At 43.0% G+C, this 121,494-nt stretch overlaps 3 protein-coding genes across 5 annotated transcripts; all 3 read left to right on the top strand.

The window, feature by feature from the left end:
* The first annotated feature begins 23,411 nt into the window (after window positions 1-23,411).
* col7a1 (collagen, type VII, alpha 1) lies at window positions 23,412-80,477 on the top strand. 2 transcript variants are annotated; one of them, XM_084543731.1, is made up of 114 exons: window positions 23,412-23,809; window positions 30,201-30,273; window positions 30,401-30,581; window positions 30,667-30,823; window positions 30,920-31,013; window positions 31,112-31,270; window positions 31,429-31,586; window positions 31,936-32,065; window positions 32,154-32,273; window positions 33,412-33,567; window positions 33,780-33,899; window positions 33,987-34,136; window positions 37,201-37,317; window positions 37,490-37,636; window positions 37,783-37,908; window positions 38,294-38,440; window positions 39,031-39,153; window positions 39,256-39,522; window positions 39,613-39,756; window positions 39,882-40,013; window positions 40,241-40,387; window positions 40,555-40,683; window positions 40,773-40,922; window positions 41,019-41,155; window positions 41,236-41,362; window positions 41,463-41,606; window positions 42,552-42,721; window positions 42,986-43,027; window positions 43,230-43,256; window positions 43,351-43,395; window positions 43,493-43,612; window positions 43,693-43,764; window positions 43,854-43,889; window positions 43,967-44,020; window positions 44,116-44,190; window positions 44,397-44,510; window positions 45,381-45,407; window positions 45,506-45,568; window positions 45,691-45,762; window positions 45,849-45,908; window positions 46,565-46,600; window positions 46,685-46,729; window positions 47,570-47,605; window positions 47,708-47,752; window positions 47,857-47,892; window positions 48,035-48,070; window positions 48,188-48,220; window positions 48,302-48,373; window positions 48,455-48,505; window positions 48,691-48,726; window positions 48,811-48,891; window positions 50,520-50,555; window positions 50,719-50,763; window positions 50,849-50,920; window positions 51,045-51,089; window positions 51,169-51,195; window positions 51,960-52,001; window positions 52,136-52,216; window positions 52,384-52,419; window positions 52,533-52,568; window positions 52,881-52,961; window positions 53,055-53,090; window positions 53,964-54,035; window positions 54,161-54,205; window positions 54,592-54,627; window positions 54,905-54,940; window positions 55,437-55,541; window positions 55,632-55,697; window positions 56,404-56,439; window positions 56,525-56,560; window positions 56,657-56,704; window positions 56,807-56,842; window positions 57,145-57,270; window positions 57,394-57,603; window positions 57,704-57,739; window positions 57,830-57,874; window positions 57,980-58,096; window positions 58,190-58,261; window positions 58,371-58,415; window positions 58,925-58,960; window positions 60,849-60,884; window positions 60,975-61,019; window positions 61,121-61,153; window positions 61,281-61,343; window positions 61,480-61,515; window positions 61,952-62,032; window positions 62,105-62,173; window positions 69,476-69,511; window positions 69,627-69,686; window positions 69,788-69,832; window positions 69,912-69,947; window positions 70,683-70,718; window positions 70,803-70,862; window positions 70,974-71,099; window positions 71,196-71,267; window positions 72,074-72,109; window positions 72,216-72,275; window positions 72,361-72,405; window positions 72,664-72,699; window positions 72,856-72,891; window positions 73,233-73,289; window positions 73,410-73,481; window positions 75,268-75,339; window positions 75,469-75,504; window positions 75,616-75,696; window positions 77,683-77,736; window positions 78,037-78,090; window positions 78,184-78,246; window positions 78,342-78,404; window positions 78,563-78,679; window positions 79,680-79,757; window positions 79,912-79,965; window positions 80,106-80,154; window positions 80,380-80,477. In XM_084543731.1, the coding sequence occupies exons 2-114, from the start codon at window positions 30,210-30,212 to the stop codon at window positions 80,394-80,396; spliced, it is 8,664 nt and encodes a 2,887-aa protein (XP_084399857.1). In that variant the 5' UTR covers window positions 23,412-23,809; window positions 30,201-30,209; the 3' UTR covers window positions 80,397-80,477. The 2 variants fall into 2 exon arrangements, with proteins under 2 accessions (XP_084399857.1, XP_084399856.1); XM_084543730.1 differs by lacking the exon at window positions 80,380-80,477 and having other exon boundaries at window positions 80,106-80,331.
* A 1,507-nt stretch (window positions 80,478-81,984) lies between these two features.
* LOC311487455 (kunitz-type serine protease inhibitor 2-like) lies at window positions 81,985-88,201 on the top strand. Of its 2 annotated transcripts, XM_084543734.1 has the most exons (5): window positions 81,985-82,119; window positions 82,460-82,588; window positions 84,003-84,173; window positions 84,595-84,777; window positions 84,860-88,200. In XM_084543734.1, the coding sequence occupies exons 2-5, from the start codon at window positions 82,480-82,482 to the stop codon at window positions 84,886-84,888; spliced, it is 492 nt and encodes a 163-aa protein (XP_084399860.1). In that variant the 5' UTR covers window positions 81,985-82,119; window positions 82,460-82,479; the 3' UTR covers window positions 84,889-88,200. The 2 variants fall into 2 exon arrangements, with proteins under 2 accessions (XP_084399860.1, XP_084399861.1); XM_084543735.1 differs by lacking the exon at window positions 84,003-84,173 and having other exon boundaries at window positions 84,860-88,201.
* Window positions 88,202-113,177: 24,976 nt separating this feature from the next.
* Window positions 113,178-114,866, top strand: LOC311486335 (G-protein coupled receptor 22; the record flags this gene model as incomplete). Its single annotated transcript, XM_084542147.1, has 1 exon — window positions 113,178-114,866. One exon carries the CDS (start codon window positions 113,178-113,180, stop codon window positions 114,864-114,866), a length of 1,689 nt encoding a protein of 562 aa, XP_084398273.1.
* Window positions 114,867-121,494: the final 6,628 nt, after the last annotated feature.

Here is a 121,494-nt window from a genome sequence, read left to right as displayed (position 1 = left end):
TCGCCAACAGTAACAAGCCGCCCTCTTAGATTCATCTTAGATTTAGTTTATATAATGAATTTGATATCTATGATCTAACACTAGGCACAAAAAAAAAGATTTGAACGATCATAGATGTGATTCCTTTCGGGTCCATGTGTTGATCCGACTCCCGGCGAGCAGTTCATTAAAGCTGTTAATGGGAGTGGTGTGCCGGGCCGTGCAGAGGCCGACCCTCTTCTGACACCCAGGTGTGAAAAGCTTTTGAGCGCAGGTTGGAACCGCACCACTCTCTCAGCTAGGGCTATAAAATCACTACAAGGTTCACATGGTCGATGGGCCTCCACCAGATAGGGGTTGCTAGCAAGATGGAAAAACGAGATAGAGAATATGCAGAATGAAAATAGGAAATGCAGAACAAGCATGGTGGTAGGAACTTGCGCCTCTGGCCCTTTTGCTTTTGCCTAAAGACACTTTGCAGAGTGTAAAAGATTTGCTTGTATTTGCATTGCTATTTCAAACCTATGCATGATATTTACCGAGCCTTCTTATCTTATACAAATTCATCTGTGTTTGCCATATCGTAGCAGATAAAGGGGAAATCAAATGTTTTTTTTATTATGGTTTATTGTGACAAAGCAACTTCAGGGGGAAGCATAGAACAAATAATACTTTGCATAGGGCAGTCTGCTGAGATAATCTCAGAGCAATCATGGAGCAGTGCTTTGCAGTGTGGGGATCCTGGCTCTGCTCAGCTGCTCTCCTCTGCCCCGGAATTTAATCACCAGGCCACGCCAAGGAAAAACTCCCCGTCTGAACCCAAAGCAAAGAGCCTGGTTTACCGCAGTGGAGATTCTCATGTTCAAATATAGACAAGAGCTGGGGCACAAAATGACACAGAGAGCACATTCTTTCCCAGCAGAAGGTTACAGCACACACCCTAAAGCCTTGTCCAAAAAATCAGCATTGGTTGGCAGTGTGGCACGCCTGTAAATAAGATGCGATAGAAGGGGAAACCTTTCTCTCATTACCCCCTGTTTAGAGCTCCCTGACAGCATGTTTGGGGCTTCGTGAACACCCTCTCCCACAAAGAAAATATATCTTGTTTAAAGCCTGCAGCACATGTGTTCTCTCTCCTGTGGTTTACTTTCGACCTCACTGGGTTATAATGTGTGTGGGTACTGATGCATTTGGCTGATATCAGGCCTGTGCTATAATTAAGGCATGAACAGAGCCATTGCACTGTGAGAATAAAACAGGAACCAGCAGGACTGTTGTTTTAAATGATATCAGTGTTGGTGCTGGCGGGTGCACTGTGGACCCACATCTGCCTGAGCTCTTCACGACGCAGCTCACTGCCTGGTTGCTAGGATACCTACGGCTCATTTAGAACACCTGGAAGGTGAGACGAGGTCTGGCCCAGCTACGGGACAGGACAAAAGATACGCAGTCGGCCAAACCGGCACACAGCGGGTGAGGAGAGGATGGATCTGGACCAGAAGGATCTCACCTGAGATGAGGCTTAGTGATAGAGGAATACAATACCAAGAGGAAAAAAGGTGGGAAATCCTCAGGGACTGACTGCAGCTGAAACCTCACAAACCTTATTAAAAATATTCTGTGGACTAGTTTGAAAATGCATCTGTAAGTCTGATCTTAAAGTAGTGGCAGATATGCAGAAGCATGCCTTACGTATCAGAGTAAAAGTATGTGGTTCAGAAAGGGGCCTCTGGGAGTGGCATGAGAATATTATTACTGCTGTATTGACATATACAACGATCATGCATAACATTACGACCACCTTCCTAATATTGTCTCCTTGTGCCTCCACAACAGTTGCGACTCATCAGAGAATGGACTTGGGCCTTCTGAGGGTGTCCTGTGGTGTCTGGTAACAGGATGTTGTTAGTGGAGTCCTATGGGTTGAGGGGAGGGGCCTCTGTGGATCTTCCCGCAGATACCTGATCAGTTTGGGATCTAGTGAATTTGGAGGCCAGGTCAACACCTTGTGCTGTTTTTCATGCTTTTTTTTTTAGTTGTTCCTAAACCGTTTGTGTGTGTGTGTGCCTGTGTCAGGCTGCATCCTGCTGGGGATGGCTGCTGCCATCAAGGAGTGTCATTGCTATGGGGTGGGGGTGCCTGGTCTGGTCTAGGTGGGTGCTACATGTCTAAGTAACATCCACATGAATGAATGCCAGGTCCAAAAGTTTCCCAGCAGAAAATTGAATTGTCACAAGATGGTCAATGTTATTCACTTCTCCTGTCAGTGGTCATAATGTTGGGTGATTTAATCTATAACAGTGTTTCAAATTATACAAGATTAGATACCTCATATATGTAGAGAAGCACAGTGCTTGAGTACATTTATTAAACTACACAACAGCGCATCAGTCAGTGAGTTTAAACTCCTGCAATGTTAAACAATGAGTTAAAGGAACCTAAAGTTTCTTCTGGCATACCTGCACTGTGAGCATGCTCCAATTTCCTTTTCCCATAAATTTTGTGACAGGAGAAATCACTGCAGATATATCCTTGTTTAAGTTTGTCTTCTGCGTGGCCGCATCAGAATGGCACGAGGTAAACAAAACCGTCTCAAGAGACGTAACAGCGTGGCCCCTGGGTTCCCTGCCTGCAGCGTGGGGGGTCCGACTCCTGGCACACTTCCCTTGACCTCAGGGTTATCACCATGGTAATCCTGGCTACAGCACCCATGAGGAATGGCAGCGGCTACTGGGGAATACCTGGACAGACTGAAGCGACTGATCCGGTGGCCACCAAGGAGTCGTTTGCTGCCTCAGGACGGACACAGCCACATCTGTCATTTCTCACATTAAGGCCCTGTAATCGTGTCAAGTAAAGAAACAAAACCAACAATGCGGAAAACAAATACCAGCAAATGTAAGATACTTTTAAGAGCACTTGCTGTGGTTTACTGGTATTAATATTCCACAGATATACTATAATAAAGGTGTGTGAAATGTGCAAGAAACAAGTAAACCAAAGTGAACAATAAGATCTCCTTTTGCCATGCAGCATGCAGCGGAGAGACTGTGTTTAGGTTGAGTCCAGGGTCAGTTAGATTGTTCCTGACAGTTTTATATACCCAATAGATGACTGTCTGCTCGCACTGTGAAGCTCAGATGTTAACTTCCTCTGTTTGAGAGTTTAAAAGCGTGCTGTGATGGTGTCGCATGCCGTATTTATGTTTGGACCCCGCCAGCTCCATCTGACCGGGGGGAGGGGGGTGGGCTCTGCATGGACCCTCTCGGAGCTGTCGAGGCTGCTGGGGTAACTCCTCCGCCCAGGCCGGCTCCCGTGTGTTGACATTTGAAAAACCAAACACCACTCAGCAGTGAAACATGAGCCCCGCACGAGGAGCAAAGACGTCGCGGCCGGGCCGAGGAGAGCGAGGGAAAGAGTGAAAGAGAGAGAAAAAAAAATATGCGGTCATAAAAAAGAAAAAATAACGCAGGAAATACCCCACACCCTGCAAGATGAGGGAGATGAGTTTCAAAGCTGCTCCGTCCCTCAATTCCTTTTCCTTTTCTGTGTGCAGCCCGTAGCAGCTGAGAGTGGTTTCAGCTGGGGTTTGGCTCAAATCGACTGTCAGAGGAAAATCTGTTTCCAATACGAGTGTTTCCTGTGAGTGCAGGAAGGCGAGCTTGTGTGGAGCTACCGCACTCCTCTCCCTCCGTTTCTGCCCCAGAACCTGCAGCACCACTCAAATCAACACTGGGCAGAACTGAACTATTTTTATACTGACAACACACCCCAAAATGCACGTTTAATGTTATGCTTTGGAGAAAATGGGTGTTTAAAGTAAGCTGCTGTGCAATAGTCCAGGCATTGTGATTCAGGTCTCACGGACTAAAAAAACAAGGATTACTAACGTTGCTTAATGGAAGCAAAGGTGTGGGTGAACCTAATATTACTCTTTTCTTTGTCACTACACGATAACAAGGATTATCATCCCAACGTGACGTTAATACTCCTAAATCCACTGCTTGAGCCACTGATTTAAAAAAAACAAAAAAAACAAAACATCATCCCGAAGCTATTTCTGATGTGAATTCCAGCAGTGTAACACAATATTTCCCAGGGGACGCACTGTCATCGCACCTTCCACATTCAACAACAGTCTTCAAGGCTCCGGGCTCAGCGCACAGGATGTGAACGGAATCAAATAGGCTTTTTTCCTGCTATTTAAATCAGCAGGACCGAGGCGCGCTTGTGAAGACCGGCAATTCTGCGCCGATTGCTAAGTCTTGCCTTCAAGATTTCAAGGTCGGATGACTTGACTGTTTTAACAGATGAAATAAGACTCCCTTGTGAGCTACTGCACACAATGTAGAGACTGCTGTTCAGATTTGCAGAACCTTTTGAGTGTTTTAAGACAAACGGTCGTGCCAGAATCCGTCACATTAGGCCTCAGACTATCAGCGGTTGCAGCCGTTCGCAACTAGCTCTGCTGAGGCCCTGTCTTGGTCCAATTATGACTCAATGACCCCAGGGTTTTTGGTTGAGACACACGCACCATCACTGCTTTATCCCTTTCTTAACAGCAAATGAGGCACATTTATGATCCTTTTCTCTCACATTTGGTTTTATGACTTACAGCACTTTGCAGAGTAGTTAACCGGGAGGTCAGGACCCAGAGGGTCGAGGCGACCTGGCTCCATCTGCATATATTCATGTAGGTTCAGTGTGTTTTGTCACAGTTTGCACACATCAGTTGCACTGATTTCTCCTCTTGGCCAGAGAGAATGTGTGCCTAATCTCATAAAACATCAGAGATTTTCCTATAAGAGCTCCAAGGATCTGAAAAGAGAACATGGACACATTTGCTTTGCGCATATACAGCACGTGATTTATTCATCACTGGAATTCAGTGGAAAAAGAAAAGTTACCATATTTGACATCAGCCGTGCAGTAAGACTTGAACCTTCATCTGTAATCCTCTGTCCTTGCAATGCCTCGGTGTAAATTGAGAGTGCTGTTAGGGTGTAATGGTCCCGCGCTTTTCTCCTTGGATCATTAAACTCGTAGACATCAGCTTGGCGAGCCCTTGACCGAGGGAGCAATCACTTTTTGCCGAGACGCCGCGCGGAATAACTTTACATGTGGGAGTGTGGCTCCGAATACGCTCCCCGAGTCAGTATAAGTTCTCATTTACATGAGGTTGATAACACCTGTGACCCTATTAATGTAAAACATGACGCACGTGGAGGGAATTCAGAAACTTACCTACTTGGGATAATAACGGAACAACAGAGACCTCTCTCTCTGTAGATGCTTTTTCCGACGGAGCTGAGATGCTCGGCGCAGATATGCATGGACGTGCACACACACGTGCGTATGAGTGTGCAGTGTTTGTACGCAACCGGGATCCTTCTGACCATTCCTATTCATGGGCCTCCATCTGGATCCTGCTCTCTGAACACATGTCAGGTAAGTCAACCCCAGGTAACAGAATACAGGCACAGATGATGAGCTTTTACGAAGAGCTAACCTGTCATTTATCTGATTCTCCACGCAAGGTCGGGAGACTGTGGGGTCGGACAGGCTTCCCGAAGGTGCTCACAAGAGGAAAAATCAGACTGTCACACATATCAAGTTACATATACCCAAGAGTTTCTTGACATTTCAGATTTGTGTCAGGAATGGGAGGAATACCCAGTGCTGGACCCTTCTTGTAACTGATAAGTAATGAAAAGCAGGTGAGTATCAGTCACTAGTCCCGACACAGGGTCACCAGAGGTTGAAGAGGAAGAGGTCACTCTACCCCAGGGGGCTGACGGGGGGGCAGAAAAGGCCTGAAACACAGGGAGTCGGTTTTCAATTAAGCCGCAGCTCAAAGTGTCACAAGGATATATGGACAGCCCACTGCTTCGCCTTAAGATGAAACTCCTAATCCATCTTATCATTAAAAGCTCAAAGGAATCAGAGAAAGCTTGCGTCCGTCTCTATAAAACATGACCGTGACTCTCCCAGCCCTGCTCCTTCCTCCACCTATTACGCTTTATCGCTCTGAGATAGGGGCGCCCTCCTCCTGGCTCTTCGCCTCCGATAATGCACCGGATGCAGATCTGATCTTTGCATTGCCTCCAAATTACATTAGCAAGGCAATTTCTCCCTCTCTGAGTGACCCTCTGAGAATAATGCAGAGATAATACGGAGCAGGCTAGACGACTGTTAAGCTGCGTCACCCAAAGCAGTTAAATGGGATCTCTGCTGAGCAAGATATCACACGTTACATCTATTTTCTGTATTGATCTGATCCTACTTATCTTTAAACCACTCCACGGTCTTGCACTAAATTGATAGACATGATTAGGAACCACGATGGCTCCGCAGCTCCTCCGGTACGAGTCATTTAACTGCTCAAAAGCACGCAATTAAAACCGTTTTTATGCTTCAAATACACTATATTACCAAAAGTATTCGCTCACCCATTCAAATGATCAGAATCAGGTGTTCTAATCACTTGGCCTGGCCCCAGGTGTATAAATTCAAGCACTCAGGCATGCAGACTGTGAAACAAGACATTTGTGAAAGAATGGGCCGCTCTCAGGAGCTCAGTGAATTCCAGCGTGGAACTGTCATAGGATGCCACTTGTGCAACAAATCCAGTCGTGAAATTTCCTCGCTCCTAAATATTCCACAGTCAACTGTCAGCTCTATTATAACAAAATGGAAGCGTTTGGGAAAAACAGCAACTCAGCCACGAAGTGGTAGGCCACGTAAAGTGACGGAGAGGGGTCAGCGGATGCTGAAGCGCATAGTGCAAAGAGGTCGCCGACTTTCTGCACAGTCAATTGCTACAGAGCTACAAACTTCATGTGACCTTCAGATTAGCCCAAGTACAGTACGCAGAGAGCTTCATGGAATGGGTTTCCATGGCCGAGCAGCTGCAGCCAAGCCACACATCACCAAGTGCAATGCAAGGCGTCGGATGCAATGGTGTAAAGCACGCCGCCACTGGCCTCTAGAGCAGTGGAGACGCGTTCTCTGGAGTGATGAATCACGCTTTTCCATCTGGCAATCTGATGGACGAGTCTGGGTTTGGAGGTTGCCAGGAGAACGGTACATTTCAGATTGCATTGTGCCAACTGTGAAATTTGGTGGAGGAGGAATTATGGTATGGGGTTGTTTTTCAGGAGCTGGGCTTGGCCCCTTAGTTCCAGTGAAAGGAACATTGAATGCTTCAGGATACCAAAACATTTTGGACAATTCCATTCTCCCAACCTTGTGGGAACAGTTTGGAGCGGGCCCCTTCCTCTTCCAACATGACTGTGCACCAGTGCACAAAGCAAGGTCCATAAAGACGTGGATGACAGAGTCTGGTGTGGATGAACTTGACTGGCCTGCACAGAGTCCTGACCTGAACCCGATAGAACACCTTTGGGATGAATTAGAGCGGAGACTGAGAGCCAGGCCTTCTCGACCAACATCAGTGTGTGACCTCACCAATGCGCTTTTGGAAGAATGGTCAAAAATTCCTATAAACACTCTCCTCAACCTTGTGGACAGTCTTCCCAGAAGAGTTGAAGCTGTAATAGCTGCAAAAGGTGGACCGACATCATATTGAATTCTATGAGTTAGGAATGGGATGGCACTTCAGTTCATAGAATGAGTAAAGGCAGGTGAGCGAATACTTTTGGTAATATAGTGTAGCTGGAACAGTTTGCCCGATGGTCTGACAGAAAACTTAAAAGGAGGCTTTTGTTTCTAATGTTTGACAAAATGTCCTATTCTGGTTTTTAATCATTATTTTCAGTGTATTCTCTCTGTGTGTGAGGCCTGTGACCTCCCATACTGGTTTCCATAACTGCTGTTAAAGTGAACTCTTCCCCTCGGTATCTGGGCTACATGTTCCCACACTCATCTGCTTTTTTTTTACACCTGTGTGTACGAATGACAAAGTGAAAGAAGCCCTCGGAGACGGAGCTGAAGGTGGAGATGCTAACAGAGAAATCCAAAAATACAGGAGTGAGAGGGGAAACATTCAGGAAACCTCTATCTCACTGATGGATGACTCTATATTGGAAACGCAGACGTCTAAACCAGATGGTGGACAGACTCTGAAACGGGACTCTGATGATGAATAGGTTTTTTTGTTTTTGTTCACTTCTCTCCTTCTCAGCCACTTTATCACATAAAGGCTCCAAGACAAATGGAGTTTTGTTCGTCTGTAAGTTATTTTTACACAAGAAGTAAGCATCCCTGGCATTACAGAAACACTTATTGGATGCTATGGTCTATAAATGTTAAAATAGTACATCCGTGTGATTAAATTCCTTCATTCCAGAAGAGGGGAAAACAATGCGGGGGCAAAGATGCAGCTCAATTAACCAATCAGCTGAAGAGATCTTGTGACCACCAGTCTTTTTTAGTGGAGGGCAGTTCTAATGTGTATACTGTGACTGTTTTTCATTTGGGAGGTCACGAGATGAAGCAGTGCCACGTCTTCAGTCACCACTTCTTGCTTTCTGAACAGCAGCTATGCAGTACAAGAGGAAAAAGCTACATTGCTAATACAAAACTACAAACAAAGTACATTTATCCTGGTTTGATGAAGAGGTCTTCTAAGTGCATTGGGCTTTTTGGCGCCAGAGTGAAACTGCTAACCGGGGAGCTAGCTCCAAAGCAGCAGAGCCAAACATGACACTGATTAATACAAAGTAAACAGATAGGAGCTTCATAATCTAGTCTCTAAGGGTTTAATGATGACTCGAGCTTAGCTGGCGTGGGAGGACAGAGAAGAAAAACTCATTCTCAGGGCGTTTGCATCCGACTATTTCTCGGTTCTTTCCGTTTACCCTGGCGTTGTCTCGCTGCGTATGGAGTATGAGCAGAGGAGTGCAGAGGAGGGGAGCACACGGAGAAATGAGAGAATAGATTTTTCATCATATTCAGATGCAAACACAGGCCAAATTTAATATTGTGCAGTTTCGCCGTGATGTGGAAATCATTTGCCAGCGCGTACTCATTGAGGATAAAATTATTTTCCCTATTAAGGAGTTTCACAACCTAATGAGTCTTCAGATCATAAATCACTTTGCTTTCTTCCTCTTTTAAATTGAATTTAAATGGCCGGACCATTTAAGTGTATCCCTGGGTGGAAATCTGAGCGAGAGGTTCCTTGAAATTGCTGCTACGAGTGGAAAGCGCAAGTGCATGAGAGAAGTGGGGGCGCAGGGGAGATTGAGCTAAGATCAATTTCAAGCTGCTGAGACAGAGGGAATGTAAAGTACATCTGTCTGAAAAGCTGCAGAGTCACCGGTGAAGCTTAAGCAGTCTGAAAATGTGATCAAATTTTGCACGTATACCATATACAGTATATGTGTTGGGACATTTAGGTACATGAACGCGGTAATGACAATCTATTAAACGAGATGATACTGGGTCTACAAAAAGAGCGGTGAACTTTGCTCTCACTCTTCATGGCAGAGCCGAGTCTGTAGCGGGGGATGTGGAGGATGTGGGGTGAGCGGGTTGGAGCAGACTGCGCACAGAGCAGAGAAATTAGACAGGCTGTCAGCTGAGTGTGCAGCAGGCCTTTGGCGGCCGGCCCTTCTCTGGGATCTGGAGGAGAGGAGTGCAGGCAGGACGGAGGAGGAGTGTGCGAGCCGTGCACCAGAGGTTGAGACATGGTTTCCTGTGTGTGTTTCCTGTGTGTTTAATGTGCAGCTCAGGGCCAGGGGCCTGTTTCCTGTGTGTGATGGGTGCCAGGCCCAGGAACCCAAAACACAGACAACGCGCCATGAGGCCTCACCAATATCAGTGACAGGCCAGGCAGCCGGTCCATGCATCAGGACGGTTTCGCAGCCCTTTATATATATATACAGACATATACAGTTTACAAATGCAGCTCTTGAGTGGCAGAGATCTCTCTCTCTCCGTCTTGTCTGTCTGGAGGACCCAACGCTTTTAAGAAAGAGAACAATAGAATGACATGTTATAGAGTTAAAGAATCCAATGAAAAGACCAAAGCCAACAATGTGCCAAAGTTCATCTCTAAATAGTCATGCAATTATTTCCACTTGGGTCACAGCTTTATTTAAGTAATTTCCTGAAACCACTGGGCTCTGTTTTGAACTATTTAAGCAACATATAAGTGTAGGTTTGGTGTGTTTAAAGGAACAAGACAGTGTATCTAAAAAGTACTTAACATCAGGTCGTGCATTTGTGCAACAACTGCAGATATCTATGGAACATCAGGCTTTAGCTACACAGGCAAAACAGGAAATATATAGAATATCTGCAGCCTTGCCCTTTAAACACCTTGTACATCAGTAACATGTGTGATTCTTTTGCAGGTTTCATTAAAGTGAAACCTGCAGAAGCTGACAGTTCAGCCTCTGTGTGACATGACGTGAACACAACACAGACACTCAAAAATGATATAGTGAATTGTCCGGCTCACATTTTTTTCTTTGGCCTTTTTCCACATCCAGCAGGTACAGGAAAACATTAGGGCCGGGTCACTTGGAGTTGTGTGTCTGATGACTTGACAAATACACGTCCGACAGTCTCCTTTAAGCTCTGCTGTTGGTCTTCACCGACTCCTGAGGGAAACATCTGGCTCTCTCTTCAGCTGCTAAATGCTTCACCATGTTCACCAGCAAGTCACCAACTTTGCCTGTCTTGGTGTTTTGTGTATTGACGAGCAGGAAGCAGACAGTGGAATTTTTATTTATTTTTTTATTATTATTATTTAAAATCAGTTGCATGTTGAGAACGACACAGGTGAATGATAACTTTGAAGTTGTGTATCAGGAAACAAAAAACAACAACTCGAACAGTGCTAATTTTCCAACGAAGTAGCTGTTTCACTCTTTCTCAGTAAAAAGACAATACTGATTGAAGCTTCTTTAGAATTATCTGGCCAAACAGTGTGTTCGAGCTTGTTTGAGAAGTGTGTTTGGACATGTGGTTGAGTGTGTGCGAGGGTACGGCTGGCACAAAGTGACAAGACCTCACTCAGGAAAATGGAGAATGTTTGCCCAGTAAGAATAGCCTAAAACACACACAGGCAACACAAACAAGGCCCCTGAGCAGATGGGAGAACAGGCAGGAGGTAATAGAGAGGATAAAGAAACCACACAGAGAGGGAGAAGAAGAAGAAGAAGAAGAAGGTGGGGATGGGATGAACATGACTGGAACTGTTAATTCACCGCAGACAAGCACAGACACACACACACTGAAACTGTGACGCACTAAACTACTCTCGCTGGAATCCACCGCTTTGTAGGTGTAGGTGTGCGGTGAGGGCGATCTCTGCATGTGCATCCAAGGCCGTGACGTGTCATTGTTGTGATATTTCCCAACAATTCCTCAGGAAACATACGTGAGACTAAACACAAACACGTATGAGCTGGTGGGACACCAACACTGCAATGTACATTCAGTCAAACAGTGATTTATGGCTGTATATGGCAGTCAGCCAAGGGCCACGGCTCTATGAGTCCATCAGATGCACAGACAGGTGGGTGAGACTGCCTCCGGGGGTGGGTGGGGGAAAGCCTCTTGATGGAAGATGCTGCCAGTCATCTGTCATCACATGTCAGTATCTCACATCAGGACTGCCAGCACTGCCTTAGACTCTTAATAAAATGTAACAGGACAAAGATTGGAGGCAGCAGCTTTACTATGAAGACGGGGTCAATGAGAATGAGGGAATGAAGGCCGGCTGCAGCAGAAGAGCTGGACAAGATTTCTCAAAACAGGGTGTGATTCTTATTTATTCTGTCACGTATTTTCGAGGATTTCACCAGAACACAACTGCAAATGTCCCAATTTCTACAACATCATTGCTCACACACCGGTTATCTGGGTGCTTGGGAAAAAATAATTAAATTGTGTTTTTTCCAAAACAAAAAAAGAAAAAAAGATGAAAACCAGGGCAACTGGACTTGTAGAGTTCTGTCTTCAAGAAACTTTCAGTTTCCAGAGTTCTCCTTGTTTTCAGTTTTTTTTTTTAGACAAACCATGACCTGCATGAACGAGAACCTTCACAGACAAATTATGTCCTTTACCTGCCCTAAACAATAACAGGTAAACTACCAGCCCTGTCAGGACACACTGCCCATAAGCTTTAGTCACACCTGGCGCTGCCACGTGCTGTGATTCAGAGTGCACGGAGGCTTAACTGGAGGGAAAGAGTTCAAATGGATAGTAAACAGAATCAGCAAATATCTAAAGTAAACTTCTTCTGTTCCACAAACAACAGCATGAACCTGACAGAACCTTCTCCAAAAAAACAAAAACACCACATCAACCTCAGGACCGCTGTCTTTATATCACAAACTATATCCACATCCAGTTAATACAGCAAAACGTGATCTTTTGAAATCCGTACAAATGAAGAAACGTGGGCGCGCGGAAGCTGGTGACTGGAAACCTGTGTTTAACTGGCATACAGAGTTTGCATGTCACTTTGAAAAAGGAGTTGCGTAGTTAGAATCTAAAATAGTGCAAAAAAGAAAAGACAATTTAAAAATGTGTGAAGTTAATGCAACGAGAACTACACATATGAGATCAGGGACCAGAAATACCTGATAGACGCAAATTCAGTATGCAACAACAGGTACACTACCAACGTCAGACTCCTGATCATTAATAAATCATCACCAGCTGAGAGGAGAAATGAAAGTTAACATGCTTGAAATGTCTCTTACACCCTTATAGATTCATGTGTTTGTGTGTGTCTTCCTACCATGGCTGAAAGCACTGCAGGGGGAAGTCTGTCTTATTATGTCCAGAGTCTTTTCAAAAGGCTCTCAAGAAAAGAAAAGAGCTCTCACCATTTATAAGGAATCCCAAAGCCTCTCTTATTTTCTTCCTCAAGCTTCATTGTGTGGTATTTACTAAGAACTGGTTTATAAGAGGAATAAAAGAGACTCATCTTAATGGGTTTTTTGTTTATTATTAATCCGTGCAAGATCTTTTCTTTGCTCTCGCAACATGTATGACGGATAAAAGCTCAGCAGCGGCTTAGTCACCAGCTGTGTTAAGTCTGAGTACTGTAAATGTGCTGCATAATGATGCATCAATAACTCATTAAGACCCAGACTGAATTTCACAAAAAAAAATTCAGTCGAACAGGGACTCGCTAATCCACGCCTTGCCCTATTATTGCTCCACTTTTTTGTAGTGTCACAAACCGACAGGTCTGAACACGAAGGTGGCGAAAGCCAGGAGGGTGGAAAATTCAAGGGTGGATTGTTCGAGAAAGATCTGCACGCTATATATTCAAAGTCAACACAACAGCGCCATTTGAATCCTCAGTATTTTTCTGGCTGCTCTGTGGATGAGAAACAAACGCTGAGCTGACCAGGTGGACAGATTCTGTTGGTTTTAAATGAAAGGTCACATAGAGTCTCTTTTACCACGGCCCTGCTGTAGAACAAAAGCCTGACATTCTGCTTTAAGTACCTAAATCCTCAGTGAGTAAGCTGAACTTTGACATTTACATGTTACTTTTAACCTGGATCATAGACTCTATATGACCTGGACACGCTGGATGGTCTCATCTACTGTTTTCTTCGTGTTCAGTAATGTTGCCTTCCTTTATTGCCGTTTGATATTTGATCAACAGAATCATGAGTTGACCCCAAAGACAGTCTCTGGCTGAATCTCTGCTGCTCCCTAGAGACTAAGTAGCATCACGACACGTCCTCCAACGAGATCCCTCTGCATATTCAGTCGTTTTAATTGACTGACTCTAATCAGACAGCCGTGATAATTTTCCGTAAACACAATCTCTGGAATTAGTTTCATTCCTGTACGGCCAGATGTTCATTTGAGTTACAATAATGAACAAGCACAATCTAGGAAAAGTGAAAACATGATTGTATTTCACTTGTACTTATTGAATACGTCATTCAAACATCCATAGTGTGAGTTGGGGACAGCAGGTGAACCAACAGGCTAGCGGCGTCAACAAATGCTAAATGGAGTCAGGAGGTGGGAGGTGCAGCTGAGAGCTATCTTATTAAAACATTTCCCATTCTGGTGTGAATTATGCCTTGTATGTGTAAGAAAGGAGACCTTAGACTACATCCCAGCGATAATTAGATTAGATCTAGATAAATAGATTACATAGATCTGCATTAAAGTGGAAACGGTGCCAAAGGAATCTCAATGAGTCCAGATGTTCATCCATTCATTTAGGATTCGTGCTCATGAGTCTACCGCACACAAATCACAGTTCAGGCTCGCAGCAGCTGATCTCTGAAGAGGAACATTAGCAGTAAAAATAATCTAATCAGTGCTCTCCTCTTTAACGCTCGCTATACTGGGAGCACATCTGGTTATACTTGTGGCCTATTTGAAAGTCTGATCATATTTCATTATTTTATGATCAAGTAAATCAGAAAACAAGATCATCGTAAGAAGTCCAGGCATTTTGTTTTATGACTTTATAATGGACAGCTGGGACAGGCTCCAGCCCCCCCTCCCACTACCCTTCACATCCCCACTGTCCATAGACATTCTCGTTAGGTTCATTGGTGATTCTAATTTGGCCGTAGGTGTGCATGTGAGTGTGAATGGTTGTCCGTCTCTCTGTGTTAGCCCTGCGATAGACTGGAAACCTGTCCAGGGTGTACCCCGCCTCTTGCCCGATGACAACTGGGATAGGCTCCTAAGCCCCAACCCCACCCCCTGCGACCCTTCACAGGACAAAAGATGACTTTATAATGTCACTGCATGGTCTGACTTTGTGTTGTGGCTCCCTCTACTGGTGGAGCAGTGTACTACACAACAGGCCACTCACGATGAGTCAAAAAGGTGAGGAATGAAAACATATAAACAGAGCTTTACAGCAGCATTAAGTTTGAATGAAGTATTGTTCTGGTTATAGTTTACATACTTCTACCCAATGCCTGACTGAACGTCTCCCATGATCTCTGTTGTAATAATACCTGTACTAGATGACGATTTTGTTATTATTAGTTATTATTCAGTATTCGCTGTGTTGTCCAATTGTTTACATAGATCATACAGATTCTGATTATGCAAGACAACTGAAAAACAAGCCCAATATCCCCCATTATGCAATATCACATTCTGCTTGAAAGCATTACGCTGGATGTCCTGCTCCATTCATCATTTATAAATAGCAGGCGCACTCTGTTTATACACGCAGCTTCAATAAAACCAAATCACTGCGATCCACACGCTGGACTCAGCGGTCTTTTGTGTGGTTGAAGGGTTGATGTGTCCTGATAAATAAAAGATTCGTACCTCCACCCTGGAACACTAGAGGACCCCAGAGAGAAGCCGTGTTTATCCGTTGCCTCTAACCCAGTTTCATTAAAACGAGACAGATGAGTCTGTTTGAAAACCCCAAGACGTATTTCTTAGTCATCCGTCTGAAAATCAAGACTGGGATCACAGAGTCACCGCACATAACCCTCGAGCTAAAACCACATTTCCAACGTGTGACTATCAACATCTATTTTCTTCCGACTGGTGTGGAAATGGCCGGTGTTTAATAAATTCATTTTTTATATTTACTTTGATTTAATCTTCATTACCAAAGCAAGACAAAGACAAATATCTGTTTATATAAAAGGAAGGACACATTGAAAGGATGATAATGGCATGCACGTGTCCTGAAAAACTACTAAATCAACAAGTGTCCACTCTACACTTCGTAAATGGGTAATCATTTTAAATATGGACTTTTGATGGTTGAATAAAAGTCAAAGTCGGAAATATTAGACAAAACAATTTCAGATTTTTAGATTCGGATTGATTCAGTCAGAAAAAAGTGTATAATATATAATGTATAAAAAGCATGTATATTATTGGGTGGCGAGTGGTGTGGTTGTTAGCACTGATGCCTGTAATGGAAAATTCAGTCATTTGAGATGCCCCACCTCCCATTCTCTCTCCAAGACCCTTGTCCTTAATCGCTTGCATACTGATGATGTCAAGACTTGTCTTTAATCATTTGCATGTTGAGGATGTCAAGGCTCTGATACCTGCAGAAGACAGGTATCGGATTGAAACCTAGGGGAAGGTTTCCTCAGGTATAAATGTCTATGTCTTCCCATGCTCAGTGTCTTTTCTTCACCATTAGCTCGGGTGGGGTCTGACCTTTTCTTGCAAGGAAAAAAACTTGTCGGCCGGCAGTAGTCTCTATTTCATTATTCACCAACAGCAAACAGCAAAGAATTTCCGCAGCATGCCTCAAAGCAAGAAGGTTCTGGGTTCGATTCCATTTGGATCCTTTCTGTGTGGAGTTTGCATGTTCTCCCTGTGTCTGCATGGGTTCTCGCCAGGTACTCCGGCTTCCTCCCACCGTCCAGAGACATGCTCGTTAGATTCATTGGTGATTTCAAATTGTGCATGTGAGTGTGAATGGTTGTCTGTCTCTCTGTGTTAGCCCTGCAATAGACTTTAGACCTGTCCAGGGTGTACCCCGCCTCTTGCCCAATGACAGCTGGGATAGGCTCCAGCACCCTGCGACCCTCCAGAGGACAGGCAGTTACAGAAAATGAATGAATGAATGAATAAATATGGACATGAAGATATGTGATAATATAGATGTGTCGTTATAAGTGTCCAGTGACATATATGAGATATGTATATTTCAGATATCTAAAATATTAAATATAAAATGCTGTATAGTAGCAGCAAGTAGGACAAATGTCCTCCTCAACCTGTCAGTAAAGCAAAGCAGAGGCAAGCAAGTGGTGGAAAACATATTCAGATCCTTTACTCCGGTAAAAGAAAAAAGACTTGCTTTGAAAACCTTACTTAAGTAAAATTATATATATTACCAGCAAAATGTAATTACAGTAGGAACATACTTCTTCTGAAAAATGTTACTGATCAGTATTAATCAGTATTACGTTAAATTTTACTGATCTTTGGAGTATTGGCTGGAACTTTGCACACTACCGTATAAATAGTTATAGTCCAGATCATCATATACTTGTGATGTCTCAGTCCTGTGAGAACTACGTATCTCCAAAGAGTCAACTTCTCGTGAGCTCTGTAAAACAAGCATTCAAGCATTGTGACAATACATGTTCCAATTAATTCCACATGGTTTTATCCAACAAAGGTTCAAAAAAGGATGACTGAGAACCTTCACAGACATATCCACATGGTATTGTGAAAATATATCTGTAAGAAGTAGGAGGATGTTCTGCCCAATAAAAAGAGTCAAAATGTTGTCAATATGAGTTCAAATGGAGTACCTTGAATCTGTACCACGTAAACAAATGTACTTTTGGTGGTATGCACCACATGTTGCAACTGGATTTGAGTGTTGTGTTTTTGAGAGCAACCAGGGCTAGCTGAGAACTGTTCCTGACAAAATACAGCCAGGCAGGTGGTTCATTTGAGAAGTTATTATTGTTTTTGGCTCAGATGAAACAAATATACTGAAGAATTTGGCGTTACTGAGCCTTGAAAGGGCTGGTAGGAAAATTCTAAAACCTTTCAAGTTTATGCTAAGCTAACTGACTGCTAACTGTAGTCATACTTTTACCATCCAGACATGGGAATATCATACTGGTGTTGATTTCAGCAAGGTGTCATCTGTTTCCAAACATTTCAAGCTATTTCTTTATCAATCTGACAAAAAAATTCAAAGAAGAAATGTCTTTAAGGGGAACAATGAATGAGGATTCATGTCTATCTGCACACACGCACGCGTTCACACACACTCACACGTAATTTGGAAGGCTCTGAAAGTCAAGGTATTTGCACGCAAACACTCTCTTTAAACCCTCTTAACCCTGTTGTTATAGAGAGTTATGGGACAGCTGAAGAGCTAAAATAATACCCATTTTAAAAAGCTAGTACTCCAGTGAAAACAGGACCACACCCCAAATGTGATCAGGTGTAATTCCTGAAATAGAACTAAATGATGAATGAAAGAGTTTCTCTATCCATTGTCTCACATTGTCAAAATATGTTTTCATTTAAACGCAACAAAGTAAGTTCTTTAGCTCCACCTACACAGGAGGCTATGATGCGTGGAGATTAAAGACAAAAGCGGTCTGAGTGCGTCTGTTTTCCTTTTAAAACGGACGTCAAGACTCGCACATTTGTTTGATCCCAAGGTTTTTGCGTTTGAATCTTCTGAAACATGTCAGATCTTCCAGGCCAAGAGCGACGATGCCCACCAGTTGCTGCGGAAGTGAACTTCCAAGCCAGACTGGTGAATCATCAAAGACACTGCCATTGTTTACTTCAGTGTGTTCAGACATGTTACCGCTCTGTTATTAGAAAGTCGTTATTAAGATCAGCTGTAGCGCTCTGTCTGCCCCTCACATACTGAGAACGCAGATTTGTGATCATTGATAAATGTGCTGAGAGCAGCCAAAAAAGTACCCTTGATGTCTACTGAACTTCTACTGGGTATCTATTGTATCTAGTGTTGTCTGTAGAGACTTTTGAGATAAAAATGGCACATCTAAGGCCAATGAAAAGCTTCAAGTTGAACTGTGAAACTATTTTTTTCTTGTGCGGATGTCCTTACTTTAATACAAGTAACCAGCACATTTTCACCTTTCTATTTTACATTCTATTAAAATTCTCCCTGAAAGTGGAGTGATGGTGTGCAGGCCATGCATAAAGCTAAAACTAACTTATTTTATTTTTTCAGCCTTTGCAGTTTTAGAAACACAACTGTTCATGTGCAGACTGTGAGGTTTGTCCTGGAGGAGCACATTGGTGAGGTACCAGTAATATTAGATTTGACGCTGGGTGCACACTGCCCTAATGGAACCTCATCTGTTTTTAGTAAGATGTTCAATTTCAGCTTCTGTTCTGGGCTGCTGTCTGGAACCTGTGTTTTTTTAATGTTTACTATTCCTTATCTTGCCTGCACTGTCCTTAACTATATGTTGCTGCAACACTGCAAATTTCCCCACTGTGGGACAAATGAAAGGATTCTCGTATCATATCGTATCGTATAAACGTAGATATCGTATCGTATTGTATCGTATCGTATCATATCATATAAATGTAGATATCGTATCGTATCGTATCATATTGTATCATATAAATATAGATATCATAATCAATTACTTAAGTAACCAGTCAGTTTCCTCAAGGGTGAGTCAATGAGTGAATGTGTCTCCCAGCAGTTTTCATTTAGTTTCATTGCACGCAACATTTCATTCTGTTGTTTCCATTTGGTTTCTGTGCAGCATATGTTGTGCATTTTATGTCCCTGTGTGCTTAATGTGTGCAAATATGACATAAGATCACTCACTGACCATATCCGAACAGCCTTTCAGTTTTCCCTCCCAGTCGATTTTACACATGAGACGTGTTTGCACCACTGCTATTGATTATCATAATACTTTTTTGTTATATGGAATGATGTTTTCTTCATTCATCTCAGTGAATATGCTCTCAATGACAACAAAACAAGGAAAGGTTTCACAATTTTTGGGAAGTATGTTTCTTTGTTGTCTCGGTGAGATGGATACAACTGACACGTATGTTATCGGCTTATGAAGTTACCATCAGCAGCTAACTTCGCTTAGCATAGCGAATAAAGGCTAGGCTAGGCTCAGACCACAGAATTCCACCTACCACACAGCTCACAAATTAACAAATTGTATTTAATCCAAAACCAAAGATGTAATAATCACTATGTGTTGTTTTACGAGTTCTGCTGGGGTGTTTTTATGGTAGGGACCAGGACAGGTCATGGCACCAGACTGACCTGACCTCTACTGGACTTCTGCTTTTCACTTAAATATGAGCGGGAACACGAAATTAGACATTCCTGACATAATCTGTATTCTGAAGGAGATCTGCAGTGTACTCAGTGTTCTCCTGTTAAAGCCTTTTAGTGATCTAACCATTATCCTGTGAAACACTTATCGTTCTATTGTACTCGTCTGAGTGTGTTTTAAATTTCATGTTCCACCCTGGCTCTTCCTCCTCTATCCTCAACTGCAATCAACTCCGTCTTTAATGTGAGAGAAGGTCACTGTGCTGTATGTCACCTGGACAGGTGGTATTTGAGGAGAAAGCTGCAGGCGATTGAGGATCAAAACAGGACAGCCTGGCTGTTCATCCACCTGCTTCCTCTCCAGAAGGAGGCCCACGAATTCCTCCCTCTTGGTGAGGTAAACCCTTCCCTCTTTGTGCCCCTGTGGAGGAGATAGATTTAGGACGAAATTGTTCTTGAGGATAACTCAAAGCAAACACACATTCTGAGGTTTCTCTCTGTTTCAAACAACACAGACCTGAGAGGATTTGTCTCTTGTCACCGGTCTGCACTCAGACGTGTACACACAGTGGCAGAAAGAAAACACCAAAACCACTCAGACAATAGTATGTTTGCAAAGGTGAAAGGGGAAAAGTGTCTCTACAGGAAGAGGCATTACACTCCGCTGTAATCTCTCCCATCCTCCATGTTGTCATACATCTTCAAATCATCTTAACATGTGGAGATCAGTGTCAGTCCCAAAGAAAACAGGCATGACATAGTATCATTTAGTCTCTTCGCCTCATTTCATCTGCAAAACAACAGGAACGCGGAAGTCTTCTTCTCATACAGAATAAAGAAGTTATATTTATTTCTTTTTAATCAGATCACATTTCTTTTCAAACACAGAGATTGCTAATAAGAGTTTAGATTCATTTCAGGATAGAGATCACATTTTTGAAGAGACAATAATTACACCAGGATAACAAGACAAGCAAATGAGGTTCATGTGTGGATTTTATCTGGAATTAATATGATTATCTCAAAGTACACACCTCCAGTCCATTTCCTCATGAAACATGTTCACACTTAGTGACTGCTACTTGTTACTAAAAGTTAATTTTTGAACATTACAAGCTATAATTCTTGTCAGCTTTGCCTCCTCTTTTTTTTTTTTTTTTAATCACATGTGTTTAACTAGCTCCCATGAGAAGAACAATAACCCTTGCCAAAGCGTTGAGAGCAGACGTTATGATGTCTTTTCACTGACATCTTCTCCCAGCTGCATATCTTACTACTCTTCAGAAATTAGTGATTTTCACATGTGCAAAATCTTTTACAAGTCGTTTAATAATATCTGAGCGATAACCACTGTTCACAGCTTCTGGGCTACAGGACAAATTCATCAGGAAAGTTGGGGACGGTGGAGGAATTTAGCCGATCTGGGAATCCAAGCCATATGCCCTCCAGCCAAAGGCTTCAGACTGTTTACTGTTGTAGCTTGATTATGATTAAGACTGAATGATGCACTTGTGAATATGCGCAGGAGATGCAAAACACAAACTGAAGCAATTCAAGCCACAAGTCATCTTGTCTTTATTGTCCCTAACCAGCAGAGGTTCAGAAAAAGGCAGTGTCAGGAGGAACATACATTCTAGGGCTGGAATGTGCTTTTATTAGTGCAACATGGTTATGGTTCCACTTGTGTTGGCTGGTTTAAAAGATCCAGAGCTGCGCAACACATCTGCCGTGCACAGATTTGGTTAGAGCTCTGTCTGCTTTTCAGGCTTCCTCTTTCCGCTGTTTGTGTCTTTCTCTAAAAGTACAAAGTGGATTCAGTGACTAAGAAAAAGTGAATGCAAATGAATACACCACCCATCTGACCCGTAAGTGTGTTACTGAGACAAGTAACAATGCACTGGCATGAAAATCCCGAAGGAATCCCACCGCATGGTGAGAATATGCATGTCACTGCCTTCACTTACAAGTGTCAACAGGAATAACTGGTAATTATAGCAACCTATGCTCTGGAGGAGCCTGAAGGAGCTCAGAGGGCTGCTTGTACTAAAATCTTAGCTGAATATAAAATGTAAATATTCTATAATAACGGCTCAGGTTAATGAGAAACAGCGTGGTTTGAAAGCATAAACAGAAGAAAAACTGCTTGGTATCTGCATGATTTCAAAACCTCAGATGCCGTGGGACAGGGGATAGCCGGGGGAAAAAATGGTAAAACCGTCTCCCTGTTAGTGGGTGTGGGAAAATACTTCACTTTATAAATAAATTCAGACACAGTTTGATGAGCAGCAGTGTGGTACACTAAGCTAGAATGAGACCGTAATTGACAATGTGATGCCATCCCTGTGGGCAGAGCTCGGTTGTGCAGGTGTTGCTATGGCTGCGGTAAATAGCACACTAATAAGAGGTAACAGCGGGATGGGGCTCTGGAAAGGAGTCTAATTTGCGTTGATCTGAATTACAGAGGTTGAACATTAAAGAGGCTGGTTTTGGCAAGAAGATAATGGAATCAGGGAGTGTCTACTGACTGACTCTGGCAGACAGTTCATTTTATTTTTATGAACAATGATACCTATAGAACGATATGACGAATGCTTTTCCATGACTAGAAAAACTTGCAAAAAATGTTTAAAATGAAAGATGAAATGATCATTAAACCTAACCCATGGAAGACAGACATGCTAAGAGGAAGAAAAACTAGCATAGGCATCTGCATACCTGTAAAACCTCAGACGTTAATGGGACAGAGTAAAAGTCAGGGGTAAGGGTGAAACTCATTCTATTCCTGAGGGCATGGGGAAATACGTTTTATTGTGATTTGTGTAAGAATTGGGGATTATGCAGGGATGCTATCTTGCTCTTATTTCAATGCATTTTGATTTGCAATCACCTCAAACCGTTTGTTTTCTACATGAATTCATGCATGTATGCCTATATGCACTGCCAAAGTTCAGAAGAGCTATAGCAATTGAGACCCTTGTTGAGACCCAACATGTCCTATCTTATCGAGATACAATCCAGCATTTTAGAGCAGATGAAAATGTATTATTTATTCATTTATTTATTTAATTTTAGTAGTTTCTGACTCTTTAAAACCATATTTTTTTGTAAAATGATCCCATTGTTTTCACATGTAAGTCATGGCTCAAACACAATCCACTATATATAATAACATGTCGTATAATATTTAGTTTTGTGAGCAAAGTTAAGTCGTAGCTTGTCCATTTAAGATGTCTTTATGAGTTTTTGCACAGGTTATAATTTAACATCGAGGGACTATAATTTGCATTTCCACATATGCACATCCACCTTTATATCTGTTGTGAATTTTTTTGTTTTAGAAATAAAATAACTTTCAAGCTTGCACATGAGTCTTTGGCTGGCCTCCCAACAAGAGAGCATCATGAGTGAAAGACCACATGAGGACAGGTGTAAAAAAAGATTGGAATAAATCAGTGTGCTTGTATTTAGATGAAAATTATGATAAAAAAAAACAACAACAACAAATAAATAAATAAATAATCATATTTGAAGTTGCTTTAATTCGTAAACGTGCACACTAGTTTTTTATTGACAGTCCCCAGCGGGCCAATGGAAGCCACGTGGTCTGACAGGTAAATTGAGCCGATCTGCTTGAAAACAGGTGATCCTGGGCGTCCAGTCGTGCCAGGAGAAGTAACGAAATGATTCAGCGCCGCATGGTAACATGTCTTTATTGCATGCAGGCAGCAGGGAGGGACGAGGCGAAGAGAATGAGGCTGAAGAAAAAAGAAAAAAAAAACACACACACAGCAGAAAGGGAGAGCTCATAGTACTCCCCTTCAGGCATCCGAGCAAGTCTGGACTGTTCTGCTGCTGCTTGAGTTCAGCCTACTCTGAGCAAGGCAGCCTCGGGAATCAGAAAAAGCTCTCACTGTCTTATTAGTCCCCTGCAGGGATGCAGTGAATGGAGTTGTGTTTTTGAGTTGCAGAGGACCTTGTGGTTTTTTTGTGAATCTCGGAGCAGTGGATACCGCTGTGCGACCACACACTGCACGGAGAGCTTGGGCTGGATATGCCACAGGTGGAAAGGTGTGGAGCGGCAGGCTGTGGCCCGGTGCACGGAGCAGAAATCCTCAGGTAAGATGAGGATCTTAAAGAGCCCTGCTTGTCTCAGAGCGGTTGTGCACAAAGCTGCATTTCTACAACTACAGAATGGGGATCACGTCTTAATGTCTGTTTGTAGTTTGGGGTTGATTGCTCTGCACATTCTGATCTCACATAGAGCTCCAACCCGAGCATACCACTACTTATTGCTTTCCCAGCAGCTCAAACCTTGACTTTGAACAAGACTGGGCAGCACATTCATCACCTCATTTTCATCTCGTTTGGAGTGTAATAAAATAGTATTTATCTTAATTGCTCAGACCACCAACATCTGGCTGAGGGGTTCCCAGGGTAAATGGACATTAATGAGTTTCAAAAGAATGCAAAACGCAGAAAAACAAACTCTTAACTCCCTGCTGTGAGTAACACAGGACCGTGTACAACCATCCTTACCTCAGCTGAACTCTTGGGCTTTATTCCACCGTGATGCTTCTCAGTAAAGGGGAATCTCCCTCATCTGTCTTTATGCCTTCATTGGTTTCAATTGTCTGTTCTACTTCTGAGGGTAACCGTGTCTTTGCTGTGGTTTGGCTCACACGACAACAACAACAAAAAAATCCTTGGAGATATGTGTAATTGAAAATAAAACGTCTCGAAATCATTCACCTGATTAAACTCTTCCTCTCTGCCTCGCCTTCACCCTCGCCCCCTGCACTGTTGCAGCCGTGCTTGGTTAGATTTTTGACGTGCCACCCTGGTGGTGGATGTCGGACTGGACTGGTTCCAAGTGTGTCATCTATAGAGAACCGTTGCTGCTGCTGCTGCTGCTACCTACTGCGTGTGTTTCAGTTTATTACATTGTGTTCAGAGACGGGTGCTTAAAACATCAACAGTGTGCCGGTTTTGATTATTACTTGAGCTTGAACTGCTCTTTAATTGTGTTGGGTTAAATTTAGCAATAACCTGGGGGAATGTGACTCGTCTCTGTCCATTCATGTCCTTGAATGAGAAGGATAACTCTTTGATGAGGAATTCAGTCGTTTCCCTGATTTAGTCCATCTGGCTTTTGTTAATAGTAATACAAAGCAGAGCTTATTTTGAAGCGTGTTCCAACGAGAGGTCATGGAAGTTTTTTTTAAACGCTGCTGTATGTGGTACTTTTGTTTGGTTTGGTTGATGGAACGATTATTGTCGGAAGTGAGGGATGATGAGCTTGACCAGAGAGGCCAAAAGTGAGTAATCAGTCTTTTCTGTTACTGACTCCTATACTTCCTCAGAGCAGAACTCTGCAGCAGCTTCAGGGTGTCAAGTACACAAAATCCTAGTGTAAGAGCATTTTTTCACATTTTTTTTTTAATTTGTTTGCAGGAGATTTAAGTAATTTACTCTGACATCTCACCCTCTTATGACCCCCTTATCCCCTTGTCCACTTTTGTCACTGTCCCTTGGCTGGCTTGTTCTCAGGGCTCCTGGTTCTCACACAATACTGCACTCTGTCACATTGCAGTGGTCTGTGGGCCGCCGCCCCCCCTGGGAGAATGGCATCTCTGCTAAACTACAACTCTGTGATCCAGCCTGAAACATCTTGAACGGTGCTTTTAGAAAGCACAGTCCAGCCTCTGTTCAGGTCCCAGCAGAAGCTCTGGGATGAGTCCTAAACCTTTTTTTGATCCTTGAAAAGACCGTTTCTTCCTCTGCAAATGCTGTTACGTACACATTGTGTTTTTTTCCCTGTTAAGTCCTCACTTGAATCCTGTTTATGGGGCCTGTGAGAAGCACTTTGCTGTCTATTTGACCTTTTAACCCACGTGATTTGTTTAACACCCCAGGTGGCATGTGGTGGGTGTGGTCCTTCCTCTGTTACATTATACTTTTGAAAATTCCAGGTTTAGGAGCCACACTGGAGATGTACTTTAAATATACTTTTCTTGATCAGATGTCACTCTGCCAAAGCAAGAAAGAAAAAAATTATTCTACCCCATTCAGCCACAGTGTTAAGGCTCATTTAAGGTACTGCGGGACATAGATGCCGTAACCTATGCACGTAGCCAATGCTGGTGCGAGCCATTTATACTTGTGCGCTCGTCGGTCTGGCTGGCTCTGTAAAAACACGGTGCTGTGTCTTTTTTTGCCAGCCGGGTTCATTTTTGTTTCTACTTCCTGCTTCACTTTCAACAATTGCGACTGAAACTTTTCGCTGAAATGTCGACGAGAAGAAGACGAGTCCTACAAATGTTTGTACCTCCAAACCTCCTCAGTTAACCTTTCCTCGATGTGTTCCTTCTTTATTGATACATAATAGTCAATTTGAAATTTGCGAAGATGGAGAAGCAGTCGGTAACACTAAAGTGGAAACACGCTACTACCAAGCGGACCAATCACAGCTCTTGCGGTCTGTGTCGCCGCGGCACATGGTTACACTATGGTGTGTACGGTGCTAGCCTAAACCGCCTGTTAGGCTATCTGTCAGTCACTGTCACTTTTGTAGACTGCCCTGTTCAATGAGCTAATCACTCAGCTAATCGTTCTGATTGACCTTTCATATTTACTGTGTTTTTTTTTAACTGCGGATGCAATATGAAAGGCTTCCGGGTGGGTTGGCGCTAACGTTCTTTCATCATATGTAACCTGTTTTTCCAATCACCGCTGCAGCCAGTTAGGATATTCCTGTAGAACGGCATCAGTCTGGGATATCTGAAGGCCCTGGCCATGCTTAGAGGGATCTAGTCAGGAACGTGCCTGAATTCAGTGGGAGGGTAATTATCATTTTGCTGTTTAGAAAGAGACGAGCACAATTTCAGTACAAGTGAGTAATGCAGTTTAAATAGGGACAAATGTGTTGCACAGTCTCAACTCCAGTGCAACTGTGCTTTTTTCTGGATACTTCTAAAAAAGAAGTTAATTTACATCCAGAGCACCTGAAATGTGGCAGTGATAAATGGCAGTCATCTAGTGGTTACTGGTGGTATTGCTACCTGAGTTCAACATTAAAAACTAATTGTTTAATGGAATGTGGCAATTTTGAGTTAGCCCACTGTTAATTTACCCAGTGAATAGATCTTCTTTGCAGCATTGATTAATATTGCCACCAATGTCCTCCCTGAGAGGTCTGCAGGGAGCCGCCATTACTGTACGTATGCTGTAAAAAAATAAATAAATAACACATGAGGCCTATACCAGTTACATTGTGTGCACGTGCACACAGATTATGTTTGAGACCTGAAATAGAGTAGTATTTGTGGTGTGTATTGTGGGAGCGGCAGGAAGAAATCAATTGTTTGTGATCCTTTCAACATTTATATCCACTTTTAGTCGTCAGCTGGTGTTTCCTCGTATAATAATGTCTTTCAATTACTGTGTCTGTTAACTCGGCCGACACCTAACTACCTCAGAAACAGGCCAAGACTGTGGTCGCAGCACCTGGCTTACATGACAAGAAATACAGATTGCTTCAAGAGATTTTACACAGGAAAGAGAAAAATAACATGAAAGGTAGCCGAGCTGGGGTGGTTTGTTACGAGTTAATTGCACATAATTTCATTTTATAGGTGTAGTAGACGTCTTGAAATAAATACTTTGAATCTCGAAAAGGGAAAGGGGGCTTGCATTTGGAACATATTAGGCTTTACGTGTGTGCTGTGTGATGGGGACCAAAAAAAAAATAAAATGTTGGGTTTGTGGTCTTTCAAAGGGAACAGACATTTATGGGTAATTATGAGCTTGTGTCTGAATGCCTGAAGGAGGACAAGGGCAACAAATCCTGGTATTTGTCTACTGTTATTTTTTTTTACAGTTTTTCTGCACATTATGTACTCCCTATTCTACAAAGATGTGAGTCCTTATTTTTTGAGGTAGTCCTATAAGGATTACAGTGGCAAGTGTAATGTTGCTAAGTTTAAACAAACAAGATATAACCTGTCCAACCACAGACGTTTAGAGCTGGTCGGTGGATTTTGTTACCTTCATTCTTAAGCTAACATACCAGCTGCTGGTCGTTTTGATCTTGTCATCTAAGTGCTGGCTAAAAGGCTCATTTAGTTGTTGAACGTTATGAAGCCTGTCAGCGAGCATCCACCACAGCCTCGTGTGGTTTTGTTCTGACGATGGCTCTCCAACAGTCAGTCTGGCTTCGGTAGCCAGTGTATATTTGCTCATCACATTGTATATTTGACTCAGTGTTCAGTAATAAATTTAGTTTACCCAGGAAGGGAGGACTTACAAGAGCAATGGTGCGAGAAGGACATACTGCAAGAGAAGGATGAAATAATTATTGCAAGGACTTTTTAATTGTGTACATTGTATGTTATGCTTGTCAAAGTTGTTGGCCAAGCGGCGCTATTAGGAAAATCACTGTAACTTGGCGAGACAAATTGCGAGACACGACCCACGTGTCCATGTTTAATCAACGAGTCCTTTTATGTAAATGATTAGAGGAATTTGCGCCTTGAGTGGGTGCTAAAGGAAATTGTTTTTAACCAAAAACCATCTCAAATGTCTGTCTCTGTATGTGGTCAGTGTGAGGGTCGTAGGGATGGGACCACGCATAAAAACGACTCCGTGCAGCACCATGTCTGACACGAGTGGAGACGTCTCTCCGGGGTCGAGTTGGCTTTGGGTGCTTGGACCCCTTTATAGTTGCTTTAGCTACAGTAGTCCAGGCCTGGCCTGGTCTGGCCTGGCTCAACATCTGTCAACTATTTCCAGAGGCTTCTGTGCACTTCATCGCTGTCAACATAAAGGTGAATGTGACTGTTGAAACAAAAAGAAATGTTCCTCATCCTTAATGGATGTCCTTCACCTGATGAAACCTGTCAGTGAAATGAGCTGACAGTGACAGTTTAGGTCACTGTGAGCTTAAGGGGATGAAAGCATAGATCATAGTCTTCAAAGAGAAGAGACCTGACTTGTTAATGTCTCTAGCATATGCCGTGTGTTTTTCAAGATGGTACACATTGTCCATGAGGATCTGGCATCTGTATTCCAGACATACAATAACCAAAAACAGATACAGAGCAAACATAGGTTCAAAGTACTGTATGCGATTGCGTGTCGGTGTTTATTGCACCGGCGAAGAAGAAGCCTGTCCTGGGTTTGTGTTTCTCTGCATATTTTTTTGCAGTACCATACATATCCTTAAACTGTAGAGACGGTTAATGCTTGACGCCAAGAATCAGTTTAAATTTAGTCAACACCAGAGTTTATGCAACACTCTTGCACAACCCGAGATAAATAAAGTGTGTCCACAATGTCCTCATTATTCTCAGATATTGCACCAGCTAACCTCGCAACCAAATTGTCACTGATTCGTCTGAATGAGCCTGACAACTCGCCGGGGCTTTGACTTGTTGGTCAAATAGCATGAACGCGTATCCTAAGTATTTGAGGCCTAATGTGACAGGTCAAATGTTTGCATGGATTTCAGGCTTTCGGTCTTTTGAGATGGGCCATGTTCATTTTGCAATGAAAATGCTATCAATCAGTCAGCACTACTACTGTTAGAGGTCACTTATTATGCCCTTTCTCATTTTCTTTCGTGAAACTACAATGAACGAATCTTAAGACTACTCTGTAAGCTCATTTTTTTTAATTTCTGTTGTATGGTGGTGGCCATTTGGAGCCTTTGTCAGGAGCATATGGTATTAAACTGAGCAGTAAGTGAAGGTTTCAGTGTTGGTAACTGAACTAGCACTGAGATCAGGATTGTATTTCTGCTTCTACCTTAACTTACCTTGTGTCTTTGTCATTGTGCCAGTTTAGAAAACATTTATCCAGACTTTTACTATCCACTAACCATATGAAATGAATGAAACTGCAATATACAAATCGAGGTTGTCCCAGGCTGATAAAATAAAAGGAGTATGCTAAGTGTCTGTAGAAGAGGTTGGCAGGCAGCATCAAAGATGCTAGGTGGTTTAGAACAGGTACGGGCAGGAACAATGATAGACCTGTAAGGAAACACAGACAACTCCACAAATAACAGGGTTGAACTATCCTCAATAGAAGCTGTAGACCAAATGACTAATGGGAATTGAAAGGAAAGTTCCAAGATCAGGTGACCGGCGGAAAGATGACTTTCAATGAGAAAGAACAAAAGGTCGCATTTTTTTCTGTGTGGAGTTTGCATGTCCTCCCTGTGTCTGCGTGGGTTCTCTCCGGGTACTCCAGCTTCCTCCCACCGCCCAAAGACATGCTGGTTAGGTTAATCAGTGATTCTAGGTGTGCATGTGAGTGTGAACGGTTGTCTGTCTCTCTGTGTTAGCCCTGTGATAGACTGGCGACCTGTCCAGGGTGTACCCCGCCTCTTGCCCGATGACAGCTGGGATAGGCTCCAGCCCCCGAGCAACCCTTCACAGGACAAGTGGTTACAGAAGATGAATGAATGAATGAATAAATAAAAACATTTATTTGCTCTTTGTGTGTCCAGGTTGTGAAGATGTGGAGCCAGGTTTTCACTCTGACTGTCCTCCTGTTCTCCATGAAACAGGCTAACGCTCAGGGTTAGTTTTAATCATCCTTCCTTTTATCACATCATCCCAGACCAATACTAATGTTTTGCTTCTGTTTATATTACACAAAGCGTGTCTGTTCTTCACATACTTTCATGTGTCGTCCGTCACTCTACAGGCAGGTGTAATAATGTGCAAGCGGCAGATATTGTTTTCCTGGTTGATGGGTCTTCCAGCATTGGCCGAGCAAACTTCCTGCAGGTGAAGGGCTTCATGGCTGGAATTGTAAAACCATTTGCCGGCTCCGTCAGCGCGTCAGGAATTCGGTTTGGCGCCATACAGTACAGCGACACCTCAAGGTGATTGACAGGGTTAATATTCCCCTCACTTCTCCGCTGCAGGTGAAGAATTATATATTAATGGCTGTTTGTTTTTTTCCTGCAGGGTTGAGTTCACCTTCACCTCGTATCTGAACGGCACTGAGCTTGTGAGCGCTGTGCAGAATCTAAACTATAAAGGTGGAAACACACGCACTGGTGCTGGTCTCAAGTTTGTCTCCGATAACTTCTTCAACCCTTCGTCCAGTCGGGACGTCCCAAAGGTCTAAAGAGCAGGATCATCATTCTTTAACAGCATGTTTAATATAGCTGTTCTCGTGTTGCTAATTCTACCTGTCTGGATCTTGCTAAACTTTCAGATAACTATCCTGATCACGGACGGGAAGTCACAGGACAGCGTGCAGGAACCAGCGCAGAAGCTGCGCGGTCAGGGGGTGCATGTTTTTGCGGTTGGTACGTGTCTCACCTGCAGTCTCGCTTCTCTTGGGATTATTTTACTTGCGAAACACTGTCATTTCTTTGTTTCTCTGCCAACTTCTGGTGTTTATTAGGCGTTAAGAGTGCAGACAGAAGTGAGTTGGCTCAGATCGCCTCCCAGCCCAGCAGTGATTTCACCTCTTTTGTTGGGGACTTCAAACTGCTGAACACTCTCCTTCCTCTTGTGAGCCCTCGAGTGTGTTCAAAAGCAGGGGGGGTCTTTGCCAGCGATGGTATGTGTGGTTATCACAACTTAACGTATTATAATAAAACCTGTGCAGTCACAGTTACGTGTTAATTATGATCTTGGGTACAGTTTTCTGAAACTGAATCTATGTCTGATTTTATTCCTGTCTCATTCTGCTTCCACCCTCTCCTCTCCCCTCCTCAGAGGCCTTTTCTGGTCCGTCCAACATTCAGTTCACAGGTCAGACGTCTGATTCTCTCAGGTTTCGCTGGAGTCCCGCGGGGGGTCCTGTGAGTGGCTATGTAGTCCAGTACGTACCCCTCTCTGGCCTGGGCCAGCCAATCGTTGCAGAACTACGTCAGGTGAGTCCAGGTCATAAAGGATACTGTACTGACATGTGGTGATGGCCAGAAGCAAATTCATGTGCCCTACATACTGTAGAAGTAGGTAATTGCAGTTAAAGGAGCCAAAGTTGGTGTTGTTTTGCTAAAGAAACCTATGCTTTGAGGCTGAGTATAAACATGTCTATTCGGTGTACCGTCTTTATTCAAATGTGGCACAGCATAGCCTGAAATTCCTTCTGCATACACTGGCAGGAATGATACTGTTAAAATGATGCCATGGCTTGTCCAATTTTTCAGGTGCTCACTTTGCAATAACTTGTTTTAGGTATGACTTTTTTACAAAGATGACCTCCATCTCCCCCTGCAGGATACTCTCTCTGCCAGTCAGAGGACTTTTACCGCACGAGAGCTGAGGTCAGGAACAGATTACCTCGTGACCGTCATCGCCCAGTACCCCAACAGCGTGGGAGAATCTGCTTCTGCCAAGCAACGAACCAGTGAGTGAAATAAAAGGGGCATGGTAACTTGCCAAAACTCTGACCTCCCTGCAACCTGCCTCATGCATGTCTTGTTTTCCTCTGCTAGGATCGTTGCCCGGTGTCTCCAGTCTGCGCTTGATCCAGGCAGGCTTCTTTTCTCTCTCCGTGGGGTGGGATCAGCCTACATCTCCCATCCAGGGCTACAGGATCACCTACGGACCACGAGGTCAGGCGCACACGGATGTTTCTGTCTGCTTCTCAGCTCATCTGTGCATTTGGGTTATTGTAATCTAGTACATTTCTCAATCACAAATGGATGATTTTCATAAAGATTTCCCACATGTCATGAAAATAACTTATGTTGTTTCAAATGGGCAAACAGATACAGTGTGTTAGACATTGCTATTGCGATATTATATGTTTCAAGAGGTTTCTCAATGCATGGAAAGTGCTTTTACACTTGTAGCGAGAATGTACAGTAAGCCATCCTTCCCGTTCCTTAGTAATGTAAATATACTCTGATCCCCTTCTATGTCAGGATTGTCTTGTCACAAAACTAATCTTGGTTGAATGAAGCATTAAGCTTAAGCATGAGCAGAAGCCACTCTTGTCAGTAGCTGGTTGGTAGCAAGTTGAAACCATGTCAAGAATGTGTAGCAGTCTGGGTTGAGTGTGATGAACACCAGCTTCACTTCAACACATAACTTTCCTCAGGCTCTGGCTGTCGGTAAAGGTTTTTATTGCCTAACCATTACTTAAAATATCAAATGATTTTAATAATCATCGCCGAAATAAGGCAGACCAAAAATAAATAAATGTTTACTTATGTCACGGATTTGCAGTAATTTAGTTCTTAATTTCTACAGACAGGGCGTGACAAGAGGTCTTGGTGTTTATGCCATGATTCAGGAGAGACAAGTCGGCCCCTCAGGGCTGATAGACAGTTTCTCCCACCGAACATGTGGCAAGCTCAGGTCTTTGCTGGAAGAGTCTCACCCTGAGATATTCTTCTGATGATTTAGGCTGCCACGTGTATGAGAGCATTTAAATGACGATGCACTGTGTATCCTGTAATGAGGGGTGGTATGTTTCTACCTGCTCCCGAAGGCTGCTCTACATACGGGACACATAAGCTGAAGACAGCTCATTGCATTTCAAGGCAGTATGTAAAGCTAGGGACAGTTGACATGCTCACATATTCATACACGTTGTGCCCTGAGGTGAAGTTGATATAAACCTAATGAAGGGAAAGACGAATCCAATACTTGTCGTCGACTGAGTCTTCCTAATGAAGTACAGTGTAGTTTGTGTTACTGCTAATTGGTCTTTCTTCCTGCACCTTCTGTCACCTTCTGGAAGAGCAGGTCAGCCAGCGGCTCAGCTGTCGGAGCAGTCGCTATCTGCAGACTCCACATCTGCCAACTTGGGCTCACTTCAGCCCGACACGGAGTATGTCATCAGCCTTTACACCTTGTTCCCCCGGAACTCAGCATCCCCATCCGTCCTCAATGCTCGAACATGTGAGTCCATGCTCTGGCCCATTACCAGTACCTTTTGATACCCTTTGTTTTATGATAAAAGAAAATTGCCCACAGTGCAGCAGTAAATACGCTAAACTGATCGATGTGTGATACAGTGCATATACTCAATAGTGTTACTGTGGCAGGAATGGCTTTCTGTATAATTATCAAATGTCTGCACGTGTCTCTGTTCGTGTTTTTGCTTGTGCCAGTGCGCCTTGAGGCGGTGCAGCAGTTGACAGTGGAGACGGTGTCGGAGGGCAGTGTTCGCGTGAGATGGAGAGGTGTCGGTGGTGCGCGGGCCTACCGCCTGGTCTGGGGACCTTTTACAGGTCAGCATAAAGGGCCACCTTTCATTTCTGCTACTTTCTGGTATTTATTTGAACGTGTCTTTACGTCTCGTCGTTCTGCTCGCCAAGGTCGTGAGGTGGAGACCGTGGAGGTTCCTGTCGACAGCGAGTTCTACACTTTGTCCAGGCTGCAACCCGACACCGAGTACATTGTCACCATCATCCCGCTATATGAGGGAAACACAGAGGGCCCCGTAGCAACAGCCAGATTCAAAATTGGTAGGTGGGCTTTCAGTAGTTCACCACTACACAAAACATCTGTCTCTGCTTACTGTGAATTTTCCTCTCTGGTCATTCTACCTCCCCACAAAAAGACAGCCAGTTATTTGGCACAGTACTATCAATGTAATTAAATATAAAGTATTTGTGTCTTCATATTTGGCAAATATGGTCACAGAATGCTCTTGGAAAAGGTGTTTGCCTCGTGTAATGTCCTGTAAAGTATGGTAACAGGAAAGAAGAAACAAAAATAAAAAAAATAAAAAAGACAGGAAAGGAAAGATGGCAATCTTCATTCTCCACGCTGTTTGTCTCTCTTCTAAAGGCTCTACACATGTTACTGTTTAGGTTTGTTTGGGGAACATTTCTAGCACACCTACACACTCATTATACACACGCACACACCATCTGCCTCCCATGAGTAATACCCATATGGTGTCACTTGAGTTGGACCGCTGGTATTTGACTGAAGGCTGAGTCACTGCACCGTACTGAGCAGAGAGCTAGCTGTAATGAAGCACTGAGAATGTTTGTTTGGCCTTGATGTCCTTTCAAGGACGTGACATGTATACAGTGCTCTATATGCTATACACCATGAGAATATAACCTTTGGTTGAGTTTGTTTATTCTTTGTTTGTTCCTTTGCAAACCAACAGAGTTAGCAATCTTTAGCTGCTTGTGTCTGGTTTATAATTTATACATTTGTTCCTTTTCAGTCTCAGTTTTTCCAAAATTCCCAACAGCTTCAGTGACTATGTCATTCAGTTAATCAAATGTATTATTAAACAATGTATTATATAGTATAAATCGTGACTTTATTCCTGTATAGTCTGATTCTTAGTCTGTTTGGATTCCCCACTAAGCAGCTCTGTTCTAGTATTCTTGTCAGACACATGGTGCTTTTTTAGTAAATCATGTTCACATCAGTTGCTAGAAAATAACTGTGTTCACATACAGTATTACAGAGACTGTGGCAAAGGTGTGGTACTGTGACTAAAACATTGTGTCACTGATTACTTTTCAGTCATATATTTATTCCATAATAACGACTTTTTGGCATGAAGCATGTGCAGGTTGTGCATTTGACTGTAAAGTCACCGCAACTCTCTGCAGTGTTAGTTTGGAAGGGATTAAAAATGTACCAAGTAATGCCACTCTGAAGAATTCATGCGCTTAACCCCCGAATCTTTCTGCTTTGAACGCGATGGATAGTGACACACGGTGACGCTGGCTGCTGCTAAGCTCATCGGTGTCTTTTTCCTGAAGGTCATGGAGTTATCCGCCGGCAGCATTAACACAACACATTACACCGTTTTTAACTTACATGTGTCATCTCTGGAAACAAACATGCCGTTCTGAAACTAGATAAAGAGAACGAAACGAATGAAACAAAGATATTATACTAGTATATTCGTTCAGCGCCCCAGTTTGTTTAAAAATCAGGTATTTGTCACAGTCTGATCTTCACAACACGTTTGTGGAAGTGAATGATGGCGTGGATGAAGGAGCTTCCTGTGGACCTTAGGAAAAGAGGTGATAAGAAAATCTCTAAAGAGTTTGGAGCCCACAAATCCACAGTCGGATTTGAACAAATGAAGGAGAATTAAGATGACGTTTACTCTCCACAGGAGTGGTCAACCAACAAAGATCACTCCAAAAACAAGACTTGTAATAGCCTGATAGGTCATAAAGGAATCCAGGGTAACTTCTAAACAGCTAAAGGCCTCTCTCACGTTGGCTAATGTTAATGTTCATGATTCCACCTTGAGCTGAACACTGATCAACCATGGTGTGCATGGCAGAGTGGCAAGGAGCAAGCCACCGCACTGCTGTCCGTCTGCAGTTTGCAAAGCTCACGTGGACAAGCCAGAAGACTATTGGGAAAACGTTTTGTGGACAGATGAGACCAAAGTATAATTATTTAGGTTAAATGAGAGGTGAAACAATACTTCATTCCAGCATCAGAACCTCATCCTGTTTGTTGAACACAAACATGGTAATGTCATTGTTTGAGCCTGTTTTGCTGCATCTGGACCAGGACGACTTGTCACCACTGATGGGCCAATAACTTCTGAATGATACAAGTAAATTCTAAAAGAAATACAGTCATGCAGAAAGTCGACAACCCTAAGTAAATAAGTTGTTCTACAAAAGAACGGTTAAAGAAGGAACAAAATTAATGTTTTGCAATGGCCTAGTCAAAGGCCTGACCTTATTTCAATATGTTGTGGAGGAACCTGAAGCAAGCAGTTCAATATGACAGAACAGAAGCCGTTCATTACTGAGGAATGGGCTAAAATCGCACCCAGCTGCTGTCGGCGACAGATCAGCAGTTACCGGCAATGTTGCTGTTTTTTGCTGCACAAGGTGTTCACAGCAGATACTGATTTTTTTTTTTCGAAACTCACAGATATGTACATATTTCAACATACAATTAAATGCATAATAAATGCAGAAGTATAATATTTCTGTTTCATTTGTTTGATTGGGTTCTCTTCGTCTACTTGGAGGACTTATGAAATCTGCTGATGTTGTGAGTCATTGCAAATGACTCGGTGTCAGATACTTTTAAGCGGCACTGTCTGTAGCTATACCCCTGCAACCAGGATGTTTGAGGATCTGAATTCATACTCTCTTTGGTAGTTAACATAGAATGCAGAATACAGCAGCAACACATATGCTACACATAATGGATGATCAACGTTTTAATTGTCTTTGTTTTTTTTTTCTTGCAAATCCTACAAGTTATTGAGCTCCCATTTTTCATTTGGAGCAAAACCAACATGTGGCCACAGCAGTGTTTAGCTTAGCAACGGAGTCAATGACGGTCAGATCCATTAGTTTTTATGCTGATGTAGTATTGTGACAGGCGTAGTTACAGTGTATAACTTACACTGAAATCAGTTTAGGGTGGAACGTTTTTCGCCTGCTGGGGACAGAATGAGGGATTGCAGCAACCAAGCAACATTCTAAAATATTTCTTGTTGACAGATTGATGGGAGGAGAGCTTTACTTATGACATATTACATGATTACCTGCCTATTACATAATGTGTTTCCCTCAGAGCGCCAGGAGCAGCAGATCCTCAGAGCAGCTACCACCGGCCCCTCCTCCATCCGCCTCACCTGGAGAGTCATTCAGTCCTCCCAGGGGTATCGCCTGGAGTGGAGGGAGACGGAAGGTCAGATTTTCATGACAGCTTCACCATTATTGTAATACAAATAATTTGACAGAAATCTGATTGTTTTATATCCCAGCTCCACTTTCAAGTTACAAGAAACAGGAAGCACGTGAAACTATGTTGAAGTAAATGTATAAACCCGATGATCTCGGGGCATTGTTCTACTCTCCAGGAGGACGTGTCCAGAGCCAGTCCTTTCCTAGCAGCACCAACAGCTATGAGCTCGTCGGCCTTCAGCCCAGCACAGAATATGTCATCACCCTGTACACCCTGTACGAAGGTCGTGAGGAGGCCACACCTGTCTCCACCACATCCAGGGGTCAGCCAGAAGCTCTGTCAATATTTGAGTCATAAACTTGGCAGTACTGGATTCCCTGCAGTTCTGAACTTGCAGATATCTATGTTTAAAATGTTTTGTATCATTTATTAATATTTTTTTTCACGAGTGACTGCTTGATGTTGCAGAGGAGCAGCCAGTGGGGAGGGTGTCCAACCTGCGAGTGGTGGAGTATCTGGGCAGCACCGTGAGACTTGGCTGGACGGGTGTAGCTGGGGCCACGCAGTACCGAATCTTAATCTTGAACACAGAAGGTACACTGATTTTGTTCATTGTTATGCCTCGGTGTGGCCAAAGGTCAAGGTTCACAGGTTTTTTAATATTTGAAGCAAATTTCAGTTGGATGCAAAGATTAATTGAATAAAATTTGATGGTCAAAAATCACTGTCACCTCGGTGTACACGTTTTTGACCTCAATTCAACATGCGTATATTAAATATAACAAAATTAAACACAAATGTCTAATATAATACAATAATCATAAAAGGTCAAAGGTTAATTTCACACTGCCACACTTCACTACATATATTCTTGGATGTAAGCTGCAGCTTGACTGGTTGGCCGTTATTGTCTGTTGTCCACTTGCAAATATAAAAAATGACCATGGGTGTCATCTCTGCGTGTTTCGTGTCATATCAGGAGGAACAGAGGAAATCCGAGTTATCCCTGGAAACCAGACCACCCTTGACCTCAGAGACTTGACGGTGGGAGTGTCGTATGGTGTCAGTGTCACAGCTCTGGTGGGGGAAAATGAAGGTGACCCAGTTACTGTGTACATCAAACCAGGTGAGTTTAGCAGGGACATGCTACGCCACTGTGTGCTGTTCTGTGCCTGAAAGCCTCTCATTTGTGTGCGTCCTTTCGTCTCTCCTGGAATCAGGGATTCGTGCTGTCTGTCGATATCTTAATGAATGTAACATTACCAAACTCATATGTCTAATTATTTGCTGTCTTTGAAAGCTCATAATCTGGCGTGGATTTCTGCATGCCTTTTTGTATAATACTCTTGCAGCTTTACAAGTATCCACCAGGGTTTCCCATACAACGTTAATTCTATGGCGGCCATAAATACTTTTATTCCCTTATACTTTATTTAATCTTACCTGCATTTGTCCATGGAATGTCTTATTCCTGTATATGAACCGATGAACTGCACAAATGCCAAATCCAATAACCGCATTATTACGGTAATTTAAAGACAGAGTGATGAAAACGCATCTTATTCTACGTGAAGTAATCTTAATGGGGGGGGATAACATTATAGTAGATAATGTAACTCCCCACCCCCCCCAAAAAAAAAAGAATTGCCAGGGTCTCACAGAGTCCTATGGCAGACACTGTATCCAGACATTGCATTTATATTCTCTTCATTGTAGAGCAAGGTCCAGGACGAGTGACCAATCTCAGAGTAACAAATGCAAACAGTCGGAGGATGCGAATTGCCTGGACAAGTGTCACGGGTGCAACAGGCTACAGGGTTACTTGGAGACAAGGCAATAGTAAGTGTTATCTGATGTGAGCCTTTAAAAATCACCAGCAAACTCTTCTCCTTTTTTTTTGCTTGTATTATTTTATTTATGAGCTAACCTTGTGACTTGCAGGTCCAGAGCAGTCCCGTATTCTGGGAGCAGAGGCCACATCCTACACTATAGACGGCCTGCAACCAGACGAGGCGCTGATAATCGGTGTCGCACCTGTTGTCGATCAGAGCGTTGGAGAGGTGGTCACCCTGTCTGCCCGGACGAACGCTCTCAGTGGAACGTTGTTCGGACTTCGAGTTATTGATGTCACGTCGCAGAGGATACGCATTGCATGGTCGCCTTCCTCCAGGGCAACTGGTTATAAGATCACCTGGCGCGGTGATAATGGTATAGAATTGTGTTAAATACATTTACAGACGTAGGATTCTTCCAGATACGTGGTAATGGGGGAAAGTAATGATGTTCTGCTTGGTGCAGGAGTTGATACAACTCGTAATGTGGCAGCGGACGTCTCTTCCTACACCATTGATGGACTGCAGTCAGGCACGGCCTACAGTGTTTTAGTGTCTGCATTATTTGGCTCCAGAGAAGGAAGCGCTTCCACTCTGAACATCAGAACAGGTATCTCATTGAATACACATCATTTATGTTTTTCTGAAAATATAGTAATTTTGAAAACTAATTTAGTTTGAGAAAATAATTCAAGCGTGAATCACTACTTAACGTTTCCCTGTTGTGACTGAAAGAATCGGACCAGTCTGTGGTCGGGACTGTGACGTCCCTGCAAGTCCAGGAGACCCGTGGAGAGGTGGTCCGAGTTACTTGGGTTGGGGTGCAGGGAGCAACAGCTTATCGCGTGTCTTGGAGGAGAACAGACGGTGGGTTTTCTTTTTAGTGGTCCGTCAATATTTCATGGTCTAATTCTCTCACATATTTTCATTGAATCCACCACCCAATCAAGTTGCGTTTTAAATATGCATGCCGCGTGGCACTGTTTCGCTTTCCTGAGAATCTGGTTTACTTGTGTGGTGGATTTTTTTTTTTTAACTGCAGCCACTCCGTCTTTCCGTCTTGCACTGCTCACTGTTACCATGTTCTGTTGTAGGCGGAGAAGAAAGGAGTCAGGTGGTGAGTGGAGATGTGACGGCGGTGGATTTGGATCAGCTGGACCCCGGAGTGCAGTATGAGGTGCAGGTCGTGGCTTTAGTTCAAAACAGAGTGGGAAATCCTGTGTCTGTCAGAGTCACCACACGTGAGTCCCGTCTTCCTGTATTCATTATTTTAATAACACTCCAAGGCACTTAAAATATAGTTCATAGTGCTGTGTAAATATAACACACTGCTATTACTGTGCAGGCCTTTGTAATGTGTAGACATATACAGTAACTTGTATTTTGACATCTTTATCCTTGAACACAGCTCGTGAGTCCACCCCAACTCCCTCACTAACTTTACGAGTGGCAGAAGTTACCCAGACTTCTGTGCGGTTAGGCTGGACTCCTCTGTCAGGCGCCACAGGGTATATACTTCGCTGGAAAGACCAGACAGGTGAGGCATGTTTTTTATTTTTTATTTTTGGTTGCATATGCCTGCTTTGTTGAAATGACCCCATCATTTTAACTGTCCACATTTCTCAGATACTGGTCAAGGCTTGTCCGTTACGCTGCCTGCTTCGTCCAGCTCTTACCAGGTGACTGGTCTGCGTTTGGGGCGTCAGTACCGATTCACGGTGCAGCCCACCTTTCAAACTGGACTGGGAACAGAGATCTATATAGACGAACGCACTGGTAACACTCCAAACACATGCCGTTTCATGCTTTTTTCCCCACGCGTGTAAGTGCCTGATATCTTTGCTTCACCTTTGCAAACGGCTTTGTTTGCAGTGTGTCTGGGCGGACGCCTGGATGTGGTGTTTCTTGTGCCTGCATCTACCGATCGGATTAGCCTTGCAAGACCTCTGCGCGAACTCCTTGCAAGTGTAGCAGGTTCGCTCACCACTGTCGGACCCCGGGACTCTCAGGTACTTTTATCTCAGTCTGCAGACACGTTCACTTTGTAAGCTCTCTGCTGCAATTATTTACATTTTTTTTACTTTTTCAGATGGGGGTCGTGATATATGGTTATCGACCCAAAAGCTGGTTCCTGCTCAATCGCCATAGCAGATACGACACGCTTCTCCAAGACATCCAGTCCACACCTTTTGATGAAAGCCCAGGGAATAACATTGGTCTGTATATTTTCCATTCCTGTTCCTGCTGAGCGTCATCTCTGTGGCCGCCCGGTATTGTGTGTTGACAGTTGTGATGTTGCCCGTGTTCCCTCTGCAGGGGAGGCTGTGACTTTCACCAGACAGTATCTTCTGAACCCATCAGCAGGACGGAGGCCGAGGGTCCCCGGTGCTGTTGTCATCATTGCTGACAGAAGATCAGCTGACAACCTGACTCTCGCTGCCAACACGCTGAAGGCTGCAGGTATGCCTGCAAAAAGTACTCACACTCTGATCATCTATAGAGAGTTTACGTTATATAGGATATAACTACCTACTAAAGCCCTATTCACAAGGGGTTAGTAATAACTAGGAATGTAATGTGATTTGAAATAAGCCTTGTTGCGTGTGGCGCATTTGCATGGAACAAGCAAACAAACTGTGTTTTATTCAAAGATGCCCTGATTTTAGAACAGCGCCTGGTCATTTTGTAAAAACAACATGTCACATTTAAAATTATACCTTTTATATTACCACACTTGAGCTATATTTACTTTGCAGATTGCATATTTAATAATATAAAACAATAAAACGTGATGTGATAGGAATGTTTTGATCCTGGGGGAGAAATCACAAACTGCCTGCTGCTAAGTAAATCAGCTCCATCGTTGCCATATCTGTTAATGCATGGTGGTCTGGTTTTGAGCTTTGTTTTTCTGTGCATAGGCTCTCAAACTGCTTTCCAAACTTGCCAACACAGCCTTCAGAATTCAGAGGGGGGAAAAAAAGCCACGAAGGAAACAAGACGCATCCCAAATTAAAAATATGCCTGTTCGCAAAGGACATTGTCATAGGGCCTCTGTATGTGGAGAAATGTGGTAGAATTTAGCCGTGTAATATTTAATTGACAAATTACTGACCTGACCAATTCGCATTGGGATTAAGATCACAGCTAATCTCTTTGCAGTTATTACACCTTACTTCAGGTCCCCAGGTAATACTAGTCGTGTGTTAATAGGGCATTAGCTGAACTGAGTCCGTTCATTTTCAAGATAACAGCCGTGATGCAGGATGAATAATAAACTTAACATTTTTAATGCCCAAAGCCTTTGCATAGTCCAGTGCTGCACGCGCTTCACTCACAAATCCAAAAGTCTACAGATTCAGCGACACAAAACTGTTGTTTGTGCGTCTGTTTGCTGCACTGTAGGTGTGACCGTGCTAGCGGTGGGCATAGACCAGGCAAATACTGACGAACTGCGCCGTGCCGTGACTGACAGCAGCTTGCAAAACATCCTGTACACTCGTAATGTGGCACAGTTGGAAACGCTGCACGCTGATCTGGCAGACTTGCTCTGTGGTATTGCCAGAATCCCCGAGGTGAGATGAAAAATCACAAATGTGTCGTTCACTAGCTTGATATGATTTGATTTGATTATTACTGACATAATAAAGACCCAAACAAATTTTCCCATATTAGTGTAATTGCAATACAGTGATTCTCAGTTCAGTTAATTGATGAACACATCTAATATTTGGACTTATAGTCCGGTGAATGTTTTATTTTTTAATGAAACTGAATTGCCATCAAAAAGACACAAGACATAAACACCTTGTAATCTCAGTTTGTCTCGTTCTCTGTAGACTGCTCCAGGTCCAGAGCAGTGCACCGTTCAGTGCCCTCGGGTGAGTTATACTGTACTGTCATGCTGACTAATGATAACCTTTCATCACAAGTTCGGTTTATTGGACAGACTCGTCTCCAGCCGTGATGGATAGCGTAGATTCTATGACTGCCAGAAGCAAGCTTTTCCTTCCTCTTTCCTTTCCTCTGTCATTTTTAAATTCAAATGTTTATTCTTTTTTTTTTTATTATTTGGTTGTTTAGGGTGAGAGAGGAGAGCGTGGAGAGAAGGTACATTTATTTTCACCACTCTTTGTGCCATTTGTTTTCTTCAGCCATTGGTGCTCCACCTTGTTCATTTATTTATTTATTATTTGATCCACAGGGTGAGAGAGGCAGAGATGGTGTAGATGGACGTAAGGGAGAACCTGTAAGTCATTCACTAACTGTGTCTTTACAGCAAAAAAAATTAAAAAAAATTGAATTCCGTAATGATAATGTGTCCACTTTATGTGTATGTGATGTAGGGTCGTGATGGTTTGTCAGGGAGGGAGGGCCCCAGAGGTCCTGAAGGACGCCCAGGTCCCCCAGGCCAGACCCTCCCTTTTGACCCGTCAGCGGCAACTAAAGGAGAAAAGGGGGAGAGAGTAAGAAGGGCCGAGTTCATTCCAACATCGCAAAAATTTACTGAAATTGTTACATGACATTCAGTTTGTTGTCCATTTAGGGTTTCCCCGGTATTGATGGCAATCCAGGGTTGCCAGGACGACCAGGTGCCCCTGGAAATGCAGGCATCCCAGTAAGTAGAGAGACCAGAACCCACAGACCCCACTGAACAGCTGTGTGTCGTTCTGGTTAACAAATAACTGTTGTCTTTGTTTCTTGCAGGGATCACAGGGTCTGCCTGGTGTCAGAGGAAGCCCAGTGAGTTAAGCTTGTCCTTCTGCAGAAGTGCTCGGTGGATTTCCTGATTCCTACGTTTGTTTTATCTCTTGTTCTAGGGTGATCCAGGAGGAACAGGGCCTTCAGGGCCAAAGGGGGATAGAGGTGAAAAGGTGAGCTGAAAGACCCTTTTTTTTATTGTTTTTTAAGTGTTTGCAAGTGTTTGTTCCGAAATGTCAAAAAAGTGTTTGTGTGTCATATTTTTCAGGGTGAACCAGGTTCAGCTGTTTCTGGAGGGGGGCTTCCAGGGAGGAAAGGAGAACCAGGCATCCCAGGAATACCGGTAAGAAACCACGCCACGCTGTCAAGGTACATATAATCAGAATATTATACTTGCAAAGGATTTCCATGACCGCTTCAATCCTAGTTCCTAAATCACACTAAATCTTCCACCATCCTATCTGCAGCAGTGGTGCAGCAGAGAGTTTTGGTGTAGTTGTCAAAATGTTTAGTGTAATGAATCAGGACCCTTAATTTCTTATTCTTCAGGGGACACCAGGTCGGTCAGGCAGCGACGGGCCCAAAGGTGAACCTGGAGTTCCAGGGTCACGAGGTCAGGATGGTCGCCCGGGGACACCAGGGACACCAGGACTCTCCATCAAGGTTTGACTCCTGCATCTCTTCTCCTCTGCTCCGTAAAAAAGAAGATATCTGCAAATGAAATATATTGCCATCACATCTGTGAGAACAAGTTTTTCTCAGCCACACTGGGCAAAGCTGCTCAAAAACAAGCTAGCCTCGTATATATGAGCTTGCATCTTCTCCTAGTGCAGGCCATGAATCAAAACTGAAAATGCAGATGAAAAGTGTTCTCCTTTTGCATGTTTGGTCCTGCAAACATGCAAACTTGCATTGGCAGCTTAACTACTCTGTTTGTCCTGCTGAGCTGCATAAAGGCAATGGTTAGTTTGCACATTATTGAGATTTTTACATCTTGCTAAAGTCACAAACTGTTATAGTCAGACTCACACACATGGTGGTAGCATTGAGCCGCCTACGTATTTCTCCAATAGAGCCTCAACATTGGACCAGCAGGTTTAGTGTTATTTCTAATGCGCAGTATAATCACATAGGTCTTACTGGTTTTACTTATTTTTCTTAAAAATTTGAGAGCACCCAGCTTCTTCTGTGTTTCTTACCAAGAATACAGTTGTGAATACATCTCTGTCAGTCACTCATTAAAGCTGCCTGAATCAAACCATTTATCACAGTGTTTATTGTTATTGCCAGTGAAGTAGCATTGTTTTTTGTTAATTAAAAGTTATTATAAGCAAATTATCAGTTCTTCTTTGTCTTTTTTTCTTAAGGACTATATATAGCAGTATATAAAACAGCGGAGAGAGGGGTTTTTTTTTTGGTAACCTCACCAAGTGTGTACACTCCTACTCAGAGATTAAGTTTCCTCATGTCAGTGTTGAGCATCCTGTCCTTCCCTGTTTCTCACTTTGTCTCTCTCGTCCTCTTTTTCCTCAGGGAGAAAAGGGCAGCTCAGGAGAGAGGGTGAGTCACACCATTGCCATCTTGTCTCCTCGCTGCAGAAACATCCTAAGAGCATGCGAGCATAATGATTCTCGGCTCTTATCTCCCTTTGCTGACAGGGACCTCCGGGAGTAGGCAGCGGGGTGGCTGTGAAGGGCGAGATGGGCGAGAAGGGTTCCCCTGTAAGCACTGTCAATCACCGGGCAATGTGCTGAGACATGAAGTTCGCAGATGAACTCAGCTTGCACATGGGACGTATTTGCATTTAATAATTGCTTTTTTTTTTGGTTGTCTTTGTTATCAGGGTGCTACAGGAGCTCCAGGGCCTCAGGGGCCTAGAGGGCTCACAGGACTACAGGGCAGCAAAGGAGACAAGGTGGATGCACACACATGCAGTTTATGAGCGGTCGATCAATGTGACGTGTGTTTATTTCAAGGAAATTACTTGTGGTTGTTTTTCAGGGCGATGGTGCTGTAGGGCTGCCCGGACCTCCAGGCAGGCAAGGAGAGCCTGGGGACAGGGTAGGTCAGACACACAGCAGTTTGAAAACGATGGCTGACGGTACAGTATGATGATACCGTATATATCCAGTTTTTGCAGTAATTACCACAAAGCTGCAAAGGTTGCACGGTCAAAAATGTATTATTAAATAATAAAAAATAAAAAATAAATGTGATTTGCATCTGGATCAGTAATACACAGTCATACTTATTTTTACAGAATACAGTTTGCACAAGGATGATTTGCTTAAAATTTCAAGTCGGACTGACGGTAGTTGTTTTGTCGTCATTTGAGCTAATCACACATTGGTAGCGCCACCTATAGGCAAAACTTTACAAAGTGACTGAGCTATTAATCAATGTTATGAACAAATAGATTATGTAAAAGCCAAATGATAACTGTCCAGGTCATGGATCATTTATTTTACAAATGAAACTTGACATAAAACTAAATTTATTCATGAATTGACTGTACAGGCTGATTAAAGTGCCTCACATTTAAGGCCTTGTGCAACATGGTGGCATCACCCACATGTATAGCTTTCATTTCTGCTTTTGCATTTCCCTGAACTGAAACATATTGGAGAAATCATCCTAAATGCACAATTAAACAAAACTAAAACCATACCTTAAAACCATAAATGCACATTTTCCGCATATTTTCCCATGTTTTTCAGGGTCCCCGTGGGCCTCCAGGAGAAACTGGCAGCAAGGTAAGACGAAGGCAGGAAAAAAATAACTTCTGTTGTGAGGTGTAAACAGAAGAATGACCCCGGTTACCGTCTGTGTTCTGATAGGGCGACCGAGGACAGCCAGGCGAGCCTGGATCACAAGGGGATAGGGTGAGTCACTTGATTTGAGAGCAAAACGAGGCAAGGACGGTATGTACCTGTCTGTGGATGTGTGTGTGCATGCATAGTTTAATGACTGTGCTCTAAACAGACGTACACACACACACCATGCTACTTTTGGTAGAAGAAAAATAATAAGAACATGAAAATGAAAAAGTCAGACTGTCTCTCTGAGCCAAGTGTGCGTCTCCTCAAGCTCAAGTAGGTTTGAAAAGTTAAAATGATGAAAAAGAAATAAGGGTGGAGACGCAGGAGGCTCTCATTTTACTCCAATAAGTATACGCTGCATGCACACTTGTTTGCACAAAATCTCAAATGAAGCTTTAATGTCGCTTCAAGGTCTTCATAAAGGATTTACTCCTTTCTTTTTAGATGTCAGTTAAGGTCATAATTTTACAAAATGACCAGGCGCTGTTCTAAAATCAGGGCGTCTTCTTTCTATCATGTGCAGTATCCGTTTTCCCCCATGTGATGGTTGTTTATATGCAAGATGAGAAGCTCTAACAATTGCTGGGCTGTCGAATAACCGTAATACATTTACAGTAAATGAATGTAACACGATGCACTGCACCAAGATTGGTTTCAAAAGCTCTTTTGCCGATACGGTAAATTCAGAGGAATTCAAACATTTTTCTACACCTATAGATCAAAAGTAGTGCAGCCAAATAAGGTAGAAAAATAGAATTCTGTGTTTATTGTGGTTTATGCTTATTATTACATCCAAAAAACAAAAAAATGTGAGCCTTAAACCTACATTAAGTAACTAAACTAAGTATGTACATGCATGCAAATGAACAAATTTAACCTGGAAATCAATTCGTGTTTTTGTAGGGGGAGAGAGGACCAGCTGGTGAAACTGGAGAGAGAGTGAGTACAGCAGTGCTGGTGTAGCTTTTAGTTACGGTCTTTAACAGTTGACAGTTAACAGTTGGATCTTGTGCGGTTTTCTTAACAACCTTGTCTTCTCAGGGGGACCCAGGCAAGCCGGGCCTCGCAGGAACGCCAGGGTTGAGAGTGAGTGACGGGCCGTGGCGTCGCACTGCCTCTCATTCCTTCTTGTACTTGTCGCATGGCATTCATTAGGCGTCTCACGAATGAGTGTTTCCGTTTGTTATCAGGGTTTACCGGGACCCAGCGGGCCGCCGGGAGAGAAGGTGAGGCTAATTCAATTAAGTGCAATCGTACGAGGAGCAAGTGGGTCAATGGGAACGTGATTCCATCGTTGAGCGTTTCATAATGTGATGTGATGAATTTCCGAGCGAGGATGAAAGAACAAGTGAACGTGTCTGTTTCCAGGGAAATGAAGGCGCGCGAGGGGAGCCGGGCAGAAGTGTGAGCCATCAGATATGAGAAAAATCATTGCATCTTTTCATTTTGAATATGTACTTGATGTTGCATGACCGTTCTTTGTGTATAATGAATTTACTTTTTACCGCTGACTTCATCCAGACTCCTGGGCTCACAGGGAAGAAAGGAGAACAGGTATATGAAAAACCTCTCGTACAACTTTTCATCTTAGTGGAGTTCGCAAGAAGTTCACGGATCCCATCCTTTGCTCTTTAGGGGGAGAGAGGCCTGCCTGGTCTTGAGAGCGCCAGGGGAGACAAGGGTGACCCAGGACAGAAAGGAGACAAAGTGAGCCAATTACTGTTTGGACGTTCAGTACGCTCTTGATGTAGCACATATCCACGTGACATTTAATTCTGTGTTATCAAGGGGTCTCCAGGTGCAGGTACTGTTGGACCTAAAGGGGATTCAGGAGATCGAGTAAGTGACTCCTCTATATTAGAACAGTAAATAGTACAGTCACACCCTGTTTAAAGCTGCCGTGATACAATATATCCCCGGCAATAGCATCTATTATTCATGAAACGTTCTCTTGTGTCCCCTGTTGCTCCAAGTCTTTCCCCAGAACCCCTCAAAATACATAAAACATGTGCTCTTCCCCTCAGGGACTCGCTGGTAATAACGGGAAACCGGGTGCCAAGGTGAGAGGTCTGCTGTGTCCTCCTTGGCCTTTCTGTGTCTGTTTGATTTTTTTTTTTAAACCTGTCGCGTTATCGGTTCGTTAGGGAGACCCGGGAGAGCCAGGAGAGAGGGGAGAGAACGGGCGCCCAGGAATCCCAGGAAAGCCCGGTCTTGCTGGAAAGGAGGTCAGAGTGGTGAATCGGATCTGGTGAAAAGAAACACGATTCGCTATTCAACTGTATTGTCCCTCGCTTTCTTTGTTTGTCAAGAGTTTGATTGTGTTCTCTACTGACAGCGGTCAAGAGGGCTGAAAGATAATTCTACTATAAATCAAATTTGAGCTGAATCGTATTTTGACTCGATTCTATAGTGGACAAACATTTATCTGCAACCACTTTCAGAATATCTCCCCTAATATGATGGTAGGAGAAACACTGGATTTGCTTTTAGGATTTGGGAAAAAATAAAACTTTTGAAGATGTCACCTTGAGTTCGGGGGAAATCAAACGATTAAGAAAAATGTCAGATTAACTGATAGTCAAAGGTATTATTAATTGCAGACTTAAGCGTGGTTTATACCTCTGCGGGACGTAGACGCCATAACCTACGCATGTAGCCTGCACCGGTGCGATCCAATTATACTCGTCAGTCTGGCTCGCTCAGTAAAAACACCACCCAAACGCTAGCTGGCGCTGTCTTCGAACCTCCTAAGTTAACCTTTCCTCTATGTGTTCCATCTTTATTGATCCACAACAATCAGATCAAAAATTGTGGAAATGGAGAAGCAGCCGGAAATACTAAAGCGGAAACACGGTACTACCAAGCGGACCAATTACTCCAGTTTTAGCTTCTCTTCATTGGCTCCCTTTAAAATCTAGAATAGAATTTCAAATCCTCCTCCTTACATACAAGGCCCCTAAAGGCCTAGCTCCATCATATCTTAAAGACCTCATTGTACCATATCATCCCAAAGGATCCTTTCAATCTCAAAGTGCAGGCCTACTTGTGGTTCCCAGAATTTCTAAAAGTAGAATATGAGGTAGAGCCTTCAGCTATCAGGCCCATCTCCTGTGGAACCAGCTCCCAATTTGGGTTTGGGAGGAAGACAGCCTCTCTACTTTCAAGGTCAGGCTTAAGACTTTTTCCTTTTTGATCAAGCTTAGGGCTGGACTGAACCATCGATGCACTGAGCACATGTCCTCTACTCTCTTGCACTGAACTCTTATCCTCTAATTTCTTCTCTGTTACTAGTCATGCAGTTCTGTGCTACTATTGTATAGCATGTTAACTGCTGTGTGTCAGGCCAGGTTTCACACTGTAAAGCATCTTGAGATGATTTGTATTGTTATTGACGATATATAAATAAAATTGAATTGAACTGAACCAATCACAGCTCCGGTGGTCCTCGTCGCCGTAGCGAGTAGTTACGTTTCTGGGGAGGTGCACGCCAGGGTCTGCGTAAGGTCTGTGCTTGACGCAGAAGTATAAACCGTGCATTAGTAGTCTTACTGTACTATGCAGTTTTGGATAGTGATGCGTATCCGTATTAGAAACCATTCTTTCTAATATCGTCATAATGACACGAACCCCGTTGCCCAGCATCAGCCGTAGTGTGAACTAGTCTTTCATCATTGTTCTCTGTGCTATAATCAAAAATGAAAACCCTCTTCTGTTCTCTCAAACATGCATCTCTGACAGTTCAGAGGTATGACATGTCCACTGTATTTGCTTCATACATTTTATTTCTTTTCATCTTCTGCTGTGAAGATTTTGAAATTTAGTGTCACAGTGCTCTTTCCTCTCGGTTTTATAGGGAGAGAAGGGAGATAAAGGCGATGAAGGCACTCCTGTAAGTACATTCTCTACTCTTATAGATTTCCTTCTGCCCATATAAACTCATTTTGACCAGAATATTCAGATGCCGGGCAGTATTTAAATATTTAAGCTTCATGATGTTGATGTGACAGTCGGTGTCTGTCTGTGTCATATTTTTTGATTATTTTTTTCATCAGGGCGAGTCTGGACTTCCTGGAAAGTCTGGAGAAAGAGGACTGAGGGTAGGACAGTAGTTAAGCTTTCATGTCAAACCTTCCGTCGGTGTAAAGTTCAACTAACGGACATTTCTTCTGACTGCGCGTTCAGGGATTGGCTGGTCAGCCGGGACGACCGGGAGAAAAAGGAGACTTGGGAGACCCTGGAGAGCATGGGCGAAATGTGAGAAGCACCTACATGCAGACAGTTTTTCAATATTTCGAGTTATTCCAGCGAGGCCTTGAGAGAGGATACTGTAAGGGGGCTCAGCTGCTCAGCGTCTTTATTGATCTGTGTTCGATCGTAGGGCAGCCCTGGACCTGCTGGACCAAGAGGAGAGAAAGGAGAACAGGTATCAGGTCTGCTTTAGTTTCACAGTGAATATATCTCTCTGTCAGTTGTTGATTCAGACACTTTATTCTCTTCTGCAGGGACCTCAAGGGCCTCCAGGAACAGCGGTGAGTATGTCATACAGCACTGTAAACCAGCCAGAAAACTACAACATGTGCTCTTAACACTTAGGACCTGTTCAGACCTTGCATTAAGATCCGATCTGGGATATCCGATTGCAAACGACCAGCTTTAGGTGTGTGTGTGTTCAGACTTGGCATTAACATGCGTCTCCAGATCCAATCTCAGTTTGTATGCAAATAAACCTCAGCATCATCTGCAGTAGAATAATTTAACAGCGTCCGTCTCTAATGGATCTCTACAGCTGCTCCAGAACTGAGAACAATGCTGTTTTATGTGTGTGTGACTCATTACTTTGGCTTCACACGTTAAGTTATTATTTATTGATCTCTGCCCTGACGTTAGTTAGACCTGCACAAAACTCAAGACTGAACAAACATCACTTAAGGTGCTTCCTTCTGTTTCAAGCGATCATTTATAACCCTCGTGCTACCCTCTTGCATAATCTCTCTCTGTCTGTCCATTCGCTTGGGGTCCCAGAGACCCCAAAGGTAGCATGAGGGATAATAGCGGCCGTATCCTGATGCAGGATCACCCCTGTTGAGTATGGGAGGTCTTTAATGCGACTCAGGACGCATTGCGTTCAAACTACCAAAGGAATGCGGACACATGCGAACCAGAGCACCTCAAAATGTGGTCAGAGATGGGTCTGAACGGGCCCTGAGTGCTAGATAATTAAATGCAAACACATTTTTTGATAACACAAAGGCAACAGAACTACATGTGATCTTCTTTGTTCGATTGTCAACAGGCTGACATCCAGGGCCAGCTGAGAGGAGAAAGAGGAGAGAAGGTATGCATATTTCTCGTGTACCATTGCACAATAAAGTACCTTCATTTGAATTTCTTGCAGACCTTCGTAATAATGTGCTGTTTGAATGGTTAAAATAAGCATGTTGCACAGCTAAAACAACTTGTGATTCCCAGGGTGATGCTGGCGATCCAGGGGAGCACGGCAGCAAAGGTCAGAAAGGCGAAGCAGGGACTCCCGGAGCGCCGGGCCTTCGAGTGAGTTTGCCTCCTCCTTGCGATTTTCTAAATGCTTCCATGAGCATCTGATAGACCACTGTAATATGCAGCTGTATGCACGCTGACCCCTCTCCCTCTGTAGATATTGTATGCATGACTGATGATCCTCTGTGACTTCTTGTTCTTTCCCCTGCTTGTCTATAAAGGGTCCAGAGGGACAACGGGGACCTGCAGGCACGAGAGTGAGTTCGCCTTCTGTCACTGCTTCTCTGCGTCAATTCTCCCAACTACAGTAGATAATTTTCTCGTCGGCTTTCAAATGTATTTACGTCACTCTCACTTCTTGTATTATCAGGGTGACACAGGAGAAAGAGGGACGCCCGGAGAGAAGGTTTGGAATCGATCAGTGTGACTGCTCTGCACAATCTAATCTACTGTCCTCTACTGACCTGTGTAATTCTGTCAAGATTGAAAAATAGAAACGTGGAGATTTTTTTTTTTGCTTTCTGGTGAGTGGCAGTTCTCGCTGTCCTTCATTTCACCAGATTGAGTTTGCCGTGCAGCAGATTCCCTGTGGGATGAAGTGCAAAGTGTCCTGGCAGAAAGCTTTATATCAAACAGCTGAACTGAGCCACTTGTAGCGTTTGGTTTCAGGCTGTAATATACACACTGTACGTGTAACTCTAAATCTCTTTGTGGTCAGGGAGAAAGGGGGGCATCCGGTTTAGACGGACGTCCTGGTCTGGATGGTAAACCAGGTGCTGCTGGACCACCCGGACAGAGGGTACCTCAGTTTTTGCCATCAAACTATAATTCAAACAGACTATTGTACCTACGGCTTCTCTGTGTATATCTAATATAATGCATTTGCTTACAGGGTGATCCTGGGAAACAGGGAGACTCTGGAAGAGATGTAAGTTTCTGTTTCCACTTTTCATTATCACTGATCGTTTGAATAGAAATTATTTTTAGTATGCTCACTTTAGAAATTACCTTTCAGTTATTAAGTCGTTTCTAGCCGTTGGATTTTCTGAAGTCGGCCATTCCTTGTTCACAGCTTTCAAAAAAACGTGTCTGCCCCTGAGCTGCAACCGTAGTCCATGTGCACTTGATGTGTTTATGCTGCAGAGGGCACTGTGGAGATGTTAACATCTACTTTATTTACTCCTGTGGCCAGTTGCATAAGCCCACTGTAGGGATAGATGTCTCCAGGCCGGGGCAGTTTCACAGGAGACTGTTATGTAATATTGACTATAGTAATAATAATAACGGTTCTGAAAGTCCAGAACTGCATCTAACTTGAAGTTTAGTTTAAGATTCTTATACGTGTATTAAAAGGCGAATGCATGACAGCTCTGTAGCAGCTGAATCTATTTCTCACATATGGAATCTTTTTCATATTTAACTTTGTCAATAAAAACCTACATGCAAAACCTTTAAAGGGCCAGTGTGTGGGGCTTAATGGTATCTACATATAATGACATTTAAACCAAATGAATGTGTCCCACACCCTCACCTTAATGTGTAGCTTACATATTGTCTGCTCTGCGCCATGTAACTTGAGAATAGGACCTGTTCCAAGTGTGGATATCATTAAAAAATAGTAACAGTGATAGTAGCAGTTGATTAGAGACTATTGAAAACATAATTATGAACACTATATTCAATGTATATGTATGGATCCCCCTTAGTCATCCATACTAGTGCTTTAATTATTACTACATTTCCATTATAGTTTAAAATGTGACTGAATATCAGACTGCGGTGTGTTGGTTTCTTCTACCAGGGATTACCTGGACTGAGAGGAGAGCAGGGTCCCCCAGGACCTATTGGGCCTCCAGGCAATTCAGGGACACCTGTGAGTACCCACCCTCTCATAGGCAAACTTATAATTTTGCATCTGCATAGTTTTCCATCAAGCTCATACATTAGTTTCTCTACCGATTTTGTTTTAAATAATGTGTCTTTGCTGTTATTTTTCAGGGTAAAGCAGGGGAAGATGGCAAACCTGGGGCTCCTGGCAAAATGGTAACTTCAATTTCAACATCTTGAGTGCAATATTGACATTATCTGATGTACTAATATATGACAGGATAGCCGGTTTTGTTAGCGATGTACTGAGATATTCTGCTATTGAGTCCAGTCCAGCAGGAGGAGGGATATTTTCAGTGATGAGTGTTTTTACTCGCTGCCTGTCTCTCGGTTCCTCCGTCATTTGTAATGGCCTTGACATACTCTCTCTCTGCTGTGAGTGATGTTTACTGATCAAAAGCAGACATTTATTTCAGGGTCTGCTGCATAATGCACTCTTAAGTGAGTCTGTAAATCAGCAGCACTTAGTGCTCCTACAGCTGACTGGCCGTTATTCAGTTTGCTCCTGTAGGGCTCATAATGCATTTTATTTTGTTTCGCAGGGTGAGGATGGAGTTCCAGGTGAAGATGGAAGAAAGGTCTGTGGCTTTTTATCAGTTTATATCATCACCTGGCTCTGGCAGGAGTAAAGGAGTGTTTCACAGCTCTTCTCAATCAAAGTCATATTAGTTATTTTTGCTTGTTTTTTATGAAGGTTGTTCTGCTCAATTGCGGGGCTCCCTACATGACATACCTGTTTCATATGCACCTCTAGATTGACTCAAACAACCGTTTAGATTGTCATGATCATCTTTGAAGATTGAATTTATGTCTGTGTTTCTCTGGGAATGTGACACTGCTGTCTCTAATCTACAGGGTGACAAAGGGGAAGCTGGAGCAGCAGGACGAGATGTCAGTTTTGCCAAATCTTCTTCATCGTCTCTGTCTCAGCTTACCCTCTTATACTACTGTCTTACTGCACCCCTCCTTCTTATTTTGATCTTCCTTTACTTAACTGTACATCAGCTTTCCCTCCTTTCCCTTTCTCCTCTTCACATTCCCCCTCAAATGTATATTTATCAGCTGTGGATTGCTCTGACGTTGAAATCACACTCTCACTCGCTGCTGAATCAATGGGCTTCTCAGAAGCAGCTATATAAATTCACTAGCCGCTAATGATCAAGCTTAGCCTTTAAGGGGGAGCCACTTCTGAGAGGAATCTTGTGGGGCGCCAAATGTCAGAGTGCTTTTTTCATGTGCAAATTCATATTAATTATCTCTAGAACATCAGTGGAGGGGTGGCAAAGGCCACCTGCTTTGATTTTATAGTTCAGTCTCTGCTATAGTGCCGGAGGAAGTAACCCTGCGTAGAGTGGATATCATTTCTGTAATCACATGTGTTTCTCAGGGCCGTGATGGACAGAAAGGGGATCGTGGTTTTGCTGGACCTGTTGGTCCCGCTGGTGCCCCTGGATCTCCTGGACTACCTGGCAGCATTGGTCCTCCTGGACAGGTGCGAGGCATGGTGATACCTGAAAAATAAGGATAATTGTATTCTTAATAATATATTTTTACTATAACATGTACTCCCCCTTTATTGTAGGTTGTGTACTTAAAAGGTGCTGAAGCAGCTCAGATCCCAGGTCCACAGGGGCCTCCAGGAACGCCCGTGAGTGTGCACGTATTATCAGCAAACTGATGTTCTTATTGTGTGCGTGATGGACTAAATTGTTCCGGCTGAGAAAATGAACGAGAAAATAGCACCTTTTTGAAAAACATCTCAGGAAGTCAGCAAAAATGTTGCACAACGTGTTGAGCTGTTGACGTTGTAGAAGCATAGAAGAAGTAAGTAACCCTCATGCAAATTTGGCAGATGTTACAGTCTCCATCTCTCTGAAGCACCTAATATGGACATGTCTGTGATCAAGATGCATGTGTTTTAAATGAATCGTATATCATGCCTTGCCTTCCTTTGCCCTGTTTCCTTTGATATTTGTTGTGACTCAGGTACTGGAAACATCTATCAATGTGTTGTTTAGATGCCTGCATCACAAATGTAGGACAAACTTAAAAGACAAACCAAATACACCAAAGTCGGACAAACAACCATCTGTGCAGCATGTAAATTGCACTATTAATTACCTTCTCGACCGGCACGTTGCATAATAACGTACAGAAGTGGTGTATGTTTAACTAAATATCACAATCTCTTCAGTGGATCAGCCTCTCCTGTGGTCACGTTATCCCTAGCAGCAATCACCCTTCCTTCCTCCCTGGGATCAGTGATGTGTGCTTTATCTACGCCTGTTTCAATATGCCACCGCATCCCTCCTTCTCTATCTTGATGTTTTTATTGTCTTTGCTCCGTCCTTCAGGGGGTTCCTGGAATCCCGGGAGCCGCGGGGGCCCGAGTAAGTAGTAGCTGTCTTAACCGATCTCCACTCGTTTTCAATCAGCAGCTACTTAGACCGTGTTTGACCTTCTTCTTTTTCCCAGGGCGAGAGAGGTCCACCTGGGCTTAAAGGTGACGCTGTAAGTTGCGCTCTCCTTACTGTTGTGAAAGTGTGACGCTGGGGTTGTTCCCCGTGTTTTGCGGGCGTTGACTTCTTGATATCCTGTTATTCGTAGGGAGACCCCGGAGAGGACGGGGCGCCGGGTAAACCTGGAACAGCAGTGGTATGACGTCAGGATCGTCACCTGTAATGGAATCCCTTGTTGTCCGTATTTTTTTTATTTCTGCTCTGTTTAATGATGTTTCTGTGTTTTTTGTCTTACCAGGATGTACAAAAAGCTCTGGCAAATCTTGGTATTCAGGTAGGTGGACAGAAAGGTACTGGATGTGAACATAGTGTTATTATCTGGGATGGATGGATAGACTAATAGAGTTCTTACACATCCTCTGTTATGGCTATATGTGGTAAAAATGTTATCATAATGGCTTTGCTAATTAAAATATTCTGTCATACGTCTCTGTTCAGCTGTTGTATTTGCTTCAATTTTTAATCTGTAGAGGTGAATTCTTAAGAAGTAGGGTTTAATTTGAGATTTCGCAGACAGATAATTAGTGCCGACACTTTCGAGGCTCTTCTATTTCTTATTTCCCGTCCTCCTTGCAGGTGTCCGATCTGAAGGTGATTGTGGACAAGAAGGACCTGGTATTGACTTCTGCGGTGCCAAAACCAGAGAAAGGTGAAAAGGGAGACAGAGGTGAATCTGGACTGAGAGGACCATCTGGTGCAGATGTAAGTGTGGCGGCTGGATGATGCGACTTTCATAACAAGTTCAAATCGGAGGGGAGGGAGGGGGAGGGGCTTTATTTTGATGTTTACTACAATGCATATTTAACGAATCCTGTTGTGCGCCAGGGTCCTCGTGGTTTTTCTGGAGACAGGGGACCTAAAGGGGACCAGGGGGAGCGAGGACCTGCGGGACCAACCGGGCCTCCGGGAAGAGCCATTGGAGAACGAGGGCCAGAAGGACCTTCGGGGCCCGCTGGAGAGCCAGGCAAGCCGGGGATACCAGGCGTTCCTGGACGAGCCGGGGAACTAGGGGAGTCTGGAAGACCGGGAGAAAAGGTGGAGAGGAGAGTTTTGTAAATAAATGAGGATTTTTTTATTTTATTTTTTTCGTGGACTTAACATGACACTGACAATATCATGTTCAACTGTGTTTCAGGGGGAGAGGGGAGAGAAAGGTGACAAAGGTGAATCTGTAAGTGATCGTGTTCGAGTGAGGTAGCCGACTTCCATGCTTTATTAAGATGTTTTCACGGTCAACTGAGAATTTCTTTTTGTTTATCAGGGAAGAATTGGATTTACAGGACCAGCTGGGCCACCAGGTCAAAAGGTGAACTTCTAATGATTGTTGTAGTATAACTCTTGTGACGCAATGTTTAGTTAATAAGGGGTAATCGAACAGTTTAAAAGACATTGGTGCTCTTATGCACTGCAGGGAGCGTCTGCAGAATCCGTACTGGTTGGTCCCCCTGGGTCCAGAGGTCCTCCAGGACTGGTTGGACAAAAGGGAGAGTCTGGTGCTACAGGACTACCTGGACCCAAAGGAGACCAGGTATGGTTTAAATAATTAAAAACCTAATATTAATATCTTATATCATACCGTGCCTTTCTTATTACAAATAGACTGTTTTAATATGTCTTGCAGGGTTTTGTGGGACCTCAGGGTAATAAAGGAGACAGAGGTAATCCTGGAGAAAAGGGACGCGATGGCTCACAGGTAAGCCGAGCCTCGGATAGCGCAATTGTTTATTTAAGCTGTGACATTTGAGGTGTGAAAACGATTTGTGGTTTCATGTCAAGCGACAGAATGTGATTTGTAATTCCAGGGAGTACCAGGAGAATCTGGAAAACCAGGTCAGGATGGGAAGCCGGTAAGTGGAGAACCTAATGGTGGTCATGTTATAGTTCTGATATCAATGACGCTGTATTTTAAGATTTCAAACTTCAATAAGGTGCATAAAATAGTAATAACTTGTGTAAATTTGTAGTAAATATTTATTTCAGCAGACTTGGTAAGTGTGTTTTATTTTTTCTTTAAAGCAACCATATATACCTAGTTAATAATATAATCTGCATACTAGTTAACTGCATACTTGTTTTTAACGATTCCCAGTGCTGTTTGATCACAAGACTTTTAATCCTCAGACATACTGCACTTGTTTACTTTTTTGAAAATATGAAACCAGTGAGACTGCCGGTCCCATTAGAGGACACACTGAAGTTTCAGCTTTTCCCTTAAGGGTACAGTTCACAGTGATCTCTAATAACCCCAGCCACGTTGTTGGGAATTTCTGTAAGTCATGATTGCTTGTGTGAGTGCAGTTAAGGAGAGAAGCACTTCCTCACACGTTTTGTTTTCCTTCCCTGCATTTCTGAGCAGGGCTCAGCAGGGCCTGCTGGTCCTCGAGGTCAACCAGTGAGTAACCAGTAACTGCTTTTAGGCTTGAACTGCAGAGTTAAACTGCGGGATTGGCTGCGAGCACAAAGCCTACGGAGCTCTCTTTTTTTTCCCCTCCTTGGGCCGAGGCTTCATAGATCCTTAGATAATAACCTTTTGCAGCTGTGCGGCTAACAACTTACTGTCTGACTTCCTCTCTCCCCTCATATCTATCCTTTTCCTTTTTTGTGTTGTTTGTTTCCCCCTTTCCAACTCTGTTCTTCTCCCACCTGTCCCCTCTTGCCCCTTCCGTCCTCCTCTTTCCTTTTTCTTCCATCTTTTCCAGGGCTTTCCTGGGTTCCCAGGAGTTCTAGGCAGACCGGTAGGTTTTCTGCTGCTGGCTGGAATTCTTGAGCTCTGTAGTAGGGAGGGGTGGGAAAACCGGTCGCTGTGTAAATACAAACAAGTGGGAGTGGACCAAAGTCAGCAGGTTGCCAGTGGGCTGTAGATTAGACAGCAAGTGACTTCAAAGATGTATATGGATTTAACAACAAGAGAACAACCCATTATCAGAACGCACAAACTGCCATGTAGCTCTCAGGCAAATTTCACTGCTTTGATTTTAATTCATTTGTACTGGAAACGCCTTTTGGGAGCTGAGCTCAGGGATGAGAGTCAGACCTCGATGGGTTCCTCGTGACATGTGTGTGTCAAACCTAAGATTTACATGTTGGAGTCAAATTTTTAAACGTGTAAAGCACCAAAAAAAAAATGTGTTAATAGATGAAAGGAACTCGGCTGATGTCCCAAACTGGAACTCTTGCCAGGATTCTGTTTACAATAGCGAGGCAAATACTAAATTGGGTGCACTCCATGAAGTACCATTGTCAAGTCGCTCAAGTCTGCTTATCGTGCATGCAGCTGTGCCTGGTGTCTTGTCTGCTTATCCCCTGAACAGCGCTGATTTTTCAGAGCTTACCATGCAAGTGTCTCTTTGTCGTCGTTGTCGATTCTCTGTTTCGTATTGTCCAACCTGTTGTCGTGAGTCAGCCGTACGTTTATGCATTTGTGTGTCCACTTATGTATTTAAAACTGAAGCTCTCGTCGAATTGTCTGTTTGTTGTTATAGCTCCATGTTGTCCATTGTTGAGCACAAAAGTCAATGCTCAGTTTTTGGAACATATTTATGCATAAATATGTTAATTAAAGGAATAGTCCTACATTTTGGGAAATGTCAAACTGTTTTTTTGACATGCTTTCTTGCCGAGCGTTAGATGAAAATTTCTCCGCCATCTGTTCGGTGCATATAAAGTCTGACTGCAGCCTGTTAGCTTAACTTATTGTCAAAGGCACAGATATGCTTGCTTCCTGTAAAAGGAAAGCAGATATGCACCTGCTAGTAGACAATATCTGTTTTTATAAAAAGGGTCAGATGCACAACTATTTGTTTGATAGGTGCAGTGACGTCCTGGAGTTTTGTCATTACTGTGTTCTGAAACCTGATGGGTTTTTCTTAATGACTCAAAATGTTGCCTTTGCAAGCTTTGCAGCCGGCTTTTATGGATTAGGCATAACATTATATTTAATGATAAACGAACAAGTGTTCTTCCTATTTTCATTCTCTGATTAACTTAAACAATATCATATAATACGCTAACAATGCTTTGGACTTGAAATGAAGAAGCAAGCAAACGTCACACCTGGTATTAAAGAGATATGCGTTCACATGGTGCATCCAGACTTATGCCAAGTCCGTGCAGGGAGTCATATCCTAGACACACAAGTGGGTATTCTCGCCTAACTCCCGACAAGAACGGCACTGAGATTTTCCAAAATGCTCCTTTAAGACGAGGCCAGTTTTTGTGCTGTTTTACATTTTTCCCTTTCTTTTTTCCTAACATGACTTTGCTTTTGATTTTACTTACAGGGAAACCCCGGAGAGCCTGGCATTAGGGGTCCAACTGTAAGTATGACCCGCATGAGAACGCGCTCACAGATTTTTAACAGCAATTAACCGTGGTTGTTAATATGTTTGATGGCGTGTTTTAATCAGGGCCCCATGGGTCCCAACGGGCTGCCAGGTGCACCAGGTGTGAAGGTGAGTTCACTGCATTTTCAGCATTTATTTTATTTTACATACTACGTGTATAAACTTTGTTGTCGCTTGCTGCAAAGTCATAAAAGTTGCCTTTCTCGCAGGGTAATCAAGGAGAAGCAGGCATTGGTGTTCAGGTAAAACAGCTGCAGTGGTATTTTTCATGTTCTAGACGGGATATTCAGTTGCCTGTCACATAACGGTCCAGACACTGGAGATGTATAAAGGATAAGCAATCTGTGAGTTTATTTCTCCTCTCTGCAGGGTCCTCCTGGTGCCCAGGGAAGCACAGGTCTGCCAGGACCAGCAGGTCCTCCAGGAGCTGTGGTATGTGTTCTCATAAATCACAGCTTCCCTTTGAGGGAAAAACTGCTTTTATGTTTTCTTGTGAAATTCATTGAAAATCTCCCGGTGTGTATCAAAATGTGTTCCTTCACAGCACTGTATTTATTTCTCCCTGCAGGGTCCGCAGGGTCCTCCAGGACTATCAGGGCAGGTGGTAAGTATGCAGTCCTGCTGCTGCTGCTGCTGCTGTGTGGGGCACACAGAGGAAGTGTAAAACTGAAGAAAGGTTTTCAGCCAGAGGCATTTCAGCTGTAACTGAAAATGAGAATGTAATTAAATAAATATGCCCTGACATCAGTACCAAGGTTTCATTGATAAATGGCAGCTTCAGGCATTTTTTTTTTCTTGTGACTGGCCCCAGTGCAATTGATTTATACCATACTAACTTTTTATTTTATTAAAATAGCCGCCACAACCAAAATTTCTACCATTATTTTAAAATTTTCTCTCCGACATGTGTTGTAAACTGGTAGCTTGCTTAATAAGACCTCACCTTTGTTTTTGCTTTAATAGTTATAAAATTACACATGAATATGATTAAATAAATGAAAAAATTTATACATATAAATAAAGTATGTGGTGCTCCTCAGGGTGAATCAGGCAAACCCGGTGTTCCTGGAAGAGATGGGGTGCCTGGGAAAGAAGGAATACCTGGATTATCAGGAAAACCGGTATGTGTTCGTGTTGTTGTGTCACGTGTACATCCACTGTGTTGCTTCTATTAAGTCTGTTTTCTTCCTCAGGGCATTGTTGGACCTCCAGGCCAGCCCGGATTAAAAGGGGAGCAGGGAGATAGTGGCCCTCCGGGGAAGGTGAGAACATGCTGCGTTCACTGTGCAGCCTCTGGTTGAAAGGATGCTCAATGCAGTTGGTTATACTTTCATCAGATGTGATCCCAGCAGCACAATGGTTTGCTGTATGAAGTCATCAAAAACGTCCATGAGACGGCTGAAGGAAGCTAGTAACCACGGAAACAACACTAAGTGGTTTGTTTAGTTCGGAGTCTTTGTTCAGGGGGCAGTGGTCGGGCTGCTGTTGCCTTCATCCCAAGTGGTACTTTACATTTCCGTGCAGTTTCTACTCTACTTAGAATTCACCAAGTGCCCTGCTGGTTGTGGATTTTATGTTGCATTCAGCTGCCACGTGTTTCAACTGCATCAGTGTGAGCCATGAGGCTGTGGTAACATGGCCATAAGTGAGAAAAGTTTACATAGAAAGGAAGAACAGAAAGTTCCAGAGTCCAGAGTCAATGCACTGTCAGGGCAGTTGTCAGTTTTCGGTCACTCAACCCGGAAAGTGCAAGTGGCAAGAACAGTCCCTAAAACAGTAGTTACACCAGATAACTATGGGCCTGCTGTTGAGTGTTTTGTGATGTTTTGCTAATGCAAGATGTTCTACCTGTGCACAGTGTCTTTTGACATTCAAAGGCACTTGCTTTGCCAGTAACTCCGTCTCCCTCCCTCTCTAAAAACAAAAACAAAAAAATGAGCCCATCACAATTGTGAATTTCAGCTAAATCCTTGCTTACATTTATAGATAATTGCCTTGAGTGTGGTGTTGTCGTGAGTCAGCCGTACGTTTATGCAGTGGCGTGGTGGTTAGCACTGATGCCTCACAGCAAGAAGGTTCTGGGTTCAAATCCATCGGTGCCTTTCTGTGTGGAGTTTGCATGTTCTACTTGTGTCTGTGTGGGTTCTCTCCAGATACTCCAACTTCCTCCCACCGTCCAAAGACATGCTCATTAGGTTAATTGGTGATTCTAAATTGTGCATGTGAGTGTGAACAGTTGTCTGTCTCTCTGTGTTAGCCCTGTGATAGACTGGAGACTGCTGGGGACAGCTGGGACTCTGCGAGTTCTGTTAACAACTGAACCAGTCTGACTGCTTTGGATTTTTTTTTTTGCATCAATTTGTATTTTATTTTTTTACCATCTTATCCAAAACATTTTAGCTCCTAAACCCAATAAAGTCCCGTCCATAAACATTTGAACAGTTTCACATTTTGGACTGAGATTAAGGGACTCATCTGTTAACAATAAATTTCCCCTCTTTACCCTGAAAAAGATCTTTGGTTAATTTGTTCCTATATTTACTGTTGTTGTGCAGCAGAGGCTCTGAAATCATCACCAGTGTGTCCAGGCAATAATGGGACCGCCACAGTTGACAGATTGGCTTTGGCTCTTTTTTTTTTTTTCCTCTCCACACTTTGTCTCATTTCGAGAGGCAGATTTTTGTTCCATTGCGTCATAGAACTTTGTTCCACACGCTGTCTTTTTCTATGTTTTATGAACGGCAGTCTTCCGTTTTTTCAAGGATCGCCAGAGTTTGCATTATTCTGAATCCTCAATGACTCATCCATTAACAGAAAGCAACCCTGGCTCAGAGGGTAGCAGCATGAATGGGATATGCCAGCCTTGACATTTATTAACAAAATGCATAAAAAAGAACAAGTAATGTGTGTGGATAGTGTGCTCCTGCACAGTCTGCTTGCTGAGAGAGAGTGAAGAGGCATTTAAAAGCCTGGTCATGTCCAATTCTTCAGACACAATTCTATTTAAATGTTGCGGTATCGCTATCTGAATCCTGGAAACATATTGTCCTTTCGGTAAATACGGACAATTTCCACACCGTGTATCAATAGAAACGCGTCAACACTATCTGCTGTCACACATATTTCTCGAGGGGACAGTTCTATTGAGCAGAGCCATATCACCGACTACGTTTGAAATGTTTGAAAACAAGAGTGAAGAAGCCATGATATCTGAAAATGGATCTGACATCTTCACATCTGAGCCCTTTTAAAGAATTCATTCCACTTTAGGAAGCAGTTCAACAGCTGAGTCTTAACTAAATCTCAAGAGTGAACTAAAACGTCGTCCAAATCTGCTGCCACATAGCCTGATCGGGAATGTGAAGGAAATCTGAATAAGACCTTGCATACAGTCCCTAGGACTTCAAACATCAGTTGAATTAGTGTTTGCACAGAAGTGTCTATATGAAGCAGTCCAACTACGCACATACAGCAGTAATACAGTTCTTTATCCATGCAGAAACTTTAGCTACTGAAACGCCTTAAACTGAAGGTGCAACGAAACCGCGTTTCATTGAACTAATCGGCTTAGTTGCCACCAAAGTATCATAAGTTACATCATGCATCTATAGAATAAACTAGCTACAGCATAAGGTTAACACTTGATAACTGCCCCATCCACCTCCAAGCCGCATTATTGGTTGGGCTTCTTGAAACAAACAAGACAGGTACACAGACCCACCAATGGATGTAACAGACGTCATCGTTGTCATACACAAAAGGGTCAGGTATGAATTACAAAGACACAATAAACTAGAAATTAAGTGACCTGCTGTGTGTACTGTGCAGCCTCCGGTTGAAAGGACGCTCAGTGCAGTTGGTTATACTTTCATCAGATGTGATCCCAGCTCCACAATGCATAAAGTTGCTGTATGAAGTAATCAAAAACGTTTCCGTGGTTACTAGCTTCCTACAGCCATCTAATGGATAACGCTAAGTGGTTTAGTTCAGAGTATTTGTTCAGGGGGGCGTGGTCGGGCTGCTGTTGCCTTTATCCCAAGTGGTACTGTACATTTCCGTGCAGTTTCTACTCTACTTAGAACTGACCGTGTGCCCTGCTGCTTGTGGATTTTATGTTGCATTCAGCTGCCACGTGTTTCAACTCTGAAAGACCTTAGTTAGTACATCAGTGTGAGCCATGAGGCTGTAGGAAGTAACATGGCCATAAGTGAGAAAAGCTTACATAGAAAGGAAGAACAGGAAGTTCCAGAGTCAATGCACTGTCAGGGCAGTTGTCAGTTTTCGGTCACTCAACCCGGAAAGTGCAAGTGGCAAGAACAGTCCCTAAAACAGTAGTTACACCAGATAACTGTGGCCCTGCATTCATTTCTGTCTAAACACATTTCTGCTTCTGCATACTCAAATGAGGACCCCAGCTGTTCAGTTCCGACCTGGCAAAACGTTTTGCTGTGCTCTGTGACTTGTGTGTGGTGAGGTGAAAATGCTGTATATTCGTTTAAATCTTCATATGTTGCACCTACTGTAGATTTCCAGCATAAACATTTCTTGCGGCTTGTTGGGTATTTTTCGATGTTGTGCTAATGCAGTGGTTCCCAAACTTTCTCTGCTGGGCCCCCCCCTGTTTTCAGACTCCATTGTAGTTTATTTCACACATTGTAATTGATACAAACCTCACTTTGGGAACCACTGTGCTAATGCAAGAACTTCATCTTGTGCAAAGTGGTGTCTTTTGACATTAAAAGGCGCTTGCTTTGCCAGTAAATTAGTCACCCTCCCTCTCTAAAAACAAACTAGAGTATGCTACTGAAACGCCTTAAACTGAAGATGCAGCTAGCATACCTGTCAAGTATCCCGTTTTGGCCGGGAAAGTCCCGTATTTTACCCTTCTTTCCCGCCGTCCTCCCGTATTAGTATTTTCCCGTAAATCTCCCATATTTTAACATGCGTTATTAAAAAATAATAATACCCCGGACCGAGTAAAAAAAAAAAAAAATAAGTAAAAATATTCCCAACCTGAGCTCTGTCACTAGCCTCGCGATAACTGCCACCTGCAGTAGCATACTACAGGTAGGCCTACTGTAGATCGCGATGGTAGTGCGGGTAGATCGCGTGCCATTGAATTTTTTTTTTTTTTTTTTTTTTTTTTGATGTTAGTCTAAAACATGTATCCATTGCAACTCCAAAACAAACAGCAAGACAAACCTTCATCTTTATTTTTACTTTATAGTTGCAACATGCCCTCAGTTCAGAGGCACACATCCACAGCCACGCAACAACTCCAGACTACCGTCTTTCTTAAAGAGACAGCGCTATTTTTCTAACGGTGCAGTGCTCCAATTTTTCTTGATAAAAATAAAAACAAAGATGGATAGAGCTTTTAACACTGTAACAACTATTAATATGACAATTAAAAAAAAGAATGTGTGTATATATATATATATATATATATATACATATATATATATACGGGTAGATCACTTTGACTTGGTCATTGTAAAAGTAGCTCGCAAGCCAGAAAAATGTGGGCACCCCTGATATAAGGGATACTGGAGCTTGGTTGGGGTGGTGGGACTGCTTGCGGCGGGCGCCGGAAAATTTCCCTTATTTTTAAATCCAAAACTTGACAGGTATGAGCTACATCATAAGGTTAATACTTGATAACTACCTCATCCACCTCCCGTGCGTTGTTGATTGGGCTTCTTGAAATAAACAACCAGAGCAGACGGGTACACAGACACACCAGTGTACCGATGTAACAGACTTCATCATCATCATCATCATCCTCCACAAAAGTGTCAGGTATGAATTACAAAGACTGAATAAACTAGACGTTAAGTGACACGTTGAATTGACTTTACTGAATGCCTCCTCTACAGTAATTCCTACCGCTGACACTGGCTTATCATTGCTACTTGACATTTCAGTCTGTACTGAGCTGAATGCAGACTTCAGTAACTTAATAGTGGTGTGCCCGCCTTGAGGGTGCCGATTCTGACAATAAGGATCTCAATTAAGCCAAAATTTCCTGACAGAAAAGGTCACTCACACATCTGGCTCATCACGTCGTCGCAAATGCTTTCCATATTTCAATGATCCCTGATTAATGGTTCAGTGCACAACTCTCCTTTGATGCTATCACATGAACTTATTTTTAAGAAACTGGTGTTTCTGCTGTTCACATGCTACACTAGAGCTCCTCACGTGATACCATGCAACTTTTGACTGCTTCTTTATGTTTAAAGTTTGCCTTCACAAGTGGTTCTGTAATATTTTAAGGGCTGTTCTCTGTAGTTCTTGTCTACTTACTAATTTCTCTAGTATGTGATCATGTACTTTTTGCTTCTAACATAATTATGCTCTTAGCTTTTATAAAGGCCACTGTCCTTGAGTGGTGTGTACATTCATAGAAATAGAAACGCCTCCAGATGTACATGGTGTGTGAATTTGTTCAGTGGCTCAATTGGAAAGGAGGTAACAATTCAGTCTTGGGAGTGTAAAGGAGAGGCGTAAAAAAAGTTTTCCTCCAGAGACCTAAAACTTGCTTGAGTTAAGTAAACCAGTCCACTGCTGCCTGCTTTTTATTTCCTCAAACTTGCACAAGTTAACAATTGCGTTTATGGTGCATTATCCTAAATAACTTAAATATTTAATTTATAGAAAATATTGAGAAATACTTACCGTTTGTCCATCAGCCAGTTACGCTATAAATGAACTAAATTCGGTTGCATTGAGAACTCTGAAGAAGATGGATTTGCTGTGTCCTGACTCGATACAGTTTGCCAGTGTTATAGTTTTATCTGCACTGTAAAAATGCGTGCACATAGACGGGAAGAGGTCCCCCGTCACTATTCGCCACCAGGCCAGCTGTTTGTGTTGTCGACGCGAGTCATGACGCACGTCTCGAACAAGTCCCGTCAGGTTCAGGACCTTGGACAGAGCCACGGTGACGCTGGCACCGAGTTCAGCGGTTTGATAAATAACCAGACGACACTTGTCCATCTGCTCGGAGTCTGTATCCATCATTTGTTGTCACACACGTCTTCTCATCACTTCAGAGGACATTGCATTAACCTACGGTGACACTGTCTTCAAGCAGATTGAAATCATGCTCATTAGAGATTCCAACTTAACTGTTTTGACTTGTGCAAAGTGGTTCCTCTGCTTGCTGTGGTGCATTGGATCTGCTGGAAACATACCAGTGGAAGAAGTTATTATTATTATCATTTACTCTCTAAAGACTTCATAGAAAAGAAAAAATCTTGAATAATTCGGCCACATCGAGTCCGTCTCTTTCCTTTTTTTTTTTTTTTTTTGCACACTGGTTTGAACAACTTCTTGCTGTCAGATTCAGATTAGGAAAACTTAATTTGTCATAAGTGAGCAGCATGATGTGTAATTACAAGACACTTTTAAGGAATAAAAAACAAAAAGAACTATGCCAGAACTGTATTAACTATCCAAACTGTCCATGGAGGGTGTAAACAGGGCTGTTGCGAATAAAGCACAAATGTAAACAGGAATTACAATGATTATATACTTGTGTTATGTATATTTATGTTATTGCAGAGGTAGTATGGGTAGTTCCATGGGCCAACTGGGCCTTTCTGTGTGGAGTTTGCATGTTCTCCCTGTGTCTGCGTGGGTTCTTTCTGGGTACTCTGGCTTCCTCCCACCGTCCAAAGACATGCTCATTAGGTTAATTGGTGATTCTAAATTGGCCGTAGGTGTGAGTGTGAATGGTGGGGCAAACACGTATTAATTCGAACAAGAGACGAACAACCTCTTCAAATGTTTACAGTGTTTAACCTCCCAAGATTTTCCTGTTCAATGGATCTCGTTCTGATTGAGGTGATTAGATGAGACGTTTTTCTTTTGACGTAGCTGTCGTTCTGATTATTGGCAGAATACCAGAGGTGATGTGAATGTAGTCTATACACTAAAAGCGAATGATTTATGATTCCCATAAAGCTGGCAAGTCCACAGATTTATGTCGCCACAACATATGTAATACAAGTGTGTATATACACACACTGACACATGGATGAATGGACTTTGAAAACCAGATATGTTCCAAACTTAAAAAAACAAAAACAAACAGCCACAAGCCTTTTTTTGGTGTCAATTTGTCAGTCCAAGTCCAGCAGGTGGGCTTTCATTTAATCATGCTTGTCAAGAGAAAAAAAAACACCTTTGCCTTTGATCACAAAGTTAGAGTAAGAATATCAGCATGTTTTAAATCCACCCTCAGAGCTTACTACACAGTTTAATAAGCATATTATTCATGCACGACTTTTTAAAAAAGTGTGCGAAAGACTTTCCCCACCAAGGTGGCTACATGTTTAATCATTCTGAGTCAATGCAGTGCCGCGATAGTGCATTTGTTCTTGCTGAAAACGTTAGGGCTCTCCGTGTTTGAGAGCTTGAAAAGATAACAATTGATCTGATGTGACTCTTAAATACCAAGGCTTTTAGGGGCGCTGTTCCATCTTTTCACGAATCATAACACCTGCAGGGCTGCACTGGTAATTACTGTTATTTGCTTCATTTTTCTTTTTTCTGCACAGTCTGTGGCTGGACCCCCCGGACCAAAAGGAGAGAAGGTGAGTGACTGCTATTTCCATTAACGTGGAAGCAGCTGCTGCTGTTTCTCTCTGCAAAGTAGAACTTAGTTGCTGCATTCGTCTGACGGTACTCTCTCGGTTCTGGCCGACGCAGGGTCTTCCTGGTCAAACGCTGCCGGGCCCAGCTGGAGAGAGAGGTCCCACTGGTGAAAAGGTGAGTCTCGCTGTCTGCCGGTCGAACACGAGGCAGGCTGAAAATGTTAAGTGCTCTTCCATTAAAGTTGTATGACTGAACGTATCGCGGCTGTCATTCAGGGTAACCGGGGGGACAAAGGTGTTGCAGGCGGCAAAGGAGAGAGAGTGAGTAATATCGCAAATCAGAGCATCACGTGTACTTAATGTTAACATGTTTACAATGTGTTATCTGCCATCGCACTAGGGAGTAGCAGGTGAACCAGGAGAGCCCGGAGAGAATGTAAGTCATGAGTTGCTGCTGCCTGATTGTTGTTGTATCATGTTTTTTTTTTTTTTTTTAAATAAATGGGCTAATGTGTTACTATTGTGTGGATATACACCGATCAGCCGCAACATGAAAACCATTGACAGGAGGAGTAAATTGTGACAATCCAGTGTTCTGCTGGGAAACTTTTGGACCTGGCATTCATTCATGTGGATGTTACTTAGACATGTAGCACCCACCTAGACCAGACCAGGCACCCCCACCCTATAGCAATGACACTCCTTGATGGCAGCAACCATCCCCAGCAGGATGCAGCCTGACACAGGCACACACACAAAAATGCTTTAGGAACAACTTAAAAAAAAAAACAACAACATGAAGAACAGCACAAGGTGTTGACCTGGCCTCCAAATTCACTAGATCCCAAACTGATCAAGTATCTGTGGGATGATCCACAGAGGTCCTTTCTGTTTTAGTGTGATTAAAGTCTCTAAACCTTCTATCGGAAAGTCTCAGCTGTAATTGAGTCCAATCTCTCTTTTGTGAGAGGCTTTGATCATTTGTCGTCTTTGATGTGAAACCTCAAAATCTGCTTTTATTTTTAACAATGGAATTAAAAAACGTAACATAAATCTGTAAGTAATAGGTTTCTGTTTTCTTTCCTGTTATTTGTTATTGGTACAGATATTCAAAAATCAGTAGTAAAGTTTTCTTTTCACACCACCCTTTTCTTTTTTTTTTTTCATGCAGGGGGAACAGGGATCTGCTGGTCCAAAAGGAGATAAGGTGAGTTTTTGTCCCATGTTTTGATTATTTTCCTATCAACAAACCCGTACCACTGAGAGGATAATGAGAAAGTGTGTTTTGCAGGGTGAGAAGGGCATAGGAATGGCAGGTCCTCCTGGTCGGGTTGGGCCCCAAGGTTTAAAGGTGAGTAACAGCATGTGTCGCAGCACAGGATGATCTATGTTTTCATTTTTCTAATAGGACCACGTGGTTTATCTGACGTGCAACCGGATAAAATGTGCTAACGCATTTCAGGGGGACCCGGGGCTTCCTGGTCCAGCTGGTCCTCCAGGACCTCAAGGGAAGTCCGGGGATGCTGGGCTGACGGGTGTGAGAGGAGAAAATGGACAGCCAGGACCTCCTGGACCCCCAGGGGAAAGGGTCAGGGAGCTGCCGATATTTGTTTTTAAAATGCATGCTTTTAACCTCAATTAATTTCTCTGGCTGGATTTTCAACTCTTGTTGTGTCATTTTCAGGGTGTCCAAGGCTTTGCAGGCCGTGTAGGCAATGCTGGCGCTCCAGGTCCTGCTGGACCTCCTGGACTGGCAGTGAGTTCCTGCTCTTATTAACCTAATTATAATGGTCTGTAGCTAAGTTCTCAGGGCTTCCATATCAGGACTGACTGGTCATTGCGCTGGTTTGTCTGCTGACCAAGTGAACATTTTCTTATAAACAGTCCATCTATTGTGTTATGGAGTACGGGTCAGACATTCTGGTCCTGTCTATTAATGGTTACTTTTTCAAGAAACACCTGCGGTCCATGCGGAGTAAGTGGCCACGTATATTCAGATAATAAAATTCGCATTTTCTTCCATTATTGTCAAAAACAAGCCAACAGAAGCTGCTAGTCCGTGTTAATGAACGTATTCCTGTGGATTGTTTTGCCTCCAGCTAAGCCCCGCCCACTAAAAAACTTAATCATGTTTACTAACACAAAAGGGGACTGTTCTATTCAGTTGGATCTCTTGGTTAAATTTTGTCCTGAGGCAGTAATGGACAGTAAAGCTATGTTCAAGTGACAAAAGTTACAAAAACGGCCAGGTGTGGCACGCTAAGTTTGCCTCGGTTGATTGTTGACAGCGTCGGATGTCTTCATCCGTTTAACTGGTGAAACGAACGACTGGATGACGCGTCACTGTCATTAGAAAACAGAAAAATGAAGCCTAGAGCATCTCACCTGTCACACAGCAGCAGGTGTTGGCTGTCGGTTTATAGGATGGTATTACCAGCCTCCACTGAACATGACTTGTACCCTGAGTCTTTTTTTTTTTTTACCCGTGGTGTAGCAGCAGCAGCATAATGATTGGGTGATTTAAATAATCAATGTTTTTTTTGTTTGTTTTTATATTTTTAGGGTACTCCTGGTATTCCTGGGATCAAAGGGGACAAGGTGACTGTCAAAGCCGCCCTGTATAGTATTTCTGTCGAGCTGCATGAACGTTTAGGTTTTTTTTGTTTTTTTTTTGAAGGGGTACTGATATTATTTCTGTTGCCAGGGGGTAAATGGTGTTGGCGCTCCTGGTCCCAGAGGAGAGAGAGGAGATCCAGGGCCCCGAGTAAGACATTGATTACACCGCCGTACCCTCTGTGTGTGAATTTTTGGCGAATGTGCACACTTCCTTTTAATCTGTCCTCTCTTAGGGCGAGGAGGGTCGAGCTGGTGTGGACGGGGAGAGAGGACCAACGGTAAATATCAAGCATTTCTTCTTTTATTTTTCGTTTAATCTAGATGGTGCGTGTAGAGGAATACGCAGGTCTTTACTCATACCAAGGACACAGTGAAAACAATAATTTTACTCTCTCACAGTGTTGAAGCAAGGCCTCAGATCTCGTAGCTTTTCACTTAATGTGATGTCTTGCCAGCAAAAACCTGTTTTGAGGTAGAAACGTGCATTTTTTTACTGTGGAGCCACATGTGATGTTGTGTGTTTGTGTGCCGATCAGGGTCCCTCAGGGCTTCGTGGAGCTCGGGGAGAGAAGGTGAATACTGGCCAGGCCTTTTCCCATTTCTATGTGTCATCATGCTAGCTGCGTTCCCCTGAGCGCTCAGCTCACGTAAAGTGGTGAATTAAATTGACACGCTTGAATGAAATGTTTTACTCTCAATCCTTTTTTTTTTTTCTCTCTCTCTCTCAGGGAGACGGCGGGCTGCAAGGTGACAAAGGAGAAAAGGTGTGTGCATTTTAATATCCAATACGCTCCGCTACCAGGCAGGTTCTGTCTCTGTCTCGCTTGTGTATTTGTTTATATTTGTGACAGAGAAAAAAGTGCGGGAAGGTGGGGGGAAAATAAGACGTATTATGTCGGCGGCGGCTGTTTTGAAAGAGCTCTTTCAAGAGATTTATTCTGCTGTGAGCGGGAGGAATATATGAATACACACAATGTTAATGAGCTGTGATGGTACAAGTCACTGAGTGTAAGACGAGATAGCATCGTGTGCTGGTATCTTTGGCTTCGGGGGGGGGGGGGGGGGGGGTGACACCAGATGTTTACAGATGTACTGTCACTTGCAGGGGGACACTGTGCTGGTGGGAGGACCTCCTGGAGAGAAGGGCAACAAAGGGGAAACGGTCAGCGAACGCTCCTTAATGCACCATCACTATTTAGTCGCTTTTGTTCTGAAAGCACACGTTTGGGTTTTTTTTTCAAGTTTTCAAGGATTTTACGTTTTGTTTTGTTGTTTTTTTCAGGGCGACAGAGGACCCAAGGGTGTACAAGGAGAAAAGGGATTGAAAGGTCAAGAGGGTCCACCGGGGGAGCAGGTAAATTTGTTAATAGCAAATTAATGGATCAAGTCTTTACATCGCTAAAACGACATCTTTGGCGGATGAACTTTTAGATTTTTAATAGTTTAAATAACTTATGTTTTGTAACTATTTTTTCTTTCATTTCTTGTTTAATTTTACACTACAATCTGTACAAAAATCCACCCCATTATCCTCAACACGGTAACGAAGGAACGCCTCGAAGGAATGTCTGGCATGTTTGGCACAAATAGCGACTTGCATTCAAGTATGAACTGATTAGTATTTAGTTGTTTTTTGGCTATGGTTCAAGAATTCAGATACTAATTACGACACAAATTCTTATAAATATCTAATTGGATAAGTAAGACGGCATTTTATATTCGAAATGTAAGGTCCATTTCGCTGTAAGCTCATTCTGTGCTCCACAATCAACCATACTGGTATGACCTCTGACAGGCGGTGAATGGCACTGATTATCTCATTATCATGGGATATATTAGGCAGCAAGTGAATATTTTCTCCTGAAAGCTGATGTGTTAGAAGCAGCAAAAAATGGACAGGTGGAATGATCTGAGTGACTTCAATTAACTGTGATCATTGGGTCATTGCATGCCTCCATAACTTAACCCTTTATGGGGCAAGGAACCATATTTGGTAACTTCCGCACACGTTTAAAATCTCGTCCCTGTGCCTCTCAGTGAGGTGGAGAAGCATGTGGTTTTCATCCAGCCACTCGGCGAAGATCAAGGCAACGTTCTCAGGTCAATTGTGGTCTGCAAGCTCCACCTCTGCATGAACGTTGAGCATAACTGCTTTATTAAGTACCATGAAGAAGAGGCCTGATGTGATAATGTGTATGTTGACAAGTGTCTGAATCAGCACTTATGTTCTAATGGTCTAGATACATGTTTTTTTTGTACTACTTAATGGCAAGGAACCACATATGGTAACTTCAAATGTCAAAAAGTCTTCTTATGCCCTACAATAACACGGGTTAAAAATAAATGACCATGGGGTGTCACTTTACAATATTTATATTATTAATATATAACACAAAAAAACTAAAATAAAAAAATAGGAAAACAAAAATCTGTATGCACAGTATTTACAAGAATAATTAACGATAATTAAATTGAATATTAAAAATGACATTGCAATAAAAATTTAATTAATTCACAACCAACAACCACGTGCAAAATGTGCAGTAACAGTAAGTCCAGTCCAGTGTCGTCTCTCACACACAGATTGTACAGACTGATGGCTTGAGGCAGGAAAGATTTCCTCGAGACAATTATTATTATCTAAAGACAATTATTAATCTAAACAATGATGAGTTGGTTCTGCTGTAATTTAACTTCAATCCCCAACTGTAGTGCAACATCAGAATCATGCCATTTAAATTAGATTCAGTCATTCATTTTCTGTAACCGCTTGCCCTCTGGTGGGTCGCAGGGGAGGCTGGAGCCTATCCCAGCTGAGGGGGGCACACCCCGGGACAGGTCTCCAGTCTGTCGGCTAACACAGATAGACAGACAACCATTCACACTCACATCCAATTTAGAATCACCAATTAACCTAACAAGCATGTCTTGTCACGCAGACACAGGGAGAACGTGCAGACTCCACACAGAAAGGCCCCAGTCGGCCTGGATATGAACCCAGAACCTTCTTGCTGTGAGGCATCAGTGCTAACCACCACGCCAATTAGATCCAGATGATCAAAAAAACCTAAATGAAATGTGATTTTATTGATGTTGCAGATGATTAATATTCATATTTGTGTGTGTGTATTTGACATCAGGGTCTGAGGGGAGAACCTGGAGAACGAGGATCTACCGGGTTCCCCGGCGCCCGTGGCCCTGGTGGACAAAAGGCATGTGACACAGTCCGTGGATGATGATTGTGATTAAATAAGCATCACCGCTGATAGCAGAGTCAGTCAGTTGTCAGCGCAGGTAGTAATTTTACTTCTATAATCTGTAATACTGTTTCATCTGCACAGGGCGAAGCGGGCCAGCCGGGAGTACCTGGAGAATCGGTCTGTGCTGTTCTTTCATCCAAATACAGTTTCTTCATGTTCTATGTGTGAATGTCTCTCTTTAGTGGAGAGAAGCAGGGATGATTTGTATTATTATTTTTGTCCTTCTAGGGTTTATCTGGAAAGGATGGTCTGGCAGGACGAAAGGGGGATAAGGGAGAGACTGGCATTATAGGAATGAGGGGAATCAAGGTATCTCCTGCGTCTGTGTGTGTGTGTGCATAGACTTGAATTTGTACGTTCTGTGTAGTTTTGTTTTTTCTTTTCTCAGGGGTGGAGGATGACAGTCACAGCTCCATAACGGCGTAAAATTGAAATGATTGCAGAGGATTAATGCAAATAGTGTCACACATATATGCAGAATATTTCCTTTTAGTCCACCATTATGATGATTAATATCTAGAAATAGGGATTTTTGCTCAGCCTGATAGACATTTTCCACTTCATTTATTCATGGGGATCGCTCAGCCAGTGAAATATCAAAGTGGACAGAGACAGAGTTGTGTGGAGGCAGGCTATGCTTCTGTATTATTATAACCTTTGATTCATTTTCAAATCTCCAAGAAAGGTACAGCAGGAGAGGTATGAACAGGACAAACACAGGAAATAAAGACAAGAGCCCAACTGTCAGCCAAATATCACTAAAGCTTTTTCTTATCTGTTTACTGGAAGGACTGTCACGCTTGTTATCTATGTACTGAGTCATATTTTAATTAAAGTGAAAATGTAGAGAAATGAAAATATGCAGGGATCGTTTGTGGACTTCTTGAAAAGGGGCTCTGTAATAGATGTATGTGTTTGATTTAAAAATATAAGTTTAGAGATATTCTAAGCCAAACTCATTTTAGTTCGGGGACCACATACAGCCCAATTTGATCTCAAGCGGGCCGGACCAGTAAGATAATAGCATAAAAACCTATAAGTAACAACAACTCCAGACTTTTTCCGTTTGTTTTAGTGCAAAGAAGAACAAATAAATTAGGAGAACATCTGCATTTAATAAACTATCCCTAAAAAATAAAATTTAAGTGCACGTTGCTGTCTGCTGTTTAGTCCCACATCTCAGTGTTGTGTTCTGTCCACTTCTCTTACTAAAACAGTGGACAAATTAGGGATAGCAGTTATTTTCATGTATGTAATGTGGGCCAGATTAGACCCTCTGGTGGGCCGCTTTTGGCCCGCGGGAATATGTTTGACACCTGTGTTCTAAGCTATCGGCAGCGTTTTATCTTTCCTTTTCTTTCTTTATTTAATTGTTTTATTTAAAAAATAAAAAATTAAAATATATATAAATACTTCTAAATCACTCAACTGGAAGAGACATTAAAGGATATTTTTAAGTTTGGGAAATGCACATCTATGCTTTTGTGAGAGTTTAATCCCACCTCTTGTCTGTTTAAATGTGAAGCTGAAAACAGCAGCTGCTTAGCTTAGCTTAGCGTAGCTTAGCTTAGCGTCGCTTAGCTTAGCAAAAAGACAGAATCATGACGTAACAACATCCATGTATCCTAGCTAAGAAACGGTCAGAAACATAAAACCTTGTAAAGGTTTTTTGTACTTTTATTTAACTAACTTAAAATGGGTTTAGATGTTTTTTTTAATCTCTTTCCCAAAATGTCACAATATTAAAAATGTACAAAATTTCAAATGTATAAACAAGAATAGTAGTGTACTGTGCTGTAATCTCCTTGTTGCTAGTGAGCATCTGCCTGCTTTATCATATAGTGTGCTGAGTGCCCGTACTGCATCCATTTGTCTAAAAGCAGAGACTTCATAGTTAGACATGATAGCCTAAAAGAAATCGTGTAGAAAACTCATAACCTCAGACTAATACCAGGGTGAAATGTGAAAATCAAATATGAAACCAGAACATTGTGGATTTCCCAGACAGCGCTCACCCTTTCTGCAGCTGTATTGCCACTTATCTTACATTTGCTTCGTCTTTAATGTGTGAACAACCGCTATCAGGAACACAACAGAAACTTGCTGCACAAGATGTTCTGTTTTCAAGTGTCCATGTGTGTGATAAATTCAGCACCCGTGGTGGCAGGTGAACAGGATGGAAGAAGGCTCTCTGTCTTGTTTTATTCTTTTGGCGTACATTTTCCACTTTGTGACTCACATGCTTTTTTTTTTTTTTATGTGTGTCTGTTAGTGATGAACCTTTGTTGTTTCCAGGGTGACCGAGGACCCAAGGGGGCTTGTGGAAGCGACGGACCCAAAGGAGAAAAGGTGAGATAGTGAGGCAGAGAAATGGGAACCTGTGACTTGAATAAAGAAGGAGTATAGTCATTAATTTAAACGGGTTGGTTTATGATACTGCACTTTTATTGTATTATATATTGACTAAACAAAGCAACGCATGTTAATGTTGGAGTCGGTGGTGTTTAACACTATTCGTCAATAAAATGGTCAGCCTCTCCTATTTTGTGCGTGATCACATACTAAATTTAAAACAAGCTGAGTCCCACTGGCATGAGTCATGTATTGAGTGTTGGGTAAAATGAAACGAATGACTGCGTATGTGTTCAGGGGGATGCTGGTATTCACGGACGGTCAGGCCTACCAGGGAGGAAAGGCGACCAGGTATGACTAATATCTGCAGAAAAATAGGCATCACCTGGTGTATTATATTATGCCTTCGTGCAGCTGGCATCAGGCAAACTCTGTGTTTTTCAGGGGGATGTCGGACCTCCCGGGGCCCCTGGGACCCCTGGAAAAGAGGGATTGATCGGTCCGAAGGTTTGTGCTCTCCAGCTCTATATGTGGTGTACAAACATATGCATGTATGGTGTACAAATGCACAGTGTAACCCGTTTGTTTCTTTGTGAGCGTAGGGAGACCGTGGTTTTGACGGGGTTACGGGATTCAAAGGAAGTCAGGGAGAAAAAGGTGAAAGGGTGAGTTTCTAACTTCAACTTCTGCAGTGGCAAAGTAAAGTAAATTGAATAGTCCATGCTGTACCTTATCTCCACATTCTGCATCATCAGTGCAGCCTCAGTCGTCCTCAAAACTCCAGGAAACATGAAAACCACCGCTAACAATCTCTGTGCTGCAGGGTCCACCTGGTGTCCCTGGCCCTCCAGGTCCCAGAGGAGTGGATGGAGCTCCGGGCTTGTCCGGGTCGCAAGGACCAGCTGGTGCCAAAGGCCCAGAGGGACTCCAGGGACAGAAGGTGACCATACTTACTTTGGCTTGGTGATTGCTTATTCTATACTTTGTTCACGTGTTTCATCTCCAGTGTGGGGGAGGTGGAGACCCTTTTAAAAAGTATAAGAAAGGACGGTGACATTTCAGAAGTCCCTCGTTACCCCAGGAAAAAGGTGCAGCTTCAGTTTTGACCGTGCACAAACGTGAACGGTGATCTAGCAAGAGAAATATTCTCTACAATAGAGGAATTGACAAAACTATCAGTAATGTCGCCGTGTGCACAAAAAAGCAGCAGCAGCAGCAGTCAAGTGACATGGAAAAAAAAGTGTAAGATCTATATAAAAAGAATACAGTCTTTTTATATTTCCACGTTATTGTTGTAGTCCCTCCTTTGTTCTCCTTTCTCTTCCTCACCTGACTCCTTATTTTTATATATATATATATATTTTTTTTATTATTGCTGTGTGTTGCCTCATGGTGATTGACAGTTTGATGGGCCCTCTGTTTGACTGCCTTGTCTGCTTCATCATCAAGTAAATAAAGAAAGCCAGTGACAGGAAGAGCAGGGCCATATCAAGCCTCTCTGATTGATGCACCTTTATTTTTCAGACTGAGACACTCCCTTAATTTCGCCCGTAGCGTTATTTTTCCGAGTACACAGAGACGCGCCAGCGTATTTCTCTTTGGAGCAGCCTGCCGATCTGCTGAGTGGAGTGAGAAGCAATCGATTAAAAATAAGCCAAAGGCTGTAAAATGATGAGATCGTAGATGAGATATGATAGGAGTACTGAATGGGAGGATGAAAATGAAAGCATAAATACAATACATAGCAACTTGTTTGGTGAAAAGATACAAATGTAATGGAGTATAAATAATAGATGGTTTTAAATAGAAAGACTATTAAAGTAAATACCACATGTCCAGAGGTATTATGTTCAGAGGCAGTGGAACAATAAGTGAAAACCTTGCAACATTCAGTATTTAATTCCTGCAGCTATTGTGACAATATGTTGCCTGTGTGTCAGGGAGAGAGAGGTCCGATTGGTCCTGCCATGGTCGGTCCACGTGGCACCCCGGGAATCCCAGGGGAGCGAGGAGTGTCGGTATGTGTCACACATGTCTCCTTTTGGTTCTAGGCCACCATATTTTAATATGAAACTACTTGCTGGTAATTTCACCTGGTCTCAGACTAATGGATTAATGCGCTGCGAGCCTCTCTGTGGGTCGCATGTGTCCTAATACCTGTCCATGTTGCAGGGAGAGATGGGCCCAGATGGAGCCAAGGGAGACAGAGGAGAGCCAGGCATGACGGTCAGTGCTTGATCCTTACCGCAGGGCTCAGTCTGAAGACACCAAACGGCGCACACACATACACACACTCACATGCAGTCAATGCCGGGGTTGTGTTTGTAAGTGTGTGTTTTCTGTTCCCCTATTTACTTTGAATTCAGGAGGATGAGATCAGAGCTTACGTTCGCTCGGAGATGAGTCAGCACTGTGGTGAGTCTTTCATGCAGCTTGAATTGCTAATTTCTAACTGTGTTGTCCCCGAGTTGAACTTCAAATTGTAATCACACCACATAAGTCACAGCCTCAGCGAAACTCTGACAAGCATAATAATTCAAGAGAAGCTGTTGAGGACGACATCGATGCCGTGACTCTTTAAACTGACCTTCTATTATTCTGTCTTTCTGCTTCCTTCCTGTCCATCTGTCTGATCCCCAGCGTGTGGAGGTGAGTGAGCCATTCAACTGCAGCGGGAAAGAAAAAAAACGTAGACAGAAGGGCTGAGAGTCGGCATGAGTCACAGCAGTATACTATGCCACATATGCTGCTGCAGAGTCTGTAGTGATGTGTAATTGTACAAGCTGAGGTGCATTTTTCTCTTGTGTGTCTCTCAACTCAAAATCTAGTCTAGATTATTAACAGGTGTTTAGTCCTACCTTAATTTTTCAGTCCCAATTAAAATAAAAATAAAAAACTTAAGTGTCAACAACTGCAATTCCGCAATTGTCCACTAGAGGCTGGATCCAAAACGCTAATGCGTGGTTTATGCTTCTGCATCAATTTGACGGTGTAGCTACAGCGACAGCCCAGACCCGACGCAGTCCCTAACGCCCTAGCCTGACGTGCACCTCCCCAGAAATGTGACTGCGCTTAGCGGCGACATAGACCCCAAGAGCTGTGATTGGTCCGCTTGGTAGCAGCGCATTTCCGCTTTAGTGTTTCCGGCTGCTTCTCAATTTCTGCAATTTTTGGATGGGTTGTTTTAGATCAATAAAGATGGAACACATGGAGGAAAGGTTAACTGAGGAGGTTCAGAGATACAAGCACTTCGGCGTAAGTTTCAGTCGCCATTTTTGAAAGTGAAGCAGGAAGTAGAAACAAAAATTAACCCGACTGGCAAAAAAGACACAGCGCCGACTAGCGTTTGGTTGGTGTTTTTACAGAGCGGCAACATTAATAGATTTTGCCATCTATGTACCGCAGAGGCATAAATCACGCTTAAGTCTGTCCCCGTAGACCTCCATGTTAAAATGTTCAACATTACAACCTAGCATAAATTAAAAAAAAAAAAGGCTGTTTTTGGCGTCTATAGCTGATATTCCCATTTATGACAGCTGAATTATAGGGGGGTACAGTTCCACCCACGCTCCACCTCTTTGCCCATTTTTAAATTTAAAGAGTTAATTTAAGGCAGGTGCAGCCAAGCTGACTGATGGTGAAAACTGCCCTTCCGGGTGACGTCACTGCAGGTTCCTCCATGTTTATATACCGTCATGGATCCCATGCAACAATATGGAATATGTAAAAGTAAATTAATCAAATGAAAATTGATGGAAACCCTGAAAATAATTAACTCTCCCACAGTTTGAACTGATGTGTTTGTTGTCTGAGCTGTTAATCAATGCAAGGCCACATCAGTGTTATGAAGCAGCAGTCGCAGCATCGTGAGGCAGGCTGGTAATAAATATGCAGCATTACAGACACACAAACACTAAATGTTTGATTTATTATTACCTAAGACATAGTTACATGTTTTGCAGTAGATAGCTCAATAATATTTTTATTCTTCAGTCTTTAGGAGTCTTTGAGTCCACATGCCTACAATATAATGACTGATTCCAGTTTCTGGAAGTTTGTCCCGTACTGAGCAGTCTTGCAAAAACCTGGTGAATCCTTGTAGCTGGTGTCTGTGCTGGAATGGTGGAATGATTATGGTGTTTTGCTTCGGGGCTGTTTTTGGTTCATGTGTCTAAATGTTTTACTACTAGAATATTCTTTCCTCCCTTTCGTTTAACACTTACCTGGTCCCCCTTCCTCTTTGAATCCTGTCTCTCGGTGCCCCTGTTTGCTCGCTGTCCTATCTGGCTCTCCCAGGTTCAGGCCCAGACATTCGGTCCGAGCCCGCGGTCAGGGCTCGGCTTGCGACAGAGCAACAACTGGTGCAGAAGGGTCAGGAGGGTGAGTGTTGCCTTAAGTCGCCCACCGTGTCTCGGTCTGTCTGTCTGTGTGTCCGTCCCTTACAATCAGGTTTAGCTGGTACATTTGGAGACCTCTGAGCACTGGGTGGTTTTCTCATCAAGAAAACAGAGAACTCCATTTGTGTCCCACTGACAAATCATACATTTGTCTGATTACATCCACACAAATACAGTGGTAGGATATTGACTTTGTTTAATGTTTTTCTCTATGCTTTTATTTGGAGTGACAAGAGTCAAGACTCTTTCGTCTATTTGAAGATTGGTATTTCTCATACTCAAGTGAGGGGTCTTTGGCCTCTTTGATGCCGCTCATTTTTCAGGCCGGGAGCTGCGCGTGGTGATGAACACCAATGACCCGGACTACGAGCACATCTACTCCATCGAAGCTTACGACGACCCCTTGGATGAGCTGCTCTACTTCCCTACTCCCTCTGCCAACCAGAGTGACGGTACTTTGTGTTTCATACTGTTCAGTTTTCTGTGTTTTTCTTTCAGAGACACTCCACATACAAATGTTGTCACCCAAAGTGGCTTCAGATTAAGTTGTGTACGTGCCTTGAGCCTCTGTGCTCGATCAGTTCGACTGGGGAAATTGGTGGTTCTTTAAAATGTGTGATTGCAGTGTTGGCTGAAGACATCCTGAAATAGTAATAAAAAACACTGTGATTTTGCCGCTGTCAAGAAGTGAAAGGACCGCAAATTCATCCTCACTGGTTGATGACTCCATTTTTGTCTCATATTGCCAATTTTTGCAATGGCGAGAATGGAAAAAAAATGCTTGGAGCTGGTTTTTGTATATATAGATATTTATTAAGATACGCTAAAAAGTATAACTTGCCTTGCCTAAAATTTTCATTGCAGTGCAGGTGTGGAGGAAAGTGCTGCTATGAAAACACCCACAATGGGGGGAAAAATACAACAGAAAACCCAGTTGTCAAAATACTGGGATTTCCATTGTTGCATACACCAGTCAGGCATAACATTAAAACCGCCTTCTTAATATAGTGTAGGTCTGTCTTGTTGCCTCCAAAACAGTTCCATTAGAGAATGGACATGGGCCTTCTGAGGATGTCCTGTGGTGCCTGGGAACAGAACGTTGTTAGTGCGGGGATCTTTGAGACCTATGGGTTGAGGGGAGGGGCCTCTGTGGATCACAGATACTTGATCAGTTTGGGATCTAGTGAATTTGGAGGCCAGGTCACCTTGTGCTGTTCTTCATGTTTTTTTTTTAGTTGTTCCTAAACTGTTTTTGTGTGTGTGCCTGTGCCTGTGTCAGGCTGCATCCTGCTGGGGATGGCTGCGGCCATCAAGGAGTGTCATTGCTGTGGGGTGGGGGTGTCTGGTCTGGTCTAGGTGGGTGCTACGTGTCTAAGTAACATCCACAAGAATGAATGCCAGGTCCAAACATTTCCCCGCAGAACACTGTATTGGCACAAGTTGGTCAATGTTATTTACTTCTCCTGTCGGTGGTCATAATGTTGTGTCTATTTTGTGCGATAAACTAAACATAATTTGTCATATTAGTCTTGGCAGGTGAACATTAGATATGTCCCATAATCTAGTTTGTGCTGGTTAAAGGCCTCTGCTCATGTGTCGTCATTTACTTTGCGCTCTTTTCATGTTAATGAGACTGCGCTGGAGTATTTCTCTCACAGCTTGCTACAAGCACACACCACCCCGAGTCTGTGACCTTTCATGTGGATAGAGTAGATTGCCAGTCTTTATTCCCTGCTATCATGTTAATGTATTTCTCCCCTATTTTGTGTTCCCTTCCTCTGTGTGTCCATTCACGTGTGTCTGTGCGTTTGTGCATGGATGGTTTTGGATTTCTGTGTGTGTGTGTGTGTGTGTGTGTGTCGACAGGTGAGCTCGAGCAAAAGGAATCTGAGAAAACAGTCAGTGTTAAACCAAGCAAATCAGCAGGTGCTGACGTTCAGAAAACAGCAACAGCTGATCGTCAGAAAGTAAAAGTTACAACCCTGAGAGCAGTCATGCCCAGAAAAGTCAGACCCAAGAGGAGAGTCACAGGGGAAGGTAATCAGCTCATGTGCTGTTATCCTGTTTTGGGATTTATTCAGGGTTAATGCTACCCTCCTGCCCATCTGGTGTCTGGATCTTCGTATGTCTCAGACTGCACTGGTAGCTCGGCTGTTGACTTGTTTCTTAGAGGTGTTATGCAAATGTAGTTAAATTAGAAAGAGTGCATGCATGCATGCATTCAGTGAAAAAAGACAAAAACTAAGAATAATAGTGCAAATGACTTACCTTGGATAAAATGTAAAAGCACTGAAATAAACAGGTGTGTTTGATCTCATTTATCATGAGAGCATGTTTGGGTGTCCTGTAGCTCCTTACAGCTGCTCTGCTTCTGCTCCTTTTTGCCTGGCCTGCCCTTTTCTCATTTTGCTTCCATCTATTTATGCGCACGTTACACATGTTTGTATGTTTGCTGCAGCGCCGACAGATCTGTGCCTCCTGCCCATGGAGGAGGGGAGCTGTGGACGATACACAATGCGCTGGTACTTTAACAGTCAGGTTCAGGCCTGCAGGCCCTTCATCTACAGTGGTTGTGAAGGAAACGACAACCGCTTCCTCCACCTGGAAGAGTGTGAGGAGGTCTGCCTTGGGAAGGCCGAAGGTACAGAGAGACAGACACACACATGCTATTTTAAGTCAGTTAATGAATATGAATGCGAACTAACAAATGATATGTTGTGCAGGTACTCCTCCCCTGATGACAGTACGATGATTGTGGCCAACTCCTCCTTTGCCACAGGAATGTTAGACTTTATTTTGCTTTTTTAGAAAATTATGTTCTCAAATGTCAGTGGTTTTGTTTGTTTTTGTTTATTTATTGTTTAAACCCAACCAAACTGTATCATGCTTTAAAGGGGAGTTGCCAGAATGCCTCATTCACAAAACAGTGTTTCTTAGAATTAAAAATAACTTTTCTTTTTATGGATTATTAATAATTATTTAAAAAAAAAAATAAGTACCGTTGTAAAGGATTTAGAGAATTCTATTAACAGAAACGCCATCCATCATCTGTCTATTACCACTTATCCTGTAGAGGGTCGCGGATGGCTGGAGCCTATCCCAGCTGTCTTTGGGTGGGAGGCAGAGTACACTGTGGACGACCAATTTAGAGCCACCAATTAACCTAATATGCATGTCTTTGGACTGTGGGAGGAAGCTGGAGCACCAAGAGAAAACCCACACAGGAACAGGGAGAACATGCAAGCTCACCACAGAAAGTTAAAACGACTAAATTAAACTGGATTTGTGGCCATTTATTTGCTAATGTTACATTAGCATGCACATCTAGCTAACACATTAGCAATAAAGCCTTACATCATTATAGAAGTAGCTACAGGCGCCTGGCAGACACCATAGGTTCACCCATACCTTTGGAGAGGGAGACATATTCAGTTGGTTGCAATCTGCAACCTCACCACTAGATGCCTCTATATTCTACGGGCTGGTCCTTTAAATAGTTTCACACTGAAGAGGAGTGTCTTTACTTTCTATTCCAGACTTCATCCTGATTTTCTCAGTTTGACCAAAGTATTGAGGTACTTTAGTATATTCAGTTGAGATCAGATGACACAGTGGTAATAACACCAATGTCTGCATGTGAGTCTGCAAACATTAGACAACAAAATATTCTTTAACTAAATACCAGTTTGTTAAAGCTCATTAGATTTGACTGTGACTTGATGGTCATTGGCATTATAGTTTGCAGTGATGGTTAAATGTTTTAACAAATTAATTAGTTTAGTGCTTACAATATAATGAAAAAAATATCTTGTCCATTTAATTCAGTCCTGTTTATACTGTGTCAGTAACAATCCACATTGCCTCAAGATGCATCACAGAACCCAGAATCTGAGACGCTCAGAAGAAACACTACGGCAATGGTGGCAAGAAAAACCTCCCATTGAACAGGAGTGACCCAGTCACACCCCTCCCAAACACAGAAAACAAGCGAGGGGCTAACAAAATATGGTTGAGAAATAAAGAGAAAATAAATGCACTGCACTGCACTTCACTGCTATTCTTTCAATAATATGGCAAAAGAATTACATACAGCAAAGAGACAAAGGTCTAAATAAAAAAAAAAACTAAACGTATGAGCATAAGTTGTCTTTACATAGGACACCAGAACACACTCAGAAATGCCAAATGATTTAACAGGACATTTTCTTAATTTTCATGCAAACTACGGTCTTTATGAACTGGTATTTACTGTAACAATGTTGTGTAATAAGATCTATCTACAGACTTTTTAATTGTTCCAACTAATTAAGTAGAAACATGGAGAGAGTTGTGTGGACTTGTGTGTATTTTTCCAACATTGAAATGTTTTCTCCTATTAATAATCTTGTGGTAATGTTACCCAACATCAAAACAAAACCTACGAACGAAATCATCCAAATTGGTTTAAGTACGGTAGTATTTATTTTAATGAGTCTACAAGGATTACATTGTGCGATTTGGCTGATTTTGTACTGCAGTGCATCCGGAGTTCAGGACTGACTTCTCAGTGTTTTTATCTAACATGGTTTGGTGTTATCGTCTTTTCAAACGTGGTTAGAAATAACTTATTTAATCTAGAGAGATCCAGGCCCCCATCCAAACCGGGAAACTGATGTAAACGTTTCATAGATTTCCCAATGACTAGCGGGACTTGTACCTCCAGAACCAGAACAGTAATTTCTCCTCATGCTCCTCTACACAAAAATAACTATGCAAGCACAAATATACTGGGTTATTTTAATGGATATAGTTTTATCATTTGTATTAAATATGAAGAATCAAGAACAATATTTTGTACATAATATTTGTATTACTTTGGTGGAAGTTGTGTTTGACTGCATGTTTACCTGCCAGAGAAAAGGTGCTATTGTTAAAGGTATTTTTATACTGTGTTTTAGGTGAAAGCGTGTAAGTGTTTTTCTGGTACAAACCTTTTATTTCTGTATTATTATGGAACATTTTAATAAGCATTTATAATAAACCTAATGTTGGAGTAAAAACAAAGTTAGTGGATTATTTCATTTTATCTCTTTTTGTGTAACCACATCTCCATTGCGTATGTTAGCAGGTTAGCTTACGTGGCACTCTAGACATGCAGCTTTTGAACCATTGACCTCCTTTTGATTTAAATAATGTAAACATTTTCTTTCTTGGTATGATCTGTGTCTGTGCATGCAAGGAGAGAGTGTTTTCAATCATAGAAATGTACCGCATAGTGTTTCAGTAGGGAAGATGGGAAGATGTGTGTGCATGTTACTGATTAGATGTTCTAATTTCATCAGCAGATTTTATTAATGAGAGGATTTTCTGCTTGTTGGCCACGACTCCTCCTCCCTTGGTTTTTCCATGCTCTCTGCCCCCGGTTGATTTCCCCTGCTTGGAGACACACTGACTCCGTATCATCTTCATGACACTTCTTCAGCTGGCCTCACACAACTTCCATCGACTCCTCTTCCCCTGCCTGATTTAATTTCAAAAGTTATCTCAGTCAGCTCCTCCACATTCTGTATAGACTCACATGCTGGCAGAGGCTGTGTGACATATTTAACTAATTAAGCGTACTCCGGCAAGGCCATGATTGTGACATGCTGACGGTGGTTGTAAAGCTGAATTGGTGGAAAAAGGCTTCAAATTGCTCAGGAAATGGACAAAGATAAGCCACTCTGTACACTGTCACAGCGAATTGTCACCATCTCAGCTACTGAATTTCTATGTGAGGAGTAATATGGCATTTAGTTTGAAGGCTGGTATTATTTAGTATTCAGTTTTCAGTACTGAATTTGGTTGAATAATGGTGTAAGTGCTACTTTGCAATTGTAATTGTAACCTTTCCAATTAGCATCTCAAAGCTCGAAAGTTTTTAGACTTTTTAGAGAAAATGCACATTTACGCGAATACAATGTGCAAAATGGATATGTGCCCAAACATTACACATGTATGGTCGGGCAGTTAATATTCTGGGAGGGCTTTCCACAAGATTTCAGAGCCTGTTACTGAAAACAAATACTAATATTTGGCCGTGTTTCCAGACTTGCAGTTGCTGTCTCCACTCTTTGCATGCCAGTCAAGGAGAAATAATTAATTCAACTATAATTGACAGGCGACTGATTTTCTCTGAAATGTAGGGGAGCGTGATATTAAGGAGCTTAAAACAAAATAAAATGGAAATTCACAATATATACCTAAAAACTGAACAACCTCTGGTAGTAGATTTCCCCTATTGGGAATTGAGTGTAGCCCAAACAATTGAAATACACCAGAAGTACACATATACATGACCAGCCCCAAAAAATGTGCTGTATTGAATAAAATATATATATATATATATATGCCCTCTCTCGGTGAGTTTACTGAAGCTTCATCTTCTAGACTTATGTAATGAGCTGTTACGACTGACCCACAATATAGTGTTAGATTTTTTTTGGAAAACTTCTAACGAAACATGGAAATTCAACACTGTATACAGATATCAATCATATATTACGTCACATGTGCATTTATCATAAATATAATGCTCAATTTCTCGTCTCTGGTTAATGTATCCATGTGTGTGCTCTTGTACAGCCATTGTTCCGAGGACCGCAGTCTTTAGTTTCATATCATCGGAGTGAGGACATTTGTGACACTTCTTTACCATGCTGTTTGAGAGTTAAGACTCTTTTAGGGTAAAGATTACAATTAAGTTATGGTTAGGGCTAGGTTTAGGATTAGGCACCCACGTGAGATGGTGAGGGCTAGAAAGATGGCTCACAAAGATGGCTATACAAACGTGTGTATATATGCGATTTTGTACAGCTATCTTTCTGAGGACCAGTTTTTAGTTTTACACCATCGACGTGAGGACATTTGTGCAAAGTTAGGACATTTTGGCCGGTCCTCACTTCTTTACAAGGCTGTTTGAGGGTTAAGACTCGGTTTTAGATTAAAGGTTACAATTCAGATTAAAGGTTACAATTAGGTCATGGTTAGGCTTAGGGTTAGGTTTAGGCACATCAGATGGTTAGGGCTTGGGTAAGAGGCTTGGGAAATCATTATGTCAATAAATGTCCTCACAAAGATAGCTGTGTGTATGTGTGTGTGTGTGACTGCTCGCTGCCACACTTATTTCATCATGATTTGTGTGTTACAGATATATTTCACATATCCTAAAAATAGCAGTCATCGTTGATTTCCGCAGCTGTAACCAGTCAGATTTCCGCAAGGCGCCTTGAGAGCATTGTCACAAGTCTTTCAAAGGACAGTAGCTGTGAGTGAGTGAGAGTGTGTGTGTGTGTGTGTGTGTGTGTGTGTGTGAGAAGGGGCGTCCATGTAGATTGACGGCAAAATTGTGGTCCTGAAACAAGGAGAGCTTTAATAACTATAACTAATTTGATATTCTCTCCTCTACCTTTGGGGGTCCCATGGGCTCTCTTTTCTGAGCACAAACAGACATACGCACTCTGATTCTGTGTCTCAAGGTTGTCCTTCACAGATTTATGCTAATGTGTGTGTGAATGTTGGATGAACTACAATTTAATATGAACTAAGTGCCCGCCTCACTGCACTTTCGTGCCAAGCTATGTTGAAGCTATTGTAATTCCCACAATAACACCAGTACTGCCGGCACGCAAGCTTAACATGTGATGGGGAAATTATTGAGCCTCTGAATACAAAACAGGAGGCAGTCTGAGTGTGTTTAAATTCTTTGCATACGCAGAGAAGGAACGGTTGGTTACATGCAAATTGAGTACAATAAGGATTAGTTTTTGTTTGATCTGTGACCTTTTCAAGGGTATTTCTGAGCCACCATGATCCTTCTGCTGGTTTGTAGAGGGTCTTGTAGAGGACAATCATGCTCATGCTGTGAGTTCAGTGGTGGCTCCCTCTGTCTGTGTGAGTCTGAACTGCTCTCTATTGCCTTTCTTGGACAAGGAGTATGCAGAAACACGTTTAGGAGTTGTTCATTTTTTCCTCTTCAGTGACCTTGACTGTTTAAAGCCCCAGGGTCTCGGGTTGGCAGAGAGCTGGTTTGGTAGAATCTCGCCAAGCAAGAGGACCAAGCCAAAGTCTTTCTCTCTCTCTCTCTCTCTCTCCCTCTCTCTCCCTCTCTCTCCGTCACTCCTCTCACTCTCACTCTTGCTCTTTTTTTTCTGCCACCCACTTCCCTCCACAAGTACAAAGGCTGTTGCTATAGCAATGAAACATGCTAGAAATGTGCTCGGTCTCACTTTTACCCTCTCAACCGTATTAGCATATGATCTATATCTCTTCTATCGTTATTTCTGTCTCATGTGCTTGCACATATTGCTCATCAGGTTAAACACGGGAGCCGTGTGTGGGATCCTGGTTAGGTCCATGCATATACTATTGCTCATAGAACGCACGTTAGTGACTGTCGGGAGGAAAATGAAAGAAAAAAAAAAAACGTGCTCTGTGGGATTACAGTAAAGCTTATGTGTGCTGTATGCTCTGGGTTCCCTAGAAGCTCTGACCTCATGTTTTATCTCCTGGAGTTTGTGAGTGTGCAGTGGGAATCAGAAGTTCCTTCTGTCCTGTAAGTCTTTCACTTGAGTACTCACAGTTCTGCCACGCTAAGCATTTATTCATTGTATTGATCAGAGCATTTCAGGTTGACCCCTCTGTGCGCTTGGCTGTACTGAAAACTTTCTTCTAAAGTTTAGAAAGAAGTATTGCACACGGATGTCTCGCATTAGCAAAGGTGTGCTCCATGATGTGTTTAAAAAGAAAATGAAATACCTTTTAAAATGGAAATGGAATGTCATTCAGGGATAAACAGTTTCAGCTGCGAACACTGAGCCAAACCTCCTCCTCCCTCCTAGCAGTCTATCTCGCTCCCCGCTCCTTTCTCCCTTTTGTCTCCTCTCCTGTCCATCTCCTCTAACAAACACAGAGAGCAGCGAAGGTGTTGTTTACTTTGTTTAATTTTTCCCCCAGCAGATGAGTCACCTATTAGCATATTCTCTTCATTACGGCAGTGATGAGCAAGGGCCACAATGCCTCAGCATTATTAAACGACTCTCGAGGGATACCTCAGGCGTTCAGGCCTTATATTAGCATATGTCATTTCTCATCTCTCTCCTCTGTCATTCAGAAGCCCATATATCTGTTCCAGTTTATGTTCAAACTACTGACGGTCTGAGTTTTTTTCTTCATCTTTTCTAAGCTCTCCCTATCCATTACTCCCTCCCATACTCGCCTTCCTCCTTCAATCTTTCTCCCCACCAGTGATCCACTTCCCTCTCTTGACTCCAAGCAAATCCGTAATCTGTAATTTTGCAGCTGACTAGGAAGCAAGGAGTGGTGGAAATTGTTAGTTATTGGAACCGTTTGGGGAGATGGCAATAAGATAGGACCCTGTAAGGCACTTCCTGTTTATTGGAACTGCTGCGACACCTAGACTGATTCCTCATAGTGTGACGCAGTAGTGCAACTGACAGAGCAGTAAATGACAGATACCAAGTATCTGTGTGGTACATTAACGACTGTAGCCCGACTTGGTCCAGTGGTAATAAAACTCACAACAACATTGTACTTATATTGATCTTCTAAACTTCTCTCAAGAAACTGAGTGGAATGATTACTATGACGAATTACGTTTGTGCTCAAAATGTTGACCATGTCAACCGTGAAAGGGCATTAAAGTAAAAGAACTGTTCCTCAAGGGGGGAAAAAAATCTTTAAGCGCAGTTTGAGGAAAAAGTTATGTTTAAATAAAAGTACTTGCCTAAAACTGTACTAGGATAAAAGTGAAGAAGCATTACAATAAAACCCTGCTTAACTAACTGTGCAAGGTCATTAGACTACAACTTTAGAGAAAAAAATTAATCGTATTAAAGTGCCCACGTGTACTAGTGGTTTGTGAGGGTAATGTCACTGGTTTGAATCCCCTCTATGTCTGCTCCCAGGGTCCATAGCATGGCTGTCCACTGCTCCAAGTGTATTCTTCTTAATACACCAATCAGGCATAGCATTATGAACACCTTCCTAAAATTGTGTAGGTCTTCCTTGTGCCTCCAAAACAGTTGTGACTTATCAGAGAATGGACATGGGCCTTCTGAGTAGTGTCTGGCAGTGGGGGTCTTTGAGTCCTATGGATTGAGGGGAGGGACCACTGTGGATCATCCCACAGATATTTGATCAGTTTGGGATCTAGTGTATTTGGAGGTCAGTTCAATGCCTTGCACTATGTTTTTTTAGTTGTTCCTGAAGCGTTTTTGTGTGTGTGCCTGTGTCAGGCTGCATCCTGCTGGGGATGGCTGCTGCCATCAAGGAGTGTCATTGCTATGGGGTGGGGGTGCCTGGTCTGGTCTTGGTGGGTGCTTATCACAGTTTGAATGCAAACAGAATGATGTGCTATGCAAAGAAGAGACTGTTGACATTTTCCTCTGCACAGTGAATTATAACAATCAGTATGTTAATGGTTGCGCTCACCTGAGTCCTCTCAACTTCTTTGCTCATTTTCAGTGTAAAATAAAACTAGTCCATTCAGCATCTCTGTCTCACCGCGCTCTCAATGATACTTCGCTGAGAGAAAGCTTTACGGTCTCATGCTCACTGATTACTGAAGGTAAATGCAGACGTCTGAGGGGACACAGTGAGCTTTTTTTGTGCTCAGCATTTAGCCACACCTGCAGCACCTGTGAGAATGGAAGAATGTTTGATTTGGGATGTGTTCTTGTGCATTAAATCACTGATTAATTACTGAACTCTGTCTGAATTAAAGCGATATTTATATAAAAATGAAATTACTCGCTCACTGTTTGGCCTCTCTATCCTTTTTAGGAAGACACAAGAGTACTGATGACTGCAACCAAACACTGTTCCAGAGTTCGTATTAAATCGTGATCCTGTTCTTGAGTTCTGTAACCCTTCTCTCTCCCACTTTGAGTCTCTCAGACATCGGTACAATCTGTTGACTTCTGACCCCTTTTAGCCACGAGCCTGAGCTGCTAAACGCCCTTGCCAGCGAGATCCTGCTCCAACTCACAGCTGCGGCTCCAATTTCATTTTTGATATGTGATAGTTTATAACAAGTTTTTAATCCTAATCCTACCGTACGTCTATATCCTGATGGCTTTGAAGTACTATAATCTTCAATACGGCCGCGCATTCCTTTAATTACTTGAATGGTCCTGTTGCAGCGGACCCATGGGATCATTACCTGAATGACTTTTCTGCTTCTTAACCGACCTCTTGCAACCACTACGGCCTCCCTAAGTAATTGCCTATTGATTCATTAAATCTTCTCTAAAGTAATGCTTCCAGTGACGACACAACTGACGATGTGGAGAAATTGTCATATAGTCAAGATGGAAGGTGCCTCGCGAGGTGAGACAGAAGATTATTTCCTCCTTGTCTGTGTAGACGGATGTGTGGAAGCTGTCTGAGAGGATGTATCAGTTTGGATTACCGGGCTCCAGGGCTCCGTCTCTCTTATTCAGCACATTATATCTGGCAGGCTTCAAGTAGTATCTTCACTCTGAATCAAATGGCACCCTAAGGCTTAGGTGTCAGGAAAAAAAAGTATCCATAGATACCAGTTTGTAGTACTAGCAGCTTGTATAAAATGTTTTAGACGGTGACCACGAGCCATTATCAAGTGTTTGCATGCAGGTGGGGTGTACGGAGGGCCGCTGTTGCTGGAGAAGTTGAGTACTAGTCGGGATGGGAGGGAGGTGACAGGCTGTACGTATGGATGAGGAACAGGAGGGCTGGGATGAGGACAGGGCCGTGGTTGTCTGACACTGCAGAGGGAGAGCAGACCCCACAGACAGGGATCAGGAAAGGAAGGTTCTGGGAGTGGAAGCTGGGGGTGGAGGGGTTGAAGTGACAGGTCAGTGCACGTCTCATCTCCAATCCATCACACTGTCCCTTTGTGGTTCAATCATACCACAAATGTCTTGACTGGATTTGACTGCAGGAGCACAGGTGAATGCGTACTCATGCAGGCACCTGTTCCCACAAGTGCATGCTGCACAAAAATATCATCCAATGAAATGAGAAGATGCGTTTCTCTCTCTCACTGAGACCTCTTATTTCCTAACTGAGACATGGAAATTCAGGATCTGAGCATATTTGTAATGGCTGCAGTCTGTGTAATTTAGAGTGAAAATGCATTTTCCAAACCCGGCCTTTGAGAAGTCTTGATAGTCCAGAATTGTCCCATAGCCATATTGTGTGCAGAGATAAAACTAATTTCACAGCCCATTAGACTTATTTGAAAAGCAGCTGTCAGAAGACTCACAGTGGGAACGCCACACAAAGAAAATTATCATTTACAGTGCCACCAAATACCAGCTAAAGATGATTGGCCAGCTGCGGCAGGTCACACCGTCATGGTGAGACTGTCAATATGAAACCCACTGTGCAGGTCCAGGGCTACTTCCTGCGTGCACTAATGAGAGGGTAAATCAAGCTGTCAGTTTACCCCCTCCTTAGGCAGGACACCACAAGCTTACACAAATACACTTCAGAGGTGGCATTTAGCACACCACCTCTCAGTGCCCTGCTTCCTTTTCTTTATGTTGACAAAAGGTAAATTTGTTTTTCCTCATTCATAATTCAGGACTGTAATTGTCTGGACACCGATCAAATGGCTGCAGCGGATCTTCTTTTTTTTTTTTTTGTTCTTTTTTGTCTCTCTCTCTTTCTCTCAATCTCTCTCTCTCTTCAGTTCTCTTTATTGGCTGCCTTTCTCACTCCACCTCACCCATAATCCTCTCTGTCTGCCCCGTGTCCCTGGCTCAGCATTTGCCTCACTCAAACTGCAGCTCAAGGTCACTTTATCAAGCCACAAAGATTTTCTTCTTGCAGTGCATCTCTCCTTTCATCAGACTCCTTTTCTCCCCGATACCATCTCATGCGTACGGCTGTCATGGCGCAATGTTTGATGGTCCATTTTCTGTTCTCTTTTTATCTTTTGTATCGATATCGTCTCAATTCCTCTGCTTCCTCTGCACCAAAGCACTTCACTTCACCCTGCTCCGTCAGTGGGACTTCAGTGAACGCCAGATCTGTTCATTCCTCTCGGGCTCCACCTGATCAACGTCACCTCTTGTGTTCCACCACCTTTCATTTTAGCAGGAAGTGTAGTTGAGTCACTGCTTGACACAGTGAGACACTGTGACATTTTAATTTGCACTGTCTCAGTTTTATGGGACACTCGGGCAAGGTATCAATTCTGTCCATGGCTTTAATAAGGTCAGCCATTAGGTTGTGTCCACGGCGTGTTTCTGTCGTATTCAAGCGTACACCCAGCTGTGTCCGAATATAAATCAGTACTTAAACATGTCTCAATTGGGTTTTCAATCCACTGAGTGCTGTTGTATGTAAGTACTTAAAATTGAGCTTTTTAAACGCTGAGAAAAGAGCAAAGTCTTGTCCGCTCCCTTTTATTTAACACATGTTCTTCGCGTAGGAAGGGGGGGTGAGGTGGCGCAATAACGGATTACATTAAGACTTTTATAAAATGCCACGAAGAAGGACACAAAGGGTTTCTTAAAATGCATGTCTAACTATGTAAATAGGCCGGTGTAAAATATCACAAAGTATAGGATTGATTGGTACCACATTTTGTGGAGACGTTCATGATACCCAGAGGAATAATTATGCTGACTTTGGTGATCCCTGACATTTTCTCTAGAGCCACCTAGTGTTGACATTTGTGATATAAATGGAAATAAGCCTCAGATGGATTTCCCTGATGTTTTACACACGGCCATACATTTAGATGCCTCCCATGATTTTCACTCGGGCCTATAGCATGAGTCTAACCATTTATGTTTTTCACTGAGCTATCTCCAACGCTATTGGAGATGTTGGTGCAAACTTTGGCACAGTGATTCATATTCCCCAGATGATGAACTGAAAACACTTTGTTCCCCTGACCTCGCATCTAATTCCACCATCTGGTCAAATTTCTCTTCATGCAAAACCAGCGTACACATACATATACAGTATATGGGAATCATATAAACCAGGGTTCCCCTTCAAGGCGGAAGTAATTCTTCGCCGGTAGTGAATGGCTTCGTAGCCATAGCAACGTGGCTAGCCATTGAGTTCTTACGCTCCGAGCAGCGGCAGCAACACTTGTACCGGTGGTGGCACTCGTCAGTTGCTTCCATCCAACTTGTTCATGTTTGATTAGTTGAAAAAAGTACAAATAAAAACAGGTTTGGGGAATTCGCAGGAGTCAGCACAACCTGCTGTGCAATGGCTAAGCCTAGCCCCAGGTGAACCGCCTTCTTGATCACGGTATCTCCCCTGCCAGGTAAGTTTTGAAGGCTTCATTACCTCATTGGACAGCTTGTCTCCACATACCACACACAGTTGGCTATAAGCATGAGAGTCACCAGTCAGAATGAAGCCATATTTCCTGTAGGACTTGTCAAATTTCCTTTTTTTTTTTTTTTTTTTAACAGTTTTGGTTGCTGCTGCCTCCTGCTGTTCCTGTTGTCACTTTGATACTGTCATTGTCATTTTTTTCTCCACTACGTCTTTTGAAGGAACTCTGGGGCAACATTTGGTTTTGCTCTCTCTGGTTGCTAAACAGTTGCAAGATGCACATCAGATCAGCAGGTGCTGGAGAGACAGGGGCGAGGGAAGATGGAGAAGGTGCAACATAGACAAATCGAACATGTTTAGTATAGTTTCCCAGTAGTGAGAGCTTTGCAGCCTGGTGCAGATCAATGTGCTTTGGGACCACCTCCGTAGACTGAGTTTTAGGAGCTATCTCAAATATGTTGCTTAAATCAAGAACAAATATAAATGACATCAGTTATTATACTTACAGTGCAGTCCCCCCCCCCCCCCCACACACACACACACACACATTTGTGATCCACATTCACCAGAGGTTGTGGCAGGGTCATTGATGCTGGGACAGGCAGACAGTGATACAGACCCCCTCACTGCCCACTGCCTGCTGTCAGTCAACACGCTGGGAGGTGCTCAGTAATCCATGCCACAGACATTAACGTAAACACACACTTCAGTGCATATGATTGCTCCAGTAAATGTTTTATCTCCTCACTGCTACGGAAACATGAACATAGACATTTACCATCCTTGGAAATATATAATAAAAAAATATATTTGGTGCTTTATTGATGCCTTTGAGGAAAATCTCTGCAGGGATGAAATCACGGGGGGTGCTGTATCACTAGCAACCTCCTTGGATCTTGTAGAGATTTAGTCTTTAGAGGCAGCAGGCTTTACATACTTAAGACAAAAATGAACAAGCAAGCTTGTTGTTTGGTGGTCCTTCTCATTCCTGTGGATAATTAGTCCAGTGTAGACAATCTGAAGGGTTTCCAGGGCCCCTACAGGAAAGCTTGACAAGAAACTTTTCACTGATTTAACACATCAGAGAAAAATGTCATACAACCAAAATCTCTGTAGAGGAAGGACAGACATTTAAGTGACTAAGTCTTGGTAGAGAAAGTGACATGTTCCCTTTTGACTTTTGCAGCAGGAAACTTGATGCTCCGCTGTTGCTGCTGCTTCTCCTTAACCATACAGCCAGCCTCAAGGCATTGTGGGTATTACAGGAAATCAGTAAATAGATGAGGTGAAGGTGTAGACACAGCAGATGCGAGAGAAGTTGGTTGCATCAAAACAGCGAAAACACACGAGCGATTAAAAGATAACTGCTGATATGCACAGAATAGAGGGAATGCTGATGATACAGATTGGTTGACTTTTTCACAATGAAGCTGACTTTTCTTTACATTGTTGTCATTGCTGCTTGAATTTGGGCCTTGCAAGTTGTCATGGCTGTACAGGCTGCGTGTGTGTGTTTTAGTGATGATGTATCTGATTCTGAGCTGTCTGAGCTTTGACATTCTGGGTGTTTTCATTTGCTTTCTAGTGCCGCGTGAACATGTTTAGATGTTTTTCAGAATTTTTCCTTGGCTAAGTACCACAGGCATATGGCACGTGGGTGTTTGGCAGATGCTCCTAATCACTGGCTAGCTTTGCATTTATATCTCCCTGTTTCCACAAGAGATTCAGATTGATAGCAAGGGCAAGTTAGTGTTTTGGTGTTTGTTGAAAGAAAAAAAAGGTGTATCTGTGGACTGACACCGTGCTGTAAGAGTGTTCTGTAAACATGTGTGGTACGGTGAAAGGAAGAGGGTGGCCTACAGGGAAGACAGGGCGACAGAAGGAGTGGGATGGGGGACTAGGGGGAGGGGGCGCGAATGTGCTGAAAAACTGTGATAGAATCTTTCAACTGAAACCATGAGGTGTTTAGTACAATCTGGGAAGAATCACACAAAATCTTCAACTGTCTTTTCGTCCCAGAATATAAGCACTCCACCAAAAACTGCTGTCCCTTCACACACAGTTCCACCCACTTGGAGATGTATAATGATTGGTCGGGCCAGTTTCTATGCTAAGCTAACTAGCTTGTGGTTGTACTGAACCATGGACTGTAAAATGATGGGCGGCGGAACAGTTCCTCAAAAATTAAGCCAAAGCAAGTAGAGCTCCCCCTGGTGACTGGCTGCAGTATAGGTCATAAGCTCCGCCCCCTCCATGTTAGTGGATGGGACAGGATGTGACATCATGATGACTACAAGTTGCCATGCTGACCACACCCTGAAGTGGTCCCATAGAACCATGAAAATAAAAAATAAATAAGAATAAGTAAGTACAGTGTATAATCCAACATTTCTTTGTCACTGGCAGAGGTAGAGAAGAGCGCAGTATTAATCACATGAAAAACGCGAGTGAGTCCAGCAGAAATGTGGACGGGTCATCGATATCACGGCTCTGCATGACTCCACTCACAGACCATACTGCACAGACTCTGGCTCCAAACCTCAGGAAATTAGTATCAGTTTGACCAATGCAAGGAAACTGGCAGGTGTAGTCCATATTTGTATACAGTCTATGTACCAGACAGACCTCAGCATGTATTATGCACGTAATCATAATGAGTAAATCAGTATACGCTTTTCACAAAACGCCAAACTATTGCTATAAACATGTGCACATTATGAAGGAAAACAGAAGGAAACTGGCCTGTGACTGTCATTTTGAATGAAGAATAATGCACAATCAGAATGAAAATGGAAAATGAATACTTGAGGATGGTGTATGGAGGTGCTGGGGGTCTTTATGTGTTTAATTTAAATCCATTAAGTGTTTTATATTCAAGGTTGTATACACAGCAAATTAACCATCTGTTTATTAGCATACAAGGTTCAAACACAGAACTTTCTGACGTGTGTGTACATGGTTGTAGGCACTTTTACCGATTCAAAATAAGTTTAATCCGTGTCTGATTTTCTAATACATCCTCAAACATGTTAAAAGTTAGCGGTGGATTTTCCAGATTTTAGCACACATTCCTCTGTGGGACTTTATGAACAGTGAACAGATGACATGCGGTGCCCTGGTTCTCCTCAGCGACTCCAGGTGTTCACACCTTTTATCTAAATCCCCTTCTGCACATTATCTCACATATTCACTTGCACAGTTATTTATTCCCCTTGCTAAAACAGCCCCTTCTGAATCAGCATGAGATCCGCAGTGACAGGCGACCTTATATTTACAGTGTGCTCAAGGTCACAAATTTAACAACCCGTGACCTTGATCCCTGCTCACAGCTCGTGATAGTGTGCTCATCGGGCAGCTGATGGATACATGCACTGCACAGTGAGATGATAATTCCAGGAAATATGCCTGGCAAAACCCTTCTGAGTCTCTTCTTTAACCAGCTCACCCTCCAACAGCGATGAAGTCACCACATGGAAATGTTGCCTCTGACATGAGCTGGGCAGACAGTCACTGTATAGCCCCCAGTGTACAGCTAAGACAGAAGACTCCAAAAGCATCCTCCACAGTGGCAGGGAGCCTGATTATCAAATCAAGTAGGCTATATCAAGTCATTCTCCTCTGAGGAAGATCAGGAGAAGTGTGCGTAATATGTTTTTTCAGAGGGGGGAGGTAAGGAGGCGCAAGTAATTGGGAAATCTCGTTGAATTACTACAGAGCAACGTTCACCCTTGAGGAATTTCAGGTCGTCCTTGTGAAAGGCTACGCACACCCCAGCCCCTCTACGCCTCCCCCCGCATCCCTGTCTCCTCCCCCTTCCAACAAAAATCCTCTCCATCCTCCCTCTCTCCCTCCCTCCTTCCCTCTCTCCCCCCTTCTCCCGCAGATCACCGTATTGGTTGTTGGGATGGAGCGACTCCTCTCCGGCGAGCTGTTTAGCGCACGATCATGCGTTTGGCCGGTCCGTGAGTGGGAAGATGTGCAAGTCCGCGGCATAAAAGTGGACAGGTGTGGCGCGCTGTGTTGAGCGTGGAATTTAAAAAAAAAACGCCAAAGTACTGTTATATCACCTCGTTTGTGAGCGGACAGCAGCCACTGCCGCGCTCTGTATCTGCAGCCGTGGAGGGTTCCCCCCCTCCCGCTGTAATATTTATGACAAAACGGAGGCACATTATTCTGGTCACGTTTTTTGGCTGACAGCCGGCTGTCCTGGAGAGCGCTGGAGTGAGCCGAGGTCCAGTGCTGTAGAAAGCGCAGCGCACCGACACCTGCAGTAGGATGTAAAGGGAATTCCCACAGACCAAACTGGTAAGTTTAACACTTGTCTATGGCACTGTTTCTCAGGAGACTCGTTGCAGAGGAATGGAGAAAAAAAAAAAACAATCATGCATATATCTAAAGTCCCATTGTGGGTTTTTGATATGTACAAATACAATGTGTGGATTTATTTAAACATAGGCGACGAATGTAAGTGTAAGGATCTTGTCTGTCAAATGGATACTGTATTGTTCTTCCAAATGAAACAAATGGTGGCTTTCTTAAGAGACATATTGGAAACGTGTTTTGATTGCGGACTGTGGGCAACAGTAACAAATCACCTCACTGTCAGGCAGCACTTATAAGAGGAGCATAAAAACAGCCCCGGGACTTGTCACTGACAATCATTTTAATGGCTTGTTTGCGTTTTCGGTTATGAAGTGACTGATCAGTGGGACAAAAAACCTTCAGCAGTTCTTTGCCATTTTGGCTTTTGTCGTCCTGTGGTGTAATAATCAGAGGAAGATAGTATCTAAACGTGTTCGTCAAGAGTTTATTTATTTATTTATTTATTTATCCGTATGGAACCGATAGTCTTCTATTTTCCAGGGACCCACAATGATTGTTGATGCCTCAGTCACATGCATGCGCCACGCTTGGCACCGACGTGGCCCGTTTGATCGCTTTAAGAGCACTGTCTCACTTCACAAATGTTTTAATCTGATCGAACTGTTCCGCGGTGCATATTATTAGTTGGTCTCTTGAGCCGCCGAAACACCCACGAGAGCATGATTTCTAACGACTAGTCGGGGCTCCATCTGCGTTTTGCACCTTCATTAGAAAGACGGGGCTGACAGAATATATAGCCGCATGTATTTTTAATTCGGCGGTAGAATATCTCTGCACTTGCTCCGCCTAACTTCTGCCCGTATGCAAATTCGGAATCAGATATATGATTGGTGTCTCTGCGCGCAACAGCAGCCTATTCATAAACGTCTCTGTCCATGGGGGATGTGGTTTTGAAGTCGACATTATTATTTTGTCAGTGCTCTCTCACTCTCACTCTCTCTCTCTCTCACTCTCTCCACATCTCTTTGAATGTGGAGCAGTGTCCCAGACAGTATTGAGCACCTCGCTCTTGTTGATGAGATGTGAAATGGGTGCGCGGCGTTGGTTCCGTGATGGGTTTCTCTTGAACAACTTTGCACCAAACAAATATTCTTCAAACTGCAGCCCGATTGCAGCAGTTGATCTGTAGCATTAGGAGAGGAAAGAAGAGTTCTCTTCATTGCCATCTAAATTCTTGGGGATGTGGTGCAGCAAATTTTTTTTTTGCTTCCTATCCTGATATTTGTGTGTCAGCCCAATGCTGAAAGTTTTTCCCCCTTCATACAGGCCTTTAATATCGTTTGAAAATCCCGTAAATGTTCACATTTCTTGTTTTGCTCATTTTGCTTTTCCAATGCCCTACAGCACTTTTGAAATCTCTTGCGTTACTGCATTGCCTCCTACTTTCACATACTTCCACATATTAATCATATTCTCTGTATATACACAGTAATGCATCAGCTCGGTTTATTCTTGGCTAAAATACTGATGCTTTGTTTAACTGTTAGTGAGTTCATGTTATTTGTGGAACTGAACTGAAAATGTTGAGGGTGCAGCTTGAAATGAGGATAGCACTGCAAGGTACCACAACCATATCAGTCATTTTAATTCTGCAGTTAATTAACTACCCTAAAAATTTGTCATAACAAGCCACAGTGCATAAAAGTATTGCCTATCTCATCTTGATATTAAGTAGCACGCCTTAGGACTTTTTTATGAGGCTGAAAACAAGCATACACAGGATTAAAAACACATCTTTTGGACAACGTCCTCTGCCTGTGTGTCTGTCTGAGAGGTGTGTTTCTTGCCGGTGTAGAAGTCCTGCTGTGGGTTCCAAAAGGACACTTGTATTAATATTTTCTCATTTCCATTCAATCTCACAGTGGCGGCTTGCGTGTTCGCTTTGCATGTGGGTCATTGTGCGTTTGCGTCTATGCATGTATTTATAGAGGAGCTTTGATGCTGCTGGTGGGGAAAATATTCCACCACACGTGTCGCTCTCCAGCGAGACACCGCTGCGTAGTCGAGGGCAGATGTCGTATTCGGGGTTGGCTGCAATCAGAAATTGATTGCTGTACGTCTGGCATGCTGATAGAAGACTCTTGTTTACCTTTGCATTACAAGACTGAAGTTGAGTCTTATTGTAGGACAACACGGGTGTCAGATAAGCTGCTCCATTGCCATGAAACGTTCCCGCAGAGGTGCATCAGTTTTTAAACATGATTCATTGAGTTAATGAATTTTAATAGTGGTTTCCTCAAATATCCTTTTTTTCCCTGTTTACAAGTGTCGGCTGATGTTGGATGTGTGCAAAAGATCCCTCAGCAGTCATTTACAGTCACCGCTCTAAAAGCCTCCAGCAACAAGCTTTAATTGCAGCTGTGTTTGAGGACATGTGTAGTTAAGCGAATCAAACAGTGTCTGCATTTGTATTTTCCTAATTAGAACCGTATTTTGACCGGCCTGGTGCTACGTCCTTGTTTTTTTAATTGGCCCAGTTGACCCAAGTTGCAGAAACAAGCCGTCGACATCGGTAACTGCCTTGTCCATAGATGTGTTGATTACTGATGGCTAAAACTGATTCTTCTTTTCGGCGCGCCTAGGTTCAACATGTGAAATTAAACTCACACGGATTCCCTAACCGAACGCAGCAAACAACAATGCTTCTTGGCAGCGCAGGGAAACGGAAAGGTGAAGCAGATCCCGGCTCCGGATGAGAAAAAAAAAAAAAGAAGAGGGGAGATAACTGTGAAAGCACAACACATAAAGAGCAAATAGAGAGAGGAGATTGAACAATACATCATTAGGAGAGGGGAGTGGAGTTATCATGGAGAAATAGACTATCAGGAGAAAATCCATGTAAGGCAGAAAGAGTTGGAGTGGCTAGCCATCTGTACGGCGGCTTTATCTTGCCTGTGCTTCACACAAAGGGCACGATTTTAATATAGTTGCATGTGCATTTCCATGCTGCACACACATCTGCTGTAAGCTGACAGACACAAAGTGTGTGCGTGGAAAGACCGTATGATTTACAAGTGCTTGGCAGGCTTGTCATTTACTTTGTCCCTCCTGCTGGTTTTCTTATGAAACGTCTGCATGTGGATTTAGTTGCGCATATACATATATTTGTGCACATGCTGGTCTTCTCTTACTCAGATCACTGTAGGTCCCTTTCTGTCGTTATGGTGGGGTAGATGCACAGACGCCTGCAGTGATGCCCTCCCCTCTTGGCCAATGATCTCCTGTCTGTTGGAAATAAATGGCCATAACTGAGATCTAATTGCTTTCTAGAGTGAAATAGCTTAATCATTTGAACTTGGTGCAGACATCTTCAGTCTAATTTTTTTTTCTTTTCATCAGTTCCATTCAGTACATAGCTCTCATTCTGTTCCCTCCAACCTGTTTTTTTTTTTTTTTTTTTTGTTTCCTACAGTTTTCCGGCCTCTTTATCTGCTCTCCAGTCCTCTTAAACCCAGCCATTCACAGACAGAGAGAGTCTGCTTCAGAGAGAGCTGGTGCATAGAGATACTCTCCTCTCTGCAGGCACAGATCAGAAGCAAGGTCTGATTAAATTTAAGCTGAAGGTGAGCCGTACAAGACTGCATAATTGTCCTGATTAGGGTTAATTTTATTTTAATCACACCGCTACACAGCTTCACGGGGCTCGCCCTGTTGAAAATACCTTTTGGAGTGTTGAAGCCGCGGTGCTGCGGCGCAATATTTTTATGACTCAGCTTCAGTTACATTTGTTAACAAACGTGGCAGCTATGTCATGCATGCTGACCCACTGATCTGCATCTGTAATCTACCGAAAACAACACCCCAATGTGCCAACAAGTGCGGAAAGAAACTCATACAGACCGTGTTCTTTTAAAAGAGAAAGATTGTTTGCAAGAAGAAATCAAAGCCTCTATAACTTCATTTGCTGTCTATACATTTAATCCAACAAACCATCGCCATATTAATTTAAATCCTGGACAGTACATTGGTTGTGTGCTGTAAGAACTCTTATTTTCCCGGACTCCGTTTTTACATTCTCCAACTTGGTGGAAATTATCACACAGAGTAGTGGTTCATCCAAATTGTGAAGACATATTCAATTGTTGGATGTTTCACCAGAAAAATCCACAAAACAACTAACAGTACTCCGGCAATTTAATGTGGCAAAAAATATAGCTCTCAAAGAGACGGATGAAAAAGGCTTTTTGGATCCTTCATTATACCCAAAATTAAAAAAAAAAATATATATATATAATTGTTCATTTATGGAACATTTTCCCGAGTTAGCAAATAAAAATGACATTGTTCTCAGGTACATGGGCGTAGTGCTTCAAGTGAGTTTAATTTCATCTGTTAAATCCTCTTGGGTCGCCTCCTGCTTGTGTGAGATTTGCAGTGCACGTCTGCGTGTTCAGCCCAGGGGTCAAAGCTATTTCTTGCTAAACAAGTGCGAGAGCTAGGCCTGTTATCACACAGCTGCTGGCTTTTCACCACGTCACCAGAGCAGCATTAAGGTGGCCACGCGTCTCACACTGTGCCTTGGCTATTTATTCACCCTACTCCGATGCAACCCGAAGCACCGCAGGTGGGCAGAGTGCACGTTGTACCTCATCCCGAAGACTGCATTTGGACAATCCATTATCTCCTGATAGTGAGTGCTAATCATGAACAACCTCTTCAGAGCACATAACGAATGAAGGAATAATTACTGGTATAATAGAGATATGATGAACGCTGTTATGCCTCTCCATTTTATCTGGCTTTATTGTCTTACATCACCACTAATCATTGCCATTCTGTTCAATGGGGAAGCGGCACAAAGCTCTGATTTGTGTTTTTAAGTCTTCACTTGCTCTGACTCTGTTTTTACATGTGTTTTTGATTTCTTCTTGTTTTACGGAGCTGTGATTGCACGGAAGCCTTGATTAGGGCTTATTGATGGGTGGCGCACATAATAGCAAAATTATGGGTTTGGGGCCCTCTTAGCTGGGTGGAGGATATAGAGGACTGTCTTTAATGAATGGTGGAGTCAGATGAAATCCATCGAACACGCTGTCAGGTGGTAATGATGCCTCACACCCTGTGGACCAGCGCCGCGCAGGGATCAAGGTCTTATATCTATACAGAGCTGCACCTACACATAGATTACGGTCTGTGATAATTAACCTGTCGACTATAGCTTCCTGGCTGATGTTCTCATGTCAGCCTCTCAGAAATAAGGGATAAAAAAGTGAAAGGACATGCGACTGCACAGCCTGGTGCATTTGCAGCAATATGAGAGGGGCCACTTGTACTGTTGCATTAGCAAACACTTTTATAATATTGAAAATCACAGAATAGGCTGCCCAGACTGTCTAATGGGATTACACAAACATATTGTACAGCGTAAAAGCAAAGATCAGTGTTTTGGCTCCAAGACAGATGGAGAAGAGATGGCGCAACGGGGGCTATTCAAAAGAGAGATGGATGGATGGTGCTAGTGAGCAGGGAACAAACATTCTCCTCCAGCGAGCACACGCCTCAGCATCCATCTGCACACCCCTAAGCCTCCCTCACATCCATCACCTCCCCGCTGCACCTACCTCCTCCCCGTTTTCATCTCACCTCCTGTTACCCCCGTCCTCTTCTCCCTAACTTGTCGCAGGCGCAAGCTCGGATGGGACTCAGCAGTTTCTCAAGCACACAACATGTCACTCACCTTGGAGAGCAATCCATCTTCCGCCCTGTCTGCAGAGAGCATACGGGCAGGGAGTGTGCGCAGAGACGTGGGCTGGCGGTGGGAGGTTGCGTGGGTGGGTGGCAGTTAGAAAAACATCGTGGACTACGTGGTGCGTTTGCATGTCTTGGGCGAGCGTGGCTTGATTTACGATCTCCCATTTAGAAATTGCATAGTGTTAAGCGCCGTTTGGCCTCACATATGGAGTAACGGTGTTGGGTAGCAGCTTACACCTACACCGTGCTCAGTTAAGTTCCTGACGGAGAACTGATCAGAGACACAGTGGAGAGGCAGGGGGGCTGTTGCTCTCGCTGAGCTGGTTGTGTTGCTGGCCTGTCCAGGCTGGTTTGTTGGGAGCCTGCCAGGGATACTGCTGGCCAGCTGGTGGCTGCTTGCCGTTAGCGCTGCTAGATGAATGGAGTAGGAAAATTAAGCCTTTGATCGATTGTCTTGCTGCGGACATTAGGAATACCTAAGACTGCCATGAGTCAGCGTGCTGCATGCGCTGTCATCCTATTTGCTTTCTCTCGTTTCCCTCTTTATCTCTTTCAGTCCTCTTCTGTCCTGCCTCTCTCTTCTGATTCTTTCTCTTCCCTAAATGTCAACTTTTGGTGACAGTCCCATAGAATCAAAGAGCAAAGGTCTCGTTCTCATCTCCCATTTTGTACTGACATTTTGCAGCTTTTTCAAGGAAACATCCATCAAAAAAGAAAAAAGACAGCAATTTCTCTGGAGATAGAAGCTTATATAAACTGTAATACAATACAGCTACACTTCATTTTGTAGTCAGATACATGGCCCTCTGCTCACTGTCATCAAAAAACATTTGTTTTTTTGCTTGTTTTCAGTCTGATTTTTGGAAGGAAGTGATTTACTTTACTACATTTACTTTGGCTGTTGTTGTCGACATGTAAACAGCACTAATGATTTCCATCCCTAAGCAGAGACTCACAGAGGACCTGGATAATTTTTCAGCAGTTCAAAACAAGAGCCAAGAACTTATTGTAAAGGACAGACTAACTCAAAGCAAGCATTTAAGACTGACTATAATTTACTTAATCTTGAAGACAGGCTGCTCTACTGAACAAGACGTTTACCATATGGAATAACGCCTGACTTGCATATCTGCAGCTTGTGTACCTCTACTATTTAACTTTCAGAAGTACCAAGAAGGTCACGCTAATCATCCAGACAAAACACAAAACACCAGCAACAAGCCAGACTCTGTGTATTCTTGCCAACACTTCATTGCGTTCTGTGAACAGTTGTTACTCCCTCGGAAATATGGAATTTGAACACGTCGAGGCTTTCCGTGCAGCCCACGGGCAGTGCTCTTGCTTAATTAATTAGCATACTGTTACAAATCTCACATGCATCTGCTTGTGTCACATCTAGATTGCCAAGGAGTGAGTGAGGGGGGGGAAATGGGAACATGCTTTTCAGGCTCGGATGAGCATTTTGAATAGCAGCAGGTAGAGACCCGGGCATGCAGCAGCACGATGGACGATGAACAGTCAGGTCACAATCAGTAACCTGTTTCTGCCTCATTTCATATGTTCCTGGGAAACACAGCCATGTGTTGTACACCAGAAAAGAACTCTGGCCTTGAAATGCTTTTTTTATTTTTATTTTTTTCTGTGAAGAAAAGTGTGCCTCTATAAGAAATTAGAGAGTTTGAGTGACTCATTCCTGAACAGCAAATGTAGTTTTATTCACATAGGGTTAAAACTAAATTAATCCATTTTAGCATTGCAACCAGAATAGGGTAAATACAACTAATACTAGGGTATTGTGCTTTAGCTATTATTATTATTATTATTATGACTATTTTAACTTTTCTCAGAAGATAATTTTTTACACCAGTTTTAGTCCTGTTCACAACCTACAGTATATACACTGTTGGACGTCCTCCTCTTCCGACTTATCCTCTCAGTGTAGTAATGTGGCGTGTAATTTCAACAAGACATAGCCAATAAATATGCCAAGAAATATGTCACACTGCGTTGTTAGTCTGGGACGAAAACACGTCTACTGTTTGTCGTGCTGGGAACAAGTAATTAAGCCTCTGGCAGGAAATGTGTTGTCAGAGTACAAATTAAATACGTGGCTAGTTTGTGTGTATAGGCCGAACGCAAGATTAGGGGAAAAAAATGGAAAATAAAGAGAGAAGATTTACTTTTCATACTGATAACAGTATTTGCCCTCCGATATTGTGAAAAGAGGCTTGACAACATGTCATCTCTGACCCGACACCAGGGTTATTGAGCTGTGCTGTCTAGGACGCTGTCACTTTATTCTTTAGGAGCAAATCACAGAATCTGCCACGAATGACACCAGATGTGGTAAAAAGAACAAAAAGAAACTAGTTAAAATCACTCTCCTTCCATACAGAACCAACTTGTCACAGTATTTAGCTTTCAACACAATCAATAGCCTGTAAATCAGGCTATTGATTGATAACCCATGAGGTCAACAGACAACTACAAAAAATATATGGTTCAGATTAGGTTGTCTTTGGGTTTAACGAAGGGAGCAGTCAGGACACGTTTTAAACTTAATACTTTTTAAATTTTAATGCCAGTTTTTTTTTTTTTTTTCAGGTGATTTCCTAATATAACATGTCAAGTACATGCCTGAAGCTTCCCCTGGCCATTTCCCATCTGTGTCACTTGTCAGTCACATGCTCGAAATAATTTATGGTGCCAAAGCTTCACCTTGTTTCCAGCTATTTTCTGGTGCACCAGCTTGCTCACGGACACATTCACCCAAACGCTGCTGTGTGTATATATATATATATATATATATATATATATATATATATATATGTGTGTGTGTGTGTGTGTGTGTGTGTGTGTGTGTACTATATTGCCAAAAGTATTCACTCACCCATCCAAATAATTGAATTCGGGTGTTCCAATCACTTCCTTGGCTTACATTTGTGAAAGAATGGGTCGCTCTCAGGAGCTCAGTGAATTCCAGCGTGGTACTGTGATAGGATGCCACCTGTGCAACAAGTCCAGAGTCCGTGAAATTTTCCACAGTCTGTCAGTGGTATTATAACAAAGTGGAAGTGATTGGGAATGACAGCAAGTCAGCCACGAAGTGGCAGGCCACGTAAGATGACAGAGCAGAGTCAAACACTACAGACCTCCAAACTTCATGTGGTCTTCAGATTAACTCAAGAACAGTGTGTAGAGAGCTTCATGGAATGGGTTTCCATGGCCGAGCAGCTGCATCCAAGCCATACATCACCAAGTGCAATGCAAAGCGTTGAATGCAGTGGTGTAAAGCACGCTGCCACTGGACTCTGAAGCAGTGGTGTGGAACCCCACACCACTGCTTGGCTCCTTAGTTCCAGTGAAAGGAACTCTGAATGCTTCAGCATACCAAGAGATTTTGGACAATTCCATGCTCCTGTGGTAACAGTTTGGGGATGGCCTCTTCCTGTTCCAACATGACTGCACACCAGTGCATAAATCAAGGTCCATAAAGACATGGATGAGCGAGTTTGGTGTGGAAGAACTTGACTGGCCTGCACAGAGTCCTGACCTCAGCCCGATAGAACACCTTTGGGATGAATTAGAGCGAAGACTGTGAGCCAGGTCTTCTCGTCCAACATCAGTGTCTGACCTCACAAATGTGCTTCTGAAAGAATGGTCAAAAATTTCCATAAACACATTCTTAAACCTTGTGGAAAGCCTTCCCAGAAGAGTTGAAGCTGTTATAGCTGCAAAGGGTGGGCCGACGTCATATTAAACCCTATGGATTAAGAATGGGATGTCACTGCATATGCAGGTAAAGGTAGATGAGTGGATACTGTTGGCAATATAGTGTATATATATTACTGCAGACTGCAGTGCAGTAAATTCTCTGCAGCTTACCTCTCAGCTGCCAGGACAGACAACTACATAATACTGAGCTCTAACCTCTAATGAACCTGAGTATTTACAATTCCCCCTGATAGACAGAAACAAGGGTGATTATTAGGAAAGCTACTCAAAGTTCGGCACCCTGTCTACACACTGAATTTTATTGTTCCCTCTGTTCCTGTAAAAACTAGAATATTGTGACTTTTGGTGCCCACAGGTCAGAGTCACAGCTGCTCACATAGAGAGCTTTTGTCACATTCTGTCTAGCTGAGGGCAACCACATGATAACAAATGTTTTGTACTCTATGGTCTGTGTCCCTTTGTGAGTCTTACCACTTCAGCACAGAGCACTAAGTATGCTTTATCACTGGACTGATTGTGGTTTATTGTTTCTCAGTCGTAGCAAAGCTTAAATTACTCTTGTTGAGAGCTGCTTGCTCATTGCCTGCTCAGAGCGCACTCATCCCCTTGTAATTATTGGCAGGAGAGTTAAGAGAAACGGATGACGTTTGATGAGACTGATCAGCTCGGTGACCACAGAGTACCATGGCTATTTTCAGTCTTGTCAACAACTCTGATTGGTTGTCGCATTATATGTGAACAGTGACTTTCATCATGTTTTGTTTTTCATTTATGTATTTGGTCAAACACATCCTGACCTTAATTTAACACAGTGCTTCACACGTGCCCTGGAAGACACCTCTTGGATAATGCAGTATTGACATGCATGTTTGCTTTGAGATTGATGTAAGTGATGAAATGTCAAACACAAAGTGCTCCTTTGTTTGCTCCAAGATCCTCTCTAGTCCCATGTTGTCCTCGATATTGAACAAACGCAAACCTGATTCTGACGATCATATATATTTTATTTTTGTCTTATTTTGTTTTTGCTCACACTGTGAAATCACGCAATCATGCAATTTGTTCAACCAAAGACGAAATTTCCGCTGCCAGTTAGTTTGGAGGGCTTTTAGGGACAAGGGAAATACAAATACAAATATGGAAGACGCGCTCGGTGAAGCCGGGCATGACTGAGACTTGGCTCAAAGTAGCAATAAAGTGAATAAACAAAGTCAAAATAAGGAATAAAATCAAGTAATCCACTTCACCTGTAGGTGTTAAAAGACATGAATTGAGCGCATTCACTCACTACTATTTTATGCAGCACTCAAAATGAGACCACAGGTACCCGTGAGAGGATGTGATAGGCAGTGTGTTTATGTGTTCCCTTGCCTCAGGCTTGTTAAACTGGCAGATCGATGATGCTTTAAATCAATGTTCCAGCAAAACCACAAACCCCATGAAACCCATTAGTGAATTAAGATAGACCACTGTTCCACCCTGAGTCCTGTTCTGCCTGCAGGTCCTTTCCACATGATAAATGGGAGGAAAAACTGTGGAATACAACAAACGGAAAAGGGCAAGCAAGAGGGTGAGAACAAAAGCTGTGGCAGAGGAAAGGTTGACATTAAAGGCTGAGGTCAGAGCTGCCAGGAAGGGCACACTTGTAGCTCTTCTTCATTCAGGTACTCGGGGGATAGTCTTCCTTCTCACTGCATATCAACAAGGCATCTCTTGAATCGATCAGCCCTTTGTGTGATTCCCTCCCATGCATAGGAGCATCGGGCCAGCCATCAATAGCATGCTCTACATGTAAAGTAGTCTGTCTCTGCCAGTAAACTGGAATGGGAACAGAGTAGGAATGGATGTGAAAAATGCAAAAAAAAAAAGGAAAAGAAAGAGGAGGTGTGAAGAGAGGATGCCGGGGAGCTGGTCTTTCTCTGATAGCATTGTTATGCAGCAATGTCTGTGGATCATTGATCCATTCATCTTCATTATGTCTCCCTCGTGAGAACTATTAACTGCTGCCACCCTCAGTTGGATGCCTGCTATGTTGACATGCAATGCAGGGTCTCTATCATTCTACCCATGTCCGCCTCTCCTCTAGGAGAAGCCGACAATTTTATACTGGTTGTAAAAAAAAAGGAGCCCTCAGATTTAACTGATGATTGACATTTTATTGGCTCTTCACAGGCGTAAGTTCTCTTCCAAATGTGGGTTGTCGATCACTGAAGCACAGTACCGGTAGATCTAGCCACCACAGACAACACGGAGTATGTCACTGAGATCTTTAACACTAAAGGTGCGCTGGCTGATTCCTGATTTGCAGATGCTTCACCCTGCACGCTTCCTTCCTTGCCCATATACTGTATGTTGTGTAAGAATGAATCAAACCTCCACCCACTCATGCTCATGAGAGGGCGTTATGTCTTTGTTGCAGATTCATACATGCACCGTAAGCACAGCATGGAAATAAATTCCCCACTGGTTTATTAAAACCTGTACAGCTCAGGGATCCTGCATGTGCTCATACCTACTCATGTCCCCCAAGAGACATCCTGCTCCAAATCATCTCTGAGCTGTTAACATTGTCTGTATGAAGCGTGCTGCTGTCTAACTGCTGAGCCAAGGGAGATTTCATGGGTCATCAGCAGCAGCTTGAATTGCAATGACTCCAGTCAACTGCCAAGATTACTTTTACCTCTCTGCATTAACTCTCTTCACTTGTAATATCTGACAAGTTCTCTGTCCCTTATCCGTCTTTCTCTTTTCCTTTCTATGTCTCCTTGTTGTTGTTTTTTTGTAGAACCAACCAAAGATCCAGTCATCACCTTCGTCGCTGTCTCATTTGAGCCAGAGGAAAAGGACACATAGAACATGATCTGGAGTGGAGGCCGCTGTTGCTATGTGTGACGGACTGCTGTGGCGTCAATGGAGACCGAAGGCTATCGTGACCTCCTGGAGACCAGTGACGGTCAGGGGGTAAGCCTGCTGGATGGAGGGAGAGAGGTGGGTGAAGAGGAGGGCTGGAGCACACCCTACCCACTTGGCTTCCAGGTGTCTCTGACCACTGTGCTGATGCTGGAGCTCGTGCTGGGCTTCAGCAGCAACCTGACCGTGCTCGTGCTCTACTGTGCTCAGTCCAACCTCGTAGATTCCGTCAGCAACCTGGTCACAGTCAACCTCCATGTGCTCGATATACTGGTCTGTCTGCTGTGTCTGCCTCTGACTGTGGCTGTGATCCTTCTGCCAGCCAGTGAAAGCGGAGTTGGAAGCCTGGCCACGCTTTGCTGCTTTCATGAGGCCTGCGTCACATTCACCAGTGTGGCCACAGCCGTCAACGTGTTAGTAATCAGTTTGGACCGTTACGACATCTCAGTGCGTCCAGCCAGTCGCCTGCTGACACCCAGGCGTGCTGCACTGCTCCTGGCAGCCGTGTGGGCTGTGTCTCTGGCTGTTTTCTTCCTGCCCTTCATTGAGGGAGACTTCTTCTCTTCAAGTGCTGAGGATGGAGAGGATGATGAGCCAAAAAGGCAAGGCAATGACTCTGAGCTCACCACTGCGCTGACCCCCATTTTTTCCTCCCTCTCTCCTTCCTTATTACCCTCCACTTCCCCCTCATACCCTTCACACCATCTGCCTCCAGTATGGCAGAACAGGACACTGCTGTGTGTTGGAGGACAGGGGTATTACACAGGCATGGCTATGTATTACCATTTGTTGCTCCAAGTGCCCTGCTTCTTCATAGCTGTGGCAGTCATGTTGTTCACATACTCCAGGATCCTTCAAGCGCTCAACATCCGCATTGGCTCACACATGATGAGGAATACACGTTCAAAGGACTCCACCTGCCGCATACGCTGTCGGAGACGGAGGAGGAAGGATCTGAACTTACCTACAGAGGTAGTGTCCTCCAACCAGAACCAGAACCTCTCCCATCCTCCCCTCATCCCCTCTCCTACCCCTACACCAACATCACCCCCACCGCTTTCCTCCATGCCCCAAGGGATGTCTGACAGCGGAGCAACAGTCACCACTGTCAGCACCGCTGCCACCACTCCCATCGCAACCACACCAGCAACGCCTGTCTCTCCAACCCTAGCCTCAACATCAGCTCAGACCCACGCCAATACACCTCTGCCTGCCTCCTCCATGGGCGTACAGGCTTCGGTTTCTGCCATCATTGCCTTGCGGCGGGCAGTGCGCAGGCACCGAGACCGGCGGGAACGTCAACGTCGTGTCCTAAAAATGTCCCTAATCATCATATCCACCTTCCTGGGCTGCTGGGCCCCTCTGTCTGCAGTCAATGTCCTGATCCTGTGCATGGGTCCCAGTGACAACCTGGTGCGGATCCGTCTGTGCTTCTTGGCAATGGCTTATGGAACAACCATCTTTCATCCTCTGCTCTACGCCTTCACCAGGCAGAAACTGCGCCGCGCCCTCAAAACACGTGTTAAGAAAAGAGTTGTGTCACTCCTGCAGGTAGACCCAGCTCCCAGTGGGGGGACAGTTATTCATAACTCCTGGGTGGAGGGGGGAGGCCAGAGAAAGAGCCGTAAGCCGCGGGTGGAGGCCAGCGATTGTACCGATCGATGCCTCACGGAGGCAGTGAGGGAATGAGGCCGGTTTTCAGAGTGTTACTTGCATGAGCGAGTGTGCGTGTGAATTTGAAGAATTGTATGTATCTTAAGAAGATAGATACAGATGTGGAGTGAGGTGTACTTAAATCTTGCTCTCTGCTCTGCTTACGCGGGCTGTTAATAGTCCACTTTCTGGGCGACCAGGTGGTGAGTGCAAGCATTATGACACCACTATAGACACACCTACTGAAAGTACTAGTGTGCACTCAACTTATAGCATAAGGGATAGATAACCACTAATGCATACAATACATACACTACATGCATACAATACTGCTCCTGCGTGCACTTCAAACTTGCATGTGCATGTACATATGCACAGACAGACACACACTGCACACCGATCTATATTTAGTCATTATCTGTGAAAGCACACCAATATCTACCTGCACAGATATTCTCAGTGAGACAAATATTAATGGAAGTCTATGTTTCTTCTTTTTCCCCCCCGTTATTTTCTCATGCCTTAATTGAGTTGTAAGTATATTCTCATGGTGCTGAATGTCCCGCTGTATGTTTACAACTATGTATCAACGTAGAGTGAAACTGTTTGCACATACTATACTTGGTATAGCAAATTAAAGGCAGACAAAATGCAAATGTTCAGATTCAAAGTTTACAGACTCACATAGAATTACCAGAAACCTGCAAAAAAAATAAATAAAGGGATTCAGATTTGATTTTCAATAAGCACCATGTTTTAGAAGAATGTGTGCGAGTTAAACTAAAAGGCATGATTTTTTTGTTTTGTTTTGTTTTTTACTATGGGGATAGTTGTTATAAATGTATTTATGCGTTTGTGCGCGTGCGTGTTTGTGTGCAACAAGTGCGTGATTGCGTAGATGACCAAATGTGTGTGTCCACGAACATGTGCAATAAACCTTGAGCAAAGCAATGACCCCCTAGGATGTGAACAAAGAGAATGTGAAGTCAAAATTGCTGGTTTTCTGTTTATGGTTTAGATTACAGGGGGGAGAGAAAGGACAGGGGACTTCATATTCCGACTAACAACAGGAGGCTGGTGGACGTGACATAAAAGCAAATTATATGGAGCAATTGTATTTATGTGTATATGACAGGCCATTGTAATATTGCTGAAATTGTATCACTTCAGTTTTAAAGTGGGAATTAAAGGGCAATATTTTGTGAAAACTTTATTTAAAAATGTTTCTGAAGTCACTGCAGGTTAACAAGTATCATAAAGTTGAGAAATCCCTAAATGGAAAAACAGCATGGGACATCTCGTTGCGTTATCCGTTTATTGCTCTGGATGGCAGAGTCACTGCTTTTTGGACATTACTTTGAACGGCTACAGAGACCGACAGCTTCTGGACCGAGTCCTGGACATGTTACAACATATATATATATATATATATATCTCCTCAGGGCTTCGTCTCTCATTTCCAAACTTGCTGGACGAAAATACAACAAGCCAGCCCTCAATCAGCAGATGTATAATGGGTGTTACAGTAGGTAAAGATTTATGTCACTAAGTAGAGTACACTTTTAACTTTGTATGGACTTGGAGTGCTCCTCGAGCTTTGGGCTATCTCTTCTTTCATCCTCACCCCTTTTACACTATTTGTGAGCCAGACAGAAGACAATAACTCTTGTGTATTCATGTACATTTTTCAGGGATGTAAATACTAAAGTGTCTGATTTGGGTTTTAGTCTGAGGAACCTTTTTCTTTGGCCAAAATCATCTGCCGGACAGAAAATCAGCCATTGTGATAAACTCTTAGCGAGTTGGAAGGTTACTGTAAAGAGAAGATACATGTACGTGTATTTGTGTTAATACTGTATGTGTGTACACTGTATTGTACATTTATGATCATGTGTATAGAGAAATATTAGTATTGTACAAGATTTATATTAAGTGTTATTGAATAGAACAGAATCTGTATTAAAAAAATCTCATCTAAGAATTAGCATCAGTTTATTGTGCCAATTAAAACACAGTTCATGTTCACTATATTATGTTAATTAGTGATTTTAAGCTGCAAGTGTATGTGAACGGTTGTTTGGTTGACAGACTAACAACACAAATGACCATTTCCAGTCCAAAACCACATCAGTGAATCGGCTATCACTGTCAAAACATACACCGATCAGCCACAACATTATGGCCACTGACAGGAGGAGTGGATAACATTGGCCATCTTGTGACAATTCATCGTTCTGCTGGGAAACTTTTGGACCTGGCATTCATTCATGTGGATGTTACTTAGACCAGACCAGGCACCCCCACCCCATAGCAATGACACTCTTTAACGGCACACACACAAAAACGATTTAACTAAAAAAAAAACATGAAGAACAGCACAAGGTGTTGACCTGGCCTCCAAATTCACTAGATCCCAAACTGATCAAATATCTGTGGGATGCACTGGATGCACTGTGGGATGCCTGATCCACAGAGGCACCTCCCCTCAACCCATAGGGCCCAAAAGCCCCCACAGATATTGGATTTGATTGATTTTCAGATATCTAAAAACACAGCAAAAATCATGTTGAAGTGGTGTTATTTTACACATCTCTGTGCAGAAAACAATTACCAAAAGCATGCATGTATTTTTTTCTGTTTCTGTTTTACACAACGGAATAGAAAGAAAAAAAGAACATAGATCTGGAAGAAATTGCCCATTTATAACATAACAGCGTTCCAATTACAGACTTAATAATCCAGATCATTCACAGAATCATTACAGAGAAGTGCAAAGTGAACAGTCGACCATTTTAGAGCGAGTCTGAGGAATCGACAAGATTAGGATCTGTAAATGGGAGAATGAAAATGGGTGAGAGACTTTGTAAAAAATAACTGCAGCCCTTTATTTGCCATTTGAGCAGAGAGCTGCATTAATTCTTTGGGCTAGGGCCGATTTGGGAATCCCTCCCTAATCCTCTGGCCCTTACTGTCCAAATCTGTCTCCCTTTTTTTTTTCCAGCTGTCCCTCTGTTTCTCCATCTCCTGTCTCTAGTCTCTGTTTCTTTGATCCCTAAATTTAGAAAATCTGTCCCAGATACTTGCAGCATTTAGTGCTGGCTGTGGCGAACCCTCGCTATTTCTCACTGCGATGTGGCGACTTGTGCTAATCACCAGTGCTAATGAAGATGAAACCTGCTAGTAAGGTAAGCATCTGTCAAGGAACCTAAGTCTCTTGATGTTGACACTTCATTTATTTTATTTTTTTTACCAGAACCAATCTGTCTGCGCATGTGCTGTGTGATTGTTGCCTTACTGATTTGTGTGGTGAATCAACACTGTAGATTCCTCCACCCTGCTTGACAATCTCATCAGCAACCCCCTCCTCCTCCTCCTCCTCCTCCTCCTCCTCTTCCACACACCCATTTTCTCCCTTGGTCCTCCGTCTCTTTATTCCTCCCGGTCTGCATCTCTCTCATCTCTTATCCACACTCAGGCCTTCCAGAACAAAAGCGAGGAGCAGCTGCAGTGTCTGTGAAGGAAGGAAAGTCACCTTGGGGGATGACAGAGGAACAAAAAACGTGAGAGAGAGAGAGAGAGAGAGAGAGAGATGCAGAGAGGCAGTATGGAGGGAAGATTAGCGGGGAAAGAGAGAAGAGTAGGGAGGCAGCGAAACTGGCAACGGGACATCGTATGACTAATAAAGGGACGGGACTGCATCACTGCAGAACAACACAAGAAAAAAAAGACAAACCCTAAGTGGAGAATGATAAGATTAGCAGAACTGGCTGTTTTCTGGCCAAGCAGAGTCTAACAAAATTGCTTCTATCTATCATTTTAAGACAATATCGTTATGTTTGGATGGAATCCAAAAGCAAAACAAGTCATAAGTCAGAACAGCCAACAAGCAAGTATGAAAGCAAACTCCTCCTTAGTGATTTATGGCAAAACACTGGACCGGCCGTGACTCTGACAAATGTCTGAGCACGGTGATGGATGGGAGTAAATAACTAAAGGACTGGCATCGCACTGAGAGCAGGCTCCAGTATTTCCAATGGTTTTTTTATCAGATCAAGGGTTTCGTGATATTTGATGCTGAGACATTTAACGGATACCCCGCTGATGGGCTTCAAGAGCACTTTATTTGCGGTGAAAAGTGGACTTCACAAGGGTCTGTCCTCGAAATTTGAATGTTCAGAGACCTGTAATAGGCCTATGGTGCGTTTAAATGTCCTCAAATACACTCCACTTGAGGTCTTAATCGAGATGCATGTTTTCCAGGTCTGTTATTTTGAGATGAAATAGTGTTTCAATTCCATCTTGAATTTCAATTCAAATGAATGTTATTTATGTGCAGACCCCAAAGACCCCTGAAACCCATGGAGCGAGATCTGAGGCAATGAGGCAAGTGTGGAAAGGACAAAATCAGCAGGAAGTAGGAATGAATTCCTTCAGCTGAGTAGGCTTTATGTGAAATGTTTAGATTGCTTTTGTGGGGGGAAAAAACAAAACAATGCATTGATTCCACATAAATTCAAAACCATTCCAGCACATTAGTAATATATATAAATCTTCTTGAAGAGTAAAGTAATGTCAGAGGCTTTGACTGGTTCTCTATCCCGTCTATGATTAGGAGACCAAAATAAAACGACCAGCAAAAGCGCATTGTTACGTTAAATATAGTTATTTGCACGACGGATGTCCACACCGATCAGCGTGTCGACCAGTGTGTTATTAAGAAATGACGCCATCTTGTGTTCAAACCTTTGAACAGCTCGAGCTGAACGGCTAAAAGGTAACGCTGCTTTACTAGTCATATTCCAACCAGTTCCTGTTAACGTTAACGACGACGGTGTTTGTTTTCTTTTCGTATCATTTTCATTTCTTAAGGGCTAAAATAAAAACATCGATGGCTTCCTCGGTCTTTTCAAGGCGACCTGCGGCGCTACCGGCTAGGTGGTGCTAGCTAAATACACGTTTGTTAGCTGTTAGGGGAACACGTGGCAGCTTGTACCCACCTACAATAATACACACAATTCATAGACATGGTGGCGGTTTGTATTTTAGTGTCCGCCAGGGGGTCTGTACATGCGCGCCGAAATAGCTCAGTTGGGAGAGCGTTAGACTGAAGATCTAAAGGTCCCTGGTTCGATCCCGGGTTTCGGCAGCATAAGTGGGACATGTTTTTGTTGTTCCTTTTTAAACCGGCAAACAATATATGGCCTCACTAGTGCGAGCTCTTTTGCAATATATATTATTAAATTATTATGTATTATAAGAAAAAGTTGTAAAGTAAAAATACGTATCTTACTCTTACACTACTTGTAATGCTTTGGAATTTTGTTGAGACTGTTTTCTTTTTTCTTTCTATGTATTTATAGTCCAGATATCAGAAATGAAATACTGCCAGACAAATTCAAAAGTTTGTGCTGCATTGTGTTTTACATATATAATTAATAAAGCAGATTAATATATAGTATAACGGAGTAAAAAAGGTGCAGCATTTCCCTCTGAAAGGTAAAAGAGGCCTAAAGGTGCTTCACACACTTTAGAATAAGTACATGCTCTCTAAAGTACCTTTCCTTTTCTATTTCTGCAATATCAGAAAACGGTTCACACACAACGCGCATGTGCAGAGCTGCAGAGTTTAAAGGGAGACAAGTTCACGTAAATGTCCACCAGGGGGCGTTCTCGTTCATCAAATCATTTAACTGTAGAGCTAATGAGAGATTTATAACAAATCTATGTAGTTCATCTCAGGGCAGTGTTATAAAGAAAGAAGTAACCTCTGCAAAAAAAATGGGATTTTTTTTTTTAGGTCTTTATATTATAACATGCACAGAATAATGCATGTACAAAAACACAGTATATTTTTCAATCGTAACAACACCAGATCCAAATTCTCTTATTTTACGCATACAGCGTATTGTTGTAGCACAACAGCCATGAGGCAATTCACAGCGCTCAAGATTAAAGGCATAATGACAAGTTATAAAATAAAGCAGGAAAAGACGCTCCCTCAGATATGATAGCTCTCTGTTATTCAGCCTGATTAATCATTGGGACAGTTTTGATATCTGATAGTGTTTTGTTGTTGCAAAGTGAGGGTGCTGTTATCTCCTACAAAAATAGGGACAATAAAAATGCGCAAGGGAGTGTGAAAAAAACAAACGAACAGTTTCTGACTCAGCATCCCCGGAATAGGTCTAAAGTACAGTATAACTGGAACGGCTGTGTTTGCCAGTGTAGAGGAACTTTTTCACACAATCACTACACATGGTTTAGATGCTGCTTTAACCTGTATGTCTATTGAGGGAGGTGTATGTCGTACGTTCTGTAGTATTCGCATGTTCTTTCGGCACCTGTGTGTGGGATCCAGACAGATAGCTGAAAGGAGTGAAACACTGTGACCTCCAGTAGATAAAAAATATAAAACAGATCTGCCCTGTGTATTCTTGGCTCATTCGCCTCTTTCAGCGCTTGGCGCTTTCTCCGTGCTGTGCGCCCATCTGCAGATGTTGGATTAAACGCACAGAAAGACCAGAGTGTTCTGATTTCTTATTTCCCAACAGAAATTTTCCGGTGCACCTGCACACAGCAGGCAGAACATCTTGTAGACCCCACGTAGTGCTGCAAGCTGCTAATGTGTGTGTGAAGACTCTCTATTATCCAGGTCGTGTGTGTG

Source organism: Chelon labrosus (genome assembly GCF_963514085.1).
Source record: "Chelon labrosus genome assembly, chromosome: 4".
In the NCBI taxonomy this organism is placed as follows: Eukaryota; Metazoa; Chordata; class Actinopteri; order Mugiliformes; family Mugilidae; genus Chelon; species Chelon labrosus.
The sequence above is the reverse complement of the archived record's forward strand: the minus strand, read 5'-3'. Positions and strand labels throughout refer to the sequence as shown.

What these genes read in the sequence shown, in the direction of transcription:
- LOC311487455 (XM_084543734.1), top strand. Translation starts at nt 82,480, where the DNA reads ATGAACACCAATGACCCGGACTACGAGCACATCTACTCCATCGAAGCT. An exon ending in GAGGAGAGTCACAGGGGAAG is followed by an intron (nt 84,174 to 84,594) that starts GTAATCAGCTCA and finishes TGTTTGCTGCAG; the next exon opens with CGCCGACAGATCTGTGCCTC. An exon ending in CTGCCTTGGGAAGGCCGAAG is followed by an intron (nt 84,778 to 84,859) that starts GTACAGAGAGAC and finishes TATGTTGTGCAG; the next exon opens with GTACTCCTCCCCTGATGACA.
- col7a1 (XM_084543730.1), top strand. Translation starts at nt 30,210, where the DNA reads ATGTGGAGCCAGGTTTTCACTCTGACTGTCCTCCTGTTCTCCATGAAA. An exon ending in CAGGGAGGAAAGGCGACCAG is followed by an intron (nt 78,091 to 78,183) that starts GTATGACTAATA and finishes TGTGTTTTTCAG; the next exon opens with GGGGATGTCGGACCTCCCGG. An exon ending in AGGGATTGATCGGTCCGAAG is followed by an intron (nt 78,247 to 78,341) that starts GTTTGTGCTCTC and finishes TTGTGAGCGTAG; the next exon opens with GGAGACCGTGGTTTTGACGG.